The sequence below is a fragment of the Pholcus phalangioides genome, unplaced genomic scaffold, assembly GCF_987345545.1.
Source record: "Pholcus phalangioides strain wild (caught in Gottingen) unplaced genomic scaffold, Ppha-v1.0 ptg000022l_1, whole genome shotgun sequence".
NCBI lineage: Eukaryota > Metazoa > Arthropoda > Arachnida > Araneae > Pholcidae > Pholcus > Pholcus phalangioides.
The window spans coordinates 29,707,563-29,851,741 of NW_028301615.1; the positions used below are offsets into that span (position 1 = coordinate 29,707,563).

The window sequence follows — 144,179 nt, forward strand, 5'->3', positions numbered from 1 at the left end:
GACCCACCTGCACCCCTCTAGTTGCGGCCCTGGGTAAAGAACTTGTTTCTGATGCTCTTGCTCTTGGCTTAGATTCGAACTCGTGGACCTCAAAGGTAACCTTCATAGTGGACTACGAGCAATTTACTACTGCACTACTCGGACGCGACGGAGTGCCATCTGTCTTCTATATTAAAAGTGGAAGTGGCAGATGCCAAATTTTCACGTGTAAGTATTTTGTTGAAGATCTACCTGCTCCGGCTTGGTCTGCCGCAGCCCTCTAAGCAAATCAGTCCCTGCCGTATTCATTGAAGCAGTTGGGCTACGGGGTTCAGTTGCAGATATCCCATCAAACGAAATACAAATCTTTAAGAAATAACAAATGCAAATAAGTGGTAACGATAATAACGGTAACACATCCTGATTCCTGGGAAGATACGATAGTTTGCTATGAATACTAGAAACATAAACATCAATAGATACCAATGGTTTCCAGGAGTTTTAACAGTATTCCTACGTAGAATGGATGTAGACTAAGCAATGACCATGTCCAGTGTTAAGCATGTAATAGATGTTTTTATTTTTCATCATCACGTATCAATACAATAACGGACACGCATTTGTTCCATTTTTTTGGACTTTCATTCTAGGAATTTTTAGGGAAAAAAGCCACAGAGAAAGAAACGGAACAAAATCGGCGAAAAATGTGTCGTTATATCCAAGATTTTCATTGACGTTATAAGCAATGTTCATTAATCTCTTCGCTCCGCAGTATCTTTAACGGTTTTTAATGATTTAAAATGGTTTTAATGATTATATATTTTTCTAGTTAAGACTTGAGATATGCGCAAGGACACCTTACTTAAATGGTCCTAGTAAATATATCGACACAAATTAATTAATTCCGGTGGGAATCAATCACAGCCGATACTTAATTCCGTTTCGAGCCAAGATGTCATTACAACCGAGTTTGACTACAGTCATGATAGACGACAATGCCTTTCGACAATGTTTTCATGATTATGAAATTCAGTTGAAAGCAAAACATTGAAATTGATTGAAGAATTTTTTCAGATCAAAATCTTACTTACAATTCAAATATTTGTAGAGATTATTGTCTGAAAATTTTACTTTCCATTTTATAAAAAATATTAAAATTCTCTCTAGAGATTTATTTCATCTATTCACATCAGTGAAAGGAAAAATCGCGATAACACACACAGTTTGGTGCGTTATCTAACACTGACACACTGTTTACTAAAGTGAAATAATTGTCGCAGGTAATCTCCGCTCGATCATCAGAGACAATATTTCAGCTATCATCCGAGATTACGACGCGTCAAAAATAATGAAATGCCGTCGCAATCTTTGGCACCATCCTCGGCCTATTTTTATTACCAGTAGCGTCAGTCAGTTGCCTAATACACGAGATGAAACGCGTTGACATAACAAAGCTTTCAACATAAACATTTATCTAACCGGACGATTGCTACACCTACAACGTATAAAAGTGTCAAATATCCCACGGTAGTATAATGACACTCAATTATTCGCATGGACTATCAATCATATTAATAAATAGATATCAAAAAATATTATAATAATACTGTAAAACCCCTCTCAACGTACATCCCTCAGATGCGGTTACCCCTCTTTTACGGAAAAATAATATTTTCCCTCTTGCATAATAAAAGTATGCATTTCAAACCCCTGATTAACGGTCACCCCACTTATACGCCTGTGACTGGTAAAACAGAGGGGTTTACTGAAATAAATTTTATTTACGAGATTTATAAAAAATCTATTTACTTCAAAAAACTAAAACCGGACTATTTTTCAACCTAAAATATTGTTCTCTTTAATAGGGTTTCTCTTTCTACCAAAGTTTGATTCCATTATTTAAAAAAAATACATAATCAAGCCATTATGGATATTGCAATTTCTCGAAATTAATAATTTTTTTTCCCGCAGAAATTAATGATTTCTAAGAGTCATTAACGAGAAATCTTTCGATGTAGTTTAGTTATGCAGCGGGAAAAGTGATAATAATAATAATAATCCCCCATTCTCCTAATGACGACGGTAAACAGTATAAAATATAAAAGTTTCGGCTGTATATGAACGAATGTTAACTAATAGATAAATATCTGTAATTCTGAAACAGTAAAATGTTATATTACTGTCATTTATTTGCCTTTTCTCCCTTCTACGCGTGTTTATCCGTATATCTGTAAACGTTATTTTACCATCAAAGAGCAATAATCGTTTGTCACTTTTATGACCAGTGTTTATCCGGTAAATTCTGGGTTTACAAAAAGCCATAAAAAATAAATAGAAATTTCTACCGTTTTTTTCTATTATTATTTTTACGACGAAAAAAATTGAGGTTTAGTTTAAACATATGTCAAAAGAAAGAAGAAAAATAAACCATATTTGATGTTGGTATAAAAGTCTCATATCAGTGAAATGACTTCAAATGGCCATAACTTGGATGAATGAAATGAAGATATCAAGTTAAGTTTTTCGTTTAATAAAGACGTTTTCTATTTTGAGAGCCGATTTCAGATTGAGGTTTCTTGGCGATTTGAGAAAGTTTCTATACGTTTCTCTCAAATTCAACGGTCTGTATCATCGGGATACGTTTAGCCTTAGAATAAAGCCGCTGTGGTGGTCAAGTGGTCAAAGTGATGAACTCGACCCGGGTTCGAACACCACCGTCGCCACAATGGTGTCGACTAAAATTGATTTTCTCTGTGGTTCCCACCTTCGAGGCGTGAATGCGAGAAGATCTCCCCGTTGCAAAGTCTCGCCAACGATGCAAGTATTCACCTATAGCTAGAAAAATTAACGGCAGATCGCAGCACTGCACATGATAAGTATTAAACAGTAACAAAAACATAACGCGGTAGGTTCACAATGCATACACGCACATTCCAACATGTACTAATTCGTTAGAAGTTCCAAAGAAGTAATGTGGACGAGATGCATGTATGGTTTAATAGTAGTAGTAGTAGTAGTAAACCTAGAATCAAGAAAAGAAAAGTTTCCGTCTTAAGATGAAGTGACACATGTCTTGAAGCATACATGCTCAACCTATATCCCATTGCCCAAATTTGGCCCTCGGCGTCACATGATGTGGCCCGCGACCCTCAAACTCAATTTCGTAAAAATGAACTAAGCTGCACATAACCATATTCTATAACCATATTCCATATATTAAGTTGTCCGCGGCATATTTACAAATCAATTAAGTCTCCCGTGGCAGTAGTTTATTAGTAGTTTACGCAGCGCTTCACCGCCGGAAGTGGCCATTTCCGCCATTAGATGGCGCCACCTGAAATGTTTCAGATTTTCGCGCGTTTTTGACCGACTTCTTTTTTGAGCCGGATTTCGCACCTTTTGAGCTAGACTACCTGGGAAAATGACGGTATTTTTTCCGGATCTCGCACCTCTCGAACCAGACTACTGGTCACCTGGAAAATGTCCGATAAATTTTTCTTATTTTGTCAGATTCGAAATGGTGTCTTATCGTTATATTTTCAAAATGGCGGTTGGTACCGAATAAATTATATTTATTTGGAAAAAAAAAACCTTTTATATTGACCTGTCGGGATTCGAACCCCTGAAAAGTCTTTCAATCTGCAGGCCAGTGTGTGCATTTAAAAGGTATAAAAAAAAATACCTCGCTCTATAATTTTGATGATTTCAAAATGTGCCTATGATAGAGGCTACCACACGTCAACGGAGTTTTTGGTGAAAAGGATGAATATCGTGAACTACCTCTACGGTTTTTCAATTATTTTCACACATTAATTTTCCACAAACACTTTTTTAAAATAAAATCAACAATTTTTTCTCAAGATGGTCGATCACGTGGCCCACGTTGATGACATTAACGACGTTACTATATGGCAGCACTACCGATACTTAAGTTCCGTGAAAATTATTCACTACGTCGTTATATAAAAAAACTTTTATCAAATGCCGTCCCGATTTTTTCTTTGGACATGAAGTTGTATTAGAAATAAATTTAAAAGAGAAAAAATTAAGTCGCCAAATTATTTCGAAAATGCCAATTATGGCACAAAACTAACCAAGATTTTTCTCTAGCCGTTTTCAATCCCCAAGTTTTGAAAGATATAGTTCGTTTGTAGTTGATGATGCTAATTAACCCCTAGTGTTCAAATTATGCTGCTTCGAGAAGAGCCTTCTATAAACAAATATCAAAGTTAATCAAACATGATCCAAAAAACGCCCACTTCCCTACATCTTAATGCAAAGGCGTTATTATTTTTACCCATCGTCTTCGGATCTATAGATTAAATACCGAAAATAAGAGAATATGCACAAAAAACAAAAGTTTCCATTGTCAACATTTGTATATTTCTGACACTACCGATATTTCCTTCCATAACGAAATCAGATTTGTTACAAGACCCATAAAAAACGCATGCTCTAGACATTGCTTCTCATACCACATAAACAAGAAAGATATTGTGTCTTCCCGAAATTTATTATTTTATTTTTATATTCCATTCAACCACTTAAATATTATTTATTTCACTTTATTTTCATTGATATTATTTTTTAAATTTAAACCTATTTTTAGTTTTTCATTTTTTTATGCCACTTTATTCATGGCTTTTATTTTATTTTATCACTTTTATTTTATCCAACTTATTCTATGTTTTACTTTATTAACTATTCAAACTTTTATTCAAAAATTTTAATATTTTCTTTATTTTAATCTATTTATTTTTTATTATCTTTGTGTCAACCTTTTATTTTCATTTCGTTTATTTTTATCATTCAAAATTTTATTTTTTATTGTTTCATCGTTATTATATTATCTACTTGATTTTTTTTTTACCTTTGTGTGTGTCAACAATTTATTTTCTTTATTTTTTTTATCGTTATTATTTAATCTATATCGTTTTTTTCCTTATCTTTGCTATTTTATTTGTATTGTATTTGTAATCATTCAATTTTTATTTATTGTGTTATTCTATTTTATTCACTTACAATTGTTTAAGTGAATATTGTCGTTTTTGAAGATTTTTTTCTTTCTTAAATAATATATATATATTTTAATTAAAATGTTACGTAAATAAGACTAGAAATTTCACACGTAGTTCAAAAAATGAGACACACTACAAGTTTATTCAGTTCAAATATTTATTCGTATCAAGATATAGATCGCATGTTCGATAAGTTTATACATTTGTTTGGAATTGAAATTGATTCCTTTTATCGTCTGTGTGTTATTGACGAATACACGAATGTCATAAATTGTATTACATCTCGTGAAAAAAAACACCATCACCGAGAGGTTGGGAACGAGAACAGTTTCCTCTAAATTTGAAGTCGGGGTCGTCGTACGCAGTCAATGCAAGGCTAGATTAAGTGATAATCATAATCACGGACACACACACCGATCAAGGCTTTCCCGGCCTCTTCACGGCTATAAAATTTTCTCTGGGGCGTCACAGCGCTATCCTTTGACACGTCTTGCATAACTCTGTACTTATCACGATCTCCACTGGAAGTGACAAATGCTAGCGGTATTTCAGCATTTAATATGCTTCATTATGAAAAATCGACGTGGTCTTTCTAGTGTTAAATTGTATTTACGTTAAATATATATTGGGTATGAAAACCGTGTCTCTGGCACACACATGCCTCAATGAATAAAATTTTAACAACTCGTTTTTGAACAAATTCCACTACTTAAGAAAATATTCATTTCCTAACGTTTTATAAAATATCAATATTTCTTACATTTCTGCTGAAAAGGTTTCTAATGGTTATCAATCCGGAAAGTACTCCGGCTTACGTACTATAAAATATTATATCTGTATGTTTATTTGAGTTTTTTTTTTCATGAAAATTCTTTGCAGACATTGTTACCACGAGAGGCATGTTTTTTTCGAATAGTGATGAGAATAATAAATGGCTAAAAGTAAACTACTGTATCCGATGTGATAGGTGTCAACTAAAGAGTGGGCATTTTAACTTTTATTCTTTCTCGCACCAATTTTCTCAGCAGCATGTGTGTGTATTTAATAAAATAATAATACTTTTATAAAAAAAGGGATAAATAACATTATATAAAAAGTGATGAAAAACTTAAAAATGATAAAAGTGATAATAACGTTATAAAAATGATAAAAATGTTAAATCTCATAAAAATGATTAAAAAAAAATAATCCACAATGAATTTTTAGCCAGCAAGACTTCAACATGATAGTCCTTTTTTACTGTTTCTAAATCGCTATTGAACATGGTATATCGTGACCTACGTGAGTGACACTTATTACTTTCAAAGGTCACAGGTCACGCTTAGAATGACCAACTGAACATTATTTCTCCCTAACTATTCAGTGTGAATCCAGCATCCATTGTTTCTTTCATAAAAGTTCTCACAGTGAATACTTTCCAAAATAAATTTTTGGTATCCAATCTTTAATTCCGACATATTCAATTTCTCGAGATGAACGAATTCTCAGTGGTTTTCCCTTATTCAATTTACTATCTTTTACTAATTTTAAATTATTCTATTTCATATGAAATTAAATTTATTCTTTATCTTTATATATATAGAAAAAAAATTGAATTATGAGAAACATATATATACCATCTAGAGGAAAATGCCTGTACCGACGATTAAAAAAATTTCATTGCTATTAAGGGATAAATAAAATTTTTATAAAATTAACGAAAAAATATAAAAAAAACACAAAAGTACTGATGTCAAATAAAAAATAAACACAGAAAAAACACATACAAACACAATATATAAGAGAAAATTCTTAATTTATGATGAAAAATGCAAGAGAAACAATACAATTTTACGTTCACATAAAATTCCAAGATTTAACGAAATGAAATGATTTTTTCAGTTGTCATAAAGTACTCCGGATATCACACTATAAAAATAAATGGGTTTATATATATATATATATATAAGTTATTTCTTCTTAGATTATTTTCATTTTTCACATATTCAACAAAATGGGGTACATGTCGTTCTTCTAGTTTTTCATAGATTTTCACAGTGGTTTCCAAGGATTCAGCCTAAACTTTGCGCTAGGCAACTAGCTGATTTGATCTCCCACCCCCAAACAAGAGCGACAATAGAAAAGGTAGTATGTGTGGATACAGATGATTGCAATATCAAAGATGGACAGACGAAACAAATAGAGATGTTTGGTTTGTGGTGTATGGATGAGATGAATAATGGTTTTTCAAAACTAAATTGTCAAATAGATAGCCATTCACGTAATTTTCGAATGATGTTTAGTATGATGAGACTTAATAAACCTCTTTCATTATTTCAATGCATTAATTCCCTTTGACATATTTTCCTTGATTTCGTGATTTTTCCCCTTTTCAAATTACCAATTTTTGATAAAAAGACAGAGATGTATCGTTTTCATCAACTTTTTTATCAGAAAATACTTTAATTATCTTGAGTTAATAAAATATTAATTCGATTATTTTACTCTTTGTATGCTCACTCAAACTTTTCCTTGGATCTCATCATTCGCGAAAGAATTATTCAAAGAATTATTTTCCGATAAAACTTGCATTTTCGATGAAAAGATTTTTAGTCGGGGTTTCTTCCTGCTATTTTTCTATTATTTATTAGCCTATTGCCATGAAGTTACTCCGGCTTTGTTATAAAATATTATCTCTGTATATTTCTTCGAGTTTTTTCATGAATTTTGCGAGTCTCATCAAAATTACATCGGTACTTGATAACTCATATCGAATTGCTGAACATCAACGCGATCACGAAAGCCCCATACCATTAAATATTCAATAATTCTCACCCATATGAGCGTTAATGCTGAGAGTAATACTTTGATTTAGATAAAATGAATCATTTTAAATTCTCTTTGAACGTATACACCTGATAAAAAAATTTATTACCTATACCAGACTGTTGAAAAAGACGATTAGGTCAACAAAATTTGGGCGTTCACTCTTAACTTCGAGAACTCTGAAGTCCTATATTAGGACACAATCTTGACCAATCGATGGGTTTGTAATCCAAGAATGTCGATCAGAACGGGTACAAATTTAGGTGAAAAGATGGCATATATCATCTATATAGTGGAAGAGAAATTACATCAAGCACAAATATTATCCTAAATAAAAGAAACCATTGAAAATGATAAAAAAAAAGCATTTCTCTCGATGCATTCCTAGGGAACAATGTTAAAATAGATATTAAATTATAAAAAAAATTGAAGTTTCTTCTTTAGAAATGTTTTTCTCCCATCGCCCCCCGACGCAATTCAACTCATAGAATCTTATGCCATACTCGCAGCTTCTATCGCCCCCCCCAGGGGGTGTTAACGCCCACGTTGGGAATCACTGGTCTAAAAAATCTGTTGTTTACAATTTGATCGAGAAAAGCAACGTCTGGTTTCTTGTAGAATCTTCCCAAATTGAATTTGCTCATGCAGAAATCATTACATGTTTAGATCTCTATTAGATCTTTAGAATTAGAATTCAAGGTGAGTTCGTAAAAGTTCGAATCTCATCTAAAATTCCAAGATCTACTGTATTAGGGTTTGAAGTAAAGGAAAGCATGATTAGAGTCATAATATAGGGAGAGTGGGGCTACGGGTCTTGAAATTGAGAAGAAAATTATCTGTGTCTTGAAATGGAGAAAACAAAATTAATTGCAATTGACATTAGAGGAATATTGAATATGATCTTGAAAAGAGAAAAATATAGTTGGGGATATTATGAAAAGTGAATAATTATTATCGGGTCGTGAAGTACCACCAAAAAAATATTTTGATTTTATGAGATGAAGGAAATAATGATCAGTGTCTTGAGAAGAGGAAAGAATGATTATACAAATAGGCCAAATGATTATACAAAAAATGATTATACGAAGGCCGCAACAGTCCAAAAGCCCAACGAGGTGGCTGAAGAGAGATGCCCATAAAAAATATGGATGTCAAATATAACTGAAATACAGCTACCAAAAATAAGAGCAATTTACCACGAGAAAACAAATATTAAAATAAAACTAATAAAACAAATGATTTATTAGCTTTATTTTATGATTAAACATATGATAAAATAAAACACACTGCTTTTAGGTCTTGAAGGAAAGAACAATTGGGTCTTGAAATGAAGGAAAGAATGATTGGGTCTTGAGAAGGGAAAAGAATGCCGAGTCTTGAAATGTGAAGGATAGAATGCTAGAATCTTGAGAAGGGAAAAGAATGCCGAGTCTTGAAATGTGAAGGATAGAATGCTAGAATCTTGAGAAAATAAAATAAATAATCCCTTCTTGAAAGGAAGGGAAAAGTGGTTGGAATGTTGAAATGGAGGAAAGCATCATTGGATCTTGAAATGAAGAAAATAATGATTGGGTCTTAAAATGAAGGAAAGAATGATTCTGTCGTGAGAAGGGAAATTAATGATTGGGTCTTGAAATGAACGATAGAATGATAGAATCTTGAGAAGAGAAAATAAATAATCCTTTCTTGAAATGAAGGGAAAAGTGGTTGGAATGTTGAAATGAAGGAAAGAATCATTGGATCTTGAAATGGGAAAAAAGGAAAGAGTGATTTGTGTCTTAAGAAGAGGAGAGCATTACTGGATCTTGAAATGCAGGGAAAAATGATTAGTGTCTTGAGAATTAACAAGCAATGACCAGGTCATAAAATATCCACTACGTCTTGAATTAAAGGAAATAATGACTAGTGTCATGAGGAAAAAGAAAGAATTATTGGAGTTTTTAAATGAAAAGAATTATTTTGAATATATACATATATTAGAAATGATTAAAATGAAGAAAAAAACGATGTTTGTTTTGAAGTGGGGAGAAGAGACTTTTGTCTTGATATCAAGAAAATATTGATCGGATCTTGAAATGAAGGAAAGACTGACTAACTGGACTGATGATATGCGGAAAATAATAAAATATTTTCCTATCTGGAATTACATTTTGAGATAAAAACAAAATAGATGTAGTAAAAAAATACATGTTTTATCCGTTATTTACGAATAAATTGGATTCTTACTTTGAAAATTTCAAAATACATCAATTCATATTCATAAAATTCTTGTTAAGCCAATAATGGGCATATTTCTTCTGGGAAAAAAACGCTCCTTTTTTAAATCTTTAATATAATTCTTATAAGGAAAACATCACAAGAGAAAAACACGAAGATTAACTTTATGAAAGGTTTTTTTGAGAACTAAAATAATGTTATTAAGATCTATAATGTATTTCTCCTTTGAAAAAATTCCTAAATACGCTTACTTCGTCAATTTTTTCCCCATATATGTGGTTAGTTTTATCTATGTATTTGAAGGGTAAAAAATGACTCTCTTTAAGAATTCCTTGTATATATGTCTATTTTTAAGACACAGCGTTCGTAAAAACTGCGTGGATATAAATTGGAAACGAACTTAATATGAGATTAAAACCTAAAATCATTAACGTTTTTGAGGAATCGAGACAAAAGTATTTAGTACTCGAATACGTACATGAGCTAGATATTTGAAGATATTCTCAATGATGTATGAGGGTAATCTTCTTGGAGTAATTATTTTTTCTTTGTTTCGGTACATAATTCCGTTTACGAGTCTCCAGATAATAACACCGAGTGGCAGTATTTTGCTAATCTTATTTTGGTTTCAGTATACCTTAATGGATCATTTTTTCCCTTACTTCAGTGGTTATCGAAAACCTATATCAAGTCGAACATAATTACTATTGATTACGACGCGTTTGATTTGTTTTCCTCTGTTTTAAAGTGGAAAACGGTAATTGACGATGAGACGTTTTCGAAAAAGTGCGAAAATATGGATGATATTTACAACAACCGCCTTCCTTTATTGTTTTTTTGCTAAAGCTTGTAATCAATTTCACAACTATATATTCTTTTAGTTTCCCGGAAAGTACGAGAAACGTCTCAAACTTAAGGGATTTTATTCAATCACACATGTAAGACTTCAATTGGTATCGTGGAGATGTAATTTCAATTCTTCCAGCGTTATATCATCGCCTATATTTATGCTGCCGTGAATAATGATTAGAAGGGGGAGATAAATAGTCCCACAAAGTTAAGGGGATTCTCATACCTTTCAACATGGTGAAAAACTATGCCCTATAGACTTATTATTAAAAATAATATTTAACCATTGGTTTGTTTCAAATTTCTTTTACACATGTTCTTGATTGTATGTGCTATCCTGAAGCCAGCATAAAATTTTACTTATCCCAGTTATATGGTTTATTTAGATTAACTCTTAGTGCATTAATTTTACCATTACCAAATTTATATAGAGGAATGTCGTGATAAGAGGGGGAAAGGGGTGAATAATCACCCAGGTTCTTTTATAGTTTCTGAGATTATTTATTACCAAAAGAAAAGCCATCTCAACAAATGACAGGATACAGTGAATCAAGCAAGACAACATTTCAATAATTAAGAATTTAATTTAAAAAAAAAATGAAACATTGGTTCTAGGGCCCCCTATTGGAACGAATAATATGAATATCACAGAGATATTAATTGCTGTACATGGACACACCGCGAACGGGGCTAAAACATATAAGAATTAATAAGAGTAATTAGTGGCTGTGTAGTGTTTGTTTTTACGTGTGGGCCACATACGAATAGGGAGTATTTACGTGTGTGTGTGTGTGTGTGTATGTGAAGAATGAGTATAATAAATAATAATCACAAAAATAATAACACTACACCTTCCATTTTTCCCATTCTCCATAACATCCCTGATACTTAATTTTTTGTACATTTTCAAAAAAAAAAAAAAGATCAGCTTGCACGCAGGGTAAGAACTTTGGAATCAGAAGTTAGAGGACGGGGGGACCATATAAAAATTTAGGTTGTTTATTTTGTTACACACTGTATTTTCACTCTCAAAACAAGTACAGGGTAATTTTTGAACGTCTTTTGAGCATTTTTTTAAATTGAAACTGTATCTGTACGCAGGGGTGTTGATGAGATAAAGACCGCATTAGAGCACTCACAGTATACCCTTTATAAATGCACCGTTTGCTACATTGTGCTTGGGGTAAATCAGTATTGAATAACCCCGGTTGCATATAATCTGACACACGAAGCTTATCCCAAACATTCATAAATCGTAAAGTGCATTTCTGAAAAAGTGGAAACGCCTCCTTTTGAAAATAAGCTCCTCAAATATAGTATTTTAGCTTTTTCCATACTGCAGCGCCATCTGTTTCAAAAAATTTAACTAATTGCGAAATTCTGTCTTACTGAAACTACTGTCTTCCCAAGCCTAGTGCAGTAGACGGTAAGTTTTTACAGCTTCCTGTTCTAGTTTTATTCATTTTTGAAATTTACCTATCAACTTGGGACACCCTGTAGGCCTACTAATATGCAAATCCTCTTATGCAACTTCTCTCTAAACACATCTTGCATTCTGCGAGAGAGAGAGAGAGAGAGAGAGAGAATGCTAGAAAACATTTCAACGCAATTTATACATTCGGGATTTGAATGTGCACGTAGTCATGATTCGTTTTCACCAGGTTACCACAATGCTAAACTCAATCAACTTTTTGTCATTTTTAATCGGGAATCGGTGAATATTACGTATTCGGTTAAATCAATGTTTCCCAAAGTGGGCAATATCGACTCCTGAGGGAACAATGAAATGGTCCAGAGGCGACGGTAGAGGCTTTGAGTTTAGTATAGGATCCTAAGAGTTGGTTTGGGTTGAGGGGGCGACGACAAGAAAATATTTTTTGAAGAAGGGCGAGATGGACCGAAAAGTTTGGGAAACTAGGAGTTGAATTATTGATTAATTAGCTTCCAATCAGGCCGCGTAACCCAGTATAAAATATATATACACTTCACTGATATATATGAAAATATATATTCACTGCCTCAAATGTTTTGTTTATTTTTGAAAGCATTTAAATTATAAATTAAAACCTTGAAAAGAATATCGAGGGAATAATACTGGCCTACTTATTCGTCAACTGAATATTTATAATGAATAACGAATGTCTCAACATCACTAGAATCCAAGATAATAATCTTATTGTCTGGCGCAGGAGAGAAAACAAATAAATGGCATGACGGGAATTTTTCGCTACAAAACCCTCTTGTGCCTTATTCATTCATTTTTATTTTTTGTTATTGGCTATTGCTTCCACTCTTTTGATAACAATACTGTTCTTCCCTGCGGGAATAATGTTGAAGGGTGATTGAGCATTCATGTATTCAAATCTTCTATGAATATTCATTAACATGTTTCGTTCAGAGAAATTTCGAGAATACGTTTATTTTTCTATCTACTTTCGGAATAAAAGCCGATTTTCTCGTCTCCTTTCAACAAACATCTTTTCTTCAAGACGCAAAGGTAGTCAATGGGAATCTTTGATTTTATTTCCCGAAAGAGAAAGAAGTGTGGATAGGCGTAAATCTATAATTTCAATACGTTCAGAAATCGCGGGAAACTAGAACAAATTTCAGTTTATGTTCATTTTCACATGTCAGCAAGAAACGTGTTTATTGAATAGCAATAAATAATAATAGTTTACCCTTAAACTGTTCTCGTCGGTTTTAGTTAGTGGCATGCTCAATCATCCCCCCAATGATTTGAATTTGTTTTTTTTTTTCTGATGAAATTCTTCAAATGATGATCAGGGTTGGACAAATCTCAGGCGCCTGGTCACCAAGGCGACTGAAAAAAATGGGTATTAGCGCCTAAAATTTTCTCTCTTTTTGTAGTTAATAAATTGCAGGATAAGAGCAGAACAAAATGTTTGGAATTTATAGCCACTTAGCTGCTTACATGAAATGAGGGGATCACTATGCTCTTAAAAGTCAAACGAAACATTATTTTGAGCCTTTTTCTTCAGGTAAAAAAATTTCTGGCGCCTATTTAATAATATAGTATTATAATTTTATTAGTATTATAATTTTATTAGTATTATAATTTTATTAGTATTATAATTTTATTAGTATTATAATTTTATTAGTATTATAATTTAATTACATTCTTTTGCGACATGTCCAGCCCTGGTATAGATGGCGTATGATATATAATCTCTCTCTTGTGTTCTCTTTTTCTTCTCTTATTTTCTTATTCTCTAATAGGTTTATTGTTGTTGTTTATAGGTTGTGTGTACTGAAGAATTCTCACTTTTTTTCTCTTCTATTGCACCTATGCAACGTCCGAAAAATTAATATACATTAAACTGCTGCTGGGGAAAAACAATATGTATATATTTTTTTGCTTGCGCAGAGGAAGTTGACTATTTGGTCAATGAAAGAGTTAAATAGTAGTTATAGGAAAATGTGGGATTTTTTGTCTGAAATACGGGGGTTGGGGGTGGGCGTGGGGGGCATTGCTCCGCAGCCTCAAAGGTGGAGTCGACTGATCTAATGTATATATGTATATATGAATTGACATGATCATCATCGTGCCCCCCCCCAGCAGTAATGACCATGTCCCCCCCCCCAGACTTCCAAGTCTATCTCCACCTATGCCTAAGCATGCAACGTTGTTGTTCAAAGTAAAGCACAGAGTGGAGTTGGTGTGCGTTAAAGTAGCCTGTTTTCGAAGTACTTGGGATCGCTGGCCAAAGTCCGATGAGAAAGACATGATTCAGGGTCATCACCAAGTTGGCGTATTTTTTTCGTGATAATTATGGTCACGTTGGTTATGGCAACCCATCACATCGCGGTCACGACGCAGTAATCTTTTTCCCCCCTTAGAAATTTTACAGGAAAACTATGTTTATATCAGTATTTTTTTAGTTTTTCCTCACAATTTTCTCTTCTTTTTTTTCTCTGTTGCCACATGGAGCTAATCCAACACAATTACTATCTTATATATAAATGTGAAAGTATGTATGTATGTATGTATGTATGTCACAAGTGGAGTTCCTCAGGAAAGTGTCCTTGGCCCCATACTTTTTTCACTTTTTATCGACAAACTCGATCAGGGTATCGATGGAATTACTAGCAAATTCGCAGATGATGTGAAGTTGATGGAGGTAATCGGGAATGAAAGCGATAGGGAGTTGCTCCAGACCAACTTAAACAAGATTGCAGCATGGGCAAATGAATGGAGCATGCCGTTTAGCGTAGATAAGTGCATGGTCGCTCATTTTGGTTCGAACAACCCACGGTTCTCTTACGAGTTGAATGGTGTCACTTTCCCGGATGCAACTAGAGTCACCGATTTGGGAATTCTCATTGACGAGCGACTTAAGTTTTCTGAACATTGTTCAGCGGTTGTCAAAAAAGCGAACAGAATGCTTGGTCTCATTTTCAAAAAGGTCTCTTCGCGTTCTCCTAAAGTCATTCTTCTGATTTTTCGAGGCTTAGTTCGTCCTGGACTGGAGTATGCTGTAAGGTTTTGGAGACCATACCTACAGAGGGACATAGACTTGATTGAAGGGGTGCAGAGAAGATCTACGCGTGTCCTTATTGGCACACAGGGCTTGAGTTATGAAGAGAGGCTTCATTTTTTGAATATGTTTACATTGGATGATGTCGAGGAGATATGATCGAAGTGTTCAAAATTTTCAATGGGATGGATAGGATGGACCATGAACTTTTAGTACACCGCCAATCAACTGCTTTTACAAGGGGACACCAGTATCGATTGGTGAGGGACAATGCAAGGTTATGGTGTCGCAGGGAATTTTTCTCTAATAGGGTTGTTAATAAATGGAATAGCTTACCCCCGGAGGTAGTAAATTGTAACACAATTGACACGTTTAAAAAGAAATACGATAAACATGTTGGGGTAAATCGAGAAGCTATCCATTCTTAGAATAAGACAACCATAAGTATTCTTTATGGGCGTTGTATAATATTTTATCAGGTGTATATATTGTTTGTAATTTGTGTTAATTGCATTTTTAATTGGGTTGCTGTATTTTTGAAACATATGACAACCATATTTTTATGGGCATCTTTTTATCAGCCACCTCGTTGGGCATTTTGCCTGTTGTGGCGTTGTATTTGTATTTGTATTTGTATGCTCTTTATACAAATCTACAGTTTTAGACCGATCGTCGCCAGATTTTGCATATATACCAAACAGGACCGGGATTGAACCGTAGGCTACTTTAAAAGTTCGTCAGAGCTGGGCAAATGCCCGAAATGGGCGAAAAACTGTCGGGCAACAATGGTTTTGGGGCCTCAACAATCACTTTCGGAACGTTTACTTTGGTTACCGTGGTTTCCAACAATGCGTTTCAGACGTGAATATATGCCTTTACAATGGTTTGCCACACCTTTAATTCTGTTATTTTAACAGTTTATTCCTTTATAACGGTTTGTCACTTTTCCAATTTAATTGCAGAAAACCCGGGAAGCGCCGGGTATTTCTGCTAGCCTATATACAGGGAGTTCTGTAAGTGCTAATGCGGCGTTTATCTCATCAACCGCCCATCGTATAGGTATAGTTTCAATTTAAAAAATGCGTAAAAAGCGTTTGAATAATATTCGCTGCACAAGCTGGACGTATGACGTCGCTAACAACAGAGAACAACAACTACGCTGACAAAACTGGGAATAAAAATGTTCAACGCCAACTGATGAACTTAATGCTTGCCTCAAATCATCAACATTCTGGCACGAAGTTAAAATATTATCATTATCCACCAACATGCAAGTTCAACTGCAAAATGACTCAGCACTGCTATCATTTTCACATCAGTTGATCAAACTTGGCAATGGAAGAATTCCCGTAGACTCAAGCACTGGACTCATTCCGTTCCCAAATGGATTCTGCCAGTTGTTAAATTCAGTTCAAGAACTTGCAGACAAAGTCTTCCCAAAAATTCAACAAAATGACCAAAACCATGAGTGGCTTTCTGAGAGCGATTCTGGCACCGAAAAATGACAGTGTGAACAAGATCAACGAAAAAAATCCTAAAAATTATTCCAGGAGACTCCACATCTTACAAATCGGCTGACACTGTCACAGACACGGCACAGACATTTAGTTCTGTATCCTGCAGAATTTCTGAACTCCTTTGGATATTCCGGGTGTGCCACCACACAATTTGACCCTCAAAGTCGGAGCACCTATAATGCTTTTAAGAAATTTGGACACACCGAGACTCTGCAATGGCATCAGACTCTGCGTGAAGAAATTGCACAATTGCATCATTGAAGCGACGATTCTAACTGGATGTGCCAAAGGAGAGAAGACGTCTTCGTTCCACGTATCCCAATTATGACTGAAGAAATGCCATTCACTTTCAAACGATCACAGTTCCCGATTCATTTAGCTTTTGCCATGACAAACAACAAAGCGCAAGGTCAGTCGTTAGCAGTGGCGGGTATCAACCTACTTGAGCCCTGTATTTCTCAAGGACAGCTTTTCGTCGCCTGTTCGCGTGTTGGTAATCCTAAAAATTTGTATATCTACACTTCAGATAGAAAAACAAAAAATATTGTGTATCCACAAGCGATTGCCTCAAGTTTTTAATTAAAATATTTAAAAAATAAAAGTAATTTTTTCTTACTTGATGCAGAAATTTTTTTGAGTAAGAAATAATTAATAAGCTATTCGTATATAAATTTTTTACGGGGCGGGCAACGTTGCCGGGCATCAGCTAGTCTTATATATAAATGTGAAAGTATGTATGTATGTATGTATGCTCTTTATACAAATCTACAGTTTTAGACCGATCGTCGCCAGATTTTGCATATATACCAAACAGGTCCGGGATTGAACCGTAGGCTACTTTAAAAGTTCGTCAGAGCTGGGCAAATGCCCGAAATGGGCGAAAAACTGTCGGGCAACAATAGTTTTGGGTCCTCAACAATTACTTTCGGAACGTTTACTTTGGTTACCGTGGTTTCCAACAATGCGTTTCAGACGTGTATATATGCCTTTACAATGGTTTGTCACACCTTCAATTCTGTCATTATAACAGTTTATTCCTTTATAACGGTTTGTCACTTATCCAATCCTCCCAGTAAGAGTAGAAAACCCGGGAAGCGCCGGGTATTTCAGCTAGCCTATATACAGGGTGTTCTGTAAGTGATAATGCGGCCGTTATCTTATCAACCACCCATCGTATAGGTATAGTTTAAATTTAAAAAACTCTGGCACAAAGTTAACACTCTGGTACGAAGTTAAAAACATGAGAGTACAACTGCAAAATGACTCAGCACATTTTCACATCAGTTGATCAAACTTGGCCATGGAAGAATTCCCGTAGACCCAAGCACTGGACTGATCATGTTCCCAAATGGATTTTGCCAGTTGTTAAATTCAGTTCAAGAACTTGCAGACAAAGTCTTCCCAAACATTCAACAAAATCACCGAAACCATGAGTGGCTTTGTGAGAGAGCGATTCCGGCACCGAAAATGACAGTGTGAAAAAGATCAACGAAAAAATCCTAAAAATTATTCCGGGAGACTCCACATCTTACAAATCGGTTGACACTCACAGACACAGCGCAGACGGTGCTGTATCTGTGGATATTCCGCTCTTTGGATATTCCGGATGGGCCACCACACAACTTGACCCTCAAAGTCGGAGCATCTATAATGCTTTTAAGAAATTTGGAGACACCGAGACTCTGCAATGGCAACAGACTCTGTGTGCAGAAATTGAACGATTACATCATTGAAGCAACGATTCTAACTGGATGTGCTGGAGGAGAAGACGTCTTCATTCCACATACCCCAATTATCACTGAAGAAATGCCATTCACTTTCAAGCGATTATTTCCTGATTCGTTTAGCTTTTACCATGACAATCAACAAAGCGTAAGGCCAGTTGTTAGCAGTGGCAGGTATCAATCTACTTGAGCCCTGAAATTCTCACGGACAGCTTTTCGTCGCCTGTTCGCGTGTTGGAAATCCCAAAAATTTGTACATCTACACACCAGATGGAAAAACAAAACATATTGTGTATTATCCACAAGCAATTGCCCGAAGTTTTTAAATAAAATATTTAAAAATGAAAGTAATATTTTCTTACTTAATGCAGAATTTTTTTTTGATTAAGAAATAATTAATAAGCTATACATATATGCATTTTTTACGGGGCGGGCAACGCCGCCGGGTATCAGCTAGTACAATATATAGTTATGTATCACACATTGGCGATGAAAAAAGTAAAGTGTGTGTGTTGATTTGGCTCCCACCGGACCGTCTTACATCAGCACATCGAACTTTTCACAGGGATCTTCGGCACTTCACGGATTGGCCGGAAAAAATTTCTGAAAACCGTACTTTGGCCAAGAACTTCCAATCAATTCTCCCAGTCACTTCGCGAATTGGTCGCACTTCGTTCTTTGGAAGTAACAGATATAAATAGAAGAAATAAATTCACTCTTTTTTTCTCTCGAGACTCTTCATTGGTTAACACCCGAAAACAATTTTTTTTTGTTGTTCTTTGCCTAGAATGTCTCAAAACCAATTACTGGCCGGTGTGAAGGCGAAATGTGGCGATGAAAGAATATTTGTAATTTATGCAGCACTTTATAATTATCATTAAAATATAAACAATAGAGTCCATGATAATCCACGCCTACGTCTTCGATTACAAATACGCAGTAATGTGCGAGCAGCCGAGTAAATGACTGAATGTTCCAGATTCTTTCCGTGTCCCATAGACACCTGACAATTTCTCGTGCGTGAGACTGCTCGCGATCCTGAAGAAATTTTAATGCTCGAAAGATTAGACTTGGGTGACATCGGTGAAAAGGAGCCCGTGCTGAAGATTTTGCCGATCTGTTGGATTCGAAAACATGGACGGTAACGGCGAGCATACCGCTAATAGTTTATACTCACCATGAAAACTATAGAAAAAGCATCCGACTGAAATGACTGCACAATGTCGACTGATTTCAAGTACTTCGGATGCGCGCAGCTGAATGAATCTCGGCTGATCTCACTGATGAGGAAGAATTCGAGGATGATTATATGAGTTATATATTGTACATCCATATTGAAATCCAACGACGGATATGACAAGCTTGATGAATTTATGATTCCTCTTTCTGCTAACCAGATCATGGATCGCCGCCTTTTCTCAATAATGACATATAAGCAGGTGATCCACGAAGACATGGGCCATGTAAATATGCGTGTATGTGTTATGTATATAAAGTGAAGTTTGTTTCTGTGCTTGTCATAGTGTTGCCATCAATTTTCATAAAATTTATGGTTCCGGAAAAAAAAAATGGTATAGTGACTACGCATGCAAAGTGAAATAACCGTGCACTCCTTTTGACAGAAGCATTTGCAGAACAGAATTCAAAAAAACCAACGGTAACCAATTTTTTTTTTAAGTTATACTTACCAGGAATTTGTACGCCAGAACATAGAACTGCTGTACGATTCAGTGTTCTTCAACCGCTGGTCCTCTAGAATTCGTATTGCTGAGGGGTGAGAAAGATGGTTTTCTGGAATTAATATTTATATGTAAAACAAAATCTTTCAGGAAACAGTTACTTTCTGGATATCGTGTCGAGGAGAGCTCTGAAACAAAAATCATCTAGTCTCCACTGGAACTCGAACCTAGGCCCTCGTGCAAACCGGGCAAGCACGCTTTTTCAACCTTGCTAGTAATGAGAGTCCAACTGAGCAATCGAATGTGGAAGTTGCTGCAGCTCTTTACATCTCAGGAAACAGTTCTGAAAAGCCACGTATATATTTAATATTAAAACAATCTGTGAATGTCCAGCAGCTAAAAGAATTTAACCGATAACCTTAATTCGTATATCGAGGTACCGTAGATGAGATTATAACAGCTTACATCCCTCTGGTTATTAATTGCAGTAGTGCATTGAAGACATGGTTTGTATAAAAAACAGATAGGGATGATGATGACAATAATAAGAGTTCTCTTACATCATCAAATGATGGTGGAAGATAAGAAATGGAAATTCTGGCTGGAATGAAATGACAATGAAGATAAGAAATGACAATTTTAAGTACATTTAAACCCCCCTCCTCCGGGAGTTTACCAGACCCACCTCCTCGGGAACTGAATTAAAAGCATTAGCTATGCAACGGAAATACAGATAGATGAAATGCTAGTGTCGGAATGAAAATTATGTTGTCTAAAACACATTGAAATGAGTTTTAAGAATTTTATTCGCTTTGCCGTTCCGATATTTTTGTATAGAAGACAAATGCGCGTAAATATCGATTGAAATTGAGAAACTTTGCACTGCCACCTATTAACTTGGAACGAAACTATTCGTTATAAATTCTCAAAATTAAATTGGCCGTTGGTTTTATACCGGTGTGCAGCATGGAAATGAGTTGTACATGGCATGAAATAATATATTGTTTGTCTTCGTGCTGCATAATGATGTAAATCTATCGCCATATTACACCAAAATATACAATTAGAATAAGACTATATGGTATCATGGCATGTACTACAGTCGATTCCCGTTATAGCGAAAATCTCGTTTTAACGAACACTTTTCAAATTTCCCCCCCCCCCAACATTAGTTTACATGGGAACAATGCAAAATCCTGGAATTCCTTGGTAGCGAAATTTCGTTATAACGAAGTGATTTCCCCCAGTCTCTTGGACTTCGTTATAACAAGATTCCGGAGGTAATGTCTCTCATAAGCACTCGAGATGGCAAAGTACGAAGCAATCCCACGTACCCTTACAATCTTCCTAAACCCAGTTTAGTGCTGCGACGAGATCGACGATATCGCGAGAAACGCCAAATCATCGGATGGGTCACTAAATTCACCAAGTTTGTTGGCGTTTGTTTGTTCTCCAAGTCCATTTGGCGAGATTTAGAGAAAAATGCGTTATTGACCATTTAGAGATGAAAGATGACATAATAAATGATAAAAATAATGACTATTTTTACATTATTTTCGTAGCGATACTGTTGATTCCCGTTTTAGCGAATACCGTTATAGCGAAAATCTCTTTTTAACGAAAGCTTTCATAATCACTCAGATAAGTTTCATAAGGAAGGTGTGTGTGAACTCTGGAATTCCTTTATAACGAAATTTCGTTATTACGAAGTGATTTTTCCGGTCTCTTACAGTTAGTTCGTTATAACAGGATTCGACTGTATAATAAATTATAAGGTCAGAAAATTCCTGCCTATTACTTTTTATTCTCAGCTTCGAAATTGTTTCTACCGTTATGTCGGATAGCGAAATTGTTTACTTAATGTTACCGGTGTGCAAATTGAAAAATGTTAATAACGTATATAAAGTATATTGTACATAAATAATACAATGTGAAGTCATGTAAGCCACCTACCTTAATTGGAAGTTAGAGGGGCAATCAAGTGAATTTTCAAGGTTATGCGGCTGCCTTTTTGCTTTCTATGGGGGAAGGACGGGGATAGTAGCATTCCGTGTCTCTTAATTCGATCGGAATTGTAATTGAGATAAAATTATTTAGTTCATCTCCTCGAGGAAATGGAAGACATTTTTTTGTAGTGATTCGACGTAATATGAATTTCTGATATTGTTAATGGCGATATGCAACTGGGTACAGGTCTCTACTGATCACTTGCATATGATGCAAACAGAAGCAAATCATGAGGAAAAACAAAATGCCGCCCCCCCCCCCCGTGAGCCCATTATGTGCAACTACAGATATGATATTGTTACCTTGTCACTGACGAATAGCCTATTAATATCCGGAAATTACATCCATACATCATAAATGGCAGCGTTATTAGCTTCTGGGTCTGCATTTATGTCTCTTATAATGGCATAGATTGGAGATATATCATTATTTAACACAAAATAAATCACTGAATAACTGAATAATAAATGAATAAAACCTTTGTGGCTGTGAATGACAACTTTACTGGATTTTGACAAACTTCTTGGCTGCAATTGGCGACTCTACTTGCCCCTGAGAATGTTTTTTTTTGGTCTGCAGCTTTACTTTCCCTGTCTTTAACAAATTGTTTCGGCTGTAACTTGGCATCTCTACTTCCCTTTGACAAACTTTTCGGCTGTGAAGGGAAATTTTACCTGCCTGTGACATTGGTTTTGACTGTAATTGGCAACTGTATTTGCGTTCGAGATTTTTTGGGCTGCAATTGGCAACTTTACCTACCTTTGTAAGTTTTTAAAGCTGTAATTGACAAATTCACTTTCCTTCATAACGTTTTCGGTTGATATCCCGTATTATTATGAGCGAAATATAGTAGTTTAGGTATAATATCGTGTCCTGTGCACTGCCATTTTTCTACCGGAACGGATTTTGCGGTTCTGCAACCTTGTTCTATAGCGGTGATTCCCAACGTGGGCGTTAGTGTCCCCTTGGCGGCGATGGAATGTTCCAGGGGGGCGGTAGAAACTACGGGTATAGCATAGGATTCTATGGGTTAGATTGCGTTGGGGGCGCTGGAAGAAAAAACTTTCTGATGAAGGGAGCGATGGGACAAAAAGGTTGGGAAACTATGCTCTATCGGAATCAGTCAGGACCGCCAAGTTTCGACGTTATCTAGGTATAGCTTTGATGTCGTTACAACCGACGTCGTTATATCCAAGTGTTTGGCTGTAAATAAATAAAATGCATAAATATGAATGGAATTCAAAATTGAAAATTTCCGCATAAACTGAGATTTCTCAATAGACAATTATGAATTATGCTTTACATATAATAAAATCTAAAATCTTGGAATTTATAATAAAGGAATTTTTCTTGTGTGATTCTTGAGTTACGTTATCCTCAACTTTCAGTTAAAGTTAGTTGGAATTCAATTTCTAGCATTCAATTATTCGTTTAAGAATTCAAATGCGAAAATAAATATTTGAATGAATAATTTTTTTTGGGGTGAAAATTGACGTTTTCAAATAATATTTTAATATTTTTCAAAATTGGAAAAACGTATTCCATCTGTTTACTTTCCTTCCGAACGCAAAGAGGGAATTTTTTCCTGTAACTGGCAACTTTACTTGTCTTTGAAATTTTTTTTGGGCTGTAATTGACAATTTTCTTGCCTTTGACTATTTTCTCAGCTGTAGCTTGTCATTTTACTTTTGGCTGTAAATGGCAACATTACCGGCTTTCAACAAACTTCTTGGCTGTAATTAGCAACTCTACTTGCCATGAACCAGATCTCATTTTCCTGATGCCCCTCTGCACTTGAGGTTCCTAGGCCGTTCTCGGTCGAACCAATGCATTAAGACGACAGTGATTGGATATCATGTGTAAAGTAAATTTATTTTAACTCTATTCTGCTGCTGTGTCTTCAGCAGAATACTATGCACTTCATCAATTCCAACATACTGTAGAGTCTCGTTTATCCGACCTTCCGTATTATTCGACGTCCCGCAGCAAAAAAAAAATATATATATCAAGCACACAACTGTTGATATTTCAGAATTTCACATAACGACGGAGCTATAATGCTCTAGAAACTGCAATTAAATACATTGAGCAACAAGAAGAAGCTACAAGAATCGACATAATGCTGCTGCAAAGATGGTGAGTTCACCTTGGCCGCTGTGGTGGTCGAGTGGTTATAATGACGGACTCGCGATGCGAAGATCCGGGTTCGAACCCCACAGTCGTGGTCGGCTGAAGTTGGTTTTCTGTGGTTCCCAAGTTCAAGGCGCAAATGCGAGCCGATCTCCCCGTTGAAAAGTCTCGCCACAGAGAGCAACAGTCCTACAACGATAAATCATTCAATTATAATACTTCACTCATAGTTAAAAAAACTGGTTTGCAGATGGCAGCACTACACATAGCAAGCATTACAGAGAAACAAAAAAAACTTCACGTCAGGTTTCATTACACGTACACGCACATACCCGCATGTACCGATTCGTTGGGGGTTCCGCGGGGGGGGGGGTGCATGTGTGGTGTAGCAGTAGTAGGTAGGGCCTCCAAAAAATGGCTCGGGGATCCATGATGTTCTTAAGTCACCCACCTCGTTGGGCAATTTGCCTGTTGTGGTGTTGTATTTGTATTTGAGATTTGGCAGCGAAGAAACGGCACTATTTGCATTTTTTTCTCTGATTTCGGCATTTTTTTAAAATCATCACAGGACTGAACTTTTTTAAGTATTGTATTTAACTTCAAAATATTCTGTAACTGTATATAAGTTCATTTTCTCACTTAATTTTTTCTGTTGTTTTGCTGTAAACATGATTATTAGGTTCGTAATGTGCAAAATTATAACATAGTTTACGTTTAATAGGCTTTTCCTTAACACCTTCCTACGTATTATCCGACGTTCTGGCGGCCCATTTATGCCAGATAAGCGAGACTCTACTGTACTCATTTGTTAATTTTTTTTTTCTTTTCCAGAAAATGCCCTTGAAATTTGAGCCCAAAAGATTTCAAATCTACTAACTTATTCCACAAAACGTGTATGAATGGAAAGTTTGATCCCTTCAAATTTTCGATTAGCATAATTTTCCTACAGAACTCGGAAACAAAAATCAACTGAACCTGTATTTTAGGAGCAAGAATTTCATTGTCAAAACTTATTTTTAATAATCTTATGCCGGAGTGATCGTCTTCATATTTATTGTGAGCAGCAATATAAATATATATATATTCAAAATTGGAAAATTTCACATTTATTTCGTGAATTTCGCATTTCCCGCGGTTATTTCGTAAATACGAAATTTTCGTATCCCTAATAATGAATTATGCATTAAATATGATAAAATCTAAAAATCTTGTGAAGCTTTTTAATAAAGGAATTTTGACTGTCTTGAACCGTCATTTATTATTCCTCAACTTTTAGATAAAGCTAGTTGGAATTCAATTTCCAGTATTTAATTATTCGTTGAAGAAGAATTTAAATGCGAAAAGAAATGTTTGAATATTTTTTTTGTGTGGGGGGAAAAATCGGCGTTTGAAAAGAATATGTTAATATTTTTTCGGAATCGTAGAAACTTTTCACGTATATTTACTTTCTTTTCGAACTTTCAAATTCTTTCCAACGTGTTTCTAAACGACTTTTGTTTGCTTGCAAATAAACACTTTTTTTTTTTGCTCGTTTACCACGAATGTTATTTCCACGTTATAAAATATTCTTCCGCGTTTCTTTTTTTTTTTCGTTCTCTCACAACGTGACATTCCCAACAACAGGACAACATTAAAAATGAAAATCAACGTACGTCATGGAATTTGGTTTTTTTTTTTTATTTTGCGATTTTGGGAAGAAACGAGAGAAAATAAATAGAAAAACATTGTGGTTTCTCTATAAGAGTTTTTTTTTTTTCTCTTTAGGGAACTGCACGTAAAACTCATCAAATAATTGCTTCTTCCGAGCGGGGTTTAAAACTTTGACGATTTCCGTTGATTATTTGAGAGTCCCTTAACGTGCCTCGTTAGTTTTTTTGAGATATCTTGATTTTATTTTCATTTTTACGTGGAATTGTAAATAAAATATTATTTTGATGCTTGTTGCCCTGGTTCGCTAAGCTCGAAAGGGACAGAGCGGTGACCATGTTTGGTGTTATGGTTCGCTGTTAAGCTTCGAAAACGACACTGCGGATGCCTTAAGTGACATCTTCTAATGATAATGATTCAAAAGTGTATTTTGTGTTCAAAAGTGTCTCCCCACAGAAACAAATCAGTGCTACAAGAAGGCAAAAAAAAAAAAAGTGCCGAGTTAATTTTTTCCCGGAATTCCGAAGCGAGAATTCAGCACTTTTTCAACACCTAACAGGTATTATTTAGAAACATTCTTCATGTTATGTGCACAGCACATACACGACGCGTTCTCAACATGCACTGATTTGTTAGTTTTGTTTTGCAGAGAAATTTTTAAGAACTGCATGTGGTGTTTGGTTGAGTTTTGTCTAGGGTTTGTTAGAGAGAAGATGTCACCGACCCCCTTATAAGCATTGAGGTGGAGGAAGAATTGCAAACATATATTTACTTTAAAGACATCAAATGGACTTAACTAGGTAACTCATGAAACGCGTTACTCATTCTTGCCATCATAATAGCAAGAATGCTAAAATAGATATGAAAGAGACAGAGAGAGAGAGCGCGTTTGGTTTGGGCGACATATAGCAGACCGCATTGGAAGGAGATACAATAATTCGCCAATTATTGAGGTTTTCAATGGGAGTCTTTAAGTTGAGTGAAACGAACTTTATCAACAGGTGAGAACACCACTGAAAATTGGAATCTGCTGATAATTTTAGCAACCTGAAAGCTCGTGTTGGAAAAGAACGGTAGAATGACCAAGGTGCGTGTAGTTGTGAGATTCTACCATAGCTTTAGCAGGACTCTGGTGGAGCTGTTTGTTGAAAATTTTATCAATCAAAGAAAGGTGGTAGCCACGGTCGATAGCAACTTCTTTGATGTATTGCAATTCATAATATTGCCCTAATAACTCCGGGGGTGGAACAGTTCTTGATGGACCTGGATACGAAAGTGTCGAAAGCCTCTCAGAAAATAGCTTTCATAGTATTTCAACTATCCGTGCTTGCATTTAAGCGAGTCACCTGCGCTATAACGAGCCAATTCACTTCATTTTTTTTTGCACTGATGAAGGGGCTATAGCAGCCCCGAAACACATGTCTGGCGCTGAATTCGGTACATTTTCAGCTGACCGTTGGTTTTTTCGCTTTCCACATAACAAACATGATCATTCCACTGTGGAACCTCCCGTAACGGACACTGCCGTTAGCGGGCACTTCCACCAACAGACGACGGTACTCAACGTATTTTAATGTCTGTTAATGGACACTCATCGTTTTTGTCGGTCCCACGGGTGTCCGCTATCGAGAGGATCTACTGTAAAAATCGACTTTCAAAGTGCCTTCTGAAAAATGTGTAGATTTGAAAAAAAAATGTCACAAGGACAATAGGGAACTGATTTATTACGTTGCTTTTTTAAAATGAAAAATACCGAAGTGAATGAAGAAGGTGCATATGTTCCCTTTCGGTAGAAACGACCAAATTTGCATTGCAATTTCGACTAAAAATTTTCCCGTTTGAAGAAACCATTCAACATACAAGATTCATTGAGAGACTGGTTATTTGTGGAGATGAAGATCACAAGGAAGAAAAGTCTTAGATGGTAGAGCACTCGTCGAAGAGACCGAGAGACCGGGGTTCGAGTCCCCGTGGGGGCAGTGATGACTTTTCTTCCTTGTAATCTTCATCTCCACAAATAACCAGTCTCTCAATGAATCTTGTATTGACAAGTGGAGAGGACATTTCTAATTGGATGCAGCATAACTCGTCATAGTTCATTTCAAAGATTTAGAAACCATTCGAAAGTTCATTTCGGAAACAAGTGGAAATTTTCCCCTTCAGGAAATAAGCTGCTATAAGATATGGGTTCTATTTCTTAAAAGAAAAGTCCATTTAATAGAACTAAAGAGAAGCATTGTGTGTCAAAGAATAAGATATTCATTCACATATTTAATTTAATTTTCTTAAATAATCAAAAAGTTTTCTAACATGAAATTGAATTTCGGAGCTGATTTTATTAGAAAAAAATCTATTGAAAATCCGAAACTAAATTGAAACGATAGATAGATAGATAGAACCGCTCACAGCCCCGGACTGATGCAAAGCACCTTACTTCCGTTACCTCAAAAGAGGCAGAGTTGTGTCGGAAAAGTTAGCAAAGATTTATAGTGGTGACTCCCCTTGCCCCGTGCGTGCAAGTTTCTAATCACTCGCGTCGTTCTCCCCATGAAGACAGCCATCAACTCGATGCAACGTACAAGCCATTTGACAAAAATGGGTGACTGAATCCAATGACTAGGGAGAAAAATTGCACGTGCGCCCAGTGGCACATAAGGGCCGGAGACCGCAGTCTGGGATTTCAAAAGAAGGGTGGAAAAAAAAATTGAAACTATACAGAATGTGATTTATTTTGTGTTTTCGTGCGAGTTCACTCACTCACTATTACGTACGAAAACCGTTCACATCTTTATCCTTAAGAATCATTCAATCTCCATTATTAGTATTTACCCGTAGAACACGACTCCCAAGCAAAACGTCGCAAGAAAGGTTTTCAATTTACCCACGCTCAAAGCGTAATTATTATAATCGTCGACGAAAAAAGAGTAGTTTTGAGTAATCTCAGCTTATTTATTAATGAACTGAAGTTGTCTTATTAATCTTGGGGGGGCTTATATATTATATATGTAAAGAAGGGGAAATTCTAATTAGAATTTCGGCCGGTGGCAACACAAAACTGAATTAAATGCGCTTCCCACGCGAAGATGAGTCGGGAGATATTAAAACTGGCTTCTGGGCATGGAAATGGCGGCGGACGGGAAGTCCTCTTGCAAGAACTAATTTCGTTCCACGTTATAATGAATTGAAACATCGTCTTATAACGGGAGGATATCGTGATGATAATAACAATAGCAGAACGAGTACGTACGAGGAAAACATACGTGATTCGAATACTTTTCAATAGCACCTTCTCGAGATGATGCCGTGAAGAAGCGTCGTTCGACTTAATTTAATAAGCGTTTTAATGTTATTGCTTCATTTATCTCTCTCTCTCTTGAGAATAGCAATTTTATTCATGTAGAATTAATTACACGGTGAATTAACGAGTGCTTAAAATGTACCGTTTTAAGTAAATTATACATTTAAAGTTTGTTCGGTTTCGTTAAACCGCCCGCAAATTTCCAACGATTATACTCGTCGTTGAGGAAATATTATAAACTAATAATCATTTATGATGAAGAACTGATTTAAAAAACTGCTTCAAATAAAAACTATTTTATTATTTTTGTTTCTCCTAACCTGATCCTGGCCCTCCGGTCTGTCTCCATGAAGATATATAAGCAGGTGATCGAAGAACACCTGGGCAGTTCCGGAAGCTGTGCGAGCGTGCATTGCGAAACAAACATATGGTTTGTTTCTGTGTAAAGCTTGTTAAGTGCTGCCATCTAGATTTCGAGCTACGAGTGAAGTGTAATGAACGATAAGTTCGTACCGTTGTATCCCTGTTGCTGTCTGTGGTTTAAATTTTTTTTTTCCCTTAGCATTTTCCACTTTTTTTTCCATCACAATATTTTTTTTTTGTCAACAGCAACGACACAGGGTGTCATTTAAGCCCTAATTCGATCTCTATCTCATCAACCGTTCGACGTAGAGGTATGTTTTCAGGTGAAAAAATTATCCATATGTGTTCAGAAATCACCCTGTACTAGTTTTCAAGGTTGGAAATATAGTGCGCACAACACACACACAGGGGGTATGCCATTTTACTGGGGGACCGTTGATCCCAGAGGTAAACTTCCTATTAGAAAAAAATTTCAAAACAACTCAGATATGTCATTCATGTTTCAGGGGGATTTGTATAGTTATTACAATAAAAAAATTAACTTTATGCACAGTTCACGTGTGTCCCAAAACCCAATTAGAAAGTTGTTGCCCTGTCTCTCCTGATGACGACTAAAAAAATTCCATATTTCTTAGTGAAACTCAGAATTCTTAGAAATCTTAGAAACTTGGAATCATTGAAGTATTCAAATTCGAAAAACAGAGGAAACTGGGGACTGAAACAGTATTAAATGCGGGTAAAACGAGTTTTCCGCATTTGAAGATGGTTTTTCCCACAACTTCCCCATTTTTTAATTGAAATATCTTAGTGGATATTGCGGTTAGGAACATGAAAACTTTTTCCGTTGGTATCAGGAGAGACAGGGAAACAACTTTCTAACTCGATTTTGGGGCACATGGGGATGGTATAAAAACTTGATTTTTTTTAAATTTCTATAATTATACAACCCCCTTGAAACATGAATGCCGCTGTGGTGGTCGAGTGGTTATAGTGACGGACTCGCGATGCGAGGATCCGGGTTCGAACCCCACAGTGGTGGTCGGCTGAAGTTCGTTTTCTGTGGTTCCCAACTTCAAGGCGCAAATGCGAGCTGATCTCCCCGTTAAAAAGTCTCGCCACAGAGAGCAACAGTCCTACAACGATAAATCATTCAATCATAACACTTCACTCATAGTTAGAAAAAAAAACTGGTGGCAGATGGCAGCACTACACATAAAAAACATTACACAGAAACAAACTTTACGTCAGGTTGCACTACACGTACACGCACATTCCCGCATGTGCCGATTCGTTGGGGGGTTCCGTGGGGGGGGTGCATTTGGGGTGTAGCAGTAGTAGGTAGGTAGGACCTCCAAAAAATGGCTCGGGGATCCATGATGTTCTTAAGTCAGCCATCTCGTTGGGAAATTTGCCTGTTGTGGCGTTGTATTTGTATTGTATTTGTATATCTGGGTAGTACACATGTTATTTTGATATTTTTTATAGTTGAAAGTATTCCTCTAGGACAGTGATTCCCAACGTAGGCGTTAACGCCCCCTGGGGGGCGACAGAATGTTCCAGGGAGGTGGTACAAGTTACGGATATAACATAGGATCCTATGAGGCAGATTGCTTTGGGGGCGAAAGGAGAAAAAAATTTCTGAAGAAGGGGGCGATGGGACAAAAAAGGTTGGGCTATGAATAAAACTAGGCTATGAAGGCCAGGATATGCTCTCAGAAACGTTCTGTGTTAAGCCAATGTCAGGGTGTTTCCCCACGTCCACTTAAATGCTCTGGAATTGTGCCAAGGGTCATTTAAATGATCTGTAAATGCGCCGGTTAATTCATTTTTACAACATTGGGTTTGTGGGGGAGCCACATTTGGTCCACGGATCAAGGGTTTACCATATATGGCTGGAAGGGTGGGTCGCAATGCAATGAATTTCTTCAAGAGAAATTTTTTCTTACCCTTCAAATAGCATTGAAATTAACAGAAATCGATTATAATAACGTATAACGGTATTTTCTTTCGAAATTTTAATTTTTTAAAATACTTTTTACATTTAAAAAAATATTTTTTTTTTGTCTGGTGGGGCGCATGAGTCCCCCATGCCCTTCTGATCCCACCAGTATGTGTTAGGAGGTATGGGGCAGTGATGACGAAGGTTTGCTGACGGGGGGGGGGGTGAGTCAAAAATGGCTAAAAATTTGCTGACGTAATACTTGAACGGCCCCTTACCCTAGTTTTAATGACTCATAAATTTTGTTACGATAATAATTATGGTTATAAATATGAAACATATGCAATTAGAACTATATTCTCATCTCACATATTATTAATTTTGCCCTCGTGAATTATATTTGAACAAACTATGACTCGCAATAGCGCTCCATTTGCAACCATTGGCGATTTTTCAGTGATTTGAACGATAAATGACGACTTTTCTCCCCTTTAGCAATTCATTCGGCGTCAATTGGCGATACCACATGTTCTCCAGTATCCAGGATCTCAATTTACCGTATTTTTCCTCGTAGAAATATGGTTGGTCACCTTGCGTGCGATGGATGACATTCGCAAGAATTCCTGCAAATTGCCAATAAAGGACCCCAATTCATCAATTTCAGATTGTTCACTGTGAGGAGAATTGCACATCATGAACATTCAAGGGGAACAGTTTCTGCCTATTAGATTAGGTTGTGTATACATTTTGTCAACTGTGTGCAATTACTATATATTACTCTGATTTCATATTACACACTTAATCACTTAATACGGAATAGAACTGGAGTCATGGCGGAAGATACGGCTTAACTTATCACGTTGCTACATTCGAGAAGCCCAGTCAGAATTACGCACTCAAAGTTTTCACGTGTATAATCAATCGTGTATCATCCTCGAAGGTATGGAGAATATCGTGAGACTGTGTAAAATGATATCTCTCCATACCCGGAACTCCCGGCAGCTCTAAAGCAATTCTTTTAGGTCGTTTTATTGGAGGTAGAATCGGGTTTTGGACTCTTCCAGATCGTTTTACGCGGAGAGAGAGAGAGTTAGCGTTCGAATTTCTGAAAAGTGTATTTATTAGATGCATGTGTGGTTGAGTGTTAGTATCATAATCGACACTTGCTTTTTTAGCATCAAAGACTTTTTCACTCTGGTATTCTTATCACTCTCGCAAATTAATGAACGAACCATTATCATAACATGGGAAAAAAATCTTTTGAAGTTATAAGGACTTCGGTTTATGTTATCAATTCCTTTTTTTTTTTCGTCTGAATTTTTTGCTTCTTTCATATTTTGAAACTAAGGGTGAACAAAGCCTATTTATTTTCCTATATGTTATCGTTATCAACATGCAAGACTAGGTAAGAGATCAGAAGGCTCCTTTGTTGACAAAGATTTGCACAACATCTTGGTTGAGCCGTTATACCCGCTATAATCCATGTAAGTGTAGTTTTTCCTATAGTGAAGAAAAGAAAGTCCCTTCCTTCAGTTCTTGGTCAGTTTCTTTCAACTGCCCATATTCCCAGTTCCTCGGCCTGAAGACTTTTACAAGGGAATCTGGAACTTGCTATACATTATAAAAATATTATCGCAATTTGTGGTACACACTATATAGACAGTTTCATTCCAACTCCTCACAAGTTCTGAATAAAAAAAGAGGATTTTTTGCTTAAAGGGGGGAAAAAAAATCCCTTCAAAGTGCAATATGAAAAAATGAACAACAAAACCGGCATGATCCCACATTTTTAAACCAGTTATCTGTGAAAGAAGAAAGAGTTGTTCCGTTTTCATGTCTCATTCGACGAAACGGGAAATATGGTCATTTCGACTACCGGGATTTTTTTCCATATAGTTATCAATCGGTTATTTTTATCACGAACGAGTCATTATGTGATCACAAAAAAAGCGGCATGCGCTCTTTACATGCTGAACTATAACGCACACCAACTCTGGCCATATATATTGTCATACTTCGATTTCCAACCATTATACATGGGTTCGAAATAAAGGTGACATCTATCGGTGGACGCCTTAGACTCGGTAAGTAACGAACTTGCTTCTCATATTCTACATCCGGATTCGAACCCGTGGGCATTGAGGTAACCTTCACAGTGGAAAACGAACATTTCACTACTGCGCCAATCGGATGCTTGCAAGTTGACTTTGGTAGGCGCCACCTTTTCACATACATGGTAAGTGATAAAAAAAATCGTACATCATACAGGAAACTAGATACAATGAGGAAAATTACAATACCTCTACGGGATATCGAACCACCTTCCCTACGTAATTTAGTAAAATGTGCTAACCAATTCGCTAAAGAAGTAGTGACAGTTACTTTCCGTGGAGCATGAACACGAAACAATCATAACTCTTGCAATATGAAATTCCCTACGACGGGGCTGCGCATAAAGCACGCTACGCATTAGTGCATGTACCGAATTTTTTAGAAGTCCCTTAGAGGAATGTTAACGAGGTGCATGTACGGTTAAATAAAAATACAAGCCCAACCTGTAAGATAACATTCATATAAAGATAGCATGAAAGAAAGAACTAGAATATGTACAGGGTGTACACGGAAATCCTTTTATCCTGAAATAACTCGCGAACCATGGATCCTAGAACTATACTTCTAAAAAGCAAATGTATTCAAAAATAACATGTAGACCTCAGATACGTCATTTATACTGCAAGGGATTGTATAATTATTAAAATTTAAAAAAAAAAAAACTTTTTATTTGATCATCCTGTTCTAACAAACCAATTAGAGCTCTCTTAGCCGAACAACAAAATAAAATTCCATGTTTTGAAGAGCAATTTCGCTTATATATGTACTTGATCGGTGGAAATGAAGGAAAGAACCTCGTAAGGCCCGTTTATGTGGGCAGGCATTTCAGTTTTAACCCCCACTTCTTGCAGGAATCGTCAGAGATTTGTGTGCGCAAAGGATTAGGGGAAAGGAAGTTATAGCCCTCAAAGATCCTTAAGAAAGAAGGGGCAAAGCCTGCTTCCCGTTTTTCTCCTTCGACGGAAAAAAATAGTCGTTCGTCAAGCTGGTGCCAGAACTTCAAATGCTACCGCAATGTTGCAAATGCAAACGGGGCTATAAACTACACGCACAAGCTCATTCTACACTTCATATGCTGTCCTTTCCTTTACTTTGAGGGAATTTCGAATTCAAATACCTCATCGAATATTGCACTTGAAGGCATGGAATGTTTTCGTTTGTCTCAGGAGAGGCAGGGCATCAACTTTTGAATTTGTTTTTTTAGGACAGGGTGACCACATAAAAAGTTTATTATTTTTATTTTAATTATTTATACAACCCCTTGCAGTATGAATGACGCAACAGACCTATACAACAGTGCAATTAACCAATCATCACACTTCGCTCATGGTCGGAAAAACTGACTGAAAATGGCAACACTACACATAACAAGCATTGCACAGAAACAAATTTCACGCTAGGGTTCGTAGCTAACGTACACACACATTCCGGCACGTACCAATTCGTTAGAAATCCCGTAGAGGAATGAGTACGAGGTGCATGTACGGTTAAGTAGTAGTAGTAGTAGTATGAATGACGTATCTGAGGTCCACACGCTGTTTAGATACTTTTTCCAATTTGAAGTACGCTTCTATGATCAACATTCCGATAGTTATTCAAGGATAAAGGATCTTTCCTACTTTCCCCCGCACGCACCCTGTATTCATATGCCATAAATGCACGTCATTTTAAGAACTTCATCCCAAGAATGCAACGATATCATTGATTCAAATCACCAGGGAGCTATTTAGCACGCCAGTAACAACATCATCTAGAAGCGACTGGGTCAGTAAATTTCGAAATTTTCTGATGAATAAGTCTCTGGAGAGCTCAAAATTTGTATATACTCTGCTGTATTTGAAAAAGAAGGGTAAAGAAATTTAAAGGAGTTTTTGTGTTTTTTTTAAAATTATCTCTCTTTTGTATAAAATTTTTTCCCATGAATTAACTCCCTCTCAAAAAAATCGATACGGAAATCGATATTTTATTTTTTCCCCCTTAAAGTCTCAGAAATAAAGAGAAGATTTCTCCGCACAAGCTCTATCCATAACGCGAAGAATCAATACACCATTTGTTATAAATCTTATTAAAAAACAAAAAAAAAAAAACTAAAATTACCGAATATTCTGGAATTATTACTGCTTTTCTCTGCAGCAGATTTATTCGGAGAGTTTCCCTAAAGTCATTCATTCCACAAAGAAAAGTGTGCTTTTCCTGGAAAAATAACGATATTCAGCGATATACCACGGGAAAATCTTATTTCTTGAAGAATTTCTAAGGAGAATGAAATCTCTTAGTTGCACCTGTTCCATTTTACAAAGATTCTAACTCATAAATATTTAATCCAGGTAAACAATAGAAAAAAAAAGTTTCTTGTTTCTGTTCGTTGATTTTTTGCTGTTAATGGAGAGTATCTGTTTAAAACGTTTGAGATGATGATGATGTGCCAAATGCGTGATATCTATGTATGTACTTGGCGAATCATTCCCATATGTAAAGTACAAACCTCTTTTCTTTAGGAAATAGTTTTAAATGAAACTCAAGGTCTACTTTATAAGAATTAAATAAGCTAATCAAGCGCATTCTCTGAGAGCTATTTGCTCGGATTGCATAGCTTATGCACACGCAGTTCATATTTCTAAGATGTGTGATGATTATAATTATAAATTTTTTTTTAATTCGAAAGATGGTTCTTGAAGCGTTATCCGAGTTCAGTTACACGTAGGAAGTTGGAGGCAGCCCGGAGATATTACTCATTCTGTATGCATTCATGAAATGTTTATAAAAATGTTGGCCTACCCTATTTCTCAGAACGAGTGTCGCGATTCTCTTATATTTTCAAAAACGTGGTTTTAGAAAGATGCTCTATTCAAACAATGTTGCAATTTTCAACGATACATTACATCCCTGTGTTATCTCTAAAACCAAAAAAAGTGTGTATTAAGGTTTAGAAAATTTGGGCAACATGTATCCCCCCGATTAATGCGTAGTTCACGCATACCTTTTTTTCCAATATATTTAGGAAGAACGTCATAATAAAAAGGAGACGTCTTTGTTGACGTATTTAACCGTTTTCCTTAGATATTCTGCAAAAATGTAGGTCCACCCTGTTTCCCGCAATGAATATCGTTGCTCTTATGTATTAAAAAAAAAGTGCAATCTATGTATATATGTAATAACATGTCTTGACTGATTCATCATCGCCGAGCCGATACGGCTGAAGCTACATTTATGAAATTTGGTCAGTTGTTTCATTTCATGACGTAAAGACTCACAAAGAAAGGGTTTTCCAAGATTCTACACCTAAAGGGGTCACAAAGGTTATACAGAGAAATCATGCCGTGCCGAAACCGTTGAAGCAATATTTGTGAAATTTGGTCAGTAGTTTTATTTTGTAATGTGAAAACTCACTAACGAAGGATTTTTCAAAGTTCATACTGTAAGGGGGTGACATAGGGAGGTTGGGTTCGAAAGTTATATAGGGTTACATAAAAAATTTATATAAATCATTACTGAGCCCAAACCGCTAGAAGCTATAAATATGAAATTTTAGTGTAAGTATAATTCAATTAACACTACTGGGCTTGATTATAGAGACAACTATTTTCCCGACCTCACTTCGCTGTGGTGAACGTACTTCATTGAAACTTGGTATATACATTACTAAAACCATGAGAAAAAAAATAGCCGAGATAAAAATCGCCCTTTTTTTTAACTGTTGGTGTAAAATTGAAATGCCCTGAATGGGCGTAAAACTGTCAGGCAACAATGGTTTCTCGGCCTCAAAAATCACTTTCGGAATGTTTACTTTGGTTACCGTGATTCCCCAACAACGCGTTTCAGACATGCATATGCCTTCACAATGGTTCGTCACTTCTTTAATGATGCTAATATTATGTATAATAGTTCATTCCTTTATAATGGTTTGCCACTTTTTCCAATCCTCCCAGTAATTAAAGATAACCCGGGCAGCGCCGGGTATTATAGCTAGTACTATATAAAATGCCAACTTCCACATATATACCTATGGTCCACATATCCTATATAAGCTATTATACCCCACAAAATAAAATAAAGAAGTTTATTTTATAATAAAACGTTGGCCCGAGATTTTAATAATTTTAATCAGACTGTTGAGATATTTACTGTAATGTTTTCTTCACCGTTTACCTCCTCTGTAACTCAAGTGTGGTGGCGCTGATGTAGCAGCGATAGAAAGTAGGTCGTTTACAATATATATGTAGGTTGGATTAGGGGTTAAAAGCGGACGAGACATATGCGGACATGTCGGAAATCGGGACATATGCGGACATTTTATGTTTACCAATAATCAAACATTAATGGCGAGTAATTCTGGCGATTTTTAAGGTACGTTATCTGGTCACGATCGGGTCAAAATCGAACATTTTATGTTTACCGATAATTTAACACTTATTGGCAAATGATTTTGGCGATTTTTCGAGCTACATTTTCTAAATGTGTTGAATGGGAAGGAGTGGGGGGGGGGGGAGAGAATAAGAAGTTCCTGGAAAGTTTGAAGAAGAATCAATATATGTCGGCTGCCGACCCCATAGGAGATTGTACTATGAAGAAGAATGAATTGATTGAGAGCTGGGAGGATTAAAATCAATTGTCGCCTTGTTTTCTTCTGAGAAACGTCGTTTCCTAACATTGCCGTCCGTACCTCCAAATACGACTCTTATCCAGCCCATGGATAAAAAAGTAGTTTTAAAACTTTGAGAAGGTTTAAATCAAAGGACTTTTAAGAAGGTGTTTTGCAATAATCTCTGTCTCAGAATTAACAATCGCTGACTTCTGCAAACATAATTTAATAAACTAATACACTACATTCCTCATAATTTTTATCCATGAAGCTTTGCAGCAAGTGGCTTACACAGGGGCGCCGCTATCAGACACGGGGTCAAGTGCATCTCAAAAATTTCGAGGCATCAAAAATGTTTAGGACCCCCTTAGCCCCGATTTTATATATTTTGTAGGGAGGGGAGATCATCAGCTATTATTTCAGAATATGCAGGAATGCTGAGAAATATCCTAACAAAAAATTTTAAATACATAATAAAATGTAAATTAAAAAAATTAATGATAATTCAGTACTTAAAGGTAATTTTAAAGTAATGAGAGGAAACAATATTCCAGAAACTGATGAAAATTTTAGAATTGAGGAATTAAAAATAACTGTAAGAAATGGATCTAACACCAATGAAAATTCAGAATTAATTAGAAAAATATTAACACAATTGATTTTTTTTAGAATGAACGGAAGAAAAAATTCTAGAATTGATGAAAATTCGGAATTAATGCAAGAAATAATTTAAGAATTGTTGTAAGCCTCCAATAAGTTACCGTGAGTGTGGGGCCGGGTGCAACCGCACCTGCCGAACAGCTCTAAGGGCGTCTTTAGACTTACAGAACCATGAATTCCGTTTGGGACGCATTGTAGCGATTGCTTTTCAGGCAGAAATTTCGAGTGCTTTGACACGTAAACTGCTCAACACTAATTTTATTGAGATATAGATGGCTTTTTTTTCTCAGCCAGAGATATCAAGGAAACAGTTATTTTTCCGGATATTATGCTGAGGTGAGCTCGGAAAGAAAAGTCATCACGTCTCCGCCGGGACTCGAACCCAGGCCCTCTTGCATACCGGGCAAGCATGCTACCATCTACACCACTGGAGACACATGAATCCGCCTTCCTAATTTCACGGTGGAGACGTGATGACTTTTCTTTCCGAGCTCACCTCAGCATAATATCCGGAAAAATAACTGTTTCCACTAACTTTATTGCTAAAAACTTTTTAGTGATTTCAGGGTAAGTTTGAGTGCTCGTTCTGTGTGTGAATCTGGCATTATTTTTTTTCAACCGCTCTAATTTTTAACATAAAGTGAAAACTTAATTTCAGTAGTACTACATAAGCAGCACACAAATCGCATTTAAATCTGCGAGTGGAGTTTACATCACTAGAGAGCTTGAATCAATGGAATGAATCAATTTAATCATGAAAAGTAATAAATACATAAATCGGAAGATAAGTCAATACTTACGGGCCGGACTTGGGCAAGTGTGAAGGTTGGCCGCAACCGGGGCGTTAAATGTTAGAGCCGCAAAAACGTGATGAATGAAAATACTTTGATTTGCATTTTAATTTAAAAACTTCGTTTTCAACAAAGCGAATGCATTTAAACCTCGCTACAGCGATACTCAATATAACGATAAATTACTCTACAACGATATTTTTTCAAGCCTTGTTTGAAAATGCCTATACTCTAATGTTAAACTGTTACCTCTCGACATAACGATATATAATCCCTACATAATCTACAACGACATTTTTTCTTGGTCTGCAGAATCGTTGTATCGAGGTTTCGCTGTAGCTTAAAATTTTGTCTAAAACCTTTAAAATTCAGACATCGAACCCTATTCCTCTTGCCTAGGGTTTTCACAAAATCCCTTCCTCCAAGTCAAGTAAAGGATGGAGGTGGATCTAGAGTGCTCGGACGATGGGTTGCTAAGTTCTTCTTTTAAAATTTTAAAAATTACACGAGGCAGACATACTTGCCCGGCTGAAAGAGTATGAAGTTGAGGTCCTGGGTAGGTAATCGGTTCGATTTCTCCGACAGCTCTCAAACCTTTAAATTTCTGGAAGCAGCGGGCAATATCGTTTAAATTTATTGTCGAATGATTTTTTTCTATGACCATGAAATAGTAGTTTGATGTTCATTCTGCCCATGTAAACCTGTCTTGCTCCAGGGTGTTCATGGTTACTCAGGGATTAGGAAACTCAGTTTTCGAGGGCCACAAAATGTTTAAGCCCGTCGTTGATAATGAAGTAATGCGTATTTGTAAATCAATAAATGCACATTTTCAAAAACACACCACTCAATTATCAGATTTCAATATGCAGGTAATGCACGTCACATGAAATTTGTGGTACATTTATGTTCAGAATAAAAGTAAAACAACATATATGCATAATGTACATTATACATACATTATACATACCGTGTATACATTTATATATCGTATAATATATGGAATGAAAATAAAAGAATATATTTAGGATATCACAGAATAGATCAATGCAGTAATAATATGCTCTATAATGTTGCATTTTGTCCACTAAAATGAACACAAAATGATATTAAATTAATTCAAGGAGAAGCACTTGCATGATTTTCTGTTATGGGTTTTGAATGTCTTTCATAGGAGGCTTCGGTAGAGTAATCAGCCATCATACGCGAGGCTCGAGCTTGCCTTGATAATTCTGTTCCATTACTTTCATATCTTGATGAAACCGCCTCTCTTGTCATTAAAATGACTCAGATTGTCTGTGAAATTGGACCAAGTAACTAAGAAGAAAATGCTCCTTTGTGCTCATATTAACAGCCTATTTTTCAAACGTTTGAAAATTTTTAAATTCAAATTACAAATTAATCGTATTTTACTGCAATTCTTCATCGTTCTCTGCTTTGTAATCATTCAAAAAATTCTCAACAACCGATACGAAACATGATCAAACTGAAGCTTTAATATCCGTCAAAAATGATGAAAATTTCGAATCTTTAAGAAATTTATGAATTTGAGAACCATCAAAAATCCCTGCTCACAGCTTTTCATTGTTCAGTCCAGGAAACGTTTTACAAATTAACTGGAAGCACTCGCCACTTTATTTATTGAGTACCTTTATCGAATTGTTTCACTAAGCAGAGTTTTATATGAAGTGTGTATTTTGTCTATGAGAACCGCTGGCTCTCTGAAAATATTTTCTTTGTTGTCCCAGTGAGAGGTTCATCAGCTCAAGATCATGACAAATAACGAATGTCTGATGATTTATACGTAAATTTTGCGCATAAAATTTCGAAATTTCGCAAAAATGAAATTTTCTAAATTGGAGATTTTACATTTATTCGCAAAAATGAACAAAACTAACGATATATTTTTCTTTCAGGTTTCATTTTGAATCTAAGTAATAAAATACTTAATTAAAAGCTAATATTTCAGTAGTCTCTCCATGTCTCCTTCTTTAATAGTACTTCCCTCTGTGAATAGTAACGGCGTTGTAGGTACATAATACATTCGATCCTCGGTTTACGAAGTTAATTCGTTTCTGAGGTAAGTTGGCAAACCGAAACACATAGGAATTAATGTAAAAATAAATTCATTCGTTTCTAAGACCCCGAAAAGTGTCAATTTTTACACTTTTTCACGCTCAAGTGAGAAAGAACTCGAAACCTATTGAAATAATCATACTGACACTAAAAACACTTTTTTCCAGAGAAAATCCAGACTTTACGAGAAAACGGGCATATATGCTATACCAGGGCAGAGCCGTACCCATGTCTAGTCTGATTAATTTCATCTATTAATCTCAGTGTCAAAGTTCTCGAAACTTCTGCCTACAAAGCAATCTGGCTACATTGCGTTCCAAACCGAATTCATGGTTTTATAAGTCACTTGCTGCCAAACTTCATCAATAAGCTCTACGAGCAATGTGGGACATTAAAATGTTTCTAGAAATCAGATAGTAGTAATTATATATGTGTCAGAGGTTATTGCAAAACGTGTTTCAAAAATTTCTTTGATGAAAACCGTCCCAAAATTTGAAATGAAATGCTGATCTACGAGCTGGATAAAAGGTGTCGAATTCGGAGGAATGCATTTGAAAAAATCGAAATGCGGCCGTAGACACTTCAATTTCTCCACTATCATTTCGAATTTAGTCAAATATTTTCCTGCTTGAGTGTTCGTAAACCGAATCAATTTTTGTTGTTGGTAAACCGAATTTTACGCAAACCGAGACTTTCGTAAACCGAAGGTTGACTGTGTCAGCATTCTTGCTATTAGTTGGACTACGAAGACTTTGAATAACTGCCTTTGCAAAGTAGGTAGTAGAATTTCATTATATTTAACATGTGCATGGCCATCAACAGAAGTTTTTTAGATGACTACTGAAAGTAGTATGATTCTATTTATCAATGACTTCATACCATGCCATAACGTTGCGTATCTGGAAACCATGTCAGTCTTCCTTATAAAGATGTCATGGGTCTTCGCAGTCCTGATCTGTAACGAATTAAGTTATTGAATTAATAACAACGCAGAGGAGATTGGGTCTGAATAGGCAGGTCCAAAGAAGAGAAACTAGAAAAATAATTGTTTTAATGTAATTATTATACAGTATGTCATCAAATGGAAGTAAGTTACTTATGGCCGTTAACTGCTCATGTTTCAAATGCCGCTACACAAGTAGAACGCGGATGGGGCTACAGCTTTGTGACCCAGGATAAACCTAGTATTTTCTTAACATTTTTTATTATATTTACCCTTAAATCAATATAGCCCCCCCCCCCTCCCCTCGAGAGTCGTTTTCTATCGTTTTTCGGATAATCCGAGTCGGTGCTGTGAGTGCTGAGCACCCATGGTAATTTTTGTCATGCATCCGACACCTGCAGAATCGACCAGAAAGCAAATTTATTTGTTTAAAACAAAGATGAGTACCTACTGGTTCGAAACACTTCCGAAACTCCTGATCTTAGTCCTTGGTAATTTGAGGTAGTCTCGGTGCCATTCACTCCAGATTTTCGACCAGTAACCCCAGTAATTTTTCTCGAACGATTGAATATAAGCAAAGGAAAAATTCGGCTTCTCACTTGTCCGGCTCCCTCCTCCGGTCCATACTCCTCTGGAGCATTTTAAATAAATTTCTTACTAAATGTAGCTATTAGTGCTCTTTACCCATTTTCGGACAAGTGTAACTAATGATGGTTCATCAATAAGAGCTGCAATGGGGATCAAGTTAACAAGCATAATCAAGAACAATAAAAAAATCCTGGACCACAAAACGGATAAGTTTAGTTAAACGTGGGACGTATGGTCACGCTTATTTTTTTCTTCAATAAGGTGGAAGCTAGCATGAATTACGCAAGTTCCACTAACTGAAGGTTGTACCTAGGCCAGATACGTTTTGAGCTCCTGAATGAGACAAAGAACATCTAGAGAGGAAAAATAAGAAAATAAGTCGTAAAATTTATGATACATTACTATATAGTTGGGAGTAAATAATGGCTGAGACATTTTCTTTATTAAAAACATAAAACTGGTAACGAGTGTTGAAAAGAAAATTGATTCCATAAGTAAAACTGCGATACAATACATCATCGTTAAATTTTATTGAAAGATTTTTATTGCCAAGATAACGACAATTACCAGTTTTTCAATATTTATTTAAATAAATTGCATAATTAAAATTCAATGTCAATCATTTGAAATTACAAATAATTTTATTTTCAATTAAAAACACAAATTTTAATTTATGATTGTGTTGAATTTTAAGAAAATGCATACTCGGCCGCCGAGTATTCGGTTATTCGCTCAAATCACTATTCGTCCCATCCTTAATAAGACAGTAATAGAATTTCAATTCTGAATCAATTAAGCATGAAGATCGCATGTATCTACTTGATATCTATCATTTCGATTCATTAAGCTCAACTCAAAGATTTTTTAGTAGACCACCTATTATATGCAAATGCATAAATATTAAATAATACAGTGGATCCCGCTTATAACGTTTTCCACAAAACTGTCATGGAAAACGTTGTAAGCGAGAACCGCTTTAAATGGGAAATCTTAATGACAATTACAGTCGATCCTGCTTATATAGTTTTCCCGCTTAGTACGACTTATTCTGGTGTTTACAACTCACTAATTCGCTCTTAGAATTTCCATTTAAAGCATTTCCCCGCCTACAATGTTTTTGTGACAGGTTTTTGAAAAAAATGTTATAAGCGGGATCCACTGTACTTAGAGTTGAGACCACAGAAATAAGTCGTACTAAGCGGGAACGTTAAAAACGGGATTGACAGTAATCGGAATAAGTGTGTGTGTGCATAGTTTTAGATCACTTCAATAGAATAAAATCTTTTTTTAATGTTTCTGTCGAACTAGTTCACATGTTTTCTATATTATCATATTTCTATCCACGTGTGGCATCTGTGAGTTGCCGTGATTTTTATTGATTAAATTTAGTTCAGTTGATGTAGTTATTTTTCTTTTCCCACGATATATCTTGCATGTACGATCAATCGATATCGTTTATGTATATGATCGTATAAGTGCTCATTAATTTATGTATGATTTTACAAATTTTCCCTCTTATGAAACAATCAACTTCCTTTGGTTTGACAATGCCGTAGTCCACGCACTGTGCTGATAATACTCAGGCGAGATTAGTTGTAGAGACCCTTCCTAGGATAGAAATCCCTCGGGATAAGACTTATGATCACCTCCGCGCCGAGTCCGGTTATAATAATGACAATAGTTCTACTGAAGCTATATATTATTATAGTGTTGGTTATGTCGGCGTGTTTTTTTTACGTGTAGCAATCCATCACTTGTCAGTGGGTTCAAGAAGGACGGGTTTTTTTAACTTGTTCTGGCGACTGGTAGACGACTCACGTCTTTCATTGTTCAAATTTAACCAAAAGTTTCTCTGCATGTCTTTATAATGTCCATCAAAGAGAAAATCGCTACTTAGTAGCTTGGTGGAAAAATTAGGGATAAACCGCCAACATCGCCGGCAAAATTTGTCCGATTTTGACCCGGTTTCTTGTTGTATCCATTTTGTCGCCATTTAACAGGTTGGAGAAACAAATGGGAGATACAGTGCCAACATTGAGAGCGCGGCAAAATTTGTCCGATTTTGACTCGCTACCGTCATCAGGGTGTTCAAGCCTTTTCAATACATGATGGTAGCTTTCCAGTTACCCCAACCGTCCAAAAAAATGTGGATTTTCTCAGTTGAAAAAAACCGCCCTCAGCGGTTGCAGTTGTATCTGTGCGTTGACAGAATAAAACTATAGATGATGCCTTCCCCCACAACGACAACCGCCTGCAACCGCGCCGTAGTCAGGTCCCGGCCTTAGGAAAGCAGGTAGGAAATAAAGCATATGCAATAACGCAGTGTCTGCCTCGCATTTTACAAAGACCGCCCCATTATCCCTTGGGTTACGTAGGAACCGTGTATGCAAATACTTCTCCCTACTTGAGCCTCGGGTGGTCCAGCAACACCCTTATTAATACACCCTTATTATTTCTCAGCTAATGAATTCTAATAGTTTGCCGGCCACCTGTCTGTTTATATGATATTTGTCACGCAGACAAATATCATAATTACAATTCTGAAGTGTGAGATAATGAAAGTTATTTTTAATTATAAATCTTGATGAGTTTTATCCCTTTCTAATGAATAAGATAACATTAAAATATATATTATAAATTTCAATTTCCATTCATTTCCACGTCACTAAGAAACACAAAACGCTGTGAGGAAAAAAAGAAATAAAACCGATTGCTATTTACGAAAATGCAATAATATTTATGATTTTAAAAGAAAAAGTGAAATATTTTTTTCCACTCGGGGGTTTTCATGTAATTGCGTTTTTTTTATATTCAATTTTACGCGAGAAAAATTAATTAAAAATAATAAAAAGTCCACGGATGAGAGAATCTCATAATAAGTTTTCCGAAAGGGGCTCAGTAATCAAAATAGTGGATTTTTTGCGGTGAAGTGTCTCATGAATAATAATGAATTAGATTCAAGTGATGATGATGATAATTGTCTGTACAAGGTTTGAAGCGATGTTAATTTGGTGGCATTAATGATTTTTCTCGACTTATTCTTGGTTTAAATCCTGCCTCTATTTGCACAAATGTCTTTATGATTAGTTGTGCACAACCTTCTCCAAAGTTCGGGCCACAATGATAAACCAGTCAATCAAAGCCATTTCACGATTTTTCTGAACCAAATGTATCGATATTAAATTTTTTTAAGGTTATTATCTAATACATGGCTTTAGAATGGTCAAGAATCTTTGAGTTTAAATGAAAATTAATGATTTCAGAAATGTTTAAATTTTTAGAAAGTTAAATTAGACGTGAAAGATACTTCACGTTATTCCAATGTTCATTCAAAACCTTTATTTTATGTGAAAATTTCACATTTGTATCATTCAAAACTAGTATGTAATTCTAAATTAAAAATTATCCATGCTCGAGGAATTTGCATTTTTAAGGGACGAAATCGATCGCATGAGCTGCTTGCCTAAAAACGCAATCGTAGTGAAACTGGATAAGATTTTTACATAAGTTGATAACATGAAATATACATATGACATACAGTAAAACCTGTTTATACTGTGTGGGGGAGCTAGGAAAAAATATTGAAATATTGTTATTTGCAGAGGTTATATCGTTGTAGACACTGAGCATTTGCGCCATTTCCTATTGAAAAGGAATCCCGCCGGAACGAAAGAAAATGTCGTTATAGCCAGGTTTAACGTTATACACAGTTTTCACTGTATTATCAAAGAAAAAAAAAGTTTTTTCCCCCAGAAATTCATAAAATAATCACTAAGAATGCAATACATTGCATGAGGGGAACTAAAACCCATACGTACATGTGGCCCATGTTACGTCTATAGTGGTAGAAGCAAAGTTCCGTGGAAAATTTGATAAATTAAATTTAAAACCAATCAATAACTGCATGTGGAGCATGAGTGTCAGTTTACTGTAAAATACTTGAAATGACTTGTTCAAATCCATTGTTCAGGAGAAAAATAGAGAAAAATAGCACAAAATATTCACTCAAAATTTCACAATACTGTATATACAGGATGCATACATAACAGGGTGTATGCCGTTTTACTGGCGAGATGTCAATTCTAGAGCTATACGGTATACTTCCAATTTTAAAAAGTATACAAATAACGTGCACTACTCACATATGCCATTCATGTGGCAAGGGGTTGTGCAGTTATCAAAACAAATTAAAATAAAAATTTTCATACACGGTTTCGCTGTGCTCTAACTTCCAATTGGAAAGTTTTGCCGTCTCTTCTGACGCCAACAAAGCAAAAAAAAAACCATGTTTCTAAGTGCAATATTCACTGAGATAATCTAATTCGAAAAACGGGGGAAAGTTGGGGAGAAAAAACAGCGTTAAATGCGGGTAAAACGGTTCTTCCGGATTTAAAGCTGCATTTTCAACCAACTTTCCTCCGTTTTTTGAATTCGAATATATCAGTGAGTATTGCCGTTAGAAACGGATTTTTTCTTCTTCTTTGGTTGGCATCAGAAGAGACAGGGCAATAACTTTCTGACTGCGGTTTGGAGCACACCGGGAGGGTATAAAAAGTTTATTTTTTTTTATTTTAATAACTACACAACCCCTTCGAATATGAATGACCCCCCCCCCCTTTATATCTGAGTACTACATATTTGGAAACGTTCCTAGATGGAAATGTACCTCTAGGATCAACGATTTGCCAGTATAAAATATCATGCAATATGCATATAGGGTGCATAGATAACAAGGTTATATACTCACACCACACTCCCATTCACCAATTGTTTCATTCACCCCAAAATTCGTAAATACAGTCGAATCCCGTTATAACGAACACCAAGAGACCGGAGAAATAACTTCAATATAAAGAAATTTCGTTATAAAGAAATTGCAGGTTTTCGCATTGTTCCTATGTAAATTTATCTGTGGTATAAGAAAAATGTTCGTTGAAACGAGATTTTCGCTATAACGGTATAGTTTAAAAAATTCATAAAAAATGATTGAATTGGTATATTTGAATGTAGTTTGCGCAAAAGATTTTCTCACGAAGGGGGATTTTTGGTAGAGGGGAAAAAATTATAATTACAAATTTTGTTTATATATATATAGAGAGAGACACTGCCAGAGTGTTCACCAATACGCATCTTTACCCGTAATTTGCGGATCAAAATTCCTTTCCACGCCTTCAAATTTCGTTTAAGACTGGAAATTCTCTTTCAATTTTTGGATTTGTTCTGAGCGAGTAAAAATTCTCTATTTTTCATGAAATATATCTCTCATTTTAAAAAACTTCCCCTTAAAATTTGAAGAGGATTGAAATTACTTTACAAAATTTATTTTTTTCGGACGGCACTGGACGCTGGACATTGCAAATCACTGGAAATATGCAGATCAGAGTCCTATCAAAATGCCGAGTTTACGATTCACAGCTCATTTGTGAATTTTCCTGTTACTGGCGCTTACAAAAATAAGGGATCTCCCTTAATAGTCATTCATAGTGATCACGACAATAGTGATCTCAATGAAAAAAAAAAAAGATGTAGGCCCTTAAATAAATATTATTGGGTCTGGCGCTCTGCATCACAGTTCACAGCCACAAAAAGGTTTTCATTGCGATGTTGACATTGGTGGATGAAACACCGTTAGTGATGTTGTTTTACCTCAACCATGAATCCACGGCTCAAGTTTGACGAATGTTCCGGACACAGAGGAGATCGAAGAAAAGTAATGTGTATAAATTCCGTGATTTCCTTTCATGCAGCGCTCTCTATCTACAAAAATTGGAACTAACTTTTTTTCAGTACAAAATAAAATCCCCCGTGAAAATTAATTTTTTCTCAAACATCATATTTGGGGAAAAAAATTTAAATACAAGTAAAGGTGCTAATTACAGCCGAAAATTTTTTGAATGCAAGTAAAGTTGCTAATTACAGCTAAAACGTTGTCAAATGCAAATAAAGTTGCCATCTATTGTTAAAATTGCCAATGTAGGAAATAGAGGGTTATTCCGTGTAAAATGTTGTTGACCAAAAAAAAGAGGAGAAGGTTTGACGAATACGGTGATACCTCGCTACAACGATATTCGATATAACGATAAATCCCTCTACAACGACATTTTTCCAAGTATTGATTGGAAATGTTAAATTGCTCCATTAATGTTAATCTCTCTACAACGATTATTTTTATTTGGTCCGCAGAGCATCGTTATATCGAGGTTTCACTGTACATGACATGGATATATTTACAGTAAAACCTCACTACAACGATACTCGATGCAACGATAAATCAATATACATCAATATTTTTTCAAGTCTTGTTTAGAAATGTGCATGCTCTAAAGCTCACTAAACTGTTCACTCCCGATAATAATTACGATAATAATGATAATATTTCTACAAACATGTATCTTCTTGGTCCTTGGTCCTCAGCATATCGTTATAGCGAGGTTTCACTGTACATGAACATAATCAATCTGATGATAGACTCAAAATTATTTTAAAACTATTTATAAGTCCCAAAAATCATCTTAAATTCTTGGTTTCAGTGAACAATAAGATTTCGAGAGTAAAAGCCTCGTTGAAAAAACGGGACATTTTATAGAAAAGGAAAAAGAGCTGGGACGGCGAGAATTACGGGAATGTCCCATAAAATACAGGTCAGATCACTTTTTTCTGGCCTGAGAACTGAAAATGCTATGCACCCTCTTACTGTATAATATCGTAATTCAAATAAACTGAGGACAAGAGGATTTTTCTACTCAACCAAGTATCGTTCAATATGCGATACTACACTCCGATAATGATGCGTAATAATGATAGAGAGAGAGAGAGAAGCCACAGAGAGTTCTGCTGCCGATCATCATTTGAACGATGTGTCCGGGAAAAACTTTTCCGAACGGAACTCTTGATATAGGTGGCGTATCGGAAGTCCCGAAAATGACGTCACAGATCGAAAAAGCATGAGCGGGGTGCTTTTCCGGATTAGGGAATACCACTCTTATGAGAGTTTCCTGTCCGGGAAGGTTTCTTGTCACGATCCGGGACTGAAAGTCATAGTGAAAAAAATTCGGGGGAAAAAATTAAAATTCCATAATTATCATAAACTTATAATTATATATATACACTATCATATTAATATGTCGATTTTTTAAATGATGCGGTTTTTAACGGATAATTACGACTTTCATATACGAAAATATTTGATGGAATACAAAAGTGTATAAAAAGAGCTTGAAATTTGATGAATTCGTATCACCATGGCTGTTGATGGGGATCCCAAATTGATGGGAGAAGTTTAAATTTAAATTAATTTTATTTAAAAATTTATCAACATGGAAGACGTGTCGATGTTCCCCGACATTGAAAACTATGCCGTGTCAGCTGTACCTAGTATATTGATAACAGCCAATTTCACGGACTATGAGTCGTCGTCGTCGTCGCTGGAGGACGATGGCCACATGAACTCCACCGGGAGGACGAATGGCATTAGAAGAGACAATTTGCCTGATGATGCCGCGCTCATGATATGCCTGTACTCGACGATATTCTTGTTGTGCGTTGTCGGCAACTCTCTGGTCATCTTCACGTTGTTGCCGAATAAGAGGATGAGATCAGTGACGAACGTCTTTCTCCTGAATCTTGCTGTCAGTGACTTGCTCCTGGGAGTCTTTTGCATGCCGTTCACTCTGGTTGGGAGTTTACTGAGGAATTTTATATTTGGAGCGGTGATGTGCAGGTTGATCAATTATTTACAAGGTAAATTCTTATCATTCAAACCTTTCCTGCAATTTAAAAAACAAATTTGTTTCGAGCGATAGTGATAATTAGTACTGAATATTTTTGTTTGAATGAAGAAATATATCGTCCCAATCAGATCTTCATTCTTGCAATTACTTAACTGAATTATTAACCTTAATAATTAGAATTAGATATTTATAATCTCAATTTTTTTTTTCAAAATCTTTTCCTATGGTTATTTAAGCTCTTTTAACCCATAGCAGAAATCCCTTAACCAGTTTTAAAATGTCATTTATTTTTGTTAAGCGGCATTCTTCCAGTTTCCATCAGGTGCAAAGTAATGTGAGCAGTGTAATGTGTTACATTGAGAAATCAGCTTTACAAAACATGTGAACTTCCCATTGCAAAAAAGAAAGGGGGAAGAACAGATAAATTTAGCGTAATAATACTCAGAAAATCACTCAGGTAAAAGGTTTCTCTAAGTAAAAAAAAAAGACTTTAAAGAAGGCGAGATATCTCGTTATACCGATATCTCGATACATTCTGTTCAGAAAAATCGTGAAATGCCTTTGTTTGACTGGTTTATCATTGTGGCCCGAATTTTGGAGAAGGTTATGCACAACCAATCATAAAGACACATGTGCAAGTAGAGGCCGGATTTAAACCAAGAATATGTCGAGAAAAATCATTAATGCCACCAAATTAACATCGCTTCAAACCTTGTACAGACAATTATCATCATCATCACGAGAATCTAATTCATGAGACACTTCACCGCAAAAAATCCACTATTTTGATTACTGAGGCCCTTCCGGAAAACTTATTATGAGATTCTCTCACCCGTGGAATTTTTATTATTTTTAGAATTTTTAATTAATTTTTCTCGCGTAAAATTGAACAAAAAAAAAACGCAATTACATGAAAACCCCCGAGTGGAAAAAAATACTTCGCTTTTTCTTTTAAAATCATAAATATTATTGCATTTTCGTAAATAGCAATCGGTTTTATTTCTTTTTTTCCTCACAGCGTTTTGCGTTTCTTAGTGACGTGGAAATGAATGGGAATTGAAATTTAGAATATATATTTTAATGTTATCTTATTCATTAGAAAGGGATAAAACTCATCAAGATTTATAATTAAAAATAACTTTCATTATCTCACACTTCAGAATTGTAATTATGATATTTGTCTGCTTGACAAATATCATATAAACAGACAGGTGGCCGGCAAACTATTAGAATGCATTAGCTGAGAAATAATAAGGGTGTATTAATAAGGGTGTTGCTGGACCACCCGAGGCTCAAGTGGGGGAGAAGTATTTGTATACACGGTACCTACACAACCCAAGGTATAATGGGGCCTGTTAGAGAGTCGCCCATGGTTCTCCCTTTTGGATAATATTTTTGTCTCATTTCTTCCCACTGTATCTTATCCAGGACCCCATCTTGGGAGTGAGATCCTTTCTACTTACTAGATAGATTTTTCCAGTAAATATATGATGAACAAAAAAGAAATAAGTTCGGTCTCCTGAAAAAAAAAGGGGGGAAGCTTTGTTCTACGCAGGGCCGAGGGTTATGGGCCGTCATGTGCTCCCGGGCAAAGTGACACTTTTGTGGGTTCGTACTGGGCGGGAAGTAATTTATATACAGTCAAACCTCGTTAGTGCGTCACCCGGTTAACACGTCACTCCGCTTACCGGATCACTTTTTTGGAAGTACCAATTATCCTCAACCAGGAATTGGCACAGCTATGGCTCACTCTGTTTAACGAGTCAGTCCGCTTATAAAGTCATATTTTTGCTGTCCTAAGAGTGACTCGTTAACGAGGTTTGACTGTATTCGTATACTGTCTCTTGAAAATCAGACACATCGTGTAGACTTCCTTTGGACATGAAGGCCCGGGAATAGCCCGGATATACCCATGCTTTATGATGGCCCTGGTTCTGCTGGATTCTGAAAGTATTTACACTTTTCAATCCCTCTTTCTCTCTTTCTTCCACTGTACATTTTCCTTCACGTCGCAATACTTCTTACAGCTCTCTTCGGCTCCATTATCAACTTTCCAATGCTTCCTGTTGATCTTTATTTCCCACCAGTGGCTCCTTTGAAAACGATGGGGAAAGCCGAGTAATATTTTAAAAGTGTATTATTCTCTCCTGGGGGAAAACTAGACTCACGGTGTTTTTATAATATTATATAAAGGCAGAATGGTCTTTGTATGAAATCCTAAAAGAGTGGGACACGCACTTCGTATTTGTTCCAAATAGTGGCATGGCTCGGAGACGGCCACTCTCATGTGTTCTATGTATTGATTTAAGCAGTGGGGACTTCACAGAAAATTCTGGTAGGGTGGGCCCCAACCCATTTTTTTTTCCATTTTACTATTATAATCTACTATTTTTGTTAGTTATTTTTTACATAATCTATACATCCATGACGGATGAAAATATTAATGCTCTAATTATATAAATGACATATGCAGTGAACCTGATATTTTTTCAACGTTGAAAATTATCTTTCAGGTTTTAGTAGTTGTCATCCGCACTCGTTTATTGCATTATTTAACATTGTGGACATTTATACTGCTTCTTCAATATATTTATGTTCAAATTTAGTAAATCAGAAGTAGTAAAATATGACCTGTATAAAACGGACCATTTCCTTTCTCCTGCTGAAATTCAAATTACCAAAGTTCAATATTTTGCCGCTTGGTGCTCACGCGTCGAACCTAATGATGGAGTGACCATTTGATACGCGTATTTTACGAGACACGTATTTTTTTTCCTTTATCAGCGCTTTTGAAAATATTCCTCTTTTAATTTTATCGAAATCATTTATAATCAATTGCTATTCAATGCCATTAAAACTAGTATCAAATCCAATGAAGAATTAATGACTTGGGATTTCTCAGAGATTTGAGTGTGTGTGTGTCTTCGCGCCTTCTACAGATTTACACATGCACATTTTGGGCACAACTCAAAAAATAAATAAATGTTTCTCGGAGTTATGGCAAAAAGCGTAATGGCCGATAGTGTCAACCTTGATTTGAAGCGATATCGAGTATATAATCAAACTTACGACAGCTCTTTAGCTAGAGAAACTATTCATCAATGACGCTGCGTGATTTTGAAACCATGATTTGAAACCATAATATTCCACGGACTCCATACAAAACGTTAAGAGAACGCAGATTCCGCATTCGCGTTATACGACTCGTAATACACTTAAAGTCTAAAACCCGGATGCAGCCACAGCATCCATTTGAATTTCCTTCCAAGTTATTCCTGAAATTACCAAGAGTATATTATGCCATTGGAAAGCAACGCGAATGTCACGTTCATACATTAAGACTTTCTATTCCGTTCACAAGATTTAAAAAAAAATTTTAATCACGTCCCATACTAATACTATATTACTATAGCACCCGTTTCATAACTATCCGAACCATCGAACCGGAATTTTAACTGAAATTTGAAATTTCAGATATGTGATATTTCTACTTAATTGTAACCATAGCGTGAATCGTGAGATTCTAAATACCGGTATGTACACACATTGTCCGGCCAGAAAAAAAAAATTGTCATCGTGTACCGGGTGTCCTGTAAGTTGTAATCCGTCCATTATCTCATCAACTGTTCGTCGTTGAGGTATGGTTCCAGTTTGAAAAATGCTCAAAATGTGTTCACACACACATGAAATCACACTGCACCAGTTTCAAGAGTGAAAACACGGCGTCATAAAATAAAAACTATAAATTTTTATATGGTCCCTCTCCGTCCTCTAACTTACTATTAGTGATTTGTTGGCCTGTATCTCTTAAGTCCAAAAAAATCATGTTTCTAAGTGCAATATTCGCTGAGAAATTTGAATTTTCATAAACGGAGAAAAGCTGTGAAAGAACAGCATAAATGAGGGAAAGGAGCGTTGCCCTCGTTAGTTTAGGCTTATTTTCGCTTAGTATTCCTTGAAAACAACACGGCCAAATAAAGGATTATGTAAATCAGGAGGCCGGGGCGACAGTGATCATATATTGTGTATACCTGTACATCAAAGAACTTCAACCTTTTTCTAGTCGAGAGCACTGCTTGTATCCATCACCAAACGAAGAACACCCCCGTACGGCATGTTTGACGCGCCAATAAGGCTTGAAATCAGGATGATTTCAAATACTTCAATGAAATTTGTACAAGCTGTTGACCTGGAACATAGATCGGGTGCCCGCGAGCACGAAATCGGACACGAGCATCGATCACTCTGGGTGCTTCAGAGAGCACTGTAGTGCTCGCGAGAAACGAGTTGAAGATACCTGCTGTACATATACGGTCCGTAGTAAAACAAACGACCAATCTAAAATGGGCACTTTGGATATCATTTCGATTGAATCGTGCCTCTAAAATCATTAGCTTGAAAGTTAAAGGGGTGGAAAAAAAGGACTTAAAACATGGATAAATATATTGAAAATTGTACACCATCATAATGATTGATCTATTCGAGTAATATTCATATTTAAGAGAATTCATTTTCAAATGATACTTCCGAGACAATTTAAAACAGAAAGAAAGCTGTTTTTAATTATCTGAATGAAATACGAATAATTGCAATCTTTTGTTTCATGTCCGTCATAAGAAAACAAAAGAAAATTACACGAAAGACATATCCAATTTCTTCAATATATATTTACGTATTTTATATCCCGATTGAATATTAGTCGATATTTTGATAAATTTTTCAACTTCGTAGATAACTTAAGGGTGTAATTTTTTCTGCGACTAAAATACATTATTTTTCAATTGAATATTATATTACATGGATTCTCAAATTTAAATTTAATTAAAATTCTGATATTTTGGTATTTAAAATTGAAGTAATGAAATAATATCGAATAAATGAAATTTAAATAAATAGAGAAATGATGTTATAACTAAGTTATATCTACGGTGAACCGTCGATAATTTCCATTTTAAATATAAAGTGTATACTTAAAAATAAATTATTTTCATTATAAATACTGGAATTATATATACAAATTTGAATATCTTTTAAACAATTCCGAAGGGAAACTTTGTGTAAAGAATTTTAAAATTTATACATAATGTATATTGAAATTTATTAAGAAAAATTATATCTTATGTGTAATTATGTTATCGTTAAAAAATTCTATTAAGCTAATGCCAGGAAAAACCGTTTTACCCGGATTTAACGCTGTTTCTTCCCAAATTTCCTCCACTTTTTGAATTCGAATATCTCAATGAATATCGCACTTAGAAACATGGATTTTTTTTTTTTTGGCGTCCGGAACGATAGGGCAATAACTCTCAAAGAGACAGGGCAACAATTTTCTAATTCGGACACACAGGGAAGACCGTATAAAAAAGTTATTTTTTTTGTATTTTAATAACTGTGTCAGCCCTTGAAACATGAATGACACATCTGAGTACTACAGATTATTTAGGAACATTTTTTCTAATTGGAAGTACACCTCCAGGATAAACTGTTCGCCATTAAAATGCCGTAACCCCCCTGTGTGCTATACACTCTTTGCAATTTTCTTCAAGACGTTCCGATTTTTATCAGGCCTCGTTCTCGGTTTCTCAGTCACATGATCTGTCCACCCTACTCTGGGCCCGCGCCTATCCAATTCCCGTTCCGTAAATCGATTATGAACCTACTATATCAGAATCGATTTGTAACTTGGTGACTTCTGTTCCTACGCAAACAGTGCGGAAAATTATAATTTATGGTTTGACTAATTTTAGGTTGCCAATTGTTGACCACACTCATTTTGAATTCCGTATTTCTTTCAAAATTTTTACAAAAAAAATTATATCAATTTCAACATTTTTTATGAGTGCAAACGATTTTCTTTTTTTGATTCTGCAACTTAAATGCAGTGGTATTGCTTTTCGGGCACGTACAATATTACTACGGCGTCTGTTATTTTAAGTTACATGCCCGGTCGGGCACGTAATTTTTCGGAGCCTCGAATTTCACGTCTTGCACGTGATATTTTTATAATTTGATAACACACACGAGTCAGTTCCTGATTCTCTCTCACTTTCTATGAAATCATTCTATTATATACAGCCCTCAAGCAAAAACGAGCAGAAAATGAAAGGCACAAGAACATTTCGATTCAGAAAAACATGTTTTTTATATCTAATCAAACAAAAAAATTCTTTTTTTTTATCTCAAGGTGAAAGAATTCATTTTGTATTTCTTCCGTAGAACTTCCGACGTAATATTACGTTAAAAACATTGGACGGGTTAGTAAATGTGCTCTGAAAGTGTGAATCCCGGCCAACAATTTTCAAGGACGTCTTGGTGACCCGTCGAGGTGACATATATGAATGCCGGTTTAGTGCTTTGAAATGGCTCTTTTTTTAGACTATTTTGGGGAATGCACCGGTAAACGCTGACTATGCTATAACTAGGGATAGGATTTCTATGAATTTGCCTAATTTTTAAATGCATTTTGCTTATTTCACTGTTTTTACGCGATAGGGGAATTTTTGCATTGATTTTCAGTAGTTTTAGGGCAGTTTTTATTATCTTCGGAATTTAAGGCATATTTTGCATATTTTAACATAACAATGAAGAGAGATTTTTTTCTCCATGCTCTCTCTTCCTTAGCTTCGTTCCCCGCAATTGGCAAATTTAGCAATAGTTGGCAATTTTTCTTACCTTTGACATCGTTTTTGGCAATTATTGTAGATTTGTTTTGGTAATATTAGCAACAAATGGAAGTTTCATTTGTGTACTTTTGGCATCATTTCTGAAAATGATTGGCGTTTTTTTAAATAATTTCTCGTATTTTTCTCGAAGAAATATGGTCAGCTTATTTTATAAAAACATATTTTAGGTCATTACGGCATAAGGGGCCATTCAATTATTACATAAGCGGATTTTTAGCCATTTTTGACCCCCCTCCTACCCTTGCCAGTAAAATTCAACGAAACACTGACCCCCTTCCCCCTCCCGTCCATCAGCAAATTTCGTCACCAGCTTAGAATGGTGGTTGATGACGTGAGCAACCTTCAAACCCCCCCCCCCCCCGTCATCAAAAGTCAGCAAATCCGAAACTCCCCGATGCTGACGTAATACTTGAATGACCCCTAAATGCATTTATACAAATACAAATACAACGTCGCAACTGGCAAAATGCTCAACGAGGTGGCTGAGAAAAAGATACCCATAACAAATATGGATGTCATGTATTTCAAAAATACAGCAACCCAATTAAAAACACAATTTTGTAGGTTCTTAGGTCATACAAAAATCCTAGCCCAACTACTAACACGTGTTTTCACTCTCAAAACTGGTACAGGGTAATTCCTGAACACACTTTGATAATTTTTTAAATTTGAACCATACCTCTACAACGAGTGGTTGATGAGATATAATCCGCAATAAGGATTTCTGATGTTATTCTATAACAAGAAAACTACGGCACTATGTAAATATATTTTTTTTATTCAAACATTATATATTTGAAAATCGCATCTCCGAAATATAATAGTCATTAGCTTTTTCCTCTTAACCGTGCAATATAAATAAGCTATTTGCGTTTCGCTAGTTTGTCATTCATAAATTTCATACGATGCTGTTCACGATTCAAGAGCATTACATACAAGTGGAACGGAAAAGCCAAAAAAACAAACCAAATCTTAAATCACTTCAGCTGGAAATACCGAAATGTACGTCAACGACATTTGTAAGACTCTGGTAATGGGAGCCATTTTGTAGCTTCTCCTCGAAGCTTTCAAGCTGAATCGAATTTTCGGTCGAAATATTGAAGTAATATCTCGAGAAATATATATATATATATCATAGAGCTACTGACAGCTCGTTTCTCGAGGTTTGTTGGTTTGATTCCTTTATCTATGTAGAAACATATAAAAGTATATGTTTTTATCACCATCACACTCCTTCGATGCATCATTCGTTTCCCGGTTTTTGTCGTTCCTTTCCTGGAGATAGTGTCCATCAATGGACAACGAGATAAAAGTTAGCGATGCTTCATTCTTCTCCTTCACCTATTGCGGCATTTTTGTGTTTGTTGTTGATATGTCATTTATTGGGTTTCTGTTTTTAAGAAGATTTTGTTTTTATATTAGAGATAGTTTGTTGTTCAAGACTGTTCATGTTTTCAACTTTTTAACACTAGAAGGGCCGGTTTTTAGGTTATAACTTATGACCAACAGGGCCTCTGGCAGTCATTTTGACTGCTGCTCCTTTTTTAGTGAAATTTATTTAATCATACTAAATTTTTACACTGAGGGGCCATTCAAGTATTACGTAAGCATATTTTCAGAGATTTTTGACCCCCTTCCCCCCCCCCCATTGTCAGCAAAAGCCAGCAAAACACTGACCCCCACCGTCAGAAAAATTTTGTCACCAGCTTAGAATATTCCATATCTTCAAAAAGGTGTGGTTGATGACGTAAGCAACCTTCAAACCCCCCTCCCCACGCCTTGTCATCCCAAAGTCAACAAATCCGAAACCCCCTCTCCTTCCCGCCACCTCGATGCTGATGTAGTACTTGAATGACCCCTAAAGAAGTGTTTTGAAAGACCCCAGTGTTTTGCTGACAGGGTGGGGGGGGGGGGTCAAAAATGGCTGAAAATCTGCTTACGTAATACTTGAATGGCCCCTAACACGAGAGGGAAAAAATCATTTGTTTGTACTATCTGAGCTGACTATTGCGGTTGTTAAGAAAAAGGCTGCATAATGTCTCTTCTCAACGCATCACGCTTCTATAGCCCTGTTTATATGGGAAATGAGAAAGCCGGGTATTTTTTTCATTCGGCAATAAGGAGAAATTGTGAAAGATTTTGGGAAAGGAGATTGGAACCTCAAAAATCTACCAAAGAAGAAAGAGTGTAAATCTTTCCTACTCTTTCTTTCCCTATGAGAGGAATAAAGTTGGCAAGCAGATTCTATTCACCAAACCACCCCCATTGAAACCCGAATATTGCACATGTAAACGCGGCTTATGTGTATTATTAAGAAAGAACGTTTTTGTCTACTTGATGTATTGGACGCGAATTAAGTAATAATAGCCAGACCGTCTCTTTCATAGATGCATTGCATGCTCAGAAGAAAAAACTGCATATTGTCCGGGAGCAGAGGTGCAGTTCTTAAAAACGTTCCCCTTTGTAATTTGAAAGTTCGTAAAATTTGAGTGCCAACTGTAGTATGTATCGCATATGACGATGTCTAAGGTGGTTGCGGGGGAAATTACGGAGCAGTATTTTTTTTTCCAGTTTTTGCCCCGGCTATATACCTCGGCGTATTCCTGGAAAATAATGCATAACACGGGTAATTTTGTATTTCGAATAGCTGTCCGGCAACTTAACGATCATTCCATTCACTCCGAATTCTGAGGTCTTGTGGTTTCCTAGCAATTTGACAAGGACAGTAGAAGTTAAACGAAGACATCTTTTTTGCAATCCCATGGGAATTTTCTCTGCAATTCCTACAGTGCGTGCAATTCCTGTTGCACGCTACAACAGGAAAAGACCTACTGACAACACTAATTATTTTATTCTTCAAATACACAGGGCGCTTCTTGAATTCGTAAATACTTTATAAATTAATAGAAATTGGAGCAATTGGTATATTCGAATGTGGTTCGCGAAAAAAAGTTATTAGTTCCGCCCTGTTATAAACTCAAAGATGGATGACGAGCCCGTTCTACTTTATAGCCCTTTCAGGACCGAGCATTAATTTTTTGGAATTTTTAAAATGTTTCTGTGTTTTTGATACTCAAAAAATGCATAAACAAATTTTGAATTTGTTTAATTTTTTTGAAGAAATAATTCACCTCGTTTAGTTGTATTTTAGCCAAGGTGATGCACGGTATATTCATCTTCACATACAATTTTTTCCAGAATTTCATTACTAAATTTCATGTAATAAATCACACTTTTCACGGTGGCACTTTCTTTTGGAAGCCATTCTAAACGCGCACCCCTCCCCACCCCTGAAAGTTCAGCATTGAGTGCTGCCCTCTGATGAAAGCCACAAAAGTTAATATTCAACATATTCTAACTTAAAACTTATACAATCCTTCAGGGCTTAACTCCTTTAGGTCAATTCAATAGAAAAAATTGTACAGTGATAAAAAAAGCAACCCACACATTTGTAGCACCAGGGTTTGAAAGTGATAGGCAGTCTTATATGGAAACAATCTCAGATGGGGCCATTTCAATCCGTCAATGTGTCTCCATCTGAAAGGAAAGAAGTTATGCTTGCATTAAGTAAAGTAAAACATAAGAGTGTGTTACTCAGTGCAAATTGAATGTATGAATATTCCAACAAGACATCCAGTCAATGTGTAATATCAGTGGTTGAATTTCAAATTGTACACACTCCATGCCAGAGAAAATGTTTATAGATATTATCATTCTGGGAAATGATTGGTGACGGCGAGTACTATTTGATTGCTCTTGCTGTGCGCTTGTTTTAGAAAACATCTAGCGCCCCCTCCCCGCCGTACTTCCAGAGATTAAATCTAATTTGATTCATACGATTAGGCTTGATTTAATTTACTCGATGAAAGTCGGGGTAGTTCGTAGGAGGACATGGAAAAAGCTGATGTAATAATTCAGTTACGATCGATTGTTTTTGCTATACTCGTAAGACAGCTGATGAATAGCTTGGAGAGTCATTGATCTCCTGCTGGCGAATGGAGTCTCTTAACGTGACCGTATATATTAAGCAAGATTTTCTAAGAAACTGCGATGAGTAAATAATTGATGAAGAAGAAAAAAATGTGACGTGGCAAACGATACATTCACCCCACGCATAAAAAAAGTTTTGTCCACATTTTTACAGCATTGTTGCCAATATTGATCCTTCATTGTTTACCCCCATAAAAACGAATTGAAGACGAATAATTTTTGAAACAACGGACGTAAAATAGGCGCTGTTAGCATATTTTTGATAGAAAAAAAAAATACAGGGTGTCCCATAATTTGTAAAAATGAAAGGAGTCGAATAACTTGAATGGGGGTTTGGGAAAAAAGTTATTTTCCCCTAACAGCGAGTTTTTTTTGGTACTGGAACATAAACTAGTTCAAACTCTTGTTGGAAGAAGGAGCTGTAAACAGGTCAAGCATTAATGACTGGACCTGGAACTTTCGTCAATCTCTTCTATGTCTGAAACGTTCGTAAAGTTTCAGCTAGCGATTCTTGAATGAGGTAAAAAAATTATGCAACCTTATCCAATCGCAAGTGGCGGGAAAAGTCAGAAATTAGCTTCTATATTGAGACTCTGATTTGCATATTTACAGAGATTTGCTCTCGTGTAGTTGATCTCTATCTACAAAACTTCAACTACTTTTTCCCGTACCAAAAGAAATTCTCCATTCATCAAAATAACTGTTTCGCAAACCACATTTAAGTATACCGGTTCCTTGAATTTTTATAAATTTTTATAAATTTTTAAACTATTAACGAATGTATGGGACACCCTGTACACCAAAACGGTTATTTAATTAATTAGAAGTAAATTTTTAAATCAGTCACAATAGGTAATTAATTATTTTACTGTTGTGTATAAACAGATAATCTCTAAGTAAAGTTTTGTATGGTTGTTATACGAGAGCAAGTCATTGGAAAAATTCAAATTACATTCCTTTAAAATGCAGGGTGCACGATTCGCAGCTCATTTTTTTAATATTCCTGTTACTGGTGCTTATGTTTTCATTGCCATTGTTGAAATTGGGGGATAAAGCGCTATTGGTGAAGTTGTTTTATCTCAACCACACGAAACACCAGCTAAAGCTAGACGAAGGTTTCGGGCACAGAAGAGATTTAAAAAAAAAGATTTAGATCTCCAATCATATTGCTGCCAGCTGTTTCCGTAGCGCCATCTATCCACAAGAATTTGATATAAATTTTTTCCTTCTTCGTGAGAACAACTTTTTCGCAATCTGCCTTGAAATATACCAATTCTTCTAACATTTATGAATTTTTAAACGATTCACGAATTCACGAATTCATGAAAATATTCTAAAATCACTATAGATGAAAAAATATCGCTGCATGGTATTGGCATATATCCCTATGAATGTGGCCATTTTTAACACAAACTTCATTTGAGAAATGAGGAAAATTCTTATTCCTGTCATTGTCGTATGTTAGAATGCTCCAAAAAATATTTGACGAAATTATAATATTTACATGAAGGAATATATAGAGTACTAAAACAAGAAAAAAAAACGTATTTTCAAGTTCCATTATGCAAACTCTTTTTCGTGGAAATGAGGCCGGGAAATAGAGGACAATAAAAACAGAACCTTCGAATGCATCCATACAATGAAAATATACAGTTTAAACAGAGAGAAAAAGCAGAAACTGATGAAATAGCTGGTTGAAATGCTTGTTATTTTCACCAAAATTACTATTTCGATGTCCTTTTTACGAAGTGACGCACAAATCTTCGGGGGAAAAAAATGAATGAATAAATAAAATAGATAAAACAAAAATCCAAACAAAAGATAAATGACAATAAAAAAGAAGAAAAATAAAATTCTTGAAAAAAAAGCCGTAAGAACGTAAAGTGGAAAGAAGTGTTTTATTTTTCTGCAAAAACTTCGAAAATTTTCGCTTTGCGTCGCGATAAGGAACGGCGGTCTCTCTAATATCCCTTCCTTTTCCTTGTCTTTTTCCCTTTTTCCGTTTTTTTCCATTTTCACGGAAAGAGAAGAGTCGTGAAGAATATTTATGTATAAATATACAAACTTCAGAATGGTGGGGGGAAAAAGGAAAAGAAACCACTGGTTTTTTTCGCTCGAAATTGATAAAAATATTCAGGAGTTGATATAAAAATATTCCGGATTTTCCCTCACCTGTAAAAAAGAGAAAAAAAGGACAGCATTTGAATGCGTTTAAATGTCATTTCATTTCAAAAAAATCAATGATTTTGCAAAGAATCAGTTTTGGTAGTAGCTGGCATACTTAAACTATTTGGAGATTACACGTACAGCACGTGCAGAGAGTCATGATTCTAATCATGAATCCATCCCTATCAATATGTTCTGCCGTTCCGTTTATACAAGCATATGGCAAAGTGGTTTCGACGCAGCGATACAAGCAAACAACTTTCCCGATAATATACTTTTGAGCTTAAAAAACTTAACAACCAAAACGTACAAAACTTCAAAGTAAACATATGAAAATAAGGCAGATCTATATATATAAAATTGATTTTCTCCGTCTGTTCTCTATACAAATCTACAATTTTAGACCGATCGTCGCAAAATTTTGCATACATTCAATCATCTATTACTGACCCGCCCCCTAGAGACATGCAGCAGGAAATTTTGCATATATAGCAAACAAGAACCAGATCGAACGGTAGGGTACTCTAAAAGTTTGTCAGAGCTGGGAAAATGACCGAAAAGGACAAAAAACTGTCTGGCAACAATAGTTTCTCGGCCTCAACAATCACTTTCGGAATGTTTACTTTGGTTACCGTGGTTCCCCAACAACGCGTTTCAGACATGCTTATGCCTTCACAATGGTTTGCCATTTCTTTAATGCAGCCAGTGTTATGTACAATAGCTTATTCCTTTATAATGGTTTGCCATTTTTTTCCAATCCTTCCAGTAATTGAAGGTAACCCGGGCAGCCCCGGGTATTGTAGCTAGTTGACAAATACAAAACTAAACTTAAAAGTAAAAACTCTAAACAAAAAAGATTGAAAGGAAATTGAATGATATAAAATATACAAATTAAAACACCAAAAACTTCGAAATTGAAATAAAAACCTTGTAAACATACAAAACTTAAAAACACACACACACACACACAGCGATACAAATTGACAGATTTAAACACAAAACATAAGATTTCGAATTGAATTTAAAAGTTAAAAGAACAAGAAAAAAAGGCAAATAAAATATGAATTTGAGACGGTTCGAAGCCTGTCAATTTCAAACATATACAGCATGCATATTTCGACGTGCATCTATCGCAAAACTCTAACGACTATCTGTTATTCACCATTATTGTTATAAGCATATGACCGAGTCCGAATAAATTATGGACGCGATATCTGCCCATTTACTGCGTATAAGTTTTCTGCGTGTATTTGTTCGACTGCTGCAATCTATATTTGTAAGACGAAACTAGCACGAGTCAATGCAATTCAACCCTTCAACTACGGAAATATTTTGAAATACACTTTTACTTCTGCACTGATTTTTTGATTTGATTTTTTTCTTTTGTGGAAGACAGATGGCGCTCAAACACATAAGGCCCCTTTCACACGGAGCGGAACCTTAAGTTTTATTCATGGTTTTCTCTGCGAGTCTCTCAGCTCAGTGCGCTCTTAGTTTAAAATCTGTGAATAAAAACTATGTTTTTTGCAATTTTTGTAATTATTTTTACCCATTCAGTATAGCTGCATTTTTATTCTAATTGGTATTTATGGCAAATAATTAAAAAAATTCCGTGCAAAATTCATCTTTAAAAAGTAGCCAAAGATGCGGACGAATTCGATCCGCATCGTGTGAATAGCTCCGAATAACCTAATTGTCAAAACTTATATGTGTGGATGCGGAGCCCGCACTTAGGTTTTGACACATACGAACGACGTCCGGACCCGCATGAACACCTCGAAGTTGCGGGCGAATTCCGCCTCATCTTGAAAGTCTCAGTATATACCAATTGTTAAAACTTCTTCCGGATCCGCATCCGCTCCGTGTGAAAGGGGCCTAACTTGCATAAATCGAATAGAATCGAGGAAAGTGGTGGAGGAATATAGTGAGAAAAGGAAAGTATGTAATATATATATATATATATATATATATATATATATATTATATTATATACATGAGGGGAGGAACTATACCTAAAACTATATCTTAGAATCAGTATGCCATCTATACGTCATTTTGAAAACTTAAGTCCAAGAAAACAATTCAATCATCAGAAGATGGTCATCATTTAAGGCATTAAAGTTCAAATTTTATATAATTTGCTGGTATAATGAGAATTTTCCTTTTTCATGAAGAATCACCTGACAATTGAGCTTCAAAGTTTGTGAACCATCTTCAGCTGTCCACCAGTTTGCCCACAGTGAGGATCGAACTTGGGAAAACACGATTGGGGAACATAGCTGCTATTATAAGAAACGTTGTCTCTTTCTTTCAAGCCGAACACGACCTAGGATTTATCGGGTTTTGCCAATTTTAGTAATTACCCGTGTTGTTATGCGAAACTGTCAATCGACAACATTAATACTGTACGCGTGTGTGTTTACTTACACTTTAGGTTGAAAGATTCTGCCCTTCAACAGCCTGTTAACGAACCGCATGAAACTTTACTTTATCGCCAACTATACACTCAATAGTAAGTATCACTTAACAGAGTGTTTACACGCAATATACCCCCTGAAGTTACTATAAGGAACAAACATAGTGATATATAAATATCTTCTCGAGTTAAAGTTGTATTTGCCAAGTATCCATATACTTGACTAGTTCTCTATATTTGCTATTTCTGCACCGATGGGTAATCAATTATCTTGATATAGTCTTGAGTGATCTCGCCGATCAAGGAAACACATGTCGAGTTCACACAAACTCAGTTTACAACGCTTTTAAAAGGGTGAGTTGACTCATCTTCTATATGACGCTCTGCAGTTTTTGTCAGCAAGAATACGCCCGTAATTCACTTTCTGGACAGATTCTCGAGAGAAAGATACAAAAACAAAAAAAAAGTCGAAACTGACAACAGACTTGATTGAAGATTGTGAAATATTCTGTTTATACTAATCCAAGACATAATTACGTTAACTTTACAACACCAGTGTACTCGGTAACCGCTAGTCTGAATTGGTGCGGTTCGTGAGAAATTCCTTGCGGTTCAAGAAGCTGACCGGCGACAGAGTTCTGCCGTTCATTTATGCCGGTCTCCGCGAATCATTGCAACCATCTCATACAGCCGCATATACAGGGTGATTAAAAACTCAAGGTACAAACTTTAAAAAAAAGGCAGGAAACACAAAAACGCAAAACAGAATTCACATGAGAATGTATGACCGGAAACCCCAACCTGATCAGCTGGACGATAAACAAAGATGCAGAAATGACAAGCCAATAATGGGTGGGAAAAACTCTTTATTTAGCGATACTTCACGTGAGGATATCGACAGTACGTGTACGTTAAGTTTCACAACAAATACTCTAAGTTCTTACCATCCACAGTTACGCACATAAACAAAAAAATTGCAATTCTGTTGTTTTCTTTTTGTGTTTTCTACCTGTCCTAAAAGTTTGTACGTTGAGTTTTGAATCACCATGAGTAACTCGAGTATTGATTAAATATAGTCGAATCCCGTTATAACGATCTCCAAGAGACCGAAGAAATCACTTCGTCATAACGAAATTTCTATGCAAAGGAATTCCAGGTTTTTGCATTGTTCCTATGTAAACTTATCTCAATGATTATGAAAGTATTCGTTAAAACGAATTTTTTTTTTGCTATAACGGTATTCGTTAAAACGGGACTCACAACTGTTTTATATCTTCTTTATATTGGTTTCTATATATGCCATACCCGCCAGCAGGACTGCGAATAATTTCTTTTTTATAAAAGGGATTTTATGAAACGTTTATATTGTAATCTCGGCTTCAGTGAAAGTTTTCTCTTTTATCAGTTCCAGCCCCACTCATATGTAACCAGCACCTCCTAGAGATAGAAGGCCTCCGCACGGGTTGCCAAGTTCATCTGTAACGTCATTCAGACTACCTACCAAGTTTGCCACATTTTGAACCACTGCATCCCATTTCGCTTCTTCTTATTTTGGCGTAGAATCTTCCTAGTTGGCTCACAAATACCGCATGATGATTGGATATGGGGGCATAGAAATCACCAATTCTGAGACCGATCATTTCTTTTCCGTACAACGATGATACTACTAATACACCAAACACCAGCTCTGGCCATATCGCTATATTGCAATTTACTGCCATTAGTGAGATGGGCTGGAAGCGAAGGCGCTGTCTATCGGTGGTCGCCTCGAGTTCGTTAGGGAAAATATCTTATCGATATCCTCCGTTGGGTTCGAACCCGGGACCCTGACAACAACCTTCACGATGGTAGACGAGCATCTTACTACCATGCCACTCGGGCACCCACAACGATGATACTGGCACGAGCAGGGAATTTTTTCCCCTGAGTATTCTGAGGCCTATCTATCTATAGGAGGTGCTGATGTAACAAAGCGGAATCATCCAGCACCTTCTATAGATGGAAGCCCTCCGCACGCTGCTTGTGACGTCAGTAAGCAGTCCATTTTCCCTCAGAATATTCAGGGAAAAAAATTCCCTGCTCGTCCCAGTATCATCGGCTCAGAATTGGCGATCGCTATGCCCCACATTCATTCACAATGCGGTATTTGTGAGCCAATCAGGAAGATTCTAAGCCAAAATTAGAAGAAACGAAATAGGATGCTGTGTCTCAAAATGTGGCAAACTTTCTGCTCTGAATGACGTTTATGGACCCTTGCGGAGGCTTTCTATCTCTAGGAGGTGCTGGAATGAATGAGGACTGAAATGATATTCCATTTTTTAGAAAGGTTGCTATTTTATAAAAGTGCACACACATAAAAGCATTACTAATGAAGCGACTGTTTTTGATTCTCCGTCGAAGACAGGTTTCCGTCTCATAATCTGTGTCTCAGATAGGGAAGTGACCATACTACCCACATTTTGTCCCGGTTTTGCTTCCCCCCCCCCCCCGTCCCAACTTTTTTGGAAAAAAAATGTCCCGGTTTTTGCAGTTTTTTAGTCGATGTTTTCTGGAATTTGTTGTTTAATTCTTGATGCAAGTAATTTTCAACGGATTGATTTAATGCAATGTTATCGTGTGGAAGTTCCGAAAATTTCATGAATTATCGTATTTCGCTTCGTGGGCGTGATCGTTATTACTTCTTCCTCCCATAAAACCACACTTGCAGCACAATAATACCTCGGCTAACGAACGTGATTCCAGAAATTATCTTCGTTAGCCGAGGTATCACTGTATATGCAGCACGTACGCGTTTCAGTATCATCTATCTTTTAAAAAAACGTCAACTGACAAAAGGGGGGGGGGTGTTACGCCGTCGTTTTAAGAGCAACTTCTATCCCACTCTTCCCACAGCCTAGGGCAAAATCTTCAACCTTTTTTTCCATTTTCCAGTCGCGAGCACTGACTGTGCCTACCGACAAAAGAAGAGCACCGTTACGGCAAGTTTGACATACGCATGCATGAAAAGTCAGGATGATTTCAGTTCTTGAATGCAATCAGTACAAATTGTTCAATTGGAACGTTGATCAAGTGCTCGCGAGCATCGATCACTCTGGATGCTTCAGTGGTCATTCAAGTACTACGTCAGCATCGAGGGGGTGGAGGGGAGGTTTCGGATTTGCTGACTTTTTGATGACAAGGGGGGGAGGGGGGCTTCAAGGTTGCTTACGTCATCAACCACCCCTTTTTGAAGATATGGAATATTCTAAGCTGCTGACGAAATTCTGCTGACGGGGAGAGGGGGGGGTCAGTGTTTTGCTGACGGGGGGGGGGGGTCAAAAATGGCTGAAAATCTGCTTACGTAATACTTGAATGGCGCCCCCTCAGTGGAGTACCTTGGTGTTCGCGAGTAATGGGTTGAAGATGCTTGGGGCCTAGGGGTTAAGAAGACGAGATATTTCATCATTTCCGCTGAGAGGGTTAATGACAGCTCAAATTTCATTCTCGTATCAATAAATAATAAATAAATATGCGATTTTTCTGATTTTTATCTAAATTTCAACGAAAATCTTATAATTAAAAAAAAATTGGATATTCGGTATCCCAACATAATAATTAAAAAAAACTTGGTATTTCTATGATTATTTAGAAACAAAAACTAATGACTTTTCTATCGAGAAACCCTATCAATTATAGTTTTTTTATGGCTTGATAAGGTATTTTCTCCTAAATGTGAGGAAAATATGTCCCCACGCCTTCCATCATGGAAGGCAATTTCATTGAAATGAGTAAATATAATTAGGATATTTAAAAAAAGCAAAAAAAAATGACATGCGTATTTTTGTGACATTTTTCCCCTTTCTCGGCAGTTAATGGTCGGTTCATTAATTTTAATTTTTGATGTTTGAACTTTCATAACAAGTTATTTCTTTTAAACAAATTCTAACGATCAGCATTAATTAATTGGAGTCTATTTATGAACCAAAACATACATTGAAAAAAAAATCAGATAATAAATTTGCGTCATGTCAAGAACGTAAGTTCTTTCTTACGAATTCTGAGTTGTTTAACATGATATTTTAAAACACTTTAATTAGATTTTGAGGCAGTAATTTGCTTAATTTAATATGATTCGACATTTATTAGGATTTTTGTTTCTCACTGGAATGTTTCCAAGAAGAGCAACGGACGTTTGTATCGTAATATTAGAACAACGTAGAAACTAACGAATGCAATTCATGAAATGGCCATATTTTAAAACTTTTATATTTACGGTATGGCAGTATAATTTGCATTTTCATCTTCTAAGAGGTTGTTCTTGGTTCAGTATAGTTGTTGTTCGTTGTTTAGCATATCGGCTTTCTTCAAAAAATAAATAAATTATATAAAGTGAATCAAATGCCTCTTAACCCGTTATATCCTGACGGCACAGTAAGTAATTGTTTCCAAAACCTTTTCTGTCTTTAATCGGAACTAAAATGAACTACGAAATGTATTACATGCTAACTATATTCATTATTATCATTACATTTATACTTTTATTCCAATTTGTTGTAATTTTCTTATTAATCTACTTTTGACAATGTCGGATAAGATTAAAACGCGAAAATACACTGCTGGCCACCGTAAATGCAACACCCTGCAGGAAGCATGCAAATAATATGAAATTTACAACATGCATTAGCGGAGGTGAGATATGCAAATGATTAGAATTTCAGCGCAGACGCACATCACGCGCGCGACTGTGGCGCCACTTCAAAGCGTTATTTAAGGCTTGGAGATTTCGACGATTTGAAGTACGGCAATTGTGTTTTTCTTGTGGTTTTTTCAAAAAAACGATCAATTATGCCTCGTAGAAAACAGCGATCATCTTTTGATCAAGCATCCGAGTTCGACAGAGGAAGGATAGTGGCCTACCGAGATTGTGGATTATCTTTCAGGGAAATCGGTAGTCGTGTTGGACGAAACCAAACAACTGTAATGCGGATATGTGATCGTTGGATGCAGGAGGGTACGACGGACCGACGTGTTCGATCGCATCCACCTCAGTGCACCACTTCACGTGATGACAGGCGTATTGTGAGTATGGCAGTGACGGATCGCTCAGCCACATCACGAACCATAGCACAGTACATTCAGTCTGTACCGCATCATCCATTGTCTGCACGTACCATTCGACGCCGTTTACAGCAGAGTGGTCTGTTCGCAAGACGTCCATTGCTTCGTCTACCCTTGATGCAGAACCACAGACGTCTCCACCGCCAATGATGCGATGAAAGAAGGATGTGGACGGCACAATGGAATGAAATTGTCTTTACTGACGAGTCACGCTTCTGTCTGCAACACCACGATGGTCGGATTCGAGTCTGGAGACACCGTGGAGAGAGGATGCTGAACAGCTGCGTTATGCACCGCCACACTGGTCTTGCACCGGGTATTATGGTATGGGGCGGTATTGGATATCACTCTCGCACTCCTCTAGTACGCATTGCCGGTACTTTAAAAAGCCAGCGCTACATCTCCGAGGTGTTGGAGCCAGTTGTCCTTCCTTACCTTCAGGGCTTGCCCACAGCCATATTTCAACAGGATAATGCGCGACCACACGTGGCACGCATTGTCCAAAGGTTCTTCGTCAATCGCCAGATTGAATTGCTTCCCTGGCCAGCTCGCTCTCCGGATCTTTCGCCGATAGAAAACATGTGGTCCATGGTTGCTCAACGATTGACCCAGATTACATCCTCAGCTGCCACACCAGGTCAACTTTGGCAACGCGTGGAAGCTGCTTGGTCTGCTGTACCCCAAGAACACATCCAAAGTCTCTTTGAATCAATGCCGAGGCGTGTGGCAGCGGTGATCTCCAACAATGGCGGCTACTCTGGCTACTGATTTTGGCAGGAACCACACTTCACAGAAGTCTATAAATTTAATCATTTGATGCTTGGTCAACATGTTATCTACAAAATAAATATTGTTGCGATATCTCTTGTCTTTCTTGGTGTTGCAATTTGGGTGGCCAGCAGTGTATTTTCCCCTCATTGTTTCAAAAAAATTGAACATCCGACAAATGGATGTAAATGATAAATGGATGTCTTCATTCAAGTCGGAATGAACTTGGGTGAATACGTATTATATGTCTTCCCTGGCTATACATGCTAACTTAGAATAGTTTAATCTCAAAATCAAGGGTGTTCGAAAACAGGAAATTTTCGCTAATACAAAAATTTTAAGGGTGAATTTATTATTTAAAGAACTTATTTTTTCAAAATGGAATATTTCCATTTTTTTCCCCAAATTCAATATTTGACGATTTTTGAATTTTTGAGATGAGATCAGTTTCATTATACACAACAGGGTGTAATGCAACGGGGTAATTTTTGGTATTCACAATGTAAATAAAGTTGTTTCTACCAAAAAGAAACATATCCAACTTGTCATTCACTTCGGCATTTTTCATTCAAACAAAAATATAGCAAACTGGTTCTGGCTTATTACTTTACCGAACATCAACTATATAGTATCGCCATATGGCAATTCCCAACTAGCGGAGTTGGGTGGGAAATGAAGGCGCCATCTACCGGTGGTCACCCCAGGCTGAGATAGGGCTGGCCTACTGGCGTCAAAAATTTTTTTTTTCAAAAAGACGCTATGTTTCCATAAGTGAGTTAGGGGCCGTTCAAGTATTACGTCAGCAAATTTTTAGCCATTTTTCACCCTCCCCTGTCAGAAAAATTTCGTCAGCACTGCCCCTTACTGCATACTGGTGGGATGAGAAAAGTACGCGGGAGGGGAGAGGCATACGGGGCTCGTGCGCCACCACCCCACTAGACGAAAAAAAAATTTTAATGCTAATTTTTTTTAAATTAAAATTTTGAAAGCAAATACCTTTATATGATATCATAATCGATTTCTGTTAATTTCAATGCGATTTGAAGGGTAAAAACTCAAAAATCTCTTATTAAGAAATTCATTGCAACCCACCCTCTAAGCCATTTATGGTAAACCCTTGACCAGCAGACCAAGTTACGAGATCACTCAAGTTACCCGCGGAACATTCCCAGATTACTTAAGTGATCCGTAGCATAATTACGGATCACTTGAGTGATGCGCCCCCCTCCCCCCACCTTTGTCATCAAAAGTCAGTAAATAGGGAACCACCTCCCCCCCCCACATTGATGCTGACATAATACTTGAATGACCGCTTATAACCTCTCTACATAACATACATCCACGAGACCGAAAATTTTGTCCGGTAACGAGAAGTGTCCGTTACAAAGGATAATGGAATACATAGTCCCGTCGCTTTAATTCAAATAAAAGAGTCCGTTAGTGGAAGGTGTTCGAATTATATCAGCTTTCCCCGTACCAATAAGTTTTGTATGAAAATAAACACGTATATACAGTCGAATCCCGTTATAACGACCTCCAATAGACCGGAAAAATCACTTCGTTATAAAGGAATTCCGTATTGCATTTTTCTTATGTAAACTTATTTGGAGGATTAGAAAAGTGTTCGTTATAAAACGAGATTTTTGCTATAACGGTATTCGTTAAAACGGGATTCGACTGTATATATATTGCTTAAAATAGAAAAGGTTTGCATTACGACTTTTGCTGCCATCTGTCAGATAAAAACAAAACTATATGTAAATGAGGGAAAGGAGCGTCGTCCGTCAGCTCTTTCGCCGTTCTTCCATCACTTTTCTCTCCGTTTTTGGAATTCACATATCTTAGCGAATATTGAACTTAGTACAACATGAATAGGGTTTTTTTTCTGTTGGCCCCAGGAGATACATCAGGAGATGTCCTGCAATTGCCAATGCGGCCTCTATCTTCATCAACTGTCTCTCGAGGAGGTACGATTCCAATTTCAAAAATGCTCAAAAGGCGTTCAAAAATCACCCTGTAGCAGTTTTCAGAGTGGAAATACAGTGTGTCACGAAGTAAAAAATCTAAATATTAAAGTGGTCCCCCCCATCCTCTAACTTCCAATTATGAAGTTGTTGACCTGTATCTCCTGAGGCCAAGGGAACAAATTCTATTCTTCTTGGTGCAATATACGCTAAGACAGTTCAATTGAAAAATCTAAGAAAAGTTATGAAACAACAGCAAATGCTGAACCGCGGATAATACTCCTTTCCCTAATTTTTGCCGTCATTTCCCAACTTTTTCACGATTTTTGAATCTCCGCGAATATTGTACTAAGAAAATTTGCATTTTTTTTCGTAGGCCTCAGGACAGACAAGGAAACAACTTTGTAATCGGAAGTTAAAAGAAAAGGGTGTTACCGTATAAAAATGTGGATTTTATTATTTTGTTACACATTCTATTTTCACTCTCACAACTGGTACAGGGTAATCTATGAACGCCTTTTGAGCGTTTTGGAATCATACCTCTACGACGGACGGTTGATGAGGTAAAGGCTTCCTTAGCACTTACAGGACACCCTGTATATCAATAACTTATTTGCTTTAAATTATCACGGCATTTATTTATTCGAGATTTAAATTTTTGGTCGACTAATGAACTGACAAGATCTAATTTATTCATCGCACAGTTTTAAAAATGGAAATTTTGTAATTCGAGAAAATATTTGAATACGTTTAAAAATATACACTATACCTATTTTAAATAACCTTCCATTAAACTAGTTGTTTTTTTGAATTTTTCAGAAGCATATTCAAGAATTTAATCACTAAAACAAATAGGTGACTTTTTATATTTTCGGATATGCTTGAAAACTCTGTTATAATAACGATAATATTTCAGAAATTATTTTCCTATTAAATGCATAGATAATTAACTAATATACGCGGTGAATTTAATTCAATCAAATAAGTATTTAGAAATTATAATCAAATAAAAACCCAAAATAATACTTCACTTGCATGCATTTAACAGAAATGTAAATTGTCAAATGTCAAATTGTTAAAGGTTAATTATTTTGTTATTTATTAGACCTTTGACTAAAATTCAACACAAAGAGAACAATCTTCACACACACATGCGCGTGCGTGTATTAAACGTGATTCTTCCCGCTTTGAAAATTGCATTGACTAGTCATTTGATATACAAATATCGCATTATTATGGGATTAAGAGAAATTTTGGGCAAAGCCATTTGGGGCATTTGCCCTGGGCTGACGAAATGTTAAAGTAGCCTATCATTCCAGTCGGGTCCCATTTGGTATATATGCAAAATTTGGCGACGATTGATCTAAAATTGTAGATTTGTATAGAGAACATACACACACAGAGACAGACAGACAGACAGAAAATCAATTTTATATATATGGAAGATATACTGGGCGTTTCGTAAGTCCTAATGCGGCTTTTATCTCAGCAGCCGTTCATCGTAGAGGTATGGTTTTAATGTAAAAAATTATCAAAATATGTTCAGAAATCACCCTGTACTAGTTTTGAGAGTGAAAATACAGCGTGTCACAAAATAAATTACATTGTAAATGCACATAACGCCACACACTTTATCCTATCGGTTAAAGCAGACTTAAGTGAGGTGGAACTGCACCGGAAGTCATTTAATCGGTCTGTAAATCGACTTAGTTCATTTTTATGAAGTTCGGTTTGAGGTCTTGGGCCACGTCAGATGATTTCGAGGTGCACATTTGATCCGCGGGACAATTTGGTCCACGCACAAATGACATCTGGTGAAAATTTTCGAACGTAAGCATGTTTCGCCAGGTGAGGAGGGGGCCTAAAAAACATCACAGCACGCTTTTAAGACGGCCCTGGCTCTACTCCACTCACTCACCTGGTCCTTTGCTCTATAGATCACTCGTTTGGTCATTCGCATGGTAAATAGATTGATAGATAGATAGAACCGCTCACAACCCCGGATTGGGGGATTGCAGGGGACGGGGGGATCAGTTGATGCAAAGCAACTTACTTGCGTTACCTCAAAAGAGACAGGGTTGAAAATTATTCTGGCAGAGAACGTGTTCACATTCATAGAGAACGGGTAATCATGCTATAAGTCACTCTTTTGCTCACTCACGTGCTTGCAAGCTTTAGGTCACTCACTGACCTAGTCCCCTGCTGTCTGCGGAGAGGCGGATTTATTAAGGTTTATACGATTTTTTTTTCCGCCGCCCTTTGCCCCACTCTACTAATTTTCTTCACAGCTCATTCCTCGTATTTGCCGCCCTGGGCTATAGCCTACTAAGCCGCCCTTTAAATACGCCAGTGTGAGTACACTACTCTGTAGCCAAGACACGCCTTTACGTGGGGTGACTTGGTTTTGAATCTCTGTACTCATTTTTTCCCCCATTTCATTTTTTTCATAAATTGCAAAACAATTATATCCTCGTACAAAAACTAATAACTAAAAACCTCTTCTTTCTCTAGTAGTGGTGCAACTTCTAGTAAAAACTATTTCATGAGGTAGACAATACAAAAATAAAAAATACCCGAAATCTGTACCCAAACCACCCCAGTTTACGGTGTACGAAGACAATTATTATCTTGGCCATAAAAGAGAGGTGACTGCATCTTTTTCATTTTAGCATAAGAAATTGCATCTCCTGTTTTCTTCAAGTATTGATTTATGGAAATGAAACTATCAGATCTGAAAATTTTCCCATCATTCCGTGGTCATTTTATATATTTTTACATTGACTCTGGAATAAACCATAGATATCCATCCTCACCCCCTTTTTCGGCACTGTTCTTTGAGACACCCGGTGTATTCTTTGTTGTATTGCTTAGGGGCCGTTCAAGTATTACGTAAGCAAATTTTTAGCCATTTTTGACCCCCTCCCCCCCCCTTGTCAGCAAAATTTCGTCATCAGCTCTGCCCCTCTGAATCCTAACTCATATTTTTATAAAGGGTGGTTGATTACGTAAGCATTATCCAAACCCCCCCCTCCCTTCTTGTCATCAAAAGTCAGCAAATCGGAAACTCCCTCCCCCCCACCACCATCGATGATGGCATTATACTTGAACGGCCCCTTAAGCGACATCAAATAGAGGATTAGAAGAGAATGAATGTAAGCGATAACTCGAGCTTAAAATCGGGAAAATTTTACATTTTTACTTTGGAATGGGTAAATATGTTGAAATAACGGAGAAAATAAAGTATATAATATTCGAAAAACGATATGCTCTGAGCGTTTCGCTTCGAATACTCTCACGAGAATAGTAAACACTGTTTGCGATGGAATTTATACACTGCGGTTCGGAAACATCTTGCGAGAACACAAAGATTACTGCAGCAGATGCTATCGCGTTTCCGAATTTCTGAGAATATTCGCGAGTGTAATAGCAAGTTCGTATTTTGCCGAAGTTTTCTTAACTACCTCACGTTACTAAACGTAAACGTTGTACTGAAATAACAAATATCTTAAATTCAGGTTCTATGAATGAGAAACTTGAGTATGACGTTCATATAACATGTGTATGTTATAATAAATACGACGAGCGTTCTAAAAATTCTCTATTCGGTAATATAGAAAATTTACGAAATACGGTCAACGCTCATTATAACGATCGGTACTACAGTTGTGTCCTCAAATATTTCCCTATTTCCACCATGTTATTTTTTATCCAACTCTATAATTGCCGGAATTTCGAACTAGAAAACGACGGTACCGATCACTTTGGCCACAATAGGGAAAATATCTATGTAAATTATTTTTCTTTACCGAAAAACTTCTTAAAACAGTGTATAATTAGTCAGTTTGACTTATTATCGCAGTAAACCCTTGTTCATGCACCAATTTCTTTTTTCGAATTTCGGACAAAAAGGCTCGTTATAACAAAGACTAATCCCATGTTTTGTTACTTACGTTTGATTTTTTGAGCTCTTGTAATTCGTGCATTCATTTTCGCTTGGCAGTCCACTGACAAGGATTGAAGTATAATACGCTTAAGAAATCTGCGAAGAGTTTGCATGCGCAAAAAAACCGTGAATAGCCGAAAAATCTTGAGCAATTAAAAATATATGGGTAAGACAACTTTTTCGATGCATTGTGAACTGAAAGACTTCATTTTGTCGAAAACATCAACTACTCCCATTAGTAGTGCAATAAAATTTCTTAATTTCTGGCAGAAATTTAATTTGTCAGCGATTTCAGTTTTGTGTCTGCATAATACTCAAGATCTAAATTTTCTCTGTTTCTCTCCCACAGCTGTAGATTTATTTGCTTACTCAGTCGAAAGCATGCTATGTGGTAAAACAATGGCTCCCCACATCAACACCCTCACGGGGGTCCCTTTATAATGGACTTATAATATGAAGAAACAAAAAAATGATGAGAATCTCGTCTCTGCTCTAGAGCTGGAACTGCCCATAGGAAAAATCTAAGAAAATCAAAGATTTTTTTTGTCGTGCAATGTTATACCAGCGAATGCAATGCAGTATATATAAAAGCGCAAAGGTCTATAGAAACTCTAATTGAGAGAATTGAATAAGGTACGACGCGCGAGATGAGCTTTTCAAAATGTGTCTTTGAATTGATATAATATAGGTACTGAAGGAAAGGAAACACCATGATCTCTCCATGATATAACACCTTCTCACTCCATTTCAGTATGTTTTGCAATCACATTAGTTAAAGATCTCCACAGAGGTCAAAATGGACAACAATCGTTCTAGGTGCATGACTTAATTTTACCATTGAACTAAGAAACCTAGCACATTTATGTTTTAGGAATTTAAGAGCCTTGATAGAGTGAGAAAGGTTGTGAAATTTCTTAACATTCTGAAATGAACCGTTTGGGTGGAATCGCATGTGAAATTAGTTTTGCGGTCAAAATGACCGTTTTTTTTCCGTCCTTTTTGTGTTAACCACCACCGAAATGAAAGAATTTTTTTTATTCTGGCAATATACAGAAACCTTACTCAGGCATGCGGGGGAGGGTACCGCCACCCCCACGCCGGACAAAAATTAAGGAAACACTATTTTTTCGGTGAAAAGATTAAAATACCTACAGAAAATACCGTTTTTATGCTATATTAACCAATTTTTGTTAATTTAAATGATTTTTCGGAGGAATTAATCGGGAAGAAAACGTTTGTGCCTCCCCCAACCCTATTGTTCCCTCTCCAACGGTCGATTCTGCGTACTTCCCTGGCTTTGCTACAATGATGCATCGATATAACGATAAATCCCTATACAACAATATTATTTTTCAATCTTTTTTGAAATTTTGTCAGTAGTCTTGTATTAAACTCTTCTCGATATGAGGAGTCTACTACGATAAATCACTGTGTAACGATATTTTTTGGGACATTTTATAAAACTTGTATATATATATTGCAACGTCCTTTTTTTATGTTTCGCTCAAATGCGTATAAAATTTAATTTTACTTCGTCACTCATTCCCATTCTTCTATGGGCGTCTAATAACATCGGTGTATTGCACCATATGATCACCTAAAGTTAAAGAAGTGGTTCTCAACCTTTTTTGACTCGCAGAGCTTTATACTTTCAGATATGCTTTCTGGTATGTAATGTCTATGGTGGAGCCCCGTAGGCATATTTTTTTATTCATTCATGCTGTGAATAAATACTCTAACGCGCATTTTGTGATGGTAGTAACAACGCAGATTGAGAAAAGATGTCAACAACAGCATAAATTTCGTGACACGTGATGGCAATGTTATCTATCGAAATAACGATAAACCCCCTATAACGATATATTTTCCTTTCCGCAGATTATTGTTATATCGATGTTTCATTGTAAAAAAGAATTTTCTTCAAAAGCATTTTGAAGCACTTTATAGCATGAATTTTTTCAAGCGTTCGATATAACGACCAAAACAATATAACGTCTGATTTTCCATGGAACGAAGAGGCTCGTTCTAACGAGTGTCTACTGGATTTGTAAAGAAACGTTTTAAATATATGGAAAGTAGTGGTTATAAAGAAAAACCTATATGTGTTTTCCATTAATTAAGATTCACCTCTAGAATTAAGAAAAATGTCTGTGAGTGAGACTAAATAATGACATGTAGCTAAAATAATTAATTAAAACAACTAATGCCACCGTTTGATTTCAAAGAAACTTTTCCTACCATAAAAAGGACGTGATATTCCTCCTCGTTGTTAAATTGCTTCCAGTTCCGAAGCAATTAGTCTTCTTTGTGCCATTGTGGCGATGTTCTTTGTCTTATTATGGTCTTTTGTTAGACTAAACTTCCCCCTCGGCTTATCAAGGAGATAAACCAGTGCACAACGCTTGGCTAATTAGTTTAATTGGGCTCGACTTTCCTGCCGACAGACCTACAGGAAAAGAGTAGCATTTCGGAACAACTCTCCGATGTTAATGTAGATTCTTGTTGCTAATCATTTGATTGCCTCTAAACGGACTCGTAGGTTGTCTTTAACGACACATCTGGTCGTTGGTTGAGTGGAGATATCTGGCGCAGTTTAAATGTTGCATCTATCCCACTTAAATGCTATTTGGGAATTGGGTATTAATAGAACCCCGTGAGCTGGAAATATTCAGCTTATCACCTCAGTTAAATAGAATCCGCATAATGAAGATGCAATCATGCGGCATCGTATAGTTGCAGAATTAAGGAATAGATGTCGCTTAACTTGATTTGTATATACTTACTTGATATCGATTAACTTGAATCAGTTGTCAGACGCAGATTTGATGCATACGTTGCACACACAGGCACTTGTGGTGACGCAGCGGACAAACTATCACAGTTGCCGTTATACACACTTTCATGTATTTCGATCAGTAGGAAGTAGGGTAACCATACATCGCTTATTTTCGGTCAGCCCGACTTTTTGTTGTGGAAATGTTCCGTTTTTTAATGAAGCTAACGAATTTTAATTTGAATAATGGATTAAAATTATCTTTCCAACTTATAGATTATATTACGGTAATTACGAATATTAATAAGAATATTATCACACATTTGTCATGTTTATTTGTCCGCCCCAGAATGGGCTCATGTTTAAAAAACCAACATGCAGCGTCTGCAAAGTCAACAGAATAAAATATTGAGAACACTTGAGCGTGCCCCAAAGTACATCAGAGGGGCTGACATTAGAAAAGACCTGAAGATTCCAACCATCCTCAGCTACATCCAACAAATCTCAGAGGATCACTTTGAAAGGATGAGGAACTCAGAGTACGAGCATCTGAGATAGCTGGTAGACTACAACCCTCGTCAAAGACTAAAATTTCTCAGGCCTCAAAACGTGCTGCACGTGACATGGTCAGTACGTTAAAGGCCCCTGTGTCTGAATTACTGAACTTTGTCTATCTATCATAATATTTTTGTACTTTTATGTTGCTATCGAATTTATTGACCAACTCTATTGCATAGAGAGACATTATGGTTAAATGTACATGGCTGATCTCACATTGTACCAAATTAGTATATAATCTCGGCCAAAGGCTCATTCACATTGGGCGAGTTTACTAGCTACTCGCTGCTACTAAACTCGCTCTGTGTAATAACGCTAGCCAGTGAAATCACCGCTCGCTCCGCTAGTGTGGGAAAAGTTGAAGGGTAGGTTATTTTTTTCCCGCCATTTGCCGGCGTTTTTGTTATCTCTCGGGTGCAATATGGGTGTGGCTGTTTTCTTCGAATCGTCTCGGGCCCCTAAGTCGGAGCCCTGTCAGCCCCCACCCATAGGGGGGCGCATAACGCCACTGTTTCCTAACCGATGCATGGATTAGAACTCATTTATTAGATTTTTTTTTTTTTTTTTGATGATGAAATCTAAAGTTTTGGATGGATTTCGAGGATCGAAAATCCCTTCAGATCACAATATTGAGATGCACGTCAATTGTAGGTTTGGTATGGTATTCACCTTTGATGGGTTTTTACCCCCTTTGGAAAAACCAAGTATAGGCTTACTATAATTATTTAATATTTATAAAAAATATTTTCATTAAGTTCTCCTTTACCAAAAAAAAAAACCCATGTGTGGTGAATATCGTCATCTTTTCTCCTACCTACTAACAGCTGTTGAACGATTCTCTCAATATTTTTAAATGTACCAAATTACCAATTGAAAATTTGTCAGATTACAAAATTTGAGTTTTCAAAAGGAAATTGGCAAATATCAATTTATAATACTCAATAAATCACTATCACTTATTAGTTCAATCTTAGTTTAATAAATTAATCCTAGTTCAAATACTAGTTCGACACGCGCGGAATCCGTAACCGGAAAGAAAAATTCTTTCCTGTTAATTTTCTGCTTCTCACAGACAGTTCACGCAAAGCAGAGACATGCTGTGCAAATGAACGGAGCGTTTCCCCAATTCCGATCGGTCCGATCGCCATCTATTGCCCGGAATCGGAAACACCAAGAAATTTCCCTCCCCCCCCCCCCCCCCCATTAATCGTTCCAAACCTGAAAATTAAAAAAACAAAGTTGAAATTCAGGTTTTTAACCGATCAGAAACGAACCGGGTTTCCATAATCGGAAACACGCGTTCACTATGTACATACCCTAAGGTCAACGCAAAAAGTATTCCAGGACAACAAACTGAAAGAAAAACAACGTGTTTCTCGTATATTTTGAAAGTTTGATGTCATAGAAATAAATTTGTATGAAATGGAATAGGCATGCGTGCATGTAGTGATAGTGGAAACAATTTCCCGGCGGTACGTTCTCGAAACGCCCACGTCTCTCATAAACAAAAACTATCTTTAGAAATACGTTTGCGATTTGAAGCTTAGAAAAAGAGATGATACTTGAAATAGATAAGAAACAATAGGAGTTTATATCCGTAAAGGTCTCGCAATTTCACGAATGTTCAAGCAAAGACTTCTGCGACTTATGTAAACGACAGCAGTGTTTACAGTCAAAAAAAATGTTGTTGTTTTTTTTTTCTTCAATATTTTCATGTAATGTCGTTTTTCCATTTGTTTGATTTCTCTAAAAACGTTACTGCAAAACAAACATTTCAATCTTGAAAGCTCAGTAAACCATTATATCCACATAACTTTTTGATGGAATATCCAACAAAAGATGTTTGTCCCCCCTCCCCTCATATACAAGTTCCATATGGTCAGTCTATAGGCCGCTATATATTCAACTCTGATGTGGCATGGTGAATTGTGATTCGTGGGAATATCTTTTCCACATTTTGTCGTGTCAAATCCTCTTACATTCTGTAAGACGTAATTATAAATTTTAGGAGAATTAAAGTTTCGACTTGCAGTATCTATCATTTTCCGCGATTGGCGATTTTTCAACAATTTTAGCTATAGTTGGCAACTTTAGTTTTGTAACGTTATAAATGTAATTTACAATTTATTTGGCTGTAATTGGCAACTTCCCTTGTTCTCTGCTGTTATTCGTAACTCTACTTTCCTTTGATTTTTTTTTTTTTTTTTTCTGCTGTCACTGGCAGTTTTACCTGCCTTTGACAATGTTTTCGGTTGTAACTGACAAGTTTACTTCTTTTTGACAAAATGTTTTTTTGGCTTTTATTAGCCACTCTACTCTCCTTTGACAACTTGGCTGTAAATGGCAGCATTACTTGCCTTTGACAATTTTTTTTGGCTGTAACTGGCATCATTACTTGCGTTGATAACTTTTTTGGCCATATCCTATGATTTTATGAAAGGAATATCGTACTTCTCTATCGGAACAACTGTTGCGGGCGGATGGAAACTTCTGGTGCGCCCGAAGGTTGTTCAGCAGCCTTTTGCTTGATAATATGATATTAGAACAGTGCCAGGTGTGTCAAAAAATCGTTGAAACTTTAAAATTTAATTAACAAAATAAATTATTGTAAAAAAATATGGTTTGCTTATTGAAATTTTTGGAATGAGTGGGGCATACACATTTCTTTATTATGCATAGGTGTTCAATAAATTTGTAAATATTTCGAAAATTCATAAAAATTGAAGGAATTGGTATATTTGACTTCAGTTTGCGGGAAAAAGTTATTTTCATTACAGGCTGTTCAGATTCTTTTTGGTTCATAAAAAAATCCCACGTCTTTGCCGACATAAGGCGCTGCATATGAACAATCCATAAGGAATTTGCAAATCATGGAACTATAAAATGCAGGGTGTACGATTAATAGCACATTTTTGAATTTTCCTGTTACTGGCATAAGGTTTTAATTTTGATGGTGCCATTGGTGGAAAAAGCACTATATGTATTTGGTGAAGTTGTTTCACTCCACCCATGAATCACCAGCTGAAAAATTCCACGAACGTTTCGGACACTGAACAGATGGAAGAAAGGCTCATATTCAATCAGTGTTGCCCGACTTTCATGCAGGGCTTTCTATCGGCAAAAATGAACTTTTTCTGCACCTAAAAAACGTGATAAGAACTTTTTTTGCGAAAACCGCAATCAAATATGCCCAATTCCTTCAATTTTTAAAGTATTTACGAATTTGTTGCCCACCCTTTTGTATATTTGGAAATTTCACAATAATCTGGTAGAATTTCAATTCTTCAAAAAATTTCCAAGAAAAACACATCACGTATACATTTATTCAAGTAAAAGAGTGAAAGATCTTCAAAAATAAAATCGCTGCCTGTTTGCTATATAACTAAGTCTGTGCCTTGGGGGTCATTCAAGTATTACGTCAGAATCGATGGAGGATGGGGATTTTCGATTTGCTCACTTTTGATGACAAGGGGGAAGGGGGAGTTTGGATGATGCTAAGGTCATCAACCACCCTTTATGGAAATATGAAATATTATTAATGACATCTAGTTTGTGGGCACCTGAACCTAATGATAAATCCCTTACAGAGCCATTTCAGCGATCTCTAAATGCTTCACGGATCGTTCAAGTGCTCTGGAACTGTGCAACGCATCACTTAAGTAATCTAGGAATGTTTCGCGACTAACATGAGTGATGTAGAACCGCACTAAAATTATGCCACATGTCACTCAAGGGATCTCTAAATGTGCCACGGATCGTTTAAGTGTTCCGGAACTGTGTCGCGGGTTACTTAAGTAATTTTTGAATGTCCACGATCTATTTAAGTGATCTCTAAAAATGTGCCGCTAAGTTCATTTTTACGAAATTGGGTTTGACAGGTTGGGGCAAGCCACATCAGATAACCTTCAGGGCCACATTTGGCCCGCGGGTCAAGGGTTCACCATATATGGCTTAAAGGGGTGGGTCGCAATGAATTTCCTAAAGATAAATTTTGAGTTCTTACCCTTCAAATAGCATTGAACTTAACAGAAATCTATTATAATAACATATAAAGGTATTTTCTTTCGAAATTTTAATTGTTTTTCAATGTTTTTTACGTTAAAAATTTTTTTTTTGGTCTGGGGAAGGAGGCACACCAGCCCCCTATTCCCCCTCCCGCGTACGTTTCTGATCCCACCAATATGTGTTAGGAGGTAGGGGGCAGTGCTGGCGAAATTTTGCTGACAAGGGGTGTAGGGGGGGGGATCAAAAACGGCTAAAAATTTGCTTACGTAATACTTCAATGGCCCCTTACCGCTAATCAACGGAACAGTCTTTTCGATTTCTTACGGATGATGTTTCAAGGAAAAACTAAACTACTTGAGCGGAACGTCATTTAAATTTAATTTTTTGTACTCCGGTTCAAAGAAATTTGAAATTTGAGCGTATATATATGCCACATTATTCATAAAACTTACACGAGAAAGAAAATTTTCAGCCGCCTTTACACGCACATCTGATTCCTGTTCGTGACACCTCCGATGTTTTCGAGACAAAATATTCGAGAGTAATGAGTATAAAAAGGGGAGATGATGGAGAGTGCATACAGTAACATACTTTCATGGCAATGTACATCAAAGAGAGATTTATAAAGTCTTTAACATGTGTCTCGTCATGCCAAAAACTTCTGGTACCGAACACACATAGGTGCTTTTAATGTAGCTTTATGAGCCTAGGATCTACATTCATTTCGTCGTACCTCTTTTTCAGTACACTTCATTTTTCTTTTCGTTAATTTACTTTGCATCTGTCTCCTTTTCCTAGAGTAGTGTGTGAATGTCTGGAATTAATGTAAGTTTGAGCTCCGTAAAGTTTCATTTCACCCTTCAGTGGTTGATGCAGTAGAGAGTAAAATGACTCACAAAACCCTACTTTCTTACTTTATATATATTTTTTCTCTTTTTTTAGGATCGTGAAGAATTCGTGGTCTTTTATATTATTTTTGTGTGTCTATCGTTTGTATAACGCGACTTTATTTCAATATGTCGAGAAGATTTTTTTATATTGTTTTTTAATGCTTTCAAGAACAGGAGTTCCGTAAAACAAAAAATTCGGTTAAGGTTGATATTATGGTAATTGAAAGAAATTACTTATTTTCCGCTCCCAAAACATGAAAGAAAAATCTCCATTCAGACAGAAATATATTATTAAACGAAACATTTTATGCAACGATGTTCTGGAATTCTTAAGCTCCTTCAGAGATCGTATAATAAGCTTGGTTTCAATAAATACATATTCGACTGCTTTGTTGTTTTGCGGTATGCGATCCTTATCCGATTTCGCCGTCCTGAAGTAAAGAGTAGAAAACCCACTACTGCACAATTCTACGTAGGTTATTCTGTAAATATTGGGAATAAGTCGTTTTATTTACATTATAATAGGCAGTATGTCGTTACACAGTGCCGCCACGTGGCTATCTGCTTCTCGGTGAAAACGTTTCAGGGTTTTGAGAGATTTGATATTTTTTCGTTGAGAGTATCATTTTTGTTTCGTCCTTGAATGGTTACCCTCAGCAGAAAGTACTTTCAGAGTGGAAAGCCCGCGTCACTGTGTATAAGCTGTTTCTTAAAAGATATTCGATCCAGTTTATATGAGATGTGATACTGAGTTCTATTGACTGATCTATGCATATCTTTTTGGATCGCCAGAGTGGCGCAGTGGTAAGAGGCTTGTTTTCCACTACGAAGGTTACTGCCAATGTCCAAGGGCTTGTACAACACCTTCTATAGAAGAAAGCCTCCACTCGAAGATTTGACGTCATTGAAGTCGTACATTTCACCTATAGCCATTGGATATAGCAGTTCGAAATATGCGAAATCTTTACCTTCTTTGCAGTATATCCAATGACCATAGGTGAAATGGGCGACTTGAGTGACGTCACGAGCTTCGTGCTGAGGCTTTCTGCTATAGAAGGTGTTGGTTCGAATCCCTGCATGAAACGTCAGAAACTAGTTCTTTACCTACCGAGCCTGGGGCGACCACCGATAGATGGCACATTCATTTCCCACCCAATTCAAATGGTCGGACATTGCCGTATGTCGAAATATGACCGGAGATGGTGTGCGGTAACTTAGTAGTAGTAGCATATCTTTTTGAATGGCTGCACAATAACATTCAGCTTTCAATCTTGGTACTAAAATTTTAAAATAATTGGACACACAAATCAAATCTAATTAATCTACTTGTAGACTGCGGAAGATGAGCTTGTTGTTAATTTTGATTTTTTTCCTCCGCCTTGGATTAGATCCGCCAAACGATTAAATGGTTCTTAGCAACTTTTTATAATTGAGTGCTTGTATCCGGTTCTCTGGTCAGTGTTACCTAAACAATACTATCCTAGAGCGTGTTTCAATTCGTAGAATGAGTAGAAGTCACGTGGATTGTTATTAGGACTTTTCGCAAGAATCATACCTTCATGTTAGATAATAATTTGCACTCAGTTATAGCTGGTTATTAACTGGTTATATTAACTGGTAATATAACTCAGTTATATTAACTGGTTATAGCTTTTTTTTCCAAGTGCAGGCGTCAATGGAGATGCAGAATGAAACATCAGCTCTCAGGTCAGATCCACTTGCATTGTATGTCTTTGTTATATGTTGTTGTCCGCATGAAACTCTATCTGACATGTTTTCTTTATGATTATAAGCTACTACTACTTTACAGCACACCAACTCCAGTCATATCGCCGTACAGCAATTTACTACACCAACATCATCAAACATACTCCCGCTCTGTTTCCATGGGAGATATAAGCTGGTTACCCCACCCCAAGGGGGTGTGAGTATGATGGAACCAATTTACTACAGATCGAGTTGGGTCGGAAATGAAGGCGCCATCTATCGTTTTCGCCGTAGGTTCGATAGGAAAAGAAATGTTAAATATGTTTCGCTACACCGGAATGAAACCTGCGAACGTGACGGTAGCCTCAGGCCCGTCATTTAGGGCCTGAACATATATATTTATATATATATACATACATTGAGTACATGTGTCCCCCCCCCATCCGGAAAATTTGAAATTTGGGCCCTGGGGGTAGCCTTATTGGTGGCGCCCGAGTGGTGAGGTGGTGGTAAGATGCTCGTCTACCACCGTGAAGGTTGATGTCATGGACCCAAGTTCAAACCCGAGGGAGGATATAGATAAGATATTTTCCCTAACGAGCTTGAGGAGGCCACCGATACACAGCGCCTTCATTACCAACCCATCTCATTAATGACAGCAAATTCCAATATAGTGATATGGCCAGAGTTGGTGTTTGGTGACGTAGTAATAGCATTATTGTTAGTAGGCAAGCATCTTACCACTGCACCACTCAGGTGCGATAGGCTGCAATGATGATGATAGGCTGTAATCATGTGATTTGTTGTAGTAATCTGATTGAACTTCGATTGACTTGCAAATTCAAACGCTTGATTGAACTTCGATTGTTCATCTCGAGGACGATGGACTTTTCCCCTCATTGACCTCAATTAAAAAAATTTGAGATGAGATTGCTGTATCTTGTAAGGCCGGGTTCACACTGGACCGATACGATGAACGATAAGAGGGCGACATCCTTTATCGTATCGGTCCAGTGTGAACCCGGCCTAAGTGAATGACGATGCAAGCTTTGTTCATAAACCTTCTCTATATGCATGGTGTCTTTGGACAAATTTCTAACATTACTCAATTCAAAATGGAGCACACAATACTCCGTTTATTCCCTTTGCAAAATGATACGCAAAAGAATTGATGGGAAAAAAGCAGGTTATATTTCGAATCTTCATCAATATTAACACTTTCAATTAGATGTCATCATCCGATTCACAGAGGTACCCCTTTGTGCATGTTTTTTGAAATTACCCTCATGTTAAGTTATTACATTTGTGTGCACTTCTATACCACATTGTTTTTAATTCGATATTTATTGAGACATACTACGTTTGGACATGTCTTGTAAATTTTAAGTTTGCTTTGGTTTCTTCTTAGGTGTTTCGGTGTCAGTTGGTGTTTGGACTCTCGTCTCGATCTCATTGGAGCGTTACTTTGCGATATGCCGACCTCTGCATTCCAGGCAATGGCAGACAGTGTCACATGCTTATAAGATAATCTTCTTCATATGGACTGGTTCACTTTTGACGATGCTCCCTTCGTCGATACTCAGCCAGATGCTACAGTACAGCCCAGGTATCGATTCAGCTTTGCTTCCCCCCCCCCGTATTATAATTTATATTGAATTTCGCTTCACAAATTGGAATAATATTCAGGAATATACTTAAATTGAAAATATATATGCATAGTTGTTCATGAATATTCGGTTTCGTTTAAATTAGTGGTTAATGTCTGTTTTATAAAAATTAAACGACATAATCCACCTGCGACTACTTATTTAAAGCGCCCCAGAGCTCTAAATGGAAGGGGTGGGGGGTAGTAGAGTAAACGTCAAGACAAATAATTTTTGGCATGGAGCCCATTCATGGTTGTAACCAGCACCTCCTAGAGATAGAAGGCGTCCGCACGCTGCTCGTGACGTCAGCAAGTAGTTCATGCTCACTAAGAATATTCAGTGAAAAAATTCCGTTGCACGTGCCAGTATCATCGTCATAGGGGGAGACAGACTTGGAAGTCTGGGGGGGGGCAAGATGATGATGATGTCAATTCATATATACATATATTATATATATATATATATATACATTAGCTCAGTCGACTCCACCTTTGACGCTGGGGAGGGGGGGGGGCCTAGGAGGTGCTGTCGTAACCCACTTTTTCAGGGGATACGGGCGTTACTTCCTTTCAGAAGTTGCCAAATATGGCAATCGTGTTCGCATCACAAGAAGCCAAAGGAAAATTTTCTTCCTTCTAGTCAACTGGAAATTTACGGAGGAAAATAACACTGTCCCTCTTTTGTGTGTGTGTGTGTGAGTTAGGCCAGGATTACGCTATAAAATTTTGATAAAGGTACTTTTATAAAACTTGAAAAACTCCCCCAATAAGATTATCGGTTACATTCTAGAAAATGGAACCGATGATCTTATTTGTAGCATTTTCAAGTTTTATAAATTTACTTTTATCAAAACTTTATAGTGTAATCCCGGCCTTAGCAAAGTTTTTCTCTCAACGTTTTCGGCTTTGATTGGCTTAAATTGTATACTTAAATGCACTAACCAAATATTTGCGATTTCATTTTAGCGGTAGAGTTCTGTGAGTATATTATCTAAGAAATGATAAGACGTGATTGTAAATTACATTTTGTCAGTTATTCCTGTTTATCAATTATCCATGTTATTAATTATTCATGTTTTATCAAATACCCATTATGTTTGAATGTGTCGATGCATTTCTTGTCTCCGCAGGCAAATATAAATGCAGAGAAGTTTGGCCTGACGTAGAATCGGAAAGGGCTTTCAACATATACTTGGATGTTGCTCTGCTTGTTGTGCCATTGCTCATTATGACGATCACTTACTCGCTAATCGCTCGGAAGCTATGTCTGGGATCGAAGATGTTCGACTTTAATAAGATTAAAAGTAAGTATTAAACACCTGGTTATAATCTATATTTCATATAGCTATCGTAAAAAAAAGATGAAATCGAGAACTTAGAGCCTTATCCACAAGCAATATCGATCTTATATAGACTATATACATGGTGTCCTATAAATTCGTATATAAATAGTTTAAAAAAATTCATAACAATTGAAGTGATTGATAAATTTGAATGCGGTTTGTGGAAATGTTATTCTGACGGAGCATGATTTTTCTTTTGGAACAAAAAACATCTTTCAAATTTTCGTCGGCAGAAGGCGTTTCACGAAAGCAAATCACTGGAAAGATGCAAATTAGGCTCCTTTTAATGCAGGGTGTACGGGTAAAAGTTCATTTCTAAATTTTCCTGTTATAGGCACTTGCACAAGTTTTCGTTGTGATTTTAACATTTGGAGATGAAGCACTATTGGTAAAATTGTTTTACTTCGGCCACGAATCTTCAGCTTACGCTTCACGATCGTTTCGGACACAAAAGAGATTGACGAAAGATTCAGGTACAGTCACTCCTGCCGGATTAGTTTATTGCACCCTCTATTGACGAAAATTTTGATTTTTTTTTTTTCCTGCGCCAAACATTTTTCTGCAAACCGGATTCAAATAGTCTATACCAATTCTTTCTACTTTTATAGATTTTTAAACTATTAACAAAATTACGGGACTCCCCGTATTTTTCTTGCTACTTTGTAATTTCTGTACTTTTTTTTTCTCCATCCAGAAACTCAAGGAGTAGAGGTTAGGGTCGAAAAATCTGTAATAGATCCATTTCGGCCATCTACAAGCAACGGACTCCAATCTCGCGTCGATCTCTGCAACGATCGCGTCCGTTCCAGCGACGTCATCAGAAGTACTTGCGAGAAACACCAGTCGGCAAAGACGAGGGTCGTACGCATGCTTTTCGTCGTTGTTGTCGAGTTCTTCATCTGCTGGACGCCGCTGTACATCGTCAATACCTGGGTTTTGTACGACGCTAAGACGGTCTACATGTCCCTTGGATACGCCGGGATGTCAACGATCCACTTGCTTGCTTTCATATCGTCTTGCTGCAACCCGCTCACCTACTGCTTCATGCACAAAAAGTATAGACAGGGCTTCTTGTCCACAATAGGTTGTCACAAAGTGAAGAGGAGGTATACTTATGAGCAACCGACTGAATTGTCTGGGACTATGGTCAGCGTGTTCAGCACCAAAGCTGGATCCGTAAGATCGGGTACGTATCTGCATCCGAATACAGCGTATTCCGTAAACTGTTTAGAAAAAAAATTGGAGAAGGAGGGGGTGATACTACCCATCAGACAAACAATATTTACAATGTAACTTATGGTTGCAATCTAGTCAGGGTATCAAAAAAGCGTAACTTAAAGCCACTACACACTACTCTCACATGACGTCGACGTCAGAGTAGTGTATAGTGACCTTCAGAAGCCATGACCTGCAAGCACAAGTCCTCACTTCTGACGTCATTTCTGCTGTCGGAGAAGCAACACTTCATCAGAACATGACCGTCAATCATTCGCCGTATGGAGATTTATAGTCAGGAGAAGCAGCATCGACTCTGCGGAAGATCTCGTCTTCTTGCAGTGGACAAGATAAATACCACACCAGGAGTGTGCGAGAGGATGCACAATGCACATCCTGCCGCCGATGTGAACTGTGCAACGACACTTTTGGATGTCACTTTGAGTCTTCTGCTGATCTGCACGGTATTGAGCAATTATGATTTTGTTATGTCTCTTTTTTTCTTCAATGTTGAAACTTCGAAGCGCACGATTTACTTTACGCTCTTTTGACACTCTGAGTGTATTGCGACCGAACATAGATTCCCATTGTAAATATTGTTCATCTTGATGGGTATCGAACCGTCAAACAACATATGCTCAGTGTGTGTGTGTGCACAAATATTATAAATCAGATTAAAGATTATTTTTTTTTAAAACAAAATATATACATAATAATATATATATATATATAATACACAGTATGGTAACTATCGACCGCCCAATAATTACACACGTGATTCCTTTTGAAAAACTAATACGGGAAAGTGTTTTTAGTTTTTTGATCTGGCCCATAAATTAATGAGCTATAACGCTTTAAAAATTGATGGCATCACTTCAAAATCCTGCCAAATTCACCAATCGTACACCAAACGTGTAACTTGGCGTTTTTGGAAATGCTAAAAATATATTAACCTCAACCCCCCCCCCCCACACACACACACACAGAGAGATCCAGAAAAAACGAAAGATATAAAACAAGTTTTTTCTCTTCACACTTTTCAAGAAAGAGGAAAAAAACAATTTTTACAAGTCAATCTCAGCATATGTTCTGAGTAAGTTAAAATATCCAAATTTTGAGCCAGAAAAAAGAAAACATTTTCATGTTTCCAAAAGAAATTGCATTGTGATGGTTTTAGGGTATATTGGGGCTGCTGGATTTCAAAACTGTCGTTGGTTTTACCGAATCGGATCTAGTTCTAGAGATAATGCGTAATATCAATATTCCGATGTAGTCTGCAGTCACTAAGTTTTGCGAGGAAATTTTTCTTTCAACTTTTTATTTACTTTTCTATTTTATTGAGCACATTATCACAGTTATATCATTATCAGACATCAGTGATCTTTATGTATTGATATTAAGGTTATGAATCTCATTTACATTTCACACAGTTTTAATGTGATTTGTATGCTGCTTGTGGCATGAGCGGACCTAAAGCTCACTGTTGGGAGGGGTGATTTTGCAAATCAGTAATAATAATATAAAAATAAAATGAATTATACACTGTAAATAGGGTTACCATACATCCTTCATTTCATCCCGTATTTTCTTGAATAGTCCCGATTTTTTCTGTTTTTCCCGTCCCGAATTTTTCGAAAAAAAATCTACTGGTTTTTCCTATGTTTTAGTCAGAGATTTCTTGAATTTGTTATTTAAACAAAAAAATTTATACAGGTAATTTTTAACGGATTTATTGGGAAAAAAAACAATATTATCATATTAAAAGTTCCGAAAATTTCATGAATTATCGCGTTTTGCTTGGTTGGGGGGGGGGGGGTGGCCAGATCCCACCTGCGTATAGTATTATCATTGAAATTCAACTTTCACTTCATCAAAAAAACTAGAGCCGATCTGAAAAAACAAATGTCAGATTCGGAACATTGCCCCAAAAGCACCCTAAAATCATTAATTGAGTAGTGTAATTGATCAATAGACAAAATCCGAAACCAAAATTATTTTGAATAGGTCAATTCATAACATAAGAAGTTTGATTAAAAGTTTTCGATTGGATCGTTTTTATAATTTTACTGTTTCCACCAGTCACACATTCGTCAAGCTATAATTTTTACATCCTCTATTGAAACGCGTAACAGTTTCGATGAGAAAAATCCAAAGAAATATTGTTGTTTTATTGATCAACATGTAATCCGAATAAAACTACTTTCTAAAATAACGATCGCGAAGCAAACACGTACGCATTGTATGCACCTTTCCTCAAAAAATTCGACTTGATATTGAAAATAAACAAATTGTCACATTTTGGCAAAAAAGTGTTGATTTGGCTAAAAAAAAACATTTAAAACAGATTCCATTTGGCTAAACATTTTACAAATTTGGTGAAAAATTTGCCAACATATGGGAAGAAGCTAATACATAAGTTATACGTAAACACATGGTTATAATATAAGACTACACGGAGAGAAAAACGCCAGTCGTGAAGAAAGAAGACAGACTTTTTTTTAATGGGACACTAAACACAACACATAAAACACAATCAAACTGAGAAAAACACAAAATAATAAAACTCCACGAAAAGTAACATCACGATGAAACAGACACTCTGTGACTCCAAGGGACTGATAGTTTGATTTACTTCAATTTGATTGTGAATATTTCAGTTAATTTTCTAGAAGTGACAACCTGCTGCTGTCGGAGGAATTTACTTTTATTCGGAGTTTGGCCTATCACTGACCGTTAGAAAAATAGCACGTCAAAAAATTTCAAAACCTCATAACTCACTCAATAGTCGCCCTATCCAAAAACGGTTTTTTTTCCATATAAGTTTTCACAAGGAATCACGTGTGTAATTATTGGGCGGTCGATAGTTACCACCCTGTATATATATATGTTATATACAGGGTGATTATAAAAAAACTATCCCGACATATGGGCCCCTAACTATCATACCATTCACAGAAACTGAATGAAATTTTGGCATAAGGTATTTTGATGTATGCGCTCATGAATGATATTGAAAACAACAGTGTCACTCTAACAGTTACGGTTACAGTGAGAAAATTTCGAAAATATCAAATGGCAACACCAAGTTTTTTGTATTGGAATGTGATCTCCATTGTGAAAAACCCTAAATAGCGTTCGAACGGCAACTGTAGCATGAAAATCACCGGCGGTAGATAGGCTAAAAGTGAGGACAACCAATAAGGACAGAGAAGCAGCATAAAATAAAGCATTTTATTGTGTTTCACAAATTTTCCACATGACCTTGTGGAGGACTAATCGGGCTGGGATCTCGGTGTGACGAATGAAACGAACATTAATGCTCTGGTGCACGGCAAAGTCCTTTTTACTTTTCCCTTGCCTAGCTCCGGGGATTTTCGTGCTAAAGGTGCCATTCCAACGCTATTTAGTGTTTTTCAGTATGGAGATCGCATTCCAATACAAAAAACTTGGCGTTGCCATTTGATATTTTCGAAATTTTCTCACTGTAACCGTAACTGTTAGAGTGACACTGTTGTTTTCCACATCATTCTTGAGCGCATACCTCAAAATACCTTACGCCAAAATTTCATTCAGTTTCTGTGAATGGTATGATAGTTAGGGGCCCATATGTCGGGATAGTTTTTTTATAATCACCCCGTATATATACCACATGTCTAGGTATTTCATAAAGCCGGGGAGGGGGCAATCCTCTCCCCGATCCCCCGAAATAACAGGCCTAATGGATATACCACTACACCATTTTTATCTAAACTGTTTAGCAATACCGTTTATATTCAATGATATCAAACTTTCGCGGTTCCAAAGAATCCTCAGAGAAGAGTATAACTTTAAGGCATGAGATCGGAGTTAATTTTTTTTTAAAGTTCGGGTATAAAAATCAGTTTTTCCAGGTCTTAAGATCCACAACATTTATCGCTGCTAACGCCAATTACTTTTTTTCATATTCAGTTTATTCAGGTATTCAGTTTATTTCATGAAAAAATGATATTAAAACATCATTTGAAATCGATTAAGTTCCGAAGAATTTCCGAACGCCTGACGTCAGAGTAAACATCGGGAATGAGAGTAGAATTTCAAACAACGAGCGGCATGTCTTCCCGATTTAGGGTACTTCTGCGGCACCCTGAAGTATCGTGCTGCGATTTTATTTAGAAATAATGGTTCTCTACTTGTAATTGGTGTATTTTTCAAGCGCAAGTCGATCTGCAGGCTCTTCTCGAATGAATTTCTCAACCATGAAGTTGTTTCATGTATGAAAAATTGACGGAATGCCGAGCACTCTACTGTAAATACTGGGTACTCACACACATGAGCTGCGTACACTACTAGGCCTACTACTACATGTACTTCCGTATAAATAGAGAAAACTCGAACGAAAACATTCACACTCTGTTGCAAGAGGAAACCTGAGTACTTCGCCCCGAGGGGAACACGGGTATTTCGGGCAAACTAGAATATATTAAGATGTCGGAAGTTACATTGAAAGTGAATATGATGCTTATAATCACCACGTACAGTGTATATGGTCATTATAAGCAACATATTTATTGCATAAAAAAAATGAGAGTTGAAACGCCCATGCATCTAAGATCGATAGAGTTCTCGAGTAGAAATGAGACATAAAATTTATATCATACGAAATTAAAATTTGATGAAAAGAAAAAGTGTTTTATAATAACTTTATTAGATCGGTTCACACATTCGTAAAAAATCTGAAGCCACAACAGCAAATTGCGCAACAAGGTTGCCGGAAAAAATGAAGAGTGGGGGGGGGGGGGGGGGAAAGGAGTAAAAAATATTAAGAAAAAGTTATGAGAAAAAATGTATATACATGTAAAAATACACACGGCTACGTTTAAAAGAATACCAACAATTCCAGCACACAATATCCGATTAAGAGGGGATATTTGATTATGCGGTAAGCAATTCAATTACTGTTTAAAAACCGTTAGTATAGTTTGTACGCACATTGAAAACTGATGAAGGATCAACATTAATAAGCCTTCTGGGATAAATCTGACATTAAAGTGAAATGAAAAGTATATTCAATTACGATCACAATACCTAGATTTTTTACTTTCCACAAGGCATATTTTAGCACTCTCTGTGGGCTCAACGAAGAACAGAATCAAGATATTAAATGTACGTACTGAAAAACAAGTTAGGTATTTCGAAGCCAGTATCCACTCTCAAGTCTGAGTTTATTTTCCTAGTCTTAATTGTGGTATAACTTGGCTATGTATAGTATATATGTATTTGACATTTTTTTTTTCCAAATGCAAATCCAATAATATTAACTGTAAGTATTATGCACTGCCTGTGAAAATATGATTGTTAGTACACGGATTTTTATGACTCAACGATGAAACGTCGTTCCTGATAGGTTAAAAAGAACCTGAATTGCAGATTTCTTAACGTCATAAAAGTTCGAGCCGTAATTGATTGTTATTCAATTAAGTTTTGGTAGCTTTTCGATTGCTCCCATCAAGTATATCATATTTCCTTTCATGTAAGGTACTTTCCTTTCAGAAGACAAGCTACCCAATGTATTTACAAACGTGTTAGAAATGAACTCCCTGTGACCCAAAAATCTGGAATTGTCCCCCTAACCCAGGGGTTTGGGTCACGACCAAAACTTGGTCGCCGGGACTTCTGAGATGGGCCGTTCAAATCCATGTACCACCAGGGATTTTTGAGCTGTGGGTCCGACTCAAACTTTATTGGCAGAGGCTTCCGACATTGATCGTACAAATGTATTTATAGACAGATGGGCCACGACCCAAACTTGATTTGCGTGGGTTTTAGGAATGGTTCCTACAAATCAACTTACAATAGCGATTCTTGAGCGTATGGGTCACGACCTAAATTTGAGTGACAAAGACTTCCGAGGTGGGTCCTACAAATCTAATTAAAGCCAAGGATGATTGAACTATGGGTCACCACACGAACTTAATACGCGTAAGTTTTAGAGATGGGTCGTACAAGTCCACTTACAGCCATGGATTCTTGAGCTATGGGCCACGACCCAAACTTGGTTGGCAGTGGCTTTCGAGATGGGTCGTACAAATCCATTCATAGCCAGGGATTCTTGAACATTGAGCACGACTCGAACTTGATTTTGATTGGCAGGGACTTCCGAGATGCTTCGTGCAAATCCACTTACAGCGAGAGATTATTGAGCTATCGGTCACGACCCAAACTTGATTCACATAGGTTTCGGACATGGGTCGTGCAAACCTACTTACAGCCAGGGTTTCTTGAGCTATGGGTCAGGGCACACACGCAGCGGATTCCTAGATGAGTCGCACAAATCCACGTACAGTGATGTTGTAAAAAATGCACTTATTGCATCACTGCTTTAACCAATTTCGGAAAAGAAATGGTCCCACGGGTCGCGAAGCTAATCTTGCTATCGATTTTGGGTCACGGCTGAAATGGTTAAGAACCCCTGCTCTAACCAACCTGGGGTACTAGTATACACGAAGCATTTAAAAGAAGCTTCTGTAGTGCACAAAGAATACGCAGATAGTTACATAATCCAAGAGTTATGTTATTACTCAAAGTTTCATCGAATTTTGCGGGATATTTTCTGTTCTAATTAATGTTTCAATTAACATAACTATGCTAAAAAATTAAAGCATTGTCCTCGGAAATGGCAAACCCGAATTTCTACACTTTTTTTTGCCTGCGTCCCCCCTCCCATTATGCTACCTTAATATGAATTTCTTATGTGCAATATATAATCCGATTATCACGTTTTCTTCTTTTTCATTTATATTTACAGAAACCATAGAAAAGATAACTACGACGTTCAACCAGCCAAGATCATGAATTTATTCGATGATTCAGCCGTATTTGTAGGAACCCGAGCTGAGAAAAATGAAACATTCACATTAATCCAATAATTAATTCCCACTCAATTAATCGAATTAAATGTGTGCATGAGCTTCGCATTGCAAAATGCTCTCTTCGTTCTTCTTCGTCTGTACAAATTATCTGTAAATTAACATCCGTTATACCGTGGAGGAATTCTGTAAAGAAGAAAAAAAATATAGAAAATGACATTTCATCACTCGACTTGATGTTTCATTAGTATTCTTCGTAGCTGTTTCGAACAAAATTCGTGTTGGAATGTAATAAATTAATCTGCTACTTTATATGCTCTGTTATTACTTTTTTTTTTGAATGATTTTAAAGACGTAGAATTCTAAATGTAATAAAAATATTTAAAATTCAATCTCTGTATGAGAGAGAGTATTGAATTAAAATAGTGTATATATTTTATAAGCAAAAGTCCTTTTTACTCGAGATAGGATACAGTCTGATTCAAATGTTTTGAACCTCGAAGTATATTTGCACACGTTGACTTTAGAAGTATATTTCCAACGAAAAAAAAAAAAAAAGTTCCCAGATAATGTGCGGTTTTCAAAATTTCCCTGATCCGCAGTATAAGTGCCATGAAGTTATTTGGATTTTTGTACAAACTTAATGCAATTTTAATTAATTCATAGGGATTGACCGCGAAGAGAGGGGGAGGGTTCCTCAAATTCGAAATTTAACAGTTACCTACAATAGATCTCAACAAAAGTTTGACGCAAAAAGAATCACAGAACAAGAATTAAAAATTAAATCACATTTTTAATGACAGATAATAATTCTAATATACTTTAGGGGCGTTAACACACACAATAGCATGGCCACTGGAAGTAAGACTCAAACATGGTATATAAGCTATTAGAGGGAGGAACATATAATTTCTTTAACACCCTCAGTGAAACATTCACGCGAGAAAATTCCTGTTACCTTAGGCCAAAAGGGGGGGGGGGAGGGGTATTCAATGAGGTGTGAGCAAACCAATCGATTTTTCACTTACGGAGAATCTGGATCAGTCCCTGGAGAATTCCGGAATGAATGACTGTATGTCTTCCAGGGATGGTCGGTACTCGGGCCGGTGAACCGATCGGCAATAGGAACATCCGGTAAGAGAAGAGTCGGCGATGGGTTCGGGCCTCTGGAGGGTTGGCAGGTCAACGGCGAATCAGAAGAGGATCGGTGAAGCCCCGACATAGCCCCGTAGGCGAAATAGTGCTCGGCGTGACCCTGGCAATGACCACTCTATAACCCGGAGCGGTGACGAAGTAGTGATCGGTGTGACACCGGCATGGACCTCGGATTGTGAGTTCGCCTCTTGGAAAGCGGAGAGAGCGCGACTTCACTCGCTTGTTTCTCAGTGCAAAAAGCCTCGTTTCCGTCAACTTTTCTCTAGATGTCGTACCTTTCGGTCCACCTGATTGGTCGCGGAAGGTCAGGTGACCGTGTACGTCAAGCCTTCTCGATGGAAACGCCTGGAAAGACTCCCCCTGAAGTGGAGAAGGGGAGAGGAAGGTTATGATGAGTCACCACAAAAACGAAAAATGGCATCTGAATTTCGTGTTTGGACATGTTGAACAAAGGAATTTTTACAAATTCGAGAATTTCTACCGAAATTCTGGGTCGAATGTTCTGAAATTTTGAATTTGGCCGCCGATTGATATAATTTATGAGGTATAGGAGTTGAATAAAGACTGAATTTAATTTTACGCATGGTCGAGCCATATGGGGTTCTAATTAAGGCAACTGATTAGTGTGGGAGGTGTTCTCAGGTGGGAATTACATTGGTGATAGGAAACATTCAATTGTGACCATGGAGGATTTGTTCAAATGACATAACACAATGATATTTTCCCCATCAATTACCTTGAATATCATATAAAAATAATAATTACACAAATGATGCTAATTAGTGATTATGTGCTTGTTTTTATATGTGGGCTACATATTCGAATAGAGAGTGTATGTGCGTATGATGAATGAGTGAATTAATAATCATGGTACATTTTCCTTCAATTACCACGGCATGTAACGAACTAACAAAATAATAACAAAAATAATGGTGGCACATCGACACTTCTACACTAATATCTCTTTCTACATGTGAAATGATAACAATAAATCATGGTTCAAATACAAATACAACGCCACAACAGGCAAATTGCCCAACGAGGTGGCTGACTTAAGAACATCATGGATCCCCGAGCCATTTTTTGGAGGCCCTACCTACTACTGCTACACCACACATGCACCTCGCCAACACCCTCCCCCCGCGGAACCCCCAACGAATCGGCACATGCGGGAATGTGAGTGTACGTGTAGTGAAGCCGGACGTGAAGTTTTTTTTTGTTTCTCTGTAATGCTTGTTATGTGTAGTGCTGCCATCTGCCACCAGTTTTTCTAACTATGAGTGAAGTGTTATGATTGAATGATTTATCGTTGTAGGACTGTTGCTCTCTGTGGCGACACTTTTTAACGGGGAGATCGGCTCGCATTTGCGCCTTGAAGTTGAGAACCACAGAAAACCAACTTCAGCCGACCACCACTGTGGGGTTCGAACCCGGATCCTCGCATCGCGAGTCCGTCACTATAACCGCCTTCTTCTCATCGTCCGTTCGGTTGGCTGAGTGTTTAATCACTTCAACCATTCTTAGGATGGTGTTGTGGTGATATTCGACCTTTATAAGGTCAATATCCACAGATCTTGCTTGCGTTTACACGAGGTCCGCCACCTCCTCGTGAAAAGACTGGTTGAGTGAGACAGAAGGTAACAAATAAATGAAAATTGCGACCGAATAACGGTTTATCCTTGTTTTGTCTTAATCTTTAGAGGAAACTCCATAGGAAAGTCGACACCGTATTAGGGAAACACTTTTTTTTGCTCTCATCATACAGGGATCGTAATACATTGGCTTACGAAGTTTCCGATTATAACGAACGTGATTTCGGAGCGAATTATCTTCGTAGCCTTCGTTAAACCAATATTGTATTTGTAACGTGTAAGTTTAAGTACCATCTATCTTTCACAAAAGACAACTGCAAAAAAAATAGAATTTTTTTTCCTCCGCGGTCTCTATAGCGCAGCATTTTTGGGACTAGCCCCAAGGAACGTATAATGGAAGCTGCATAAAACGTTATTTAGTCAAAAAACCAAAGCATTTCCATCTTTACTTCAGAAAATGACAGATGGCAGCATGAAAACTCAACATCATAGATACGTTAGGGGCCCCCGCATACACTCCGAACACACATTCCGGGATGTGCCGATTCGTTAGAAATTCCGCAGAGGAATGTGCACGAGGTGTATGTACGCTTAAGTGGTGGTAGTAGTCAAAAACTCAATTTCGCAAAAAATGTAGCATTGACCGTTATTCGGCCAAACCCTTTAGATATAGAAAACATCATTGTTCTTTCAAGTATCATTTTCATTCTTAGAATTATATTGCCTGTTTGTGTGTAGCTGTAGTATTTCATATTATTCTTTTTCTCTGTATCGCCACTAGATGGCACCGCTTACACAATTATTATCTATGTTATTTTTCCCGCCTTTTCAGGCAGATGTTATTTTCTATCAGCTCGATTCAGTCATACCTTTGCTTCATCTCATTAATAAACGTTTTTATTATAATTGAAACCTTTGCGTTCTCCGTATATAACGGCGCGTTCGTCGTTCGTATACATTGCCGAATTATTTATTTTGATGAAATAATTATGAGATGCAAAAATAAGCGTAGAAATATTTATAGAAACAGCATTCATGAGATAATTAAAACTCCCAATTCGAAATTAAATAAAAATTTCTTCTCCCTTGGAACTGCGTGAATTTCGAAGACGTTCTTCTCAAACACGTAAAGAAACTTTGAAAATTGCATACTAATGAGTTTAATAAGTGAAAAATCGATTTCGATGTTATCGATAGGAGAGATTTCTGATTATTTCCTTCACTTTAATCGAAGTTTTACTTATTTTCGTATCACAAGTTTCTTGGAAATATTATTCACTTTCCTAATACCAATAATTTTTTTTTTTAAATCAAATTAATTAATCAAATTATTCCAAGTTTCCGCTGACTCCTGCTATTTTATAATTGCTTCAGTTAGTTATCTAACGACTCTTGATGTTCCGGTTTTTGTTGTTGTTAGAGATTCATATTCGGGAGAAGTTCTTCACAGATAACGATGTTTTCGGAACTTTTCTGAAGACTTGAAATTTTTCTGATTCTCGAAGATAACTAGAAACTTACATAACTGAGTCTGTTTCCGTATCAGAGTTTTTATTTAATGAGGAAATATTCGTCATATTCCTCAGACACACTAGACAAGTGTTCCAAAACCATTTTTCAATTTAATTAGGGCTTGATTTTCCAAATATTACGGGAAAAGAAGTCTGTTTATAATATTTTAGCTCTATTGATTTAAAATACATTTCCGATATCCATTTAAGAAACAATCACATCATATTTTCATAATCAACCAGTAGCCACTGTGCGGTCGTGTAGGCATTGTACTGGTCTCTGGTCCTGAGGATCCAGGTTCGAACCCCGTTGACGGAACTGAAATTGATTTTCTGCGGTTTTTCAGCTTTGAGGCACGAATACAGCCCGCCCCCCTTCCCCCATTAAAAAAAGACACTCCACAGATGTCAGAGGCACACCTGCAACACGATACTGACATGACATTTCTATCCGAATATGGAAGACAGATGACCTACTGAACACGAAACAAGCGCAACTCGATAACATAAATACGTTAGGGCCACATATGCACTCAAAACACACATTCCGAAATGTGTCCATTCTTTAGAAATTCCGTAGAGGAATGTGTACGAGATGCATGTACGGTTAAGTAGTAGTAGTTGTCACAACTGGAGAAGGATATTAATGGTAAATATCAGTTATGTTGGGTTCTAACACAGATGAATCAGACTCGTGAGGTCCAACAGGTACAATTCTTATGTAATGTGATGTGAGCTCGTACTGTCAAAACCCATCCACGTGAGATTCCTCATTCCTCAAGTAGCCAACTTTAACCCACTGGTTGTTTGTCTCTACGGTTTTTCTATAACTTTTGAGTTCTGCTGAGAAGCCGAATTCACAGGGACCGTCCTATTATCGTGAGAGATTATTATAACAATAAAATAACGTTTCCTGATGCGGTCCTGTGTTCCTAATTCCTAAGTAAATACAGCACTCCTCAATCTTTTCAAAGCTTCATCTGGCGACAGTATTCCCACCGCCTTCTTCAACGACATTTCCAAAAAAATCTTCAAAACAACAAGTTTCCCCCATAATTAAGGTAAGTAAAGAGATAAGAACGGATATACTTAGAAAGACGGAAGGGGGTCAAACTGGTCGTATCATATATTTTAGAACACAGTCGACATACAATACTACCAATATTGTCACAATGGATTTTGTAGGGTCGAAATTCTTCTGATAGACTCTTCGTGCATCTACTACTGTGAAATCCCTATTCGTGAGACTTTCTTTTACTTTCATTCTTATCTGCAGATGCCGTTCTGTAGGCGTCTCAGCTTTTGTTGTCAAGAAATTTTGTTATTTCGTCCGATGTATTGTTTGTTCTGAAAAGTAGAAATGTCAACGTGCTTATGAGTGCTTGTAGAAATGACAAAAAAGACGCAGATTCACCAAAGGGGAAATTTCTCAGAAGTTGGCAAAGACTGTGAGACAAACCCAGAAGGAATGGTGCTGATGATGGTAATTCAGAGGAGAATGGAAAAAAATTCCCATTCCCCAGGCAAAGAAGTATTGATGTATTGTGAAGTACTGATGATGAATGTGTGAATCAGAATGAAATTATACCTCTAAATATGCCTCAGCTGATGCAAAACGATATGCTACTAGAAACAATTAATGCAAACCAAATTGAAGCCACCAATGAAATCCTAGAACTACACTAAAACGTCAACTGATTCCCATAAATATCAGTGATCTCAATAATATCCTGCTTATTGGTAACGAAGAAAATGCTCCGGATGAAAGCGTAAGAAATATCGTGAGATCTTCGTCATCAAAGTATGTGTCAAATATTCCAAAATATTTTACGAGAAACTCGTTGCTTATACGGATACTGATTCCACTTCACTGGAATGATGTGAATGTTTTTCAAATCTAAATCAAAGAGATTGGTTGAAACCTTCGGAAAAGTCATCGCCAAGTTCTTCCAACCGCGAAAAAAATATAGCACACACGCATTCGTTGATCATTTTCACAAACTAGAAGCGATGTAACACTGAAATCCTATCGGGAATATAGGAAATACAGATCTCCCAGTCTCGAGTTTCCTCCACACTGACGTATATCAAGAGAAGTTGTTTGCACAGAATGCTTCAAAAAACGAAATAATAATAAAAATGTATGAGTTATAACGCAAAAAATTAGTGGGTGAAATCAATGATCTACTTGGTAGTATATATTTACGCTAGCTTTTTTTTATTTACAGTGTAAGGCAGCTGGAAAAAACGATAAGCACAAATTCCTTTTCCCACACGTCACTTATCTTATTCGCGTATCCTTATGGCTAATACTAGAAAGACTAGTCGGGGGAACTATACCTAGAAAGACGGGAAGGGGTCCTGTGTGACCCCCATTGCTTTTTTTTGCCAATTTTTGAACATTTTAATATTTCACTGCGTGGTATAATATTTTTATGACAGAATAGAGTTATAACACAAAAATTTAGTGGGTGAAATCGATGATCTACTTTATTCTGTCATAAAAATATTATACCAAATCAAATTATTACTTTTTTATCTTTCAGTTTCTTCAACACCTGTTCACGCACCAGCTTGGACGAGAATTGAACGATAATCGGTTTAGGTTTGTCTTTATTCATACTAGGCACACGGTGAGCGACCATTATGCTGTTGATCATTTCACATTCAGCCAAATCTTCGATCTTAGATAAGATCTGGGACAGATTCTCATTTTCTGATTCCGGGACATTAGTAATCTCCATGTTAGTACGCCTTGAGTATTGCTTCAACTCCGTGATGTCATATTGCCGTTTCCTCATTTCGGATTTGATCTCTATATTTTCAGTTGCGAGAGCCTCATTCCTTGATTGCAATTCCTCATTTTTGTTCTGTAGCTGAATTATAGAGTGCTTCAGGTCTTTTATGACCATGCAGTGAAATATTAAAATGTTCAAAAATTGGAGGGAAAAAGCAATGGGGTCACACAGGACCCCTTCCCGTCTTTCTAGGTATAGTCCCCCCGACTAGTCTTTCTAGTATTAGCCATAAGGATAGCGAATAAGATAAGAGACGTGGGAAAAGGAATTTGTGCTTATCGTTTTTTCCAGCTGCCTTACACTGTAAATAAAAAAAATATATATGCGTATATTTACTACTGGAAAAGTATTTTGAATTTTTGAGATTTTATTTCTCATCATATCCGTAATCTATGAAAACGATGATTTAGTCCGTCTAGCACTTTTTTCTTAATCTTCATTTTCCATCGCCTTATCGGGTTTTTTTCCCCACCACTGTAATGAGCAACTGAAATCAAAGAACAGAAAATGATAAGAGTTTTGCGGAATCCCTATCGTATATTTTGATTCCAACGACGCTCAGAGAACTCGAAAACTGAAGAAAATTTGAAACACGAGTGTTATGTTTCATGATACCAGAATGTACTCTTGAGATGTTACGTGATAAGAAAACGCTAGCGTGGTTCTTTTAAGGATCATACACACCTAGAGTTACCAACTAAAGTTCGTGCAAGGAATACTTACTGTACATACAGTATAATGCTGAACAGCTTTCGGTTCAAAAGAGAAGATTGATACATCTTTTACTTTTTAACTTCCGTCACGAGAAGGGCTCATCGAGATTTAATAGGATGATATCGATTTCCAGTGTGTCCTTTTTGATGCAAAAAAACATATTTTTACAAAAAACATCTTAAAGAAATTACACGCAACAATTACGATGTTGTTATCGGTCATTTTATGATGATTTATAGGTGATCGTTTTCGTAATTATCTCAGAATAACGTGAACAATAAGCAAAAATTTCAAGTATTGATAATTTAATTTCATATATTTTATTCTTATCTGCTTTGTATTTATGTCCCGAATATCGATATTTTCCTAATGCGCATCAAAACATACGTTCGATGCACTTAAAAGTAATTCGTCAAATGCAACCATGGCGACTAAAAGAATAAACAGCGACCGAAACTGATCAATACATCATATATTTATGGATATACAGGGTTCATAGCAAACAGGGTGTATGTCATTTTACAGGCGAACTAACTGTTGATCCTAGAGGCATATTTCCAATTAGAAAAAAATATTTAAATAACGTTTAGTACTTAGATATATCATTCATGTTGCAAGGGTTGGGTAGTTATTAAAATGAAAATGTTAACAGTTTTTATGAAGACACATCGTGCTCAAGAACCCAAATTAGTTGTTGCCCTGTCTCTCTCCTGATACCAAAAGAGAGAGACGAGAGAGGAAAGTTGGGGAAAAAAACATCATTAATAGCGGATTAAACGGTTTTCTTAAACCCAATTTTTCTTTGATTTTCGAATTCGAATATCTCGGTGGATATTCTCACTTAGAAACGTGTCATTTTTTTTTTAGTTGGCATCAGGAAAAATAGGGCAACCACTTTGACATTAGGTTCTTGAGCACCGGCTGTCCGTATAAACAGTTAACACAAGATATACGGAAGACTGGATGTTGTGAAGATATTTATTATTTGAGATGTTAATTTTTTAAGGAAGGAAAAAACTCGTCTCTGCCTCTACCGGGAGTCGAACCCGGGTCCCTCGATTGCCGGACGAGTGCTCTGACCACTAAGCTACAGAGGAGATAGAGATTTTCCTTCGCTAGAGCGTATATATGCCGAACGGAACCGTGCAATGGTTCATTCAACAATCATTCATGTCATATATATAGCCCTCTGGTGGCTCGTCGTCCATGAGCTATTAGCTGATCGGTTTCACCGTTCATTGCACGGTTCCGTTCGGCATATATACGCTCTAGCGAAGGAAAATCTCTATCTCCTCTGTAGCTTAGTGGTCAGAGCACTCGTCCGGCAATCGAGGGACCCGGGTTCGACTCCCGGTAGAGGCAGAGATGAGTTTTTTCCTTCCTTAAAAAATTAACATCTCAAATAATAAATATCTTCACAACATCCAGTCTTCCGTATATCTTGTATTTACAAGTGGAGAGCGACATTCATGTCATAAACAGTTAACACTTCAAATTTTGATAATCATACACCCCCTTGATACACTCTCTACCGCCTTTTCTATTGCGATTTGACCGCACATTCTATGATAAAAAATGCTTGTTTAGGAGTCTTTATCGCTTCTTAAAGTTTGTCCCATGAGTTTAGAATCACCCAGTATAGGATAAAAGAAAACGTATTCATAAAGATCGAGAAATCATAAATTAAATAATCGCATCATAATCAACTGCAATTCGAATCTCCATTTTTTTCTCAAAACAAACATGGATAACGTCATAATTCTGATTTTTCTACCCACGAAACATTATGAGCATCAAAAACTGAACAAAAACTTAAACTACTTGTATCGCTCATTCTTAGCATCGATTCCAATAAAAGAAACCGGAATAATTCTTTTTTCTACACGTAGCATAAAGACACAGGAGACGTGAAAACAGGAAAAAAAAAATAATAGAACGAAGAAAAGAAAATACACGGAATGTGACATGATTCCTTATTACATACTGTCAGCTGTTGTGACACTGGAGAGATCATATTTCAAAAAAAAACCTCTCTTTTGTGCAAACAGGAGTAGTTGCAAGAAGAAAACGGGAATAAATAAATAGATATGTTATGAGTATGACACGAACGCATTTTTCAGTTTCTCTTTTGTTCAGTGTCCGATCGCATTTATCTCAGAGACAAAACAAAAAAACAAAATATTACACCAGATTCTGACAGATAAAAACAACGAAATAATCACATAACTTCAATTACTAAACTCGAGTACTTCACATAGAGAAATACTTTCACCATATCATGTAAAAACCGAAGGAAAAAACAAATTCCATGTCATCTGAGTTTCATTTTTTATGAGAATTCGAACAAATTTCTTATTATATTTCGTATTTGAAATATAGTATATCAAAAAGAAATTATTTTTATCAATTTTAATTATCATTTGTGATAAATATTACATTGAGAATGATTTTTTTTCCTCGAGCGTATATACAGATATACAGGGTGTCCAGTAAGTGCTAGCACGGCCTTTATCTTACCAACTGTCCGTCGTGGAGGTATGATTCCAATTTAAAAAAAAAAATGTTCAACAGGCGTTCAAAAATTATCGTGTAGTAGTTTTGAGAGTGAAAATAATGTCCCGAAATAAAAAAATCTAAATTTTCATACGGTGCCCCTGGGCTCTAACTTTCAATTAAAAAGTTCTTGCCATGTAATCTATCTCCTGAGGCCAACCGATAAAAATGATATTTCTCTAAGTGAAATATTCACAGAGATATCGAAAAAATGGAGTAAATTTGGAAAAGAACAGCGGGTAAAACGTTCTTTCCCAAATTTATTCTGTTTTTCGACTTAGAGAATATCTCTTGGCCTCAAGAGCGACAGGGCAACAACGTTTTAATTGGAAGTTAGAGCACATGGGCACCTTATGAGAATTTAGATTTTTTTTATTTCGGGACACACTGTATTTTCACTCTCAAAACTGCTGCAGGATCATTTTCGAACATCTGCTGAGCAGAAATTGGAATCACCTCCATGACTCATCTTTTTGCGCGACTTTCAAAAAGAACCTTATGCAATGACACTTGCTTTTGCCTCTTTTTTTAGGATTTCTAGGAAATGGTAAATTACAGTGTTCTCTCTCGTTGGAGAGTTTCATTGCTTGCACGTTGCTACAGATTTATTTGGGTGGTACTCACCCACATAGTTTTGCACTGATTTCCCACATTCTGCACATCTCTACAATCTCATTTTATGTGAGAGACTCCTTACTTCTCTCGTCCTCAGACGAGATACCATCCATAAACTCTTGCTGGTGCGTGCAAAAGAGATCCATAACTTCATCTACCGTCAACTTCTAGACATTTTTCACCAATAGTTCTTGAATGTCATCCTCATGCACCTCCAGTCCATGGTCTTCCCCAAGCACAAAATCTCTTCCTCAAGTAATGGTTCTTGTTCATGAGCTAGCCTCCCTTATAAAATCACGTTCAATAATACAATCAACCCGCAATTTTTTTTTCAAGCAGAATTTAAAAACGAAAAACTTCAGGTGCACATACGCATCGCTGCTGCTATGTTTCATCTAGTTTCGTATCGTAAATATTCACACCGCACGTATGTTAATTTTCCGACTGAGGCACGCTTACCGGAGACCGTAGTGGAGAATACAGTATTACCCCAAATACCATAACACGTGTGCGGGCGAAAGCAAAAAACCATAAGCTCCGTTGTGATAACGTGAAAATAAATTTAAAAAAAACGCAAATTTTTTGCTCGTAATTCGAATCATTGCTTATTAACCGAGTGAAAATTTGTTCAAAATTTTTGCTAGTTATGCGAATTGCTCGTTAACCGAAGCTCCACTGTACTTATACCTCTCGAGGGAAGAGAATAACCTCTTTTTATTGTACGGGACGCAATTTCGGTTAGCATTCACCGTCATATGGATAGAATAACTCAAAAAATAACTCTTTTTTTTCTTCCACCGAGAAATAGAAACAAATTGAAACAAGATTCAAATTCCATTCAGAAGGAATCTCATGCATAAAAATTTTATGTTCGTTCAATGCATTTATTAGGAGAAATTTCTCGTGGGAATATAGACACATGCAAATATCATATCACTGTTTCGAGTTGAGATGTAACTTGAATATGGGGAATATGAAATGTATTTGCCAATCCCTCCTTATTTTTCATGGTCCTTATCAAAAGAAATGATATCCTCTTCCTCATGGATTTTATTTTTTCCATCTCCAAACTACAAAATACTCGGAATATTTTTTCGTTCAAAATAATGGAGAGATATTTTTACCTTTGCCTGAGATTTGTTTCTCAAAACTTTTTATCACAGAAGTAACCAAGGAGAAAAGGAAAATATTATGGGAAACACCACGTTTCTTAACGTGTTTCTAACATTATGGATGACGTCTTCAGAGGATAAATGCAAACACTCTCACGCTGACCGGAAATATTCCACTTGGGTTGGTTACCGAATCTTAACACTAGAACATCCGGATTTTCGACTAACCTCAAACCACCTTTAGGGGTCAACTTGACCCCATAAGAAATTCAAGCCCTAGTAAGGACCTCGTTATAACGTCTACCATTTTTAACATCCCTCCGCATACAACGTCAGTTTTTCAAAAGTTTTGCTAGCATAATTGCCAAAAAGTTTTACTCGTTATTAAATTACCCCGCTTTTGAAGTTATTTTTATTTGCTGCGTAGAGGTAACGTTCTATCGACGTCTGGCTGTATAACATTTAACCTGTTTCTTGGTGTGCTTTTGCATGAGTAAAAATTATAATAGAGCAAACAAAAAGCGCGATATAATCAACACATATTATAATGTGACTCAACACATGCTATACATGTCTCATTTTCGCATGTCTCATGCGAAATTATATATATATAATTTCGCTGTGAACATGAACTATGAATGAACCCACGATATGTTCTAAAGTTCGTTAGACATCAGCGCAAGTTGAACAATATGCAGTGACAGCAACACATTTTCCACAAAATGGTTTCTCGCATCCTTCGCAGCTGTCAGAAGTCTTATTCGGTCTCTTACAAAGTCAAAAGGCACATTTATTTAGTTTTTTGGTGTGTAGGAGAAATGGAGGGCATTACATTTGCTGCGGAAAGCACCAGTGCAAGAAGAAATCCTCGGCGTGAAACTGTGGAGCCTGAGCATTCCTTGGAAAGTACGCAAGTGTTGAGTGTGGCAATGCCAGGGACGTTGTAAAATACATGACAGGCCATCTGTGAGTTTTGCACCCTGTAGTGCTACTTCTACGGCACATTTAGTACTATGGTAATAAGGGGCAGTGCTCGGCTTTTATTTTGCGCTGTCATCTGCAGACACATTCGCGAGCAAGGTGTGCTAAGAATTACGACATTCTTTTTGCTCTTGCACCTACTGTTGTATTTCCAAGCGTTTCCTTCTCCTCCTAGATGGCACCACACCCCCCCCCCCTCCTCAGGGTCTAGGGGTCTGGAGGTGGTGCGATTTGTTGTGGTTTTAAACCTGGTTGTTAGTTGGGGACGCAATCGAACCGGTCGCCCTTTTTTTTTTTCCTTTCTCCAGTTTTCGTTGCTGCAACTGTTTGAAAAGCAGCAAAGATGCTTTATATTTTAGTGAACGTATATGTTATTATTTAGTGTCAAAGCATATTAAACAAGATATTTTAAGGAAGTATGAGTTATGTTGATGGACTCTTTACTCAACAGAGAGACAACTTCAGCTGCAGAAAAATGTAAGTCCCTTTACTTTTCCTTTTTGTTCTGAAGAAGCACAACCGAGAAAATCTCAACATCTTTAAAAAATGTTTTTCTTAAGTATATTAATTAAGATATTAATTAGTATATATTATGTTATTATAATCAATATTTCTGGTAATTTCAATCATATTTGAAGGGTAAGAACTCACATTCCTCTTTAAGAAATTCATCGCGACCCACCCTTTAAGCCATTTATGGTAAACCCTTGACCAGCAGACCAAATGTCGCCCTGTAGTTTATCTGATGTTGCTTGCCCCCTCAAACCTAATTTTGTAAAAATTAACTAAGCTGCACATTTGTACAGATCGCTTAAATGACCCGTGGCACAATTCCAGAGCATTTGAGTGGCCCGTGGTGCATTTTTAGATCACTGAAATAGGGGCCTCAAAAATCACTTAAGTAACCCGCAACACAGTTCCAGAATACTTAAACGATCCGTGACACATTTAGAGTTCCCCTCAGGGACATGTGGCACAGTTTTAGAGCACTTAAACGGCCCCCAGTACGGTTCTACATCACTCAAGTTACCCGCGGAACATTCTCAGATTACTTAAGTGATACGTGGCATAATTACGGATCACTTGAGTGAAGTGTTGCACAGTTCCAGAGCACTTAAGCAGCCCGGACACATTTCCTGAGAACGTGAAGGATTCTTTAAACATTTAGGGATCACTAAAGTAGCTCTGTAGGGGACTTACCAATAAGGAGAATGTGTTAGTTGAGGTGCTCAATAATTATCGAATTTTTTTTTCCCTTTTTTGGCGCACCGAATAAGATGTCATTAAGAATATTTCATATCTTCATAAAGGGTGGTTGATGACGTAAGCATCGTACAAACTTTTGTGAAGTCACCCCCCCCCCCCCTTGTCATCAAAAGTCAGCAAATCGGAAACCTCATGATCCCCATCGATGCTGACGTAATACTTGAATGACCCCAAACACCATTCCACCATCTCTTTTATGTTATTCACTTGTCAGATCACCATTTCTCTCTTAAGGCATCCCTAATATGAGAGACAATTGCAAAAAATTAATTTTGCAAATAGGTAATTATTATTTTTTAAGCAAACTGGGGCCGAGATGTCGTGTGCATCGAAGAAGAATAGAATTTTGTCACTTCACAAAAATTCTGAAAACATTCACATTTCATCGCGATGTGCACATTGCTCTTATTTTAATAACGGATTCAAGTTCTGAAATCCCATAGGAGCCCTTCGTTCAATGAATTTCTCGAACGATTTAATCAAATCAAACGATCTCAAATCGATATTCAGTATATCTTATATGATCGGTGCATTCGCGTTCGATATCAAGTAGGAGTATCTAAATTAGTTTACGGGTCATTAAGATATTTGCGTACTTCGGTAGATAAAGTAGCTAATTTTTCCCAGTTCCATACAAAATGCATCGTTTTCGTGGTAAATATATTTCCTCTTCCGTTAATTTTAACGAAATTATTTCCAGGAATTCAGTTGTATATTATATATATATTAAATATTGATCGACAGTTTATATTGGTTTGCTTAATTAGCTACATTAATTATCAAACACTTATATGTAATAGCTTTTCGTCGATGGAAGGGACAGTCAGAAAGCGCACTCAGGGCCACAACTAGAGTGGATGGAGAAGGCGGGTCTGATGCCCCGGGCGCTGGATTAGAGGGGGGGGGGCGTGGTAGCCCAGGTCGATAAGATACTCGCCTAAAGTACCAAAGGATGTTTAGAGGTATCGCGTAGTTTGATACTCGGTTCGTCCTTGTCAGAAACTTTCCTGACCTCCATGGTGGTAGCAGGGCCGCTCTTACCACACGCGGGGCCAGGTAAATCTTCCAAGAATTTCGGACCACCAAAAATGTTTAGGATCCCCTTTGTTCTAGGAGACGGGGGATCAGCATCTATCATTTCAGAATATACAGGATTGCTAAAAAATATGAATCAAAAAATATTTTAAGCACACAATTAAATATAAATTAACTAAATAATTGGTTAAAATGATTTAGCACCGAAGGGAATTTGAAATCAAAGCGATAAGGAGTTGCTCTAGATCAACCTAAACAGAACTGGTGCATGGGCAAATGAATGGAGCGTGACATTCGGTGCTGACCATGTGCATGGTCAGTCATTTTGGTTCGAACAACCCACGTTTCTCTTACGAGATGAATGATGTCACTGTCCCGAATGCAACTAGGGTCACCGATTTGGGAATTCTCATCGACGAGAGGCTTAGGTTTTCTGAACATTGTTCAGCAGTGGTCAAAAAATCGAATAAAATGCTCGGTTTTAATTTCAAAAAGGTGTCTTCGCGTTCTTCTAAAGTCATTTTCTTCGCTTTTCCGAGACATAGTTCGTCCTGCACTGGAGTATACCGCAATGTTTTGGAGACCGTACCTACACAGGGGCATAGACTTAGTTGAGCGGATGCAGAGAAGAGTTACGCCACCACGCGTGCTTTTGTTGCGCACACAGGGCTTGCGCTATGAAGAAAGGCTCCATTTCAAGAATATGTTTACATTGGAAGAACGCTGTTGTCGGGAAGGGGGGGGGGGCATATGATCAAAGTGTTCAAAATTTTCAACGGGATGGATATTAATACAAAGTCAATGAACTGCTTCGACAAGGGGACACCACAACGCAATGTACTAACCACTATACGATCACGGCTACAGCTCTTCTTCTGACAAGGGGACACCAGCACCGTTCAGTAAGAGACAATTCTAGGTTGTGGTGTGACAGGGTGTTTTTCCCTGATAGGGCTGTGAATAAATGGAATAGCTTATCCCCGGAGGGGGAGGGGGTTGGTAAATTCTAACACAATTGACACGTTTAAAAAAGAAATACGATAAAAATATTTGGATAAATCTAGAAGCTATCCATGCTTAGAATAAGACAACCATAATTTTTTATTGGCAGAAGTGTACTTATATTTCATCATAATCATTATTTTCTTTATTGCTCTTATTGGGTTGCTGTATTTCTGATATATTTTAGATGCGCATTCGGCATCCATATTTTTTATGGGCATCTTTCTTCGGCCATCGCTTTGGGCAATTTGTTGTGTCATTTGTACTTGTATGAAAATTCAAAATTAATGAAATAAATAATTCCGAAATTTATGAAAATTCAGAATAAATGAAAGAAATATTTTAGGAATTGTTCAAATCTTCTAATAATTTACCTTGAGTGGGGGGGGGGGGGGGAGGGAGGCTAAACAAAGCGCGGGGAACGGTGCGATCTCACCTGCAGCACACCCCTTTAGTGCGGCTGTGAGTGGTAGACTTGGGCGCTTGAAACAGCTTCTACGGTGATTCAATAACACCTCAAATACTATTAAATACTTGACAAATGATGAAAAATCATCTGCATAACTGCAGAGAGGCACTACTGTGCTCACAATAAAGTTCAATAACCGGCATATGAACTTGAAGCACTTTTGCACTTTTTTCCCAGATCAGTAGTACTTCATAACAATATTAAATCAAGTATTAGATGCATAAATTGGATTTATATGCTGGAATGAAAACAGTTCAATGTGAGACTATCCATTCGAAAAAATCCAAAATGAAAAATATATACTAGCTCTGTGTGTGTGTGTGTGTGTGTGTGTGTGTGTGTGTGTGTGTGTGTGTGTGTGTGTGTGTGTGTGTGTGTGTTACTCAGCGAAAGATGCAGAAATTATCATATATATGAGTATTTGAATCTGAAGAAAACTCAAAGAAGAACAGATGGTTTCATTTTGGGAATGAATATTGCAAACCACACACACTCCGGAAACGCATCCGAAAGGAGACGTAAATATTGAGGAATTTTTCTGAAATGCTACAAACTGGATTAATAGGGATCTTTTCAGTTCCGCAATCATGAATCATGCACATTTTATTATGTAGCATTCATTATATAGGTATAATGAATGTGTAATATGATGTAATGTGCATAATTTACATTATCTGGCTTATAGAGAAACAACATTTTTTTTTTTCTATGTTTCACCGTAAAATTATAAATTATGTATTTTCGTTACTGTGATGTGATTTCAGAAATAGAAGCTTATTATTGGGAAATTCGTCTTTTTTTTAAGAATTCGTAGAAACGCAAAATATTTAGAGCATATTCTCGGGGGGAATATAATGCACTTTTTACTCATCATCACTGAAAATGATTGATGTACTATTCATAATTATTTCTCAATTGTAATTCACATTGAAAGATAGGCTACATAGGCTTGGAAGTCTGGGGGGGGGGGAAGAACAGTCATAATTGCTGGTGGGGGGGGTGCATGATGATGATGTCAATTCATCTACATATATATGTATTAGATCAGTCGACTTCACCTTTGATGCTGGGGGGGACAATGCCCACCACGACCCCACCGTGGTTCTCCAACATTGCGTTTCAGACACGCATATGCCTTTACAATGCTATGTCACTTCTTTAATGCTGCCAGTATTATGTGTCATGAGTCAAGGAACTTGGGGCACAGTTACACAGCACCATCGTTTCATAAACGAGCTACCTTTTTCTTAAGTTTCAAGACTTTTTTTTCATTTTTGGAGCTCAAAAAATGCGTTAGAAACAAAAATTGCATCAAATGTTTTATATAGAATATGTAAAATTCATGTCTTTATAAAGTTTGGTTTGTAAATTTTTTAACCTTTCCAGTAATTGGAGAATACCCGAGCAGCGCAGGGTATTATAGCAAGTTCTAAATAATACCGGTTTATTGAAAAAGAAAACTTTCACATTCTATGATGCTGTGGAGGCCGTTCTGCTGATCCAAATGAGAAGAAATTCGAACGGATAATTAAGGTTATGTATTTGCTATTTGTTGCAAAAATAACATAATTGTCCTGGCACTCGAAAAATCGTTCAATGTGCCCTATCGGTTTCCAATTATGCTTTTTTCATTCCTGAAAAAATTTTTATACCACAATTTTTCTCAGCATAAACACAATTTTCAACACTCAACACGTGAATTGCAAATCAAATGTGGCCCTCGGAGTCATGCGTTTCAAGTCGCGGTTAACGACTTCAAATCTAATTTTTAAAAATTAACTTGAGCGGCACGTTTACGAATCACTTCAATGATTAAAGGTACATTTCGAGATTAGTTAAGGGACCCACAGCTGCACATCTCCAGATTACTTGAGGGACTCGCGGCATATTTAAAGATTAGTCAAGGGGCCTGTGGCACAGTTACACACACAGCACAATCGTTTCATAAACGAGCTTTTTTTTCAACTTTTTGACGTTTTTGCACTTTTGGAGCTCAAAAAATGCGTTAGAAACGAAAATTTCATCAAATGTTTTATTTTTTCAATTTTCCTTAAAAATTTTCAAACACAAGGAAAGGGTGACTCCTGACCATTCTCCTCCACTAGTTCTTTAATATCGTTCTCATTCATCTCCAGTCCCATAGTCTGTCCCAAAATTACAATCTCTTCGACGGATGGTGACTCTTGTTCACGAGCTAGCCCCTCTCAAAATCCCGTTCAATGATACAATCACAGCCTACGGTTTCCTCCAAGCACAATTTAAAAAACAGAAACTTCAAGAGTACATACGCGTCGTTACAATACCATGTCTGGTTTCGTATCGTAAACAGTCACGCTCGCGCGTGTTCATTTTGAGAGTGAAGCATGCTGACTGGAGACTGTAGGGAAGAATATTACCCACAATTCCACAGCGCGTCTGTAAGAGAAAAGAAAAAAACTATCGGCTCAGTTGTGACAACACGAAACTAAATGAACAAAGAGCAAAATATTTCCCCGTAAAAATGCGAACCATCACTCGTCAAAAAAATGTTCAAAATTTTTAACTTTCATACGAATCGCTCGTTAACCGAAGTTCCATCGTGAATGACCTTACATACGACGAATTAATTCAAAGGAAGCGAAACAAATGAAAGTAACAGGAAGAAGTTCCCATAGTCTTCATAAATGTTTATGTGTAAATTTTTGAGCATCATTTATCTATAGTTCGTTTCAGGTTACTTTGCAGTGAAAGGGTAGCTACGAGGGAACCGCATCACACGTTGCTATGACAACGAAAGCCTTTCAACCAATGTATCGATGCGCAGTAGCGGTAAGGTATAGCTGATTCTCGCCAATCTCACTGAGAAAAATCTTTTTTTTTTACGCATAATGGTGATAATTTTTTTTTCCTATTCTAAAATTCTTAAACGAATAAAGATCGATTCAGAACAATACTTTTTCATTGTTCTTTTTCAATCATTCAAAAAATTGAAATATTCTGCATAAATGATCATCGTAAGCCTCCGATATAAGGGAACTATATTTTGCGGTGAAGGAATACACTCTCTACCTTCCTTTGCACTGCAAAATGAACCTGAAACAGACTATAGAGCGTTTAAAAAAATTATAGCATCATATGTTTAAATTGAAAGCTACGGATCGCTGTGATTAACCCGCTGCAAAAAGTTCCATAGTAAATGAGCATGTATAATTCATATTCATTGATATATAAATGACGTACAATGATTATAATGAAAACCTGACTACCAAGTCAACAAACTTGTACAATCCCCAAACTGTTTATTTCAACATTATAGAGCCTACGCTCACTAAAAACACTCCGAATTTAATACAAAACCCCCGCTAATCATTAAAAGTTTCTACTGAAAAGATTATAGTTCCCAAACCAAATTTTTTTTTATATAATTCTCGAAAAATTGATTTTCTTCTTTCAACAGATTTGTGCGAGAGTTTAAGGGAAAAAATAAAAACCGTGTTCTGTGTAATAATCCGTCGAATAATTGTAGAGTTGAAAACTGTGAAATTTTTCATTATGGGCAGTTTTGTTGCTATTTTTTGTTCGCCTCTCTCTATTTTTAGAGCAATTTATGCTTCTGTCCGGACATGTTATTAAACTCAAAGTTATGGACCCTGGTATCCTCTTTCGACGATTACGCGGGGGAAATTTTTCAAGATTATGTTACTAAGCCTTGTTTTTCCAAAGATTTTGTGCTAAAAAAAAAACTAGTTTAAAACACCGAACATAATAACGTCGCAATAAAGATCGAAAGCTTCTTTTCATGCGCGTGCATCCATGAGGTTTTTTTTAATTTTTTGGAGTTAATAATACAATGTTTAGAATTTCTTTTCAAACAAAAACTTATGTGTTACTAAAAGGTTGAATATAATATACAGCATCTAATATAGTAAAATAAATATTGTTAAATAGATTTTGGTTCGATACAAATTTATTTACAGTCAGACAGACAGAATTTAGTTTTTCTTGTCGCTGCCCGGTCCGAGGGGACTGTGCCCGGCGACTTACAGACTGCCCTTGCTGGCTATGAAGAGGGTTAAAGAAACGTTTGTGCGTGTTTGTGTTAAATGTGAAGTTCTTGTAAGTGTATGATAGAAAGAAAAAAAAAACAGACATACTGTCCGATAAATGTTACCATCAGAACACTACAATACACAAAGATCAGCCATGTATACTTCATCAAAACATTACTCTATGTAATAGAGTTGATCAGTAAAATAAATAGTGAGAAAAGAAATATTATGCGATAAATGCGAGTAAAATAATGGATACAAAAATGAAACCACTTATGTACAATTCACGAAAATGTTACATAATGCATTAATGAGAGAGAAAAAAAAATTAATAATAAATCTAACACATGAAAAAAGAAGTAATAGAAAGACAAGTGTGTTAGCCGACATTATACTAATTGGTACAAAACAAGAGATCAGCCATGTACTACAATATCACTCTGTGCAATAGAGTTAATCAATAAATTCGATAGGAAGATAAAAGTACAAAAATATTATGATTATATTTTTAGACAAAGCTCAGAAATTCAGACTCTAACGTGCTGACCACGTCACGTGCAGCACGTTTCGAGTTCTGAGAAATTTTAGTCTTTGACGTGGGTTGTAATCGACCAGCTCTCTCAGATGCTCGTATTCTGAGTTCCTCATCCTCTCAAAGTGATCCCCCTGAGATTTTTTGGATGTAGCTGAGGATGGTTGGAATCTTCAGGTCTTTTCTAATGTCAGCCCTCCCTAATGTAGTTTGGGCACGCACAAGGGTTCTCAGTATTTTATTCTGTTGACTTTGCAGACGCTGCATGTTGGTCTTTGAAACATGAGTCCATACTGGGCGGCGTAGGTCATGAATGATCGATTCAAAAAATATGACTTTGTTTTTAAGAGTTAGTCTTGCACTTGGGAATGAAATGGTTCGATAAAAATTTATTTTTAAAGCACACACACACACACACTATCTAGTAATACCGTGCTCTATTTACTTATCATGCAAGGTGGGCGAAAAGTCCGTAGAAACTTTAAAAATGAATAAAAACCGGAAAAATAACCAAAATAAAAAACGGTTTGCAGGGTTAGCATCGCTAGGTCACGGGAACTTTTTTAAGACAGAAAAAAATAACTCAAAAAACAGCCGATAGGTGGCGCGGATACGAGTGGCTTCGGTGGAAATATGCAAATGAGACGGTTATAAGAGCTTGCGCTCCTAAACCACAACCAGTTCACCGTTGTAAACCGTGTTTGTGGACTTGCTGCACTCTGACGTTCCTGGATTTGTGACTCGCCTGCAATGTGTTATCCCCTTGTGGTGGTGGTGGCCATGTGAACACTTAGCGCTATAATAAACGATTTGGAGGCATTCTGTTCGCTATTTGCGTATCTTTTCTTTGACTTGTGTACGTCTGCGCCACCTATTGGCTGTTTTTTTAGTTTTTTTCCTGCCTTAAAAAAATTCCCGTGACTTAGCTATGCTAACCATGCAAATAGTTTTTTTAATTTCGGTTATTTTTCCGGTTTTAATGAATTTCTATAGTCACTCAATCCGCGCTTTAAAAACAGTTTTTACCATATATATGCTTAAGAAGAACCTGTTAAGTTGGGTTCACACAGGTCGCGCACTACGTGTTTTCAAGTTGTGCGTAGAACCGTTTATTATTATTAATTTTATTATATATATATTATATATATATACTAGCTATATTATACCCGGCGCTGCCCGGGTTTTCTTCAATGAGGCTCTTTTTGGATCACGTGATATCTCCCTCTTTCTTTAAGGAACATGCAAACCGTGTCTAAGTTAACCAATATGGCGATTCATGAAATAAACAAATCTAGATTTGAAGAAACGTGAAAATGAATACATTTTTTTAACTTTTTTAAGGGGCACTTAGGTATTTCGATCCCCCTTCCTTGATCTTCAAGTTATCCATCTACCTGTTTCAGCTTTCAAAAATGCTTAATTAAAGCTGTGGAATTTCTTCGATGTATCTTTTACGGGCCCATAATTAATTTTAAATTAGTTTTCATGCTTGAGAAGATATAACTAAAAAGTTGAAATCAATGTTGAAATCAATCAATGTAGGTCCGGCTAGTTAATTCATATTTAATCTCCTAGACTTCGTATGTCTCCAAGCGAACTCAATATTTCAAAAATCGAGAATTCAATACAATTTTTAAAATGATTGATGTGACAGAAAACCCTACAAAATTCACGCATTTCTACATTAAAATCGGCAATTTTAACCGTGATTTCTATGGGGATCACCCTTTTCCTGACCCTCAAAGCGATGCTGATGATGATTATGACGTCTATTCAAAAAAACCTCATTACTGAGAGTATTGAAAAAGTAACAAACCATTGTAAAGGCACACATATACACGTCTCAAACAGATTGTTAGGGAACGTCATGTTAATTATGCACGCCGGTATAACTTTTTAATGATTAATATGTTTTTGTACAATTTTGGTAATTAGTTTATGGCATGCTTAATTACAATAATATAATTTTCATAAGCATGTTCTCACCCCGAAAAACAATGCAACTCCTCGAATCATGTAGTAGTTTCAAGAAATTGGTAGTTCCTGGAACAGCGATTGAAAACACTGCCTTAGAGTGTAAAAATAGTTTTATATGTGTTATATGAAGGCACTGTTTTCAAAGTATTTTCAGTAATATTCCAAGTTTCGTAAATTGTCAGTACAAATACATTAAATTGATGAATTATGCATTCTGAAAATTATGTATTTAGGTAATATTTTTTAAAAATATTTAATGTGTATTTTCCTGTCCTTTCATTTGATATTTCATTGCATTATATGGTGACTTAAAACAGTCTTTAAGCAAAAAGGCAATTTACATTACTCACATCTTCATCTATTTTATCCACCTCAAAACCTAATAAGCTCAGTATTATAAAAGTTTCCGGTTATCCAAGGTAGGCCAGGTCGCATTAGCTTAGATAATTGTGGCTCTACTGTACATGTATCGCATGCCAGTGATGAGTGTTTGATTGGTTGTACAAAAAAAATGACTCGTCAGAAACGCCTAAAAATACAATAATTTTGGTTTATTTCATTGTTCACAGTAAGAAACATTTTATTATAAACGAAGTGATAGTAAAACTTTGCGCCTTATACTCCGATAATTCAATGTAACTTGTATTGGTTAAGAGAAAGAAATCTCTCATGGGAGTAAAAAATATCGCTAGAACTTGTGTAAAAATCGTGCTTTTCACCGAAGATCAACCCTCAAGATCAGTTCCTACGAAGATTGGAAAGCATTAAAATCATGTCTTTATATGATAACACGCAATAAAATTGCCCCGAATAGCTATATATAAAAGAATGTTTCCATCACGTTCTTGTATGAATTTTTTAAGACCTTTCTTCTCTTTTATGGTGTTTTATTCTCAGGTGTATTTTCATATAGCCTATATGTAAGACGGAAATGTTGTTTTGAAAACTTATAAGCAAACAAACGTCTAATAATTTTAGCAAACAAACGTTTTGCTATTTCACTAAGCTTCAAAGCTTTAAAAATTAAATATTAAGGAATATTTCTAAAACAAACTTGAAAAGAACGAGGTTTTGTCTTAATCGTATTAAAGTTTGTAATTAGAAACTCGGGAGTAAAAACACCGAGATTTTTATAACCAGAAACGAGAGGAAACAAAATTTGTAAATACTTGCACCGTTGTTATTTTCTCGATTTTGAAGGATTTAGTACCTTAATATATATATAATTACTCTAAAATTATTCATACGGTTTTAAGCACATCAAAGGAGCCGTCACTTTTTTTTGATAAAACAGTTCTCCATTTAAGTTAAATACATTGGAGAAAATAATTTTTCTTGGTGTAAAATGAGATTTTTATCCTAATTGAAAGCATATATATTGTTTTTCAATATAGCATCATTCTCTCTGTGAATTTTGTTACATGAATTCTGTTAATATAGTCGGTCCCGCTTAAACGGGCATTATCAGTTCCATTACACAATGTCCGAATACGCGGGATATTCCATTATACGGGGAGCTCAATTGTTGTTTAACAACGTAGCCGCTGTGGTGGTCGAGAAGTCACAGTGACGGACTCGCTTAGCGAGGTCCCGCGTTCAGACCCTCCACTGGCGCCACATTGGTGGTCGGCTGGAGTTGGTTTTCTGTGGTTTCCAACTCCGAGTCGTGAATGCGAGCCTATCTCTCCGTTGAAAAGTCTCGCCACAGAGAGCAACAGACCTAAAAACGGTACAAATATTCAATCATTATATTTCACTCATAGATGGCTGCACTGATAATTCAAAACACGACACTAGATACGCACTGTTAAGCACCTACACACACACACACACATCTGGTACAACTCAATTGGTAGTAAATTGGCAACTGCAATAGACCGGAATTGTGCTCGGTTCGAAAGAATGGATCTTTAATAACATAAGTTTAGTTTGTTGTTTTTTTTAAATTGTATATATGCAATATATATATTTTATTGTATATATGTAAATATAAGGACCAGTATTACTATAGATTCCGCAATAAATCAGACAAGATGAAATGAAAATTATGTTGAATTGCAACGATCAGGATTTTTACTTTCATTGTGAAAGTTGGCGCCCTCTATGGGCTAACTAAAGAAAAAATAATAATTAAATGCCCGTAATGAAAATAACTTCGAAAGTTTGAGGCCAGTACCCACTCCAAGTCTAGGTTATTTCTAAGTCTTAACTTGACAACATATCAGAGGCTTTTCCGGCATTTCGTTAGTTCGGTTCGTACTTTATAGAACCTACCCCACAATGAATAAGGCCCTGGGAAGTTTGCCCGTTAACAGTTTTGGTGTACCTTATGAGTTCTCCTAAGAAGGAGAATTCCCGAGGGCTCTCCTGTTATCATGGGAGGCCGTTGTAACAATGAAATACCGTTGTTTTCTGCAGACCTATGTCGAGGTGGTCTTGACATCGGACCGCAGAAGGTTCAGCGTTAAAAAGTGACTAAATTTCGATTAAGGGAGGAAAGTGAGCAAAATCTCTATGAAAGTAATGTGGGTTCCAGAGTGATTTTATCCATTTAATCGGGGTACCGGTTATCCGATCAAGCGGAGCCGACTGCATTTGTCTTTATCGATATTCCTCACAACAAAGGGAAACTATTACAAGCTAGTGCTTCTAAAAAAAAGAGGGGGATATTTTTTTCCAAATCGATTGGATACTATAATTAAATACTTACTCTTTGTTTTTTTTATTTCAGAAACTCAGACAGAGCCATTTTCACGCTTCAGAGATCTAGCTAGATCTTCATAAACTTTATTTCAGGAATAACTCGAATTAGACTCCTGATGCAGAAATGACATTAACAGAACTCAATGTAGTGATCGTGAATGGAAAAAATGGATTAATGTGGTATAATTTATGAAAGAAATTGTTGAATTGCTCACTAAGGATTACTTGAACTATTTTGATTACTTTTCAATTTTAAATCACAGATGAAATATTTGTTCGAAAGAGATAATAATATTATATCAGAAATATAAAGAGTTTTTTGCGAGCGATATTTATATGGCTGCGAGGATCAGATATTTACTGTACATTGCTTGACGCAGGGAAAAAACTTCGGGATACAAGATAATTAATGCGTATCATTTGTTGACCATGAAAGAGAAAAACTCTTTTCCTTGAGCACATGGGAAAATTTTGAGCTGAATGAACATTTCTCAACATATAATACTCAAAAACGGCTCTGAAAGTTGAAACAAAAAAAAGCTTAAAAATACAGACAGTATACGTATCAGTAACGGGGTTCTCCAGGGTAAGGTACTATCTCCAACTTCTTCGTGTCACACGTGATAGACTTGGTAAATTAATTACACTAATTGATTTGCTAGACCATTTCTATTGACTTGGTAATTTAGTGGGGGGGGGGGAGTTTCTTTTTTCAAATATAAATTTACCGTATTTAGGTAATGTTTCCAGCTTTCAAAGGTATGTCAGGTTTTATAATATACCCACGCTATTTCTGGGTTAGTGCAGGTACCTAACTAGGATTTCTGTATGAACAAATACGATTTTGCCACCACACCAGTTTGAAATTCGATTATTTCATAACGGTGTTTTTATACCCTCCTGAAATTTTCCTCCAAATTTGACACGTCACTTGATTTTTGTGGGATTAATTAAAAGTTTATAACCTGATGGAACTGAAAAAGATCAGTTTTAGCAAGGTGAAATCAATTTTTGTATTTATTGTGGTTATTTATTATAAGCAGGTAATGTAAGAATTATAATAAAATCGTCTGACTATTGATAGATGGTCCCCCCCCCACCAAAAAAAATATAACCAAAATCCCCAGATAGCGTGTCACATCCGTAACACTGATAAACCGCTATACGCGGATAGCGTGCTCATCAGTTCTATAGTATGCCCATGCTAGTAATGGGTCAGTACAGGGCCCTAACTAGGAATTCTGCGAATGGTGAAGCAAACAGGATTTTGCCATCCTACCAGCTTAAAATTCGATTATTTTATAATGGTGTTTTTATTTCTTCCTGAAATTTTCCCCCATTACGATAATGTTTGATATAATTTTCTTGGGTGTTATTTTCAGCTAGTATTTAAGCTTTCTATCTCTCTTTCTCTCTCCCTCTCTCTAATGACATCTATTGACGCAATGGCTATAAGACCGATTCAATAAATTCGCTTTGACAGTTAAATAATCGCTACACAAGAACTATTTTAACCTCTCGAGATTATCTAACCATTTATTTATTATTACGCTTGAGGCCGAAGTCTTTACAGCGGAAATGCATCAAAATGGCCGTATATAGTTTATGTACAGCAAAGTATACTATGATGAAAAATGAAGATTTATATGATGGGAAATAATGATTTTCACAAACGTTAATCAAAACACTCGAGTTCTGAAGTATAACCACAACGAAGTCAGTAAAAAATTACAGGCTCGTTGAAAACTAATTTTCCCGGTACAAAAAATCAAGCAACTAAAATTTAATAATAGTAATGTAAATATCTTCGACAACAGCAATTTTCGTTCTCTACAAAATTAAAGTAAAAGCCACGCATGCCATTTCTATCGAAAACTATAATTTCCATTCCAAGAACAAAGGATAATTTTGACGATATCCTATTTCGCATCTCGCTTTTCTCCTTTGAAGCTTAATTACATACACGCAGTACATCAGTTGGAATTGTTTCTGGACGTTTATTATTGAATATTTGTTTTCTCATTTTCTAATTGGAAAATTTTTTTTAGGAAATATCGCTTTTTCGTTTCAACGATGTCATTATCTTGAACACGCACGGAAATCATAACACCAATAACGTATTAAATTTCATTTTTTTCTAATTTAAATCTTTTAACATGTTTATGACTACGTATTTGAACAACATCTTATCGGTAAATTATGTTTTGTTTGCGGCCATGAAATAACATTTTCTAATATGATATGATGAGAAATTTGCACATTCAAAAATACATTTACATTTAAAGACACTTGAAAATTAATTCTATAATAATACCTCTCTTTGAAATTGTGTTATCAATTTTTTAAACTTTACTAAATTTTAAATGACTTTAAAATTTAATATATATAGCTAAATAGAATTAATCTACTCTATATACAGGTGTATACAGGGCGAACGTGACATGTTCGGAAAAACGAAAGGGGGGTGATAGACGAGCCCAAGAGTGTAGCATTAAACACCCCCACCAATGCTGTCCTAACTCGTACCATTTTCGAGTTATAGTGGAAATTGATTATTGGAAAAAAGAAAATGTGTCACGTCCGAGGACTCCGAATTTGTGGTTTCTGAAAGGCGTACACTCAGACTAAGCACATACTTTGAAGAACAGAAAAATCCTACACGGTGACACCATTTTTATCGAAATATCTTGTATAATATGCATCGAAATATATTTATTGGTCAGCTAAAAGCGCTGAAAGATTGGCAAAATTCAAAATTGACCTGTCACCAGATTCCGTAATCGCCAATTCCGCAAACACCCTTCCAGCTGGACTCTGTCAATTTGAACAAAAACATGCCCATTCCACCAGCTTCCGAAACAGCTTACAATAAATCATATCGGTGTACTGGTTCAGGAGAAATTTAGCCTTTAGTTTTTGCAATACCCTGTTCGCTTCAGAGATATACATGCAGAGTGATTACTTAATCTCCCTTTCCGCATTTCACTACTATCATTAAACTAAACATGCACCTCATCCATATTCCTCTGTGGAACTTCTTACTAATTGGTACATGTTGGAATGTGTGTGGGTGTGCGCCTAGTGAACCTTCCATGAAGTTTGTTTCTGTGTAATGCTTGTTATGTGTAGTGCTGCCATCTGCTATAAATTTTTATAACTATGCACGAAGTGTAATGATTGAATAGCATACCGTTTTGTAGGCATGTTTCTTTCTGCGGCGAGACTTTTTAACGGGAAGATCGGCTCACATTTATGCCTGGAAGTTGGGAACCACAAGAAAAAACCAAGTTCAGCTGACCACCTCTGTGGTGACGGTGGGGTTCGAACCCGAATCCTCGAGATATCTACACTGATGGCTTCATGACTGAGCATGAAGTGGCTTTGGCCATGGTTACCTTTCAGAATGACTTGGAGATAAGTAACTGGAGCAATAAACTCAACGATCTAAATACGGTATTCCAGACGGAGTTATTTGCGCTGCTTACAGCTACGCAACTGGCAAGCACCTACAAGAAAGAAACACACATTCTTTCTAATTCAGTTTCTTCATTACATGCTTACACTTATCACGCCACACGATGACTAGGAAAATTGGAGACCTATCACTACCTAATAGAAATATCCATATTTCGTGGATCAGAGCGCACAGAGGAAATGCTGGAAATGAAGCAGCCGATCTGTTAGCTAAAACAGCGACCGAAAGGCCAGTAACAGATTTCTCGATTCTTCTCTTGAAGTCTTGGGTGATGAAGAAATTGCGAAATGATCTGTTACAAAAATGGCAATCACGGTGGTCAAATAACACGAAAGAAGGTCGTAAGATCTTTGAAGTACTTCCGCAAGTTAAATGATCTAGTTATGGCTGGTCAAGAGAGGCTATTTTTTTTTCAGGACATGGCCCCGTCTCCTATCTTCATCGTTTTCAAAAGAGTAGGTTTTCTGGCATGTGTAAATGTGGAGGGGAGGGAATCGTCTTACACTATGCCACAGCATGCGGATATATCAAGGACTTTCATTTTCGCTCTATTACGCCACAGAATTACATCACCTCGAAGCTACAGTTACTACTACTACTTAAACGAACATGCATGTTACATGTACGTACACATTCCTCTACGGAATTTCTAAGGAATCGGCACATGCCGGAATGTGTGTTCTGAGTGTATACTTGACCCTACGTATTCATGTTGTCGAGTTGCGCTTGTTTCGTGTTCCCGCTGCCATCTGGCTTCCGTTTTCTGAAGAAAAGATTGAAATGCTTGAATTTTAATGTTCTGAAAATTCAAGCTACAATTACTGCGAAAACACTCCCCAGAATAGAAAGAATTAAGCGCCATTAGATACGTCATAGCAAACGAATACAAAATCACAATCACGAAACAATGCCAAAATATGAATGTTTCAGTTCCCTCACAAGCTGATATCAACCCCTTATCGGACTCAGACTACGATCCCTTAGTATGATATATTTCAAGGTTTTCTCACAATTCCTTTGTGTGCAGCATCTGACAGACAATTTCTTGATTCTCGTCCCTGTCAATAAACAATGCCGTCTCTCTGCATCTTGTCACCACACGGTGACTTCTTCGCGCAGCTTTCTTGTCAGACAATGAAGTTCTTTGATTCCCGTTGCTGTTCATAATCCCGCCGCTTGTACCGTATATATTCATTTCATTGCACTATGTATTGTTTTGATTTATGTTTCATACTACGCTTTGAGTGCTCCGAATATAATTGTAGTATTATGCAATATTCATTGAGGCATGTAATCTCTGCGAAGCACTCTCATTTTCTGTATCATGCTATACGCATGCGGGCATGCATCATTCACACATAGCAGTAGTAGGTAGAGCCTCCAAAAAAAAATGGATCGGGGATCCATGATGTTCTTAAGTCAGCCACCTCGTTGGGCAATTTGCCTGTTGTGGCGTTGTATTTGTATACATGCAATGCATTTTGTGTTCTTCATTGTATCAGTAATGTACTATTTTTTATATATTTGTTGCAATAAGTACTCCATCATACTTTTTTGTGTCTTTTGTACCTTCCGTTCTATCGCATTGGCAAAATGAAATGTCTTTACCATCATGTCAATTTCTGCAGTATCCTATACTATAGTATTCTATATTTTCGGCACCAGGTTTCGTCACATGTATATGCGATTTTTTCATATGCTTCCTGTAATTCACTGCACTTGTTTAGCGTTTTGCTCTGCATCACTGAATCATGTAATATACGCTATATTTTCTCTTTTATATTTATTTCTTTGAATCTACTTGTTGCTTTTCTACATGCCATTTTCCCCTGGTCGTATTTCGTATCCCTTTGCACTGGCATACCTTTTTTTTCTGCATTTGTGCCTTTTTTTTTATTGTTGCTTATAGTATTGTAGGTGCGTGCGTGCGTGTGTGTCTATAGTTATTCGTGGGCCCCCTTCGAGGCCTGCGGGCGATGTACGTATTGGATTTTTATGTAAGCACCTGTCCACTGTAACCTCAATTTTGTGTCTGCTTGCACACTGGTGGTCTTTCGGTGCTTCATGCTCCGGGCGTCGAATCGCTCTTCCACCATGGTCCTCTTTGTGACCAGCTTATATCCCTCCTATTAGTACAAAGCGGAGGTCATGGTCGGTTTCGGATCCTCGCGATGAGAGTCCGTCTATATCACCACTTGACCACCACAGCGAACCGTGATCATAGAGGCATACTTACAATTAGGGAAAAAGTATACAAATAAACAAATAACGTGCAGCACTCAGATACGTCATTTATGCTGCTAGGGGTTGTATAGCCATTGAAATGAAAATTAACTTTTATTACCGACACCCTGTCCTCAAAAATCCAATTAGAAAGTTTTTGCCCTGTCTCTCTCTCTCTCTCTCTCTCTTAAAGCCAATAAAAATGGTCTACGTTTCCAAGTGCAATATTCGCAGAAATATTTGATTTTAAAAATCGGAGGAAATTTGGGAATGAGAAGTTGTCCGTTAGTTTACTCTTTTTTCTCTCCAACTTTCTCTCTCTCCCCCCCCCCTCCGTTTATTTAAATTCAAATATCTACAATTAAAAACACAGAATTTTTTTCGCTGTATTCAGGGGGAAACAGGGCAAAAACTTTCTAATTTTGTTTTTGAGCACAGGGTGTCCGTACTTATATAGATAAGAAAGAGTAGAGGGCCCAAACTTGATCCCTGAAATACGCCACCTTTAATGGGTATAAACTCTTGCATACTTTTTCCCTAATTGGAAGTATGCCTCTAGGATCAACGGTTCGCCAGTAAACTTCAGCAAAGGGAATTGAGTAATCATCCCGTATGTGTAATTTTGTATCTCTGAAACGAACAGGGTATTGTCAAAGAGAATTCCAGATACTACAGATTATACTAATCTATCTGGGAGGCTTTGGTGTTGCAAACAAAAGGCTTTATTTATCCTGACCCAGAACACCGATATAGTTGATTTAAGGCTCTTTTGCAAGAAATATTGCGGTTGTGTGGTTCGAAATTGGCGGTTACCAAATTTAGCGAAAATTCAATTTTGAATTTCGCCAATCTTTCAGCACTTGTAGCTCGCTAATGAATAAAGATAAATTCCAATGAAGATAATGTCACCTTATAGAACGTTTTCTGTTCTTTCCAAATATGTGCCTATTTTGAGTGTACGTCTTACTGAAACTTTACAAATTTGTGTCTTTTCAGACTCGACGCATTTTCTTTTAATAATCGATTATCTGTCATAACTTGATAACGGTTCGAGATAGGACAGGGTTGGTAATAGTTAGGATGTTTCATGTTCCGTTTGGACTCGTTTATTCCCCTCCCCCTTTCTTTCATTTATCTCAACATGCGTAATGGCACCTGCCCATGTATGTAACATATCTTTCTCAAGCTCAATAAATGGTTTGGCTACCCGGAGGCACCCGAGTCCCCTGGGACAATGTGCTTATATCACCGAGTGTCACAGGGCCTGGGTGTCTCTCGGTTCCTATCACTATCACTATCTATCACTATCTCAACATGCAACGTTCACCCTGTATAATTGAAGTTCCTCTGTTCTTGGCTGTCTGCAGCCTCAGCTAGCCATCAGAAAATTATTAAACATTAAGAAAGTTATGCTATTCATAGCTTTTACCATGCAATTACTGTATTCGTTAAAAGTATTTCACCAGAAAATTTCATGCTCTTGTAAAATCAACGCTATAATCTTTAGTGAAGAAATGAGAGCGGAAATATATTTCTTCTGGAAATGTTTAGTCACACAGCCTTAGAGCAGGTTGAGCAATTTGGTAAGAAGTTCATAAAAAATAATAAGCATGCGCACTAAAGTTTTCTGCAGAAAACACGAAATGTAAGTTGCTCCGCGGCAACCGAGTGACACCCACTCCGACGTTCCGATGAGGCAAAACAATGAAGGGCTGCTTTTGATGCCAGACATCTGGCATATAAGGGGATTAAGTAGAGCACACGAGAGAAGGTAAGTGCATTGCTTTTTGCATGTTCATGTATTATTAAGGAATTCTTCGTGGCTCAAGCGGCATGAATCCTTAGGGTTCCGTCACTTACGCCCCTCTCCTCGTCCAACCCTCTCCCCCAGCTAGAGCAATCAAGAAAATTTTACGCTCAATTCGAAAGTTTCGATCAGCTTTCTGATACGAAGATGAATTTAGGAAAGAGAGAAACTTCAACTGCCCTTGCGGGGAATCGAACCCATATTGCATCAGCCGGCTGTTGAAATCTTTCGTATGGATAGCGGAGAGTGACATGATCATCATTATCGGATATGTCGTGTTGACAGTTGTGAGCTTTGTCCTGAATTAGGTCTGACCGTCCATGTACGGTCCCGTTCAGAGCACACGAGCTGTATACAGATTAAGACATCCGTTGTGTGTGCCTTTGTTGTCTAGTAATCTAGGGCGCCGCTATGGTGGTCGAGTAGTCATAGTGATGGACTCGCATCGCAAGGATCCGGGTTCGAACCCCATCGTCACTATAGTGGTAGTCGTTATAGCTGAAGTTGGTTTTCCAACTTCGAGGCACGAATGCGAGTCGAGATTCCCCCAATAAAAAGCCTCGCCATATAGAGCAACAGCTCTACAACAATACAATTACTCAATCACATCATCTCTTCACTCATAGTTAGAAAAACTGATGGCAGATAGCGGCGCCACACAACAAACATTACACAGAAACAAATCACGTACACACACACATTCCAGCATGTACCAATTCATTAGAGGTTCCGCAGACGAACATGGACGTGGTGCATGTGTGGTTTAGTAGTGGCCAAGAGCTCACCTAGCATGTGAGAACGTCGGTTCTATTCCCGCAAGAGAAGGGTAGTTAGATGGGGTTTTTTTCCTGTTCCCTAGATGCATCTTCGCATCAGCCAGCTGTTAAAACCTTCGCATGGATAACAGAAAGTGTCATCATCCTCGGATAATACTAAATTTACTAGCAGAAAGAACGTCAGAGATGTGTTGCCATTTTGCCGCCTTTGTTTCTAAGTTGTTGCAACTGGCAAGCCATTTTGTCACTTACAATATATTTGTATAATGAGCCTAAGTAATATGGAAAACGAAGGTTCTCCGTCTGAATTTGCGTATTTGAAATTCAAGGCCCGTCCATGGGCGGAAATACGGGGGGGTGGGGGGGCAATTCCCTCCCCACCAGCGTCAAAGGTGGATTCGATTGATCTAATGTATATATGTATATATGAATTGACATCATCATCATCGTGCCCCCCAGCAATAATGACCATGCCCCTCCCCCAGACTTCCAAGTCTATCTCCACCTATGGGCCTGCCCGGTGAACTAACTGCACCGCTTGATTTGTGTTTCCATCTGCAGTCGAATCCCGTTTTAACAAATACAGTTATAACGAAAATCACGTTTTAACGAACACTTTTCCAATCTCCCAGATAGGTTTACATAGGAGCAATGCAAAAAACTGGAATTCCTTTATAACGAAATTTCGTTATAACGAAGAGATTTTTCAGTTCTCTTGGAGTTCGTTATAACGGAATGAATTCATTTCATATCGATAAATACCATTATGAAAATATTATATTACAGCCGAATCTCGTCATAACGAACTTTATAAAGAAGTTCCAGTTTTTTGCATTGTTCCTATGTAGACTTACCTGAGGGATTAGAAAAGTGTTCGTTAAAACGAGATTTTCCCTGTAACGGTATTCGTTAAAACTGGATTCGACTGTACCTTGTATTTACTAGCACTTTACGACACATGTCCCCCTTGCGGTTCTGTATCAACATTTACTCTCCAGTTTTAGTTCCTCCACAACACGTTCCTTATATATTTAAAAAAATCCCCTTGTAATTCAGTGCTTGGGGTTAGCCTTATTTACCACCCTTACCTTACCCTTATTTACCCTTACTTTACCCTTATACCCTTATTTACTACCTAGTTTCAATGGAGATGGAACACACACACCGGATTTGTTTGGATTCGGTTCGATCCTAGCCTCGGGGAGCCACTTTTGACCACTGACATCTAATACATTTTACTCAGAATTCGGTACACACAAACGACACGGGGGTTTTCGAGGAATCGATCTGTACTCAACCCTCACGTAGCTATAACCTGAGTGTTATAGCTACGTGAGGGTTGAGTACAGATCGATTCCTCGAAAACCCCCCGATGCATCTGCTGTTTCGGGCAGCTTATGTGAGATTTAAAGTCGTGTCTCTTTATACATTTCCCTAGCTACGAAAAGACTGATCTCGTCGTATACGGACAAAGCTGCGTCATAGATCAGTCGCAGCTGGTATATTGGTTCGTTAGATGTTCACAAAGTTGAGAGGAATGACTTCCTTGGATCGGGGGAGAAAAAAAACAACCCTTGGTAGAGTCAGATAATCACAGCTGAAGCTGATTTCTATTTATTTTTTTCTGACTTAGGTCTGCAAATATGTTTTGTGTGTAACTATTTATTGTTTTGATTTACAATGAAGCTCCGGAAGGGGCGGGATGGTTCTGGGGGCGGGAGAATTCGGTCGTGGGGGAGTGATGTAGGTTTTTTGGGTGGTCGGGTGGCGGCCGTTGTGGGACTTGGCTGAGGATGTTTAGTTGGGGTTGGGGGGCGTGATCGTCCTGGTGGTGCCGGGCGGAGATGCTGGGCTATTGTTGGGTTGGGAATGTGAAGGAGGCAGGGTGACGAGAGAGTTGGCGAGGGGCGCCCTGGGGGTGGGTTGGCTTGGGGGGGGGGGCTTCGCTTGGCTGATAAACCAGTAGGTTTTCTCGGCACGTCCGCGATCAAATGACCACTGTGCTTAAATTGCAATAGCGACAGAGCCTAGACGTGCTCGGTTCATTCTGTATTCTATTCTGCAAGTAAAAGAAACCTCGTGTCTTAAACTTCAGCAAATACACGACGAAAAGATGTACAAGGTATACCGTGAATACTGTCGAATCCCGTTTTAACGAAAACTTTTCTAATCCTCCAAATAAAAAAAAATGGAATTCCTTTATAACAAAATTTCGTTATTATGTTCATATAAAGTGATTTTTGTGGTCTATTGGAGTTCGTTATAACGGGATTCAACTGTAGTTTAAAAATTCATAAAAATTGAAGAAAATTGGCATACTTATATGCGGTTTACGAAAAAGGCATGCCCATGAAAAGAAGGAGGATTTTTGTTTTCTTTTTCTGAACAAAAAAGAAATTAGAATTTTTGTCGACAGGGGGTTCTGCACGAGTCAAGTCCGACAAGAGTCAATTGACCTGGACTCGTAATGTTTCAAACGGTGATTCGTGACTCAAATGAAACAACTTCACCGAAAGTCATCCTCTATCCATCAATGTCAACATCACAACTAAAACCCCGTGTGAGCGTCAGCAACAGGAAAATTCAGAAATCATCTATTAATCACATCCGTCATTTCCCATGTTCTTGTTTTTGCAAGGACATTTCGCACTTTCGTGATTCTGGCATGACGAAACCGACACAATGATTATTGTACATGTAGAATCTGATAAAATTACATTGTATGATACAAGGTAATTAGCTCAGCTGAATAAAGGCATTCTTTAGTTTTGTCATATTTTTAAATAAAAATGAATTACTTATTTGGAAGTTTTTAATTTGGAGAATCTCTTCCGACCCCCCTCCCCTCCAGTTCACTGACGACACCTGCGGGGGGTCATGACCTACGGTTTTCGCTCAACTTCGAGGCGCAAATGAGAGCCGATCTCCCCGTTGAAAAGTCTCGCCACAGAGAGCAACAGTCCTACAAACAGTACAAATATTCAGTTATTACTATACTTCACTCACTTCACTTCTGAGATATAGATGGCAGCACTAAAAAGTCCTACACAACACTAGATACGCACCCACACTGTTAGGTACACTTCCGGCACAACTCACTAGGTAGTAAATCGCCCATGGCGATAGACCTGAGTTGTGCTCGGCTTGAAAAAAAAAGTTCTAAGAACAGGAGCGTCGGCTGACGTAAACTTACCAAAAAACTTTTGCTGTTGACCGTGACCATTGTTTGTCGGAGAGAGTGCTGATTCTCAGAATTTTTTTTTTCTTTTTTTGCAGGGCCTTTGTTAATTCATCCCGTAAATTTTAATTGAAGTTTCATTTTTGAATGCATCAGATTTACAACGACCAATCAGAACATAACAATGTCTAACAGGCTGAGAAAGTACAGGCACACGCTGTGGTCATTGGTTGGTTAGTGGTTGAAAATCAAACTTTTGTAGCTGAAAAGCAATTAGGAAATTCAGAATTCATCCTGATGATAAACTCGTATCGACGATTGTCTAGTATCAAAAATCTCTCAATTACTGATGAATAGTTGTGGCTGTATACAGCTCAGAAGGAGGAATTTCAATTATAGATTTTCGCATTATAAGGTTGCGGAGTTTACTTCGTGTGGTGATTGACTCCAGAGAACACGTTTCTCAAAATTCCGTAGTGATTAAATTATTTATTTTTATAGTAAAGTATTGAAAGAGAGAAAAATTTTCAAAAAAAATTATTCAATAAAAGCAAAATAATGTTCTGGAACATCCACAATCACGCACGCGCGTTGAGCATATTTCAAGAGTTAAATGATCTATACCAGTGTTAGCGAATGATTTCCCAATCTGTGCCACAATCAAGATTACTTTCAAGCAAACCATATGCGTCCCGTTTTTACGAGACAAAGACATTTTCTCCGTTTCTGAAGAATATTGTTTGGTTGTCCTCTTATTTTCTTCAAAATATTCTGTTTGTCACACTTTTAAGTTCTAATTTTTTTTTTTTGAGTCATAAATTCGATTATGGAAATGCAGATTGCGTATCTACGCATATAGTCTCTATATATAGTCTCGCTCGTCACGACACAGTGCGTGAAATTAGGAAGGCAGATTCATGTGTCTCCAGTGGTGTAGATGGTAGCATGCTTGCCCGGTATGCAAGAGGGCCTAGGTTCGAGTCCCAGCGGAGACGTGATGACTTTTCTTTCCGAGCTCACCTCAGCATAATATCCGGAAAATAACTGTTTCCTTGATACGCATATAGTTTTTACAGAGTGATTATAATTAAAGTTCCCATACTCGGAGTATTTTCTCTCGAAAACTGCTTATCCGAATACAGCCAAATTTTTAGGATATATTAATGAGACTATGAGAGAGAGATTTATGAAATGAAAAAAGTTCAATTGTCGCCCACCAGGGGAAAAGTGGCGCTTTTTTAATTACATTTTACAGTTTCTCATTGTCCATTACTGCTCAGACAGATGTCGCTACAGATGTAGCGCCCGTTCCGGTCGATGTATTCCATTGATACTTAACACACACGCTATATGGTCCATGGGAAAAAAGGAAAATTCACTAAAAAAATCGAACTTTCTCACCTGGTGATAGAAAATTGAATTTTTTTTTTATTCCGTAAATCTATCTCTATCACATGGTCTCAATAATATATCCTAAAAACTTGGCTGTATTCGGATAAGCGGTTTTTTGGGAAAAGCTACTCGAAGTACGGGAACATTAATCATAATCACTCTGTTGGTAGAAGATCATTTTACCTACACCATGTTGGGCACAAGCAACTGAACCATGAGGACTCAGGCTGCTCGGGGTCCTCCCCCCCCCCCCCAATAAACATCGTAGGACGGGCCTCTCCTGTGAATTCATGGATATACAATGCAATTGTAATATACAATGCATGCCCCCCCCCCCACAGGCGGAGGATCCAGAATCTCGTAGAAATGGGACGTTCAGCAACTACCCAAAGATGAAAAGCACTGAACAGAAGAGCATGGAATAGAAAGTCTAATCCATTCATTACATAATTATCATTTTGAGAGTCCTACCAAATTAAATGTAAGTTTGCAGCCGATAAGACCATAATTCATAAAGCCGGGATTACACTATAAAAGTTTGATAAAATAACTTTTGTGAAACTTGAAAAATGCAACCAATTAGCGTGTCGGTTACATTCGAGTGAATGAAAAACAAACAACTAATAAGCCTATTGGTTACATTCGAGTGAATGTAACCAATAGGCTTATTAGTTGTTTGTTTTTTCTTCAAGGTTTGTAAAATATCTTTTATTAAACTTTTATAATACAATCCCGGCTTAAGAAAAGGATTGTAAAAAAGTTGGAAAAATGGAATAGAGTTTCTTTAACTTTTGAGCACGTGTTGGCCCCCTGTGATTTATAAACAGGGTGTTCCATAAGTTTGTAAGTAGTTTTAAAATTCATAGAAATTCAACGAATCGGTTTGCGAAAAAGTTATTTTCACGAAGGATGATTTTTAGTTCTATGCCCATTTAATAAAATTATCAATGGGTATACAGCCATGTCGATTGCTTTAAAACTCAATGAGTCCCATGATGGAGAAGATGCGGCGAAAACCGGCGCTTCGATTCACTGTTCACGGTAACGGATGATTTTTTTTTTTTTTTGGATAGAGAAAAGAAATTACTTCAAATTTTTGTATACAGATGGCGCAGGTGTAGGATGCATTTGTAGTCCCCTACAAAATGCAGGGTGTACGATTAACAGCTCTCATTTCTTAATTTCTCTGTTACCGGCTCTTCCATGAGGTTTTCATTATGATGTTGATATTGGTTGCCTATTGTTGATATTTGTGTTTTCCCCTAACCTCCAAAGCCGACTGACTGCAGCTTTACGAACGTTTCGTACAAAGAAGATATTAAAGAAAGTTTCTAGGTCTAGAATTCTGTGATTGGCTTTTCTTTCACTATCAACAAAAGTTTGAACTAAATTCTTTTCCGTACCAAAAAAAGAAACATCGTGAGAATAACTTTTTTGCAAACTGCATTCAAATATCCTTCGATTTCTATGAATTTATGGGGCACCCTGTGCATGTCAAGATCCGAATTTCATCCGCCGTAGAGAAATTCCTTAACGCATACGTAGGTGTTTATAGATATGTTTCCGTGTGGGAATTCGAAACATACACTTTCAAAATAAAACCTCAGCTATTTTTTATTTCTTTCCAGAATATTCTTTTGATCCACACAGAGCTATGGAAATCCCGATATCGTTTATTGAGCAACAGCTTGCACATTTTATATTCCAAACAAAAAAAAAAAGGAGGAATATCAGTTTAGATCCAGAGAAAGGAAAAGTAGTATATCTTTCTTAGTCGGATACATCTTTCATGGATATATTGAATACAGCATGTGCAGTGTATAGATATAAAATACGCGTATTTTTCGACGGAATTTTTGTTTCTTTGCAGTGATGAAAGTATATTATATATTTTTCTTAATTTTCTTTTTCCCTTCAGAGAGTACATTTACAGCACTTAAAGATATTGAATATTGTACCCCCGCCTTTTGATATCGACATGAACATCCTAAAGCTCTGTATCGAACTGCAGAGATATATAGAAAATAACAAATGACATATTCTAAAAAATATAGATTGTACATTGCAATTTAATTTAATTTTTGTTACCCCCACATTGCGCGCACTAAAATTCCTCGTGTAAAAAGCGTGGTGGGTTAACAGATTTATAATTTTAGAGATACTATATTGAAGTACACGCACACACACAGTATGATATGACTAATTTGTACATTATTTAGACCAGTGGTTCTCAACTGGTGCTCCGTGTGCACTTCCCAGTGGCTCCGCGGTGACTCAAGAAAAATAAAATAAATAAGTAAGTTTGGCAGATAAATGAAAAAAAGAGGCCCATGGGATTCCGCCATGCAAATTATATACAAAAAGTGTTCCTCGAGTCAAACAGGACTCCGATATAAAAATTATGTACTGAAAAGGGTTCCGCGAGTCAAAAAAGGTTGAAAACTAACTGAGGCTGGTTTAGACAAGTCGTTTATATGAAGAAGAGTTCAGAATGAAAGAAATAATTCAACTGCCTCTGTGAGAATCGAACCACCGTTCTATCGAAATCCGGGCGAATGCTCTAGACCAGTGGTTCTCAACCGGGGGCCATATGGCCCCCCTGGTGGTACTGGGACACTTCAAGGGGGCAACGGAAGAAAATTGAGAAAGGGGCCATGACAGGTGGTTTGGAGGGCTGCAGAAAGCTGAGAAGAAAAATTCAGGTGTGAAGAAATAAAGCTTTATAGTAGTGACTATACATTTACAGAATCCAACAAAACTAGTCATAAAACCAGGGCCATTTTAAGGCATGGACCCAACCGGGACTCACCACCTACATTTTGCAGCAGGTTCCCTGGGATGGGGGTTTTCCGCAGGCCCCTCTATATTAAATTTATAGTGTGAAAAAACAAAAAATGATGAAACCCATATCAGGTCCCTCCGCGCTGCAGCTCTGTCAGTTCCACTCTTGGGGGGGTCATGCCCAGGGGTCTCATGTCCATAAGTGATCTAGATATTTTGTACAGTACAATAAATTTTGAAAATAAGTAGGGAATATGTAGGCTGTTTATTTCCACCTAAGTGTGGGACTACCATTGCATCACTTTGCCTAGAGGGGCCCATGATGTTGAGACGGCCTTGAATAGAACTCGGAGTAGCGGGAAGCTAAATAAATTCTAGATATTTGGTCGGAGACCAATCTTATTTGCAAAATATTCGTTATATAAATTCACTATAATAATCAATACGTATAAAGGATCTTGCTTCTAAATGAGGGTCAAAGACTCTGGGTAGGCCACGTGGTTCAGGGGAGCCACGAGAAAAAAAAATATGGTTCAAAGGGGACCACGGGCAAAAAAGGGTTAAGAAGCACTGCTCTAGACTACTGCGCTGCAGAAGGGCGTGGTGCATGTGTGGTGTACTAGTAGTAGTAGTAGGTAGGGCCTCCAAAAAATGGCTCGGGGATCCATGATGTCTTAAGTCAGCCACCTCGTTGGGCAATTTGCCTGTTGTGGCGTTGTATTTGTATTTGTATAATTGAGAATTCACTTTGAGGGAGGCCGCCGCAGAAACGTCTTGGTGATAAAAAGAGAGGAGGGGGACTTTGTGCCAAGATATACATATTATTAGCAACTCTCCTTAGTTTCTCTTCACAACAAAATATATCCATGTTCGAAGCTGCGTTCCGAAGTCCAGTTTGCCTATATCAATCCGAATATGCAAATTCCATTTAAGAATGTTATTTTGTCCTTGATATTTGCAATCACTACAGCAAAATCCCAGGCTATAAAGCTCAGTATTTTTTATACCTTTATCTGCGGTATGCAAGCCTGTACGTGATTCTTAAGGTAAACAGCTGTCATCTGCCTTCCCAACTTCGAGGCGCAAATGCAGGCTGGTCTCCCCGTTGAAAAGTCTCGCCAGAGCGGGCAACAGGCCCACTAAAACGACACAATTATTCAATCATTACACTTCACTCATAGTTATGAAAACTGATGGAAGATGGCGGCACCATACATAACAAGCATTACGCAGAAAGAAAGTTCACTACACGCACATTCTGCCTTCCCAACTTCGAGGCTCGAATGAGGTCTCCCCGTTGAAAAGTCTCTCCACAGAGAGCAACAGGCCTACTACACAACAGTACGATTTTTCAATCATCACACTTCATTCATAATTAGAAAAACTGACGTCAGATGGCAGACCATACATAACAAGCATTACGCAGAAAGGAAGTTCACTACACGCACATTCTAACATGTACCAATTCGTTACAAGTTCCGCAGAGTTATGAGTGGTTTAGTAGCTATCATCTGCCTTAAACTAAATCACAATGCATATGTGTCAGTAAATTTGAACATTTTTTTATAACTTCGTTTGAATGTCATGTTTTGGATGGTATTTGACTCAGCGTGATCGATTTATCCACTCAGGAGTATAATTACACTATGGCCAAACGGGACTCGCAACGGCAATGCTTTCATACATCTCACTGAGATTCAAATACAGAAATACCCAATCAGTGATTTTTCGAGCCAACTATACTTAGCTCGAAAGTCACAACCCTATTCGGCTGATAATAAGCGGCAATTGATCCTAAATAAACTCGGTTTTTGTCATTCTAATTCAATCTGTATATTAAAATATCTGAAAGTAGATGGTTCTTTTTCTGATGTGGATCAGTCGATATAGTGGATACAGTTAAGTATTTTAGCGTTGCATGAATAGAATCCATACCGCGGTCTCTGGTTGTTTTTCGTACTTCCAACACGTCAGGATTGTCAAAGTAGAGTGTGAATGTTTGTTCAGAGCTCGAATCGGCTTGCATGCCAATCACGTGGAGAGAATCACTGTGGAGATTAGTGCGGCCACAGAAAAGTACTTGAATCATTGATTTTTGTTTGCCCTTTATTCCACTTCCAGGATTGTTTTCCCAGATAACTCTCAGTATTACTTAATTACTTCTGGAATTTTCCTCCCAGATTCATCCAATAACGTTATCCTCATGAAGTTGGAAATCCGAAAATTCTTTTGTGTTGTTTTTCCCTCATTTGAATGAAGGAATATTAGAATATTAGTTCTGTTTTTGCCAGCTACACGCATCATAAACAAGTCCCTTGTTAATAACGTAAAATAAGTGGATTTTTTTGCGGATTATTGAAAATTTAATAAAGTTCACATCCACGATGAAAATAAAATTTAATATGAGTAAGTAATATAAGTTTGCCGATCCTCAAAATATTTCGCGTATTTTTCCATTTTCCACCAGTCCGAAAATTATTTCCCCCATTTCCACTAGTCCACAGAATTTTTCAACTGTTTCCACCGGTCTTCAGCTGTAAAAACAAAAGTTGAAAAAACACTGATATATGGCCTATCCATCTTGTTATCAGATATAAAAATGAAACAAAACCGATAGTTTTTGGGAAACTTGAGTGTGTTAAATCAAATATCTCGAAAGATAAGCCTTTCCAATCGAAAACTGTGATTCAATCTCGTGAGAAGTTCTCGAAATCTTTCTCCTTTTACACAGTTATAACAGAAAAACAAACGTTGCTGTTACTAATACTCGATTTCTCATTTCAGATTTTGTTTCTCTTCTTGATGAAAAATGCTTCTTTCTCTAACATTTTTCTCACTTTTTCATATGTTCGAAGATGATGTCTATTTTGTTCGTTTGTAAAAGAGCCAAAATAAAATTGGATGGTCATCTAGGAACAGCAAAATATCCTCCGAAGCTAAAATTATAAATTATATACTATACACAAATCATATAATTCATTTATATATATACACATATATGAAGGTTTTCAACAACTGGCTGTTGCGAAGATATATTTCGGAAAGAGAGGAAATTCAACTGCCCCTGCGGGGAATCGAACCCACGTCCTTTCACTTTCCGGGTGAACGCCCTAGACCACTAGACTACAGATTGAGAGATTCGGTGCCTCTGTAGTCTAGTGGTCTAGGGCGATCACCCGGAAAGTGAAAGGACGTGGGTTCGATTCCCCGCAGGGGCAGTTGAATTTTCTCTCTTTCCGAAATATATCTTCGCAACAGCCAGTTGTTAAAACCTTCGTATGGTAGCGGAGAGTGACGTCATCCTTGTATATACATATATATATAGAAAAAAAAGATATATACAGTGAAA

At 36.9% G+C, this 144,179-nt stretch overlaps 1 protein-coding gene across 1 annotated transcript; it reads left to right on the forward strand.

Annotated features, from left to right (window-relative positions):
* The first annotated feature begins 50,441 nt into the window (after positions 1-50,441).
* On the forward strand, positions 50,442-99,467 carry LOC149070157 (cholecystokinin receptor-like). Its single transcript, XM_089249529.1, has 5 exons — positions 50,442-51,157; positions 89,516-89,713; positions 90,883-91,056; positions 91,790-92,281; positions 99,095-99,467. Exons 1-5 carry the CDS (start codon positions 50,734-50,736, stop codon positions 99,139-99,141), a joined length of 1,335 nt encoding a protein of 444 aa, XP_089105655.1. The 5' UTR covers positions 50,442-50,733; the 3' UTR covers positions 99,142-99,467.
* The last annotated feature ends 44,712 nt before the right edge of the window (positions 99,468-144,179 follow it).

Excerpts from the sequence above, each read along its gene's own strand:
- LOC149070157 (XM_089249529.1), top strand. The coding sequence starts at position 50,734 with ATGGAAGACGTGTCGATGTTCCCCGACATTGAAAACTATGCCGTGTCA. Across the intron at positions 89,714-90,882 it reads GATGCTACAGTACAGCCCAG|GCAAATATAAATGCAGAGAA; the intron begins GTATCGATTCAG and ends TTGTCTCCGCAG. Across the intron at positions 92,282-99,094 it reads AGCTGGATCCGTAAGATCGG|AAACCATAGAAAAGATAACT; the intron begins GTACGTATCTGC and ends TTATATTTACAG.